The sequence below is a fragment of the Felis catus genome, chromosome B1 (genome assembly GCF_018350175.1).
Source record: "Felis catus isolate Fca126 chromosome B1, F.catus_Fca126_mat1.0, whole genome shotgun sequence".
Lineage (NCBI taxonomy): Eukaryota > Metazoa > Chordata > Mammalia > Carnivora > Felidae > Felis > Felis catus.
The window spans coordinates 36152084-36296262 of record NC_058371.1 but is presented as its reverse complement, the minus strand read 5'-3'; the positions used below and the strand labels follow the sequence as shown (position 1 = coordinate 36296262).

Sequence of the window (144179 nt, the reverse complement as noted above, 5' to 3'; positions counted from 1 at the left end):
CCTTCAGTTTTATTTGATTATGTCTTTTTTTTCCTCAAACAGTCTTGTCAGGGGTTTGTGTAATTTTATGAGTCTTTTCAAAAGACCTACATTCAGCTTTGCTAGGCTTCTGTGATTTTTAATCATAATTTGCTCTTCATGTGTTTCTGCCTTTGCACCCAGTGTTTCCTTCTTTTTCTGTAGGCTCACTCTGCCACTACTTCTACAGCCCCTGGAGATGAGTGCTTAGCTCATTTATGTTAAGTCTTCTAATAAATGGCTGTGAGGCTACACATTTTCCCCTATATGCTGCTTTATCTATGCCCCACAAATTTTGCAATATGGCTTATTTCATTTAGTTCTAAATATTATGCAGCTGCCTTTATTAATTCTTCTTTAATCTGCAGGCTTCTTAATATTGCCATTTTTTTAGTTTCCATACATACATGTTTTTGTTTTTTGTTTTTTGTTTTACTGACTTCGGGTTTTATCATACTATGGTCAGAGAACATCATCTGTATCATGTCAGTCCTTTGGAATTTACTGAGGTTGTTATTGTGCCTGATTTATGGTGAATTGAATGTTCTACATACAATCAAAATAATGTGCATTTTTTGTTTGTTAAGTATAGTGCTATGTATGTGTGTGACTATACACACATAGGCTTATACAAACATAGGCTTAATAATAAACAAGTTGTTCAACTCTTCTATGTATTTATCAAATTTTGTCTGCTTGCTCTATCAACTTATAAGAGGAATATGTTAAAATATCCAACTAAAATGTTGATTTATCTATTTTTCCCTGTGTTGCTGCAGCTATTTTTATAAGTGTATGCATGTGTATCAGTACACACATACATTTGAGGGTGTATTGTAAGTGGGTATGTATTTATCATGATTGCTATACTTTTATGATCTATTTTCCTTACTAAATGGTCCTCTTTTTATTTTCTTATAAATTTTCTTTTGTCCATATTTGCTTACTATATCTTCCTCTACCCCTTTATTTCTAACTTCTTGTTGTGTCTCTTGTAAAAAGTGTATTCCTACATCTTATGTTTTTTAATCCAGTTTAAGAGTCTCTGTATTTTTAATTATGAGTTGAATCCATTTATATACCATTGTAAATGGATGTTATAAGACTGTGTTTGCCATTTTATTTCGCCTTTTCTATTTTCCTTACTCTTTCTTCCTTCTTTCCTCTTTCCCACTGGATAGATAAAATTTTCCTCTGCTAGTTTGAAAGCCCTGCATTCTATTTTTATGGTTCTGGCACTAAGTTCTTCTAGTTATTCAGGCCAAAAATGACATCATCCTTGATGTCGTCTCCTTCTCTCACCTATTCACCAGGATATCCCATTGGTTCTTCCTTCAAAATTTATCCAGAACCTGACCCCTTACTTCTCACCAACTCCACTGACACTACACTGCTCCAAGTCACCACTGTCTTTCATCTGAATCAATGTCATCACTTCCTAACTGGTCTCCAGTCTTCCATCTTGGCTGCCTAGAACCTACTCTCAATGCCAAAACAGATACTTTTGTTGTTGTTGTTGTTATTGTTGTTAATTTTTTTAAGTTTATTTATTTATTTTGAGAGAGACAAAGACAGCCTGAGCAGGGGAGGGGCAGAGAGAGAGGTAGAGGGAGAATCCCAAGCAGGCTCCACACCATCAGCACAGAGCCCGATGGGTGGCCCAAACCCACACAACCATGAGATCATGACCTAAGTCAAAACCAAGAGCTGGACACTTAACTGACTGAGCCACCTAGGTACCTCCAGAATGATCTTTTTAAGATGTAAGAGCATGTCACTCTCCTCAAATCCTCCAAAGTCTCATTGTGTCACACAGAGTAAAAGCCACATTTTCACAATGGTCTACAGGGCCACCCCTCTCAGATACCATCCTCTATCAATCTCCTCTTGGCTCACTCCACTCTGCACATGTTGGTTTCCTTGCTGTTCTTCATACATTCCAGGTGTTTTCCTACTTCAGGGTCTTTGCACTGGCTCTTCCCTCTTCAGAGAACACTCCTCCCCATATATCTACGTAACTACTGCCTTACTTCCTTCGAGACGTGGCATCAAGACTTGAAAAGGAGACCTGGCCCATCCATCTTACTTATGTTGTAACTGTGTCCACCCTGGCACTTCTGGTCTCCTTTATACCACCCCATTTTTGCATAGTACTCACAAACTTGTTGTAGTATTGGTTCATTTGTTATGTTTACTGAGTATTGCCTGTCTTCCCTCACTCCATGAGAACAAGAACTTTTGTATGTTGTAGCCACAAAAATGTGCTGTTCAGATCTCTGTTGTGACAAGCATAACTGACCAACAGTCTGATCCCTTTGGGATCCACTGGGCTCCTGTTGAGGCCACATTTCTCAGGTGCTGCTTCCAGCCAGGAGCTGAGCACTGTGGGTACTCAGGTAGGAAAAATGCAAGACTCTTCCAATAGCTAACTGAGGTTCAAGGGCTTCACACCAGCCAGGCCAAACCAGTCCTGGAATTGTGTTTTAGTCAGAAATTCTTTCCACCCCAAGCCTCCTTCCTTCCCTCTCTCCTTCTGCAGATTATCTGACCTTCATCACAATGTGAAGGCTCTCCCTGACGTCCATGTTCCTTCCCCAGGAAATCTCATCCAATTGCAGCATTTTCTTGCTGGGCCTGGACTGTGTCTATTTTGTCCGCTGCTGTGCTCAAGTGCCTAGTCTTGTAATAGGTGTTAAGTAAGTATCTGTGAAATGCATGTCTAATGAAGGCCAAGTACAAGCCAATGGGGTTCATCTTAGAGACTGCCCCAAAACACCACCTCAACATTCCTTCAGTTAGGGTTTATAATAGGGAAGGTGAAAGTCTGTCCTTTACAGCCTGGTTCTTCTGACAAGTCTGCTAGCTACGTGCTCAACTAGGATGATGAGATCCCAGGGTCTAATCATAACCAATACTTGCATAGTAGTTTAGAACGTGCCAAGTACCTTTACAAACATATTGCCATATGATACCCCATTATCTATTTCAAATTTGGTAAAAAAATAAATAAATAAGCACAAAGAGGTTGATTGACTTCCCCAAGATCACACCACAGGGCCAGGCTTCAGGTTAGATGTTTGTGCCCCAGGCCCATGATCTTCCCACTAAATCATATGGCCCACACTGAATGAGCCCCAGAGTAGGAGAAGAGTAGGAGTTAGTGACTTCTGGAGAAGTCTAGTTGAGGACTATATAGGCTTACTGCTAAGAGAAAGAGCAGGCCTGGAGAACCCCCTTGGGGAAGGGCCCCATGATCACAGCTCTACAGTGGGGTGTTATTGGTTCGTCCTAGAGTTGTATGACATTGAGGTCCTATACAAGAAGCCATTTCCCTGGGTGCAAGAAGTGTAGGGAAGACTTAGCTAAATAAGAGGGTAAATAGAAAAGAGACACGGAGGGAATGAAGGCTTCTAATCAAGCCTGGGAAGATAAGACTGGACATGGGACAGAGCCTTCTAGAATAGAGAGCTTTCAAAAAAGCCCTCCCCCACCCCCAACTGAACTGAGGTGTCCTCTCTTCCAATCCCATAAACCTAAGAGTACTTTCTTTTATATATATATATATATTTATATTTATATTTATTTATTTTTGAGAAAGAGAGAAAGAGAGCATGAGCAGGGGAGAAACAGAGAGAGCACGAGACACAGAATCCGAAGCAGGCTCCAGGCTCTGAGCCGTCAGCACACAGTCTGATGTGGGACTTGAACTCATGAACTATGAGATCATGACCGGAGCCAAAGTCAGATGCCCAACTGACTGAGCCATCCAGGGCCCCCTTGGGAGTACTTTCTATACCTACCATCATGAGGATATTTTTGCACTTAGAACAGTGGAGCAGGAACTGTTCAGATAACTATGGGTACTTTCCTGCAGGAAAAGGGGTGGGGGACAAAGGAGGGACAGACAATACTGATAAGCCCCCACCCCACACCAAGCATGCAGTATCAGTGCTCCAGTAAGTGACAAACCTGGCATTCAGTCTCTGAACTACTCGAGTGAGGAGCTAGAACCATGACCAGTGGTAGAACAAACCTCTGCTACTAAATGAATGAGCCCTTTCTCTCCTTTGAAGCATTAAATAGAAATTATCAGCCTCTCAAAAAAGAAAAAAAGAAATTACCAGCCTCTCTTCCTGTGCAGGCCAGGATCCCCAACTCCTCAGGCCTGCATGTATTTCCAGCCAGCTCCATAGCCCCAGTGTGCGGGGTGTCATCTACCTGCAGTGTCGCAATGTTGGGGCAAGAGTGGGTTATAGCATATAAGACGTTGAGCCCTGAAGCCTTCATAGCACATGGACCAGGGCTGGCCTCTGGTTACAAGTGGCCTCCCCCATTTATTCTAATGTGCCCTACTGCTGTTATCACCTCCCCATTTATTCCAGTGAGCCCTACTGTTATCATTGTCCATGCATGTCATGATGCTGGAAGGGAGGGAGGGAGGGAGGGAGGGAGGGAAGGAAAGAGGAAGTGGGGAAGCACAAGAGCTCTAGTTGAATCTCCTCCTCCCTCACCCACCACTAGATGCCACCCCACCATTCATTCACCCATTCATTCATTCAATTAAAATGTATTAGTCATCTACTACATGCCCAGCATACTCTAGTATGTCACCTGCAAACTCTTCTGTCAGAAGAAGTCACCCTCTGCCACTAAGAAGCTTTCTAACTGTGGACCTCAGACCTCCATCTATAAATTAGGGGCCTGGCCAAGGTCCCTGTTAATTCTGACATTCTCGATTATGGCGGGGAAATTCTGTGGAATAACCCCCACTCAGGCAGCTAGGTCTTTCCTTGACCATCACCCCAGGACAAGGACAAACAAACCTCCCTGGAGCTTCTTCCTGCCTCTAGAATGTCAAAAACTTGTGTCCCTAAATCACTGAGAGCACTCTGGGGTTTGCCTAAATGACTGAAGGTTCAAGGATGCCCTCCTTTCTTCCTAAACAAGACTCCTTCAGAACTGACAGGGAAGAAGAGGTTGACATTGGAAAGGAAACAAGGATGACTGGGCAGCAACCTCATGGATGACTTCCTAGGGACAGCCAGGATGGTGACATCCCAGTGTACACCTGCATGGGCAGTTATGTCCAGGACCAGAGGAGTCATCAACATCCCACAGTTTGACATAACATTTCAGGAGCCCAGGATCCTAACTCGAGGCATCCCATGTGGCCGGGGAGTAGGGGAGGGAGAGCACAGCTGGGATACCAGAGTCCTTCCTGCCCTCAGGAGGGATTGGCTCAGAATCTGGGGCTGTGGGTGGGATGGGGCCATATAGGGCCTGCCCAGAAAGAGCTGGGGAGTGGAACATGCCAGAAAATGCCTCCCAGGGGTGAGACTCACCAGCCAGCCACCTCCCTGCAGAGTTCCCTTGGAGGCCATCACAGCCTGGCTGGATTTTCACCCGGGTCCCCCTTGTCCCACAGCATTCTTTTCCTTAGACTCCTCTGCACTACCGGCAGGCCTCATTCACCCAGGCTGAACCCTGTGTCTTGACAGCCCTGGTGCCAACCTGCTATCTCTGCCAGCAACAGCTGCACCTTGCCAGCAGCCTGCCAATCAACTGGCACCGGGTCCCCTACGGGTGCCATGACCTTAGCAACCCCACCTCGTCCCAGCAATGAGAGTCAGAGCCTCGTGTTCCAGATTGGCACCCTGCCCCTGCCCAGGCTGCTCCATCCCTCCCCAGCCTGTACTGCCCCTCACCACCCCAGTCCAAATTCTGCCCAAAGGATGTCGGGCAACCCATGTTCCTGTTTGGGGAGCCCAGCCAAGCCCCCCAGGGGCTGCTCCTGTTCCTCTCTTAACCTTATTGTGTAGCTCTAACTAGCTAACAACTGCAGTGTAATGACATCCCCCTTTCCAAGCTGCCTGCCCCGCAGCTCCCAGGGAATTATGCACTACTTAAGGGGCAAGTGTCGCTAATAGAAAACAGTAGATGAACAAGGGCTATTGCAGGCACCTTGCTTCCTTCCCTTAATTTACAGCAAACCTCTGTTTATTGAGCCGGTAACATATTTGAACACTGACTCATAAGAGGCCCTCCTAGCAGACACTGTATATCTAGCAAATAATTCCCCTTCCACTGAGGTGTGTGCGGAATTCAGCCCAGGCAATTTACAGGGCTGCTCAGGGAGGGGCGTGCAGGGTTCACTTAAGCTGCAGCCCAGACTGCATAGCAGCTGGTGGTGCCCTGCTCTGTGGAGGATCCACCCCTGCAGTGTGGAGTCTAATCTCCACCCCATAGGCAACTCCAGGGAGGGCCCGCTGCTCTCACACTGGTTCAGGAAGGGGGAGGTGCAGAGGGAGCACCAGACTTTCTATAGGCTGTCTCCCTGCTAGCACTTCTCCACCTGTCCTCTCACTCTTCCCTCAACCAACTCCATGAAGAAGGCCAGGCAGTGTGATTATGTCCATTTTACAGGTAAGTAAGCAGAGGCCCCAAAACCAGATGGTGAGAGTGGCTCAAGGTCACATAGCTTTCTGTTCAGCGTTTGTTCTGCACCCTAGGAGGACATCTGTGTATTCTTTCTTGTGAAAGGGCAAAGAGAAAAAGTAACAGCTGTCCCCCACTCCCTCCCACTGGCAGGAGATGTGGCAGTGTGTCAGTGCCTGGTTGAGAGAGAGAACTCACCATAAACAGTGAAGATGGGGAGACAAAAGGCATCTGATTGGCATTAGAGTGGTTATTACAGATGAGATTAGAAATCAGCTTCTCTCCCAGCTTGTCACCCGCAAAACCCTTGAAAGGCAGCTGATAATTAAACCTCATTAACAGGGTAAAAGGATGCCCTCCCTCCACCAGCCCACCCTCTGCACACACGCACAGGGGCACATGTGTACACGCTCGCACACACACACGGCTCTCTAGAGGAGAAAAAAAAGGCTCCCAAGTTTGTCCCATGTTCAAGGATATGCCTGTGGGGGGCTATACTCAGATCCAGTCTAGCCCAAAGAGATGCCTTGCTCACAGGTGCCCCCCCAAAGCCAGCCCCAGGCACCCCAAAACCACAGCAGACCAGAGAGGCGGCAGAATGAAACAGAGAGGGCGTGAAACCCGAGTTCAAGTGTCACTTGCTAACTTCATTACCTGGGTGAGTATTAAACTCTCTGAGCTTCAGTTTCTTCAACTATAAAGTGGAAGGTGAGTATAGCAATCATACAGATTTTTTTTTTGAAGGATCAGGTGAAATATTAGACATTTAGCACACTGCCTGGCATATAGCTCGTGCTTAATAACTATTCAACTGTTTCTCCCTCCTCTTCACTCTTCCTTCCCCGCTAAAATATAACAGCTCATTATCTCCAGAAAGCTTTCCCCAAGGTCAAGCTCCCTAGAAATAGACCCCAGCATTCCGAGCCAGGATTCACATGGGAGTGACATCCCAATGGTGTTCTACCTGGAGAAATCTGTAAGGAAGAAGGAGCCGGGGTGAGTGCAGATTTAGGGCAGGCCCAGGAAGGCAACCTCAGCAGGTCCCTCAGGGTCTATTACACATCTGAGATGTCCTGACGGTGAGGCCAGGGAGTAAGGCTTACACTCCCGTTCTCCCCAGTCATGGACAAAGAGCCCAGAGCAAGCGCGTGAGGAGGTATGGTTCCTGGCACTTTGGGAAGCAGCTCTCGAACCCCCTGGGCTACCCTCATCGGGGCAGTCATTGGAAGCTCACTGGAGCCAGGAAGGGACTCACAGAAGCAGTCACTGAATGGGTGTCTGAGGAAATGTGAGCAGAGGGAGTTCCAGCTCCTAGTCACTTCCAAGCTGCTGGATAGTGCCAGAACTGCGCTACTGAGCACGGCAGGATAAGCCAGGTGGTCCCTAGTATTCAGAGGGCACCTTGTCAAGCATTCATAAAACATCTGCAGACACTCTCTAATCCTCTCCCAGGATTACTTTTCGTGAAGTAAACAGGGCAGATAGCATTACCTTCTTTTATAAAGAAAGTGAGGTCCAGAGAGGTGTGATGAATCACCCAGGGTCACAAAGCTAATTAATAGCAATCTGAATCCAGGTTTCTGGACTCCCAGTGCCGACCTCCTTTCAAAAATAGTGTTCAAACATACACACACATGCACATCATATGTTGCTCATCTATATGAGATTTTGGCCACTCTTCAGCAGTAAGGTGCAGGTTGATTTGGAGAGGGGAAGGGTCGAAAGTAGAGTAGTGAGGGCCATGAGGAAGGGTCCTTCCCTCCAGGACGTGCAATTCTCAGCTCCCCGGTGGGAGGTGGACAGAATCCCAGGGAGAACTAATGGGGACTTCACATCTCAGCGTGAAGTTTTCCCATTTATTTGCTCTCCTGCAAACATCAGGATGCTGCGGGAAGATGAACTTGGTCGAAGGGAAAGAATGAGTTGTCTTTGCTGAGCGCCATGTCCTGGGTGCAGATCAGGCAGCATTCATGGCTGCGCTTGACCGTGATTTCCTCAGAGGCAGGGCTGCCATGTCCCCTGTGTGCCTTGGCACATGCATATAGGCCCCCGCGAATGTTTGTTCAAAGAATAAATGAGCACAAGACAGGGAGCAGAGCTCTGTAGCAGGGACCTCAGGAAACAGCGGGCACATCAGTCAGTGTGAGAGGTAAAGACAGGGTCGGCAAAAGAGGGGACACCCTAAGGGATTGGGAGGGGGATGCAAAGGAAAGTAGGAAGATTCCAAAGACATCCTTAGCTACCACAAAATCGTCCCTGCAAGGAGCAGTTCCTGCCAGATACCTTGTACACATGCCAGCTCATTTGTTTATCTCAGAGCCCTCTGGGCCCCGTAAATATGAGAATGTTCCTAAGAGCTCCAGTCTCTGGAGCTTCTCCAGACTTCCCTCCCTGGCCCCCAGAGGGCCAAGCTGGGGCTATCAGCCTGAATGTTCCCCTAATGCTTTGACTCCAGAACCTGGGAGAATGAGCTGATCTGCATCCAGCCAAGAGATAGTGAGGGGGTGGCAGGAAATGGAGCCTGAACTCCTGCAAAATGTAAAGAAAATGGAAGAGAGTGTCTGTTTCCAGATGGGAGTGAAGTTTGACACATTGCTTATCCTTCCTCAGTGCCAAAGGTTCAAAGCCATGCTGAGAATCGCAGAGCAGTGAGAGGTGGGCTCCCCGCATGCATTTGCTGTCAACCTGGGTGCAGTGGGGACAGTGGCCCATCATCTCCGGGAACTTCTTCTTTTAGCCTGCCTGCCATCCACGCTTTGCTCTGGCCATGGTAGGAAGGGGCAAGGGGCTGAGAGATGCTGCCTCTCAAATGGTCTTCCCTTTACCCCAAATGTTTGCTGCAGAGAGGTGCCAGGCAGGAATGCCAGCTGGGGTGAGGGGCTCTGGAGAGGGACCTAGAGCATCTCCCTCATTTCACTGGGGAAGGAACTGAGGCTTGCAGAGGAGAAGGAGTATGCTCCCAGTCGCACAGTTACTTCTTCTCCCTACTCCGAGAAGATGTTCTGCCAACGGGAAGCAAGGGTCACAGATGCGATCCAGGCAGGATAGGGTGCTGGCAAAACAGGGGAGCTGTTCTTGCCAACACCTCACACCCAATGCTTACCACAGGCCAGATTTGGCAAATTTAATCTCTAGCTCACAATTCCTCATTGTTAGCAGCATATGGGAAAACCCAAGTTTTTCCATGACACTCTCATTAGCCCTTGGGGATTTCGGGAAGAAACAAGAAGGAAACAGACTTTTTCCCCTGATACAAAAACAAACAAACAAATAAACATACACAAACACATAAAAACATAAAAACACAAAAACAATCAAGCTGCAACAGCCAACAGAGGGTAGAACAAAGGGCCAGGGTGCAGACAACCACCACTGTCCTTGGGGAAGGCTGGCCTCCACCACTCAATGCCCACATTCCTTTCTGTGTCTTGCCTCTTTGACTAGAGGCCCACAGAGAACCCTAGCTGAATGCCGCTCAGTCAGAACCCCTCCGGTCCTCCTGGCATGTTCTTGGCAGCTGAGGGGCTTAAAGGGCTGACACTTGGCACGGAATCTCCACAAACATTTCCCTAATTTCCAGAGTGCATCCCAGAGAGGGCCTCAGAGTTGATGCCTGAGGAGCAAGATCATGGTTTTGTTGTTTCCCCAGCCTCTGTATCTCCCACATGGTCTTTATTTGGGTTACTCCTTGCTGCTCTCAATGAAGATTAGCAACAGAACCCTTAAAAAAAAACCCACACACACACTTATGTGCCTAGCTCCAGAGTCAGCAAGGAGGTGAGGTGGCTGTGGGACACACAGCCCATAGGAACACAGCCTGTAGCAACACACGGCCCATGGGACACATAGCCCATAGGACAAGGAAGGGAGTTCCAGAAGGAGAGAAAGAAGAGATGGCCTGGTGCCAGGAGATCCCCCAGGGCCACTGCCCAATGCCCACCTCTCAGGACTAGGGGCTTCCTCTGCATTATCCCCTTGACAGTAGTGGAGGCAGTGCTTCCTGGAGGGAAAGGAAGGACCAGAGAGATCACTTTAAGCATCTTCCATCAGTTTCCCTGAGCAAGGTTTGGGGGAGTGAGAGGGACATTGCTGGGAGCTCTCAGAACTCCCTGGGGAACTGGGCAGGGCAGGGGTAGTTTGAAAAAGTATCTTCAAGAGTACAATATTTCATATTTAAAAACAAAAAATTTATGTCATTTTCATAATGCAAACTATAGAAAATGAAATCCAACATGCTTTTGATTGCTAGAGACAAGCACCTAACTGCAGTGATTCTCTGTGTGATGGGAGGATCAGCCCCGGAGGGCACAGACAGGATCCCCAGGGGAAGGAGCAAGGTTTTCCACACCCATCTGATTCGAACCTGGGTTTTCAGGACCTGGGTCATGACACATGGTCGGTCTTGTCTCTCCCAAGCTGCCCTTCCCTCCGTAACTGGGAACTTGTGGGGAAACGTAACTTCCCAGGGCCCATCACAGACAGCAGCCTGGGATCTGGATTGATTTTAACAAGTAACGCAAGTGATTCTTATGATCAAGCTGGATTAGAACATACAGACTTCCAGGACAAGTCAGATAAAAAATGTATTAAGCCCAAGCTAAAAATAAATAAATAAATCCAGGGAAGCCCTGCTCAGTACCTCCCCTGTTCCCCACCACAGATAACCCTTTGATCCATTCCTTGTTATCTTCCCAATGTTTCTTCAGGCAAATACAAGCACAAAGGAATATATATATTCCTATTTCTTCCCATTTTTTCACAAAAGATATGATACTGTTTATATGTTCTCTACCTAGCTTTTTTCACTTAACAAAAATATCCTGGTGATCCCCACACATCCCTAAGTGGAGATTTTCCTCTTCCTTTCTTACCCCTGTAGTTCTCCACTAGGTGAGATGTACCATAATGTATTCATCCCTTCCCCTTTGCCAGACGTAGGGTTGTTCCCGGTGTTCGGCCATCGGCAGCAATGCCATCATGTGTGACTTTGTGCATGTGTGATTTCACACATGTGCAGCTGTGTCTGAAGGACAGACCCCCAGAAGTGGGATCACTGGGCAGAAAGGTGGGATGCATTTGTGATGCTGGGAGACAGATGTGTGAGACCCAGGGTTACCCGAAGAAGTACTCCACTTTACACCCCACCAGCAATGGCGGAGGACATGTTTCCCCACAACTTTGCCAGCACTGTGTTTCATCAAGATTTGGAGTTCTGCCAGCTTGAGAGGTGAGAATTCAGTGTAGTTCTCATTTGCATCCCTCTCACTGCGCATGTGTTCGAAGGGGAAAGGACCGTTTGCATTTCTGTTTTATGAACTCAGTGTTCATATCCTTTGTCCATTTTTCTTTTTTTCAAGTTTACTTATTTTGAAAGAGTGAGTGCACAAGCAGGCGCCACACTGTGGCAGAGCCTGCCACAGAGCTCGAACCCACGAACCGTGAGATCATGATCTGAGCTAAAGTCGTGAGTAGGACACTCGACCAACTGAGCCACCCAGGCGCCCCTCCCTTGTCCATTTTTCTATTGAATAATGGGTCTTTTTCCTGATTTCTATTTCTTTTCATGTTAGGAGGATTAGCTCTTTGGGATATATTTGTTGCAAATACTTTTTTCTCAGTTTGTCAGTTGCCTTTTGACTCTACTCATGGTGTTTGGGGCATGCATAAACTTTTTTATTTTTATATGATCAAGTTTACCCATCTTTTCCTTGGCTTCTAGATTTTGAATCATAGTGAGAAGGTCTGTCCTCATCAAAGGTGATCTTCATGTTTCTGTATGGCACCTTTTTTAATTTTTTTTTAACATTTTATTTATTTTTGAGAGACTCAGAGAGTGAGAGCGGGGGGAGGGGGTGGGCAGAGAGAGAGGGAGACACAGAATCTAAAGCAGGCTCCAAGCTCTGAGCTGTCAGCACAGAGTCAGATGCGGGGCTCGAACTCACGAACCGTGAGATCATGACCTGAGCCGAAGTTGGACGCTTAACTGACGGAGCCACCCAGGCCCGTTTATGTTTGTGCCGTTATGGCACTTTTATGTTTGTGTTTAACACTTGGAGAGTATCCCAATGCATGGCATGAAGCACAGAGCCAAATGTATTTTTTTCTAAAAATGGTTATTTTGTGGTCCCAATGTCCTTTATTTAAAATTCATCTTTACCATATTGATTTGAGAGGCCACTTGTATCATTTACTAATTTCTTATAAATGTTCTGGGCCTATCTTGGGAGCATTCTGTCCCTCTGGACTATTTTTCTATGCCACTGCCACACCATTGTAATTACTGAGGCTGTATAGTGTTTGTATTGTCTGGTAGGGCTAGTCTCCACTCATTGTTTTGTTTTTTTCTTTTTAATTATTTCTCAGGGTTTTTTTTTTTTTTTTGCTTGTTTAAATTTCCATATAAACTTTAAAATAACTTGTCTAGTTCCAGGGGGGAAACAAAACCCACTGGTATGTTATTGGAATTATATTAAATGTATACATTAGCCCAGAGAGTACTGGCCTTTTCCAATCTTCCCAACAGGGGTGGGGATGGATGGGAGAATGAGTTCTGGCTTCAGGGTCTCGAGTCCTGTGTGGGATGGGGTGATAAGCATGGTGGGTGTGAAGCCTGTATTGGCCGTGTTCCCCCTGCCATTCCTGCCATGATACTGTTTGTGGCTAACGTCCATCCGAACTCTTCTTGAGATTTCTGAGAGGACATAAGAGTCACTGAAGTAGTTTAGTAGGACACACTAATTTCATAATCTTCTGAACATCCAATTTAGGATTGGGACCGCTCAGTGTCACTATAGTGCTTGGTGGGCAGATGGAAGACAAGTTACAAGTTTAGTAGGTGCTTTCTATGTGCTAAGACTGGGGAGCAGGTTTTAAAAGGACGGAGACATTCCCAGATGCCCCAGAGCACATAACTGGGCTCAGCAGCTTACAACTGCTTAATGCAGGGGGTGAATTCCTACAACACTGACACCAAAGGGGACCATATGCAAAATGGGTTTTAAATTTTAAAGATGAAAGAGAAAGGCATTGTTGGATGGCAGAGATGAGCATCGGCAAGACATTGAGATCCATGAATTTTTCCTTGTCTTTCCATTTAGGCCCTTCCTTCCATCCATATGACACTTCCTCAGACATATGAGCCTCCTGTTGGTCCTCGGCTTGTCACATTCCAGCGACACCAAACAACCCAAGGTGCTCACTGCCAGCGGTAGCTCTCGTCTCTCTGTGCATCTGCACATGCTGCTCCTTCTGCTGGGGTGCCCTTTTCCCCCTGGCTGTCTGGCCTCTCTTGCCCACTCTTCCAGACTCAGCTCGAGCACCACACTGCTGCCATGAAGGCTGACCCTTTCCTGCATGCCAACAGTCGCTGATGCTTAGCCTACCCTCGTGGAGCCCTCCGGGGCTGGGTGCTCTACACGTCCTCTGCTGAGCACTTTCTCCTAGGCTGTGCCCACAGGCTGTGCTTCGAATGAGGTCTCCCACATTAGACTCTGAGCATCGCCGGGGCAAGGACTTCATTTGTATTTCAGAGCTGGATTTACAGAAAACACCCACTATGTGTTTGGATGTCCATTTGTACAAGCTAACAAAGCAATAAGCAGGAGGCCCCAGGTTCAAATCCCAATCATCCACCACCACCATTCACCACAACCAAATGACCTTAGACAAGGAATTAAGCCTCTGTTAGCCTCAGTTTTCATGCTTGTAAAATGGAGAGAATAATAACTCCTCATAGGAATACTAATAGGATTAAATAAGATAACACATGTAAAATGCCTAAAAGGCACTCAATTAATGTTAGTTACTATCGTTGCCATTAATGAGATTTTAGTTAATGAGGTTTGAAGTTTGAGCTTTACATTTAACAAGAGGGTGCAGGGCTGGGCTTGGGCTCACATTTCCTGTAGGAGAGCTCTTTCTACCATGCTCTGTCCCTTCCATTAAATGTCCCTGCTCCCACTGAGGCCACTAGGTGTGCTGGGCCCTGCCAATGCAGATGGACTCAGAGAGCTTCCCGGATTGAGTGTGCTCAGGAGCAGGTGCCTCCATGACAGAGACCTCCCAGCACAACACAAAGGTTGGGAAGCCTGAGTTAGCGCTCCAGTGGCACATGGAGCCCAGCAGGACAGAGGCACAATTACAGCACATTGGGCTTTCTGGAGCATTCCTCGGAAATGCTTACTGAACAGCAAACCCCAACTTCACATAAGGTCCCATCGGAAAACCGCTGACAAAAGCCCAGTTATGTAACTGAGATGACAAATTATTAGCACAAATGCTCCCCAACAGAAGTGGAAGAAACACCCCCTAAGGCCCGAGCCATTCTCCAGAAGGAGACCACAGAGAAAGGAGAAAGTTGCTTACATTAGCCCAAGTATCAGGGAAGGATTTTCCTCCCTAGGACAGACTTAATTGAAAACCATCAGAGAAAAGCCTGCCCACCGGAGAGAGCTAAGCCAAGGCCTCAGGGTCTTCCTGGGGGGGGGGGGGGCTGCCAAGTCCCTCGTCACTTCCTGGGAAGGTGTGGGGAGGGGGCCAGGGAGCAAGAGCGCATGGCTCCAGTCACCCATGCATGTGAAGGGGAAGCCTGCCCTGCCAGATGGCCCATGGGGGACTTTTTAAGGCATTTCCTCCTTGGGCCCCCCCAGAGTCAGTACATAGTAGGCTCTAGATAAATGGTGTTGGATGAATAAATTTGTCTGCATCTCAGGCTCCAAGCTCGCAGAGATTTCCAGAGGACTAGGAGACGATCAGGGCAGGGGGAAGTGTGCACAGAGATCACCTCCCCTATCAGGTGACCACCTGCCTCCTTGAGTGAGCAGCATCCCCGGGGCCTCCACTGTCTTGCAGGCCCAGGTTACTGAGACCAGCTATGTCTGGGGAGAGAGATGATTCTTCTAGGTAAGGGTTAACACCCAGCTGTCAGCAATGTGGAGTGAGTTACCGCATAGATTACAAATCGGTGAGGGCTTCATAAAGAGCCACTGAATAAATAGGCTATGCTTTAAAAGCCCTTAAATGTGGATTTAATTTTATACTGCAATTCGAATTTGGAAAGTTGCTAAATGCCAACTCGTGCGTGTGTCTGGGAGGCCACTCCGAATGGAGGCGTGTGTGTATACATGATACAGCTTCAGAGGCAAACTTCAGAGCCTTTACTCCACATGCAGCCCTTTCCACGACCCCTACCACATTAATACTATCTTTGGCAATTCTGCCTGTCAGAGCTTTTGACTTTGAACCTGGCCCCAGAGACAAATCAAGACCTTCAAAGCTATGCCCTCTGTCTTCCCCTGATGCCATCATCCCGTGTAAGTCATGGGCAAAGGCGGCCTCACCAAAAAAACAGGCTCTCGTAGCTTCTGCAGGCTGGACTGGTTGGGAATCAGGCTCTGACCTTCTTCAGAGTAAACTTCAGAGACTGTGCCAACTGTTAGACACAGCCCCCGGAGGCACTCCCCCAAGGCTCAGGACAAAGAAAGAGCACTGAACCAGGGCCCTAGCTGCAGTTTCTATTCTAGCTTGGCCGCTAGCTGGCTGTGGGATCTCCACCCCATCGCTTGACCTCTCTGGTCCTTAAGCTTCTCACAGAGAATCCAGATGAAAACGCCTGCCAGCCTGTTTCACATAATCCCTGCGAGGACGAAATGAGATCACGGCTGTGAAATAGTACTTTAGAAACATAAAGCTCCACACCTGCACCACAGGTAATTACCGTAGCTTCAGAACAGTACTCTGAGGCCAGGTGCGGGGAGGGCCAATATCCTGGGCCACGTTCAGTCTATCCTGGCCAGGGGCACAACAGATTGGAAGGTGTTCTTGCCTGACATGAGGAGCCCGGGTCTGGGGCCAGGCTGTCCACCCAGCAGTGTAGCCTGGGGACACCACAGCACCTGCCTATACCCCAGTTTCTCCCATATAAAATGAGAGACAGACCCCTGACCACAAAGGCCCCTTTCAGATCCATGTGCTATAAGTCCATGAGCCAGCCTGGTATTTGTCTGGACAGTGTCTCCAACGGTGTTCAGAAGTCTATTCATGGATGTACAGAGCCAATGTGTTCAGTCGGGTGGCCCAGCTTACACAAAAGGAGCATCAGGTAAGGCACCTGGCCTCAAGGAGCTTAAAGTCAGCTCAGAACAGTAGGACACATGAGGTGCATCACATCACTGAGCTGGAGACTTTCTTTCACTCATGATAAATGTTTGCTGAGCACTCATTATGGCTAAATACTCTGTTGCACACTTCACTTACATGTTCTATTTCATCTCCCACTGCCCTATGAGAGAAATTTCTTTACCGCCATTTTTGTAAACAGAGAAGCAGAGAAATCTGCCCAAGTACACACAGCTGTTAAGTGACAGCCAGGAAAATGCATGTCTTGCTCTGCTCCAAAGTCTATGTTCTCGAGCACAAGACACTCGCTGGAGCTGGCAAAGGAGGTGCTGTGGAAGAGAAACTTATTTATCTCTTCATTTATTTACATCCTCAACCCCACGTAATTCTAAAGTTGTGTTTATAATAAAAAGTGTGCAGGGGCACCTGAGTGGCTCAGTCGGTTAGGCATCTGACTTTGGTTCGGGTCATGATCTCACGGTTCATGAGTTTGAGCCCTGCATCGGGCTCTCCACTGACAGTGCAGAGCCTGCTTGAAATTCTCTCTCTCCCACTCTCTCTCTGCCCCTTGCACTTGTGCTTTCTCTCTCTTTCAAATAAATAAAGCTAAAAAACTTTTTTATTTTATTTTTTAAAATTTATATCCAAATTAGTTAGCATATAGTGAAACAATGATTTCAGGAGTAGATTCCTTAATGCCCCTTACCCAGTTAGCCCATTCCCCCTCCCACAACCCCTCCAGCAACCCTCAGTTTTTCTCCATATTTATGATTCTCTTCTGTTTTGTCCCCCTCCCTGTTTTTATATTATTTTTGTTTCCCTTCCCTTATGTTCATCTGTTTTGTCTCTTAAAGTCCTCATACGAGTGAAGTCATATGATTTTTGTCTTTCTCCTACTAATTTCACTTGGCATAATACCCTCCAGTTCCATCCACATAGTTGCAAACGGCAAGATTTCAATTATTTTTGATTGCTGAGTAATACTCCATTGTGTATATATATATATATATATACCACATCTTCTTTATCCATTCATCCATCAATGGACATTCGGGCTCTTTCCATACTTTGGCTATTGTTGATAGTGCTGCTATAAACATGGGGGTGCATGTATCCCTTCGAAACAGCACACCTGTATCCCGTGGATAAATGCCTAATAGTGCAATTTCTGGGTCATAGGGTAGTTCTATTTTTAGTTTTTTGAGGAACCTCCATACTGTTTTCCAGAGTGGCTGCACCAACTTGCATTCCCACCAACAATGCAAAAGAGATACTCTTTCTCCACATCCTCACCAACATCTGTTGGTGCCTGAGTTGTTAATGTTAGCCATTCTGACTGGGGTAAGGTGGCATCTTTTGATTTGTATTTCCCTGATGGTGAGTGATGTTGAGCATTTTTTCATGTGTTGGTTGGCCATCTGGATGTCTTCCTTGGAGAAGTGTCTATTCATGTCTTTTGCACATTTCTTCACTGGATTGTTTTTTTGGGTGTTGAGTTTGATAAATTCTTTGTAGATTTTTGGATACTAACGCTTTATCTGATATGTCATTTGCAAATATCTTCTCCCATTCTGTCAGTTGCCTTTTAGTTTTGCTGATTGTTTCCTTCACTGTGCAGAAGATTTTTATTTTAATGAAGTCCCAGTAGTTCATTTTTGCTTTTGTTTCCCTTGCCTCCAGAGATGTGTTGCGTAAGAAGTTGCTGCGGGCAAGATCAAAGAGGTTTTTGCCTGCTTTCTCCTCAAGGATTTTGATGGCTTCCTGTCTTACATTGAGGTCTTTCATCCATTTTGAGTTTAATTTTGAGTGTGGTGTAAGAAAGTGGTCCAGGTTCATTCTTCTGCATGTCGCTGTCCAGTTTTCCCAGCACCACTTGCTGAAGAGACTGTCTTTATTCCACTGGATATTCTTTCCTGCTTTGTCAAAGATTAGTTGGCCATACGTCTGTGGATCCATTTCTGGGTTCTCTATTCTGTTCCATTAATCTGAGTGTCTTTTCTTGTGCCAGTACCATGCTGTCTTGATGATTACAGCTTTGTAGTATAGCTTGAAGTCTGGGATTGTGATGTCTCCTGCTTTGGTTTTCTTTTTCAAGATTGCTTTGGCTATTCAGGGTCTTTTCTGGTTCTGTACAAATTTTAGGATTATTTGTTCTAGCTCTGTGAAGATGCTGGTGTTACTTTGATAAGGATTGCATTGAATATGTAGATTGCTTTGGGTAGTATCAACAAGCTGAAAAAAATTTTTTAAGTGTGTGGTAATTGTAAAAGATCAAAATGTAAAAGGTCAAACCCCACTGAATAGGAAAGAAAAGATGGTTATATCTGATACCTGAACTAAAGTGTTTATATAACCACTTGTTCCTTCATTTACCTTTATTCAATGAGCTTTTATTGAGTACCCATACATTCCAGATAGCAGGTGTTCTGTCCTCAGTAAACTGAGCTGGTCCTCAAGGAACCTAAATCTGGGGGTGGGGTGAATGCGTGCATGTGTGCGTAAATGTGTATGTGTGTGTTGTGTGTGCACGCAGGTGTGCATGCATGTGTGTGTTGTGCATGCGTGTGTGTGCATATACATGTATACGTGTGTGTACGTGTGTGTGTGTTGAGAGAAAGGGAGTGGGAATGTCAACTGGACAGGGTTCTGTTTGAGGAAAGCATGAATACCAGAAGCACTGAAGTAAGCCTCTTTCTCAGACATGGGGAGTCAGAGAAGGTTTCCTTGAAGGATGTGTGAGAGAGGTTAGGTTGTACAAGTATTTTGGGTATTATAGCTCCAAAGTACAAAATTTAATTGAATTTTCTGGCAACCAAGTCCAAAAGGGGAAATATGAACTGTTCTACAGTGGTCTAACATGAAGGAAGACTTCATTTTTCCTGTACTAAAATCTAAGATCATGTATTTCAGGGCTATTGCCTATAATGGGCAGTGTCTTCCAGAATGGGTTTGCAGACAAAGCAAACCTTCATCAGGTGGCTGGGACTTACAGCAATCCCCCCAAGGGAGCTGAGAGTGGAATGCTAAAATGTCCCCCAGTGTACATATTTTTACAGGGAATCAAACTAACACAGTCGCCTTATATGGCTTTCCAATTCTCAAACTTGGTGCAGCAAGTGAGCCAGAAAAATGGAGGTGTGGGCAATGAGGGAATAAAGAAAATGAGAAGGGAACCTATTTTGTTTAAAATTGTTTTAATGTTCATTTATTTTTGAGACAGAGAGAGACAGAGTGTGAGTGGGGAGGGTCAGAGAGAGGGAGACACAGAATCTGAAGCAGGGTCCAGGCTCCAAGCTGTCAGCACAGAGCCTTACACGAGACTCAAACTCACAAACCATGAGATCGTGACCTGAGCCAAAGTTGGAAGGCCACCCAACTGAGCCACCCAAGCACTCTGGTGGGACCTATTTTGTTAAAGAGCCTACTGTGTGCCAGGCCCTGCACTACATTCACATTAGCTCATTCAGTACTCCCAAATCTTCAAAATACGTTTGCTTAACCCCCTTTTGAGGTGACAGATTGAGACTACAGAGGTTAAGGGGCTTCCCACAGTCATTTAGCAGGAGCTTAGTGCTGAAGGAGCTGGAAATTGAACTGGCCCACACAGAGACAGCCCATCTTCTCCAGCTGGCCACCTACAGTCTCACCCATTCACTCGCTCTAGATTGCCTGACCATCTGCTCCAAACCACTCACTGACAGAAGAGAAAAATGAGGCAGACAGAAGGAAGCCACCTAGACCAGAACAAGGACCACAGCCTTGCTTTCCTGACTCCCCAGCAGGTACCGCCTCCCTCACAACCTTTCCTCTAGGGCAAGCCAATGGTCTTGCCCATCCTGGTGGAGCAGCCAGTCAAAAGCCCCCACAAATGACTACTTCTCAGTGATGAGGAGCTTGTTAGAACCCCCCTGACCTTTGCCTGTCCTCCATCTCAAGGGCACTGGCCACTTCACTACAGTCCTGAGGGCTATAAGCAGAATTCCCCAAAGGGCAAATACATCCTAGATCCCATCCAAAGGGATGCAGTGTCGAAATCCTACCAACCTTTTGTTATGAGGCAATCTCCCCCATGCATAGGGAAGCCAACTAAAGTGAAAGGGAAAATCCCTCCACAGCCTTCTCTGTGGCTGCTTTTCTCCCCATCCACTCTTCTTTGGATTTCTCTCTGAATTCACATGCAAACAGTTAATGACATTTTTAAAAGCCAAGTGAAGGAAGGGGCACCTGGATGGCTCAGTTGGTTAAGTGTCCAACTTCAGCTCAGGTCATGACCTCCAAGTTCGTGGGTTCGAGCCCCAAGTCGAGCTCTGTGCTGACAGCTTGGAGCCTGGAGCCTGCTTCAGATTCTATGTTTCTCTCTCTCTCTGCCCTGCCTCTGCTCGTGCTCTGTCTTTCTCTCTCAAAAATAAATAAAGCATTTAAATTTAAAAAAAAAGCCAAATAAAGGACTTAGCAAAATTCTTCACCAGTTGTAAATTATCACAAGAAGAGTGCCATCACAGGGGCCATTAAAGGAAATGCCCTGGACTGGCAGGCTCTCAGTCAGATTTGAGACAGGAAGGCAGATGGACAGACAGCAGGACCCTCCTGCAGTGGGGGCTTCCCCCCAGCCCACTGTCAGGCCCAACCGTGGTCCCCTAGTCACCTGAGAACACAAGCAGCTGGGTGGCCACAGGGCGAGGCCAAAGAGACCAGTCCCCATAGTCCCGCCATTTCTCAGCCCACTGCCCTTTGATTTGTCAGTCAGCTTCCCACAAAGGAACTCAGACTTGGCTCAGAGAATTGTCAGAGTGAACAATTCCACCCACCCTCATTGTTCCGCCAAGAAGAAATGTGTACGTGTGTGCATATATATGTGCTCACTGGAATGCACGTACCCATCACCCCTCACCGCAGAACAGGAGCACAGAAGAGGAAACGTGGCCCCTGAGTTGCGCAGCCAGCTGCTCAGGTGTGGAGCTCCAGCAGGCAGTGCCGCACGCAGCCCTCCTCCACTCGCCCTCCACGGAGAGCCCTGTGTCATGCACATGAAGCATTTTCTTAAGTAGAAGATTGTCAGTACATTTCAAAAACTTAAGACCCAGGGTTTGCTGTTCATGGTCCCTGGCTTCTCCTTTGTCTTTAAAAGTCAGCAGCTTTGTGACCCCTGACAGGAGGCAAAGGAACTTTGCCTGTGACCCCTGACTCCAGTCCCCCAGATCAGTGCCCCTCACTCTCCAACACCAGTAGCTGGGGGGATAATTATGATAAGGAGGCTGCTCACCCAAATAGACTTTGTATGAGGTTATGTTTGTTCACCAGGGCGCACTGGAACCTTTCAATTTTATCGCCTTCCTGAGATTGTATCTATTTCCTCCCCATTTCAAGAGGCAGCTGTTGATCTTTGTTGTAATGGCCTGGTGATTTCTAACAAGCTCCTCGTCCCTCTGCTGACGGCCTTTCTCAATCACATACCTGAACAAGCAAGACTTAATTTTCCCCTTTTATTATCAGCAGCTTCACAGAGTGAATAAACCCCCTGCCCCCTTCCTCCACCTCTCCATCCAGGAGGTGGAGGAACCCTTCCAAGCTCACTCTCGTACACTGGGTAGATTGTCCTTACCAACCTCCCAATTTTTTAACTAGGAGAGTGAGGCTGGGTAAATGAGGACATACAGTGCCTTGGAGGGATGGGATGGAGAAATCCTGATGCCTGTGAGCTTGATTATAAAATAAGCTTCCTGCAAAGGAACTCCACCGAAGTTGTTTAAACAGATGTTCAAGCCACCATCCTCAGCCAAGGGGTTTCTTTAGACACCCTCATCAAATCTGACCAGGTGTAAACCTGTGCCTTACCACCTCCACTGAACATTCCTTTTGTCCTATCCACCAGAAGAGTTTGCTAAGCTAATTAATTATTTTAAATGAGATCACAGAGTATGTATACAACCACCTAAGAGAAGAAGCCATTGTCCAAGGTGGAAGGAGGATCAGACTAACAAACGGAATCCTGAGTTCTAGTATCAGCCTTGCTGTTAAGCACACTCTGTGTGGCCTGGGAGAGAGTACAGACTCTGGACTTGTTTCAACAATAAGGAAAATGTGTCCAGCCAGCACTCCCTGGGCTTCTGCTTTGCTATGCTAATTCAAGATTCTCTCTGTTCCTCCCCAACCCTGTTTTCTCTCAATGTGCCACCTGCTCATTCTCCAGGATCTGCTCAAACTCCTTATCAACTTTCAGCCAATCAACAAACATTTGCAGAGGTCCCTCTCTGCCAGGCACTCTTCTAGGTGCTAAGGATATGACAATGAAAAAACAACAGATGGAGCTCCTGTACTCTTGGAGATTACATCATAGTGGAGTGAGGCAGGTCATAAACTCCCAACACACACACACACAGAGACACCAAATACACATGAACATATATGTGTATGTATAGTCGATCAGAAGGTGACACGTGCTTTGGGGAAGTAAAACATTAGGGAGTGGAAAGTCCTGAAGAGGGTGCCGAGAGAGGTATCCTGGACAGGAAAGTTATCATTAGTTGGCTGACATTTGAGTGGGGACCTGAAGCAGGGAGCAGGGAAGGTAGCTAGAATGACTAGAAGAGTACCCTAGACAGATGGAACAGCCACTACAGAGACCCTGAAGTAGGAGCCAGTCTCACATGTTCAAAGAACAGCAAGGAGGTCAATGTGGCTGGGGCAGAGTGGGCAGGGGAGAGCAATTGGGAAGGAGATGGGAAAGGCAGCCAGCCAGATCCCGTGGGCCTTAAAGGCCATTACAAAGGCTTTGGCCTACTGCAAAGACATCATACTACTCATTCAGCAAGATTCTAAAGTTCAGATTTTTTTATTCATTTAGGTGAGTCTCCCTTGACCTCCCAATTCATTCAGATGAGAAGAGTTTGTCCCCAGTGGATGGAGGGATACAAGAAAACGCACAGGAAAATTTGAAGAGGCTGCTAGTGGGGAAGATGGAGCTCCTGGGGCAAACCATGCAGGTGAAGGGAGGCTGCCTGCCAAGCTGACAGGAACCCTATAGGTTTCTGCCCTCAACTCCACAACCCATGGTGAGGACACCACCAAGGGCAGGACTGGAAGGTGGGGGGAGCATGGATGGGAGGATCAAGATGGAAGCAGAGAACAGCTAGTTCAGGGACTTTGAGGGGACACATCCCCAAAATGCTGCTCATTTGGGCTCAGCTGCTAAAAGGAAGAACAAACCTGACATGAAGCAGAGAACTAGAAGGAGGAAAGCCCTTACTTCTCCAGGTCTACAGATGCTGAACAGACACCCATACCAGAAGGTAACACCAGAGAAAAACAGCCCGGGATAAGATGATGGAAAGGAGAAGGAAAGATGGCATTCCAGGAAGAGAATGACTGGATAGTCCAAATTCTGGATGCCCCACAGCACATGGGAGTCACCTAATCTGTTGAGCCACACCCATAGTCAAAACCCACATTTGCCTGCCTAAATTGTAGGCTCTGGAGTGGTTCCAGCAAAAGGAAGTGTCCAAGGCCACGGCCCTGGCCAGGGACAGCAGCAGGTGGAGTGAAAAGGGAAGGGGGATTCTGGGACAGCAGCCCCCAGGGTGGAAGTCAGAGGGATTTTCAGGACCACCACCTTCCATGGAAATCAATCACTCCATCCATCACAGTTTTTCAGAAGGAGATAGTACCCATCCCCAGCCCTCCCACTGTCCTGACACAATCAGATTTCACACCAGAGCTGTGACTCCCTGAGTCCACATGCAGATGCCCACCTGAGGACCGAGCAGGCTGAATTGTCACCCAGATGCATGGGATCCTTTGTCTGTCAGACTCAGGAGCAGGTGCCAGGGTGAATGGAAAAAGCCCTGCCAGCTAATGCCTAAAGAGGAACGAGGGCCACAGCGTGAGCTCAGCCCCATCCCATCCATGACAGGGACCTACACTTGTGGCTGCTCCCACAAACATTCCTCTGATTACCCAGGGGTCTTTCTAGACCTGTCCTCTCCATGGCTGTCCAGGCCCCAGATATCCAGACATTGAGATGCATGGACTTGGGCAGGGTTGAGGGCTGCCGAGGGGTCTTCCCCATCACCCAGACAATAGCCCCTCTGGACCATTTCCAGTCATCAATAAAGTTGCTTCCTCATTTGGAAGAGAAGGTTATTTCAGCAGCTCCCAGCTACAAACTTCCAGGAGGCAGGCATTTTAGAGTGTTCATGTGCTGGGGCCTCACACTCACCCAGCTTTCTCACACAATGAGAATTAAGAGTGATTTCAGGTTGTAGAGACCCCTGAAAAAAAGGCCTTTCATCTTCCATGGAGGATAAAAGTGAAGGATGCGCTGGGCCAAAGGTGTCATCCCACAAGGATTTGTTTGGCCGACTAAGCTAGACTCTGCTGTTTAAATGAAGTAGAGAGCTGCAGCCTTTATTTTAAATTGTCAAGCGCCTGCATGTGGGTGGGCAGGGAAGAAAGAAGGGGAGTCCACTGTGCAGGCCCGGGAAAAATCACGGCAGAGGTTTTCTCAGGTGCCTCTCTTCTGGCTGCACGAGCTTCAGCACCCCAAATCATGCTGGCCAAGGTGGCTGGGCAAACTCCTCTTGCAGACATATTTGATGAGGATTAGTCACCTCCCGCCTGGGTGGTCCAAGTGTAAACAGCTCCATGACCTCTGACCCCTGAGCAGCATCCCGGTCAAGATGGGGACTCAGACAGGACATGGTGGGTATACCTCCATGTGGCCCCAGCAGGTGTTGACTTTCTGGGAAATGCCACCTTGCAAGGGAAAGAAATGAGGCAGAGCCTGAGAGAGCACCACCATCAGCCATACCCAGAATGAGCCCCACGGCAGCAGTCCGAAGCTCTGCACAAGACACTTGGTGAAAAATTGGAGCAACCAAGCGGGTGGCGGCGTTTATTGAAAGAGAGATGAATTCCGTCTCCTTCCAAGTCATTCTGTGCCGGGCTAGTGAGTTCAGAAATAGCTGGCAGTCATAAAATCAGAGAATCCTATTTGTGGAAAGGAAGCTTGGAGAACAGTGCCTCTGACCCTTCCCTTTGTAGATGAGGAAAGGGCGGGGGGTCAACCAGGTTAAGTGACTTGACGACAGGGGCTTTCAGGGGCTCCACTGCCACACCCCGCCTTCTCCCCTCCCAGCCCCTAGAATGGCAACTGCCCTTGCTCTTGGCCACAGGCCCTGCTCCAGCACATACAGGAGCCCTCATGCAAACCAGCAAGCGATGACCCCTCCTCAAGCCCAGGGTGGGCCCATGGATGGATGACTTGAGCACAGCTGAATTTCCAACCTATTTGCCCTCCTGGCCCAAAGCCCCCGTGCAGAACACAACTGCAGCCCCCCACACTCCAGACCACACTTCTGTGAGCACAGACCATAGGCTATGTGGTTCTCTCCTCCTTCCTGCCCAGCACAGGACCCTTCCTTCTGGTGTCCTCTCCCACCAATTTCACCTCCCCTGTCACAGTGGTGGACTGTCCTCTCTCTTCTTACAACCCCAGGATAACTTCGGCCCTTCCACCCATTAGCATTCCTGCCACCAAACCTCAGTAGTCAGAATGCCCAGGATTGAGAGCTTGGTCTCAGAGATTATTTAAAGCAAATGGTGGCAAACTATAACCCCTAGTCCAAGTTCAGCCCATATCTGCTTTTGTAAATACATATTTATTGGAATACAGACAAGCCCCATGATTTACACAATGCCTATGACTGTTTTCAAGCTACAAAGACCAAGTTGATAGTTGGCAGCCAAGATGCCACGACCCACAAAGCCTATGCTACTTATTATCTGGCCCTTTACAGAAAAAAGTTTGCTGATCTCGGAGAGCAATCTTTCTGAGGCTCAGAGAAATTCAGTGACTTAGCTGATAGATGGCCAGCCAGACTTTGAGCCCAGGTCCCACGACACCCCTTCAAGTATACCCTACAATTATTGAGGACAGCATATGAGCTTGAACGTGTCATCAAACTCACACCTCATTGCCAGCCTTTTTTTCTATAGGGAAATCACAGAGGAGAGAAAGTTCTGCTCAGAAAGCATGGAAGTAACTCAGAATTCATCACAAAACAGGGGTTTGGGGCCTGGGGCTCCCTCCTCACAGGGAGTTCCCAAGCTTGCCTTGGACCCTCCAGGACCCCATGCCAGCCTGTCACCCGCGGGTGCTGACATTGTTCCCAGGCCTCACGGCTGATGAGTGCTTCCTGGTCTCCATTTGGGGCTGCTGATCTGATATGCATTTGCCCTGGTGCCCTTGAGCTGAGATGTCACTGCAGCAGCACGTCTCCTGCCTTCATGCATGGAGAGGAAGTGGCCAATCAAAAGGACTCCAGAGAGAGCATGACATTTGGCTGTTCTGTAGCCACTGTCCCCAGTGACTCATAGATCAAGTCAACTGTGCTTTACAAATAACAAGGAAGTTTCCCTTTTTTCTCTCCCCACCTCTCCTGCCCTCTCAACTCCACATGGCAATCCTTCAAAGAGCACAGTCCAGGGGCCTAATGACCATTGTGTTCTTGTGTTTACCACAAGGCATCTGGCTGCCATGAGGATGAGACCTGGTGAGCCAGGCAGGTGCAAAGAATCTGCGGAGGTCCAGGCTGGCTGGCCCACTGGAAGCGGGAGTGGCATGGCTGATGGCCTGCCCACTGTGCGCCAGTCCCTTGGCAGGGTATAATCCCATTTAATCCTGACAAGAGTTCCTATGAGGCAGGGACAGCCATCCCCATTTTACAGATGAGAAACCTGAAGCTCATACTAGACATGATCACCTGGCTGGTCAATGGCAGATCTGTAATTCAAACTCAGGTCTGCCTAGCCCCAAATGTGTCCTCTTCCATCATCATCACCATGGTGTCCCCAAAGCAAGAGCAGTTCAGAGTCAAGGGCAGGTCCCCAGATGGTCAGTCTTCTTCCTCAAAAGGCCATCTTCCCACCAAACTGTTTCCGCACAAGGTCCACACTCGTCCTAGCAAACACCGAGGTGGGACTCTCCCCATCAGAAGGACCTGGGGTGGGCCACGTCTAGAGCTGCATCTTCCTCAGCCTCTCTCCCTTCTGGAGTCTGCAATGTATTGGATTTAATGAACTGGTTTACAGAACTCCCTCACCATTTGCCCTATAGGCCGAGAGGGAAGGGAAAGCACAGCAACAAAGCCCAGATTAACTGGAGCCCCCAGGGAAGTGGCTGCCTTGGTCAGGCCAGCTGAGGGCCAGCACAAGTGTGGCAGTGTGGCTCAGGCAGCAGCTGGGCAGTTTGAGCCCAGACCCACAAGGCAGCCCACCTGGGCTTGTGTCAGAGTGCCGCCACGCCACCTACCCTCTGTATGATCTTGGGCAGGATCGCAACTTGTCTATGCTTCAGTCTGCTCAGTATGTAGTATGGGGAGGCAGAGCTAAACTAATTGCATCCCCATGGGAATGAAATGAGTTGATACTCACGCAATTTTGGAACAGTGTCTGGTGCATGTGAGGGCTATGTAAGCATTGGTTAAATCTTATATATACATATTTTAAAATATCCACATTTGGTTTCAGTTTTGAGTAATGCTATTAAAATCCTTCTATATTGTTCACTTCCCTTTTTCTGCTCTGGAAGGTAGAGCACAAAAAAGCACTTCACTCCAGAAGTGGAATGTGGCAAATAATGTTCTGATTAACTAATGCTTCTCTGCACAGCCCTGATTTTATAAACCACATCTTTGTGAGGATTTCAAAGCCCTTTCCATTTGCTCACTTGTCTTGAGATAGGAATGTAACAATGAAGTGGTATGTCTGGGCTTTTAGAAAACACATCTGAACTTAGAATTTGAAATGGTCATGTGGCAGACGGGGATGACTCCCCCTTACTCAGAACACTGGAGGCACCGAGCAGGAAAAGCACTTCTGGTGTAAACCTCTGTCTCTGTATCTCTCTCCCCCTCTAGAGCTTATTCAGAGTTGAGAAAGACCTTAACTATCCTCTAACAGAACTTTGTAGATGAGGTAACCAAGGTTGAACAAGAAGACAGAAACCAGTGTTTCCACCATTTAAACCCACCACTAAGAATGGTACCAACTTTTTGGGTGTCTGGGTGGCTCAGTCAACTAAGCATCCAACTTTACCACTTCAGGTCAGGTTGTGATCTCGCAGTTCATGAGTTCAAACCCTGCACTGGAGTCTGCTGTTAGCACAGAGCCTGCTTCGAACCCTCTGTCCCCCTCTCTCTCTGCCCCTCCCTAACTCGTGTGCATGCTTGCACCCCTTCTCTCTCAAAAATAAACATTTTTTTAAATACCAACTTTTTACCAGTTTTGGCTCCAAATGACTGCCTTTTCCTTAAAAAATTAAATCTTTCTTTAACATTTTTATTTTGAGAGAGACAGAGACAGCACAAGTGGGGGAAGGGCAGCTAGAGAGGGAGAGAGAGAATCACAAGCAGGTTCTGCGCTGCCAGCACAGAGTCCAATGTGGGGCTCGAACCCATGAAGCCATGAGATCATGACCTGAGCCAAAACCAAGAGTTGGATGCTTAACCAACTGAGCCACCCAGGCATGCTAAATCTCTTTCTAAAAGATAAATATCTACTCCCCACTGAGACTTTAAAGGAATAGGCAACAGGCTATGAATACATTTACTTGTATTAACACAGAGTATATGGCCAGTTTTATCCCCTGGTATCCCAGCCTACAAGAGAGGGAACACCCAGCTTAAGCTCATTTCACAGATTAGAAAAGACTGGCAAAAAATTTCTCCAGCAGAAGGCAACACTGAAGCTTTGCTCTCATGTAAGGAGAGGCAAGTCTTTGTCTTATATGGGCATCAGGCAGTCCCTGAGACAGATCTGGGAACTAGAGACAAGCACATGCACACCACCCCCATGAGGCCCTTTGGCATGAAATTAAGTCCTTGCAGGTGGACCATCAGACCCTGGGAGCCCAGGGACCAGCAGTTAACCAGCACAGGGGAGGCTAAACCAGAGTTCCTGGGTGGACATCTCAGTAAGCAGGTGAGCCATGGGCAGGATCCAGAAAGCAGATGACAGTTGGGCACCCTGTCAGCCCCAAAGCTGCTCGGCATCTAGAAGGTCTGGTGGACACAGCAGGGCCCAGCTAGTGCCTAAGGATCGAGTCAGGCCTTGTGTCTTAGAAGGACTCTAGAGAGCAAGGTTGGGCTCAGTCTTGGGAAACCTATGCTGTCAAGTAGGTTATGAAGGCAGGGTGTGAGATGCAGGAAACTGAGGTAATGACCCTGCATTTGGTCTCAGAACAAGGCAGAGGTCCAGCTGTGCAGCTCTCCACCAAGGTCAGCTCAGGACCAGGGCGTGGCTCACTTGATACTGAGCCCTCTGTGCTCCTGAATCGGCCTTCTTGGATCTGCCACCATCATAGGTCTCCACTGGGCCTTCAGTGCATTCTGAGTGGTCCTATCTACGTTACAGGAGGGTGGCAGGGCATGAGCCAGGTGGGAAGCTGATGTCTGGGTTCTTGGCTGAGCAAAATCATCGCAGGCTGGAAGCCTCCCCAGGGAGAGGAAAAGCATTCCTATGTGATCTCAGTCTCATCAAGGTACTAGAGCCTAGTTGCAGACAGATGCATACCTCAGGTCAGGAATCCCCAAGGGACTAATGGGAAAGGAAGCACATTGTATAGACTGCTAACTGGGGTAAAGGCACAGTGAGCCTATACTTGATGCAGCTGACTCTCCCCAAAAGAACACTAAAACAATTTTAGCTCTATCTCTGGAGTCCTTACCAATCTTCTCCTGATTCCATTCCTGCCCCTCTTCATTTATCTGTCCCCCATGCCCAATCTCAGTGTTTAGGTCCAAATGTCTTAATGTTACTAAGATTCATTCAAACTATTAAACTAATTAGCATTAAGATAGTAACATTTTATTCTTCCCACTTTTATTTACACATTTTGAGAGAATCACAGGGAACAGGAATCATCTCAACCAAAGGAATGAATATTTCATGGTAAAATTTCAGCTATGTGATACCTAGACAGGGAGAGGTTTTAAGGCAGAGTAAAGCTGCCCTGCATCTATTCTGGCACCTCCAGTTCCTTTCGGGAAATCTTCTCTCCCTCATTATGCAAGCCAAGGGTTTATATCATATTAGGAATACCAGATGTGAGATATTCTCCTCTCTCACAAAAGTATGGCAGGAGGTAGGCACAAGGCCCCAGTAAACCGGTTGGACAAGTTGGTGGTCATTCATCACAGAGACAGCAGCATGCTGACCCTGTAGATCATGCCTTCTGCCCCTTCAGATGTCCTTTGGTTCCCACTGTACCCTCCCCTGGTCCCCCCACCTTCCACTGATTCTGAGCCTTTTCCCCCCAAAGCCTTTTAAGTTAGCCAGTCTTTGCTGTTCACAAAGAACATGAATTCCCAAGTAAACTCCACAGCCACCTCCACACACAGTAACACCAGTGGTGGCTAGGGAAGACAGTTCACTGGCCCACTGGCCCTCCATGCACAGGCTGGAACTTGTACACCACACTACTCACCACCATAGGCCAATGTTGCCGACATTTCAGCAACTGGAAACAAGAGCCATTTGGGGAGAGCAGAAAACAGCATCTCATCTCCCAATGGCGACAGGATGGGATCATGTGCAGCCCTGACAGTGGGAGCACCCCCTCACATGACAGTCTTCCTCCTTCATCTTGCCATGTGCACACACTCATACATGCATATGAACACTCACAAGCCTGCACGTGGGTGCACATACACACACTCGGCCAGCAGCCATCCTCCTAGCCTTCTCCAGGGAGAATCTCCCCAGGGAATACAGCAGGCCCAGGGTCCAGGTGGAGCCCGGGTGGTAAATGGAGAAAAAGAGAAGAAGGGATGAATCATGGTCATCTTCCTTCTCTAGTAGGACCCAGAAGACCAGATCCCTGCCTTCATAATCACATACCTTAAATAAACCAGGAGTCCCAGTGAGTAGATATCACCTCATGCCACATAAGACCAATGGGCCACTTAATAGGACCACACAGACAACCTTAAAACAAAAATATACCCGAGGTGTCAAGATCAACTGTTATCCTGTCCCTCCAGGTCCCCACAGGTACTTTCTTTCTCTTCAAGGTGGGGACCAACAGGACTGGTACTGATAGGTAAGGGAAGGTAGAGGAGGATGGGTGAAGAAGTGCCCAGAAGGCTGAGCATAGCCGGGACGCAGAGACCCACCAAGTGTAAAACCACCTCCTAAAGAAGCCCCATCACCCACATCAAAGACACATAACAGATGGAGACACATGTGCACATGCGTGCATGTCCCCCCCCGCCCCGCCACATACACACACATTCTCCAAGGCCCACCAGGACCCCAGGTAAGCAGCCAAGAGGCAGCACTGTGCCAAGGAAAAAAATAGCAGGAGAAGGCACACCGGAGGAAGGCAGAAGGCAAATTGCTTCCTAGTATGTTTATTGGAGCCTTGGCTAAGTATGAATACGGATCAGGAACCCCCTTCCACAGCCCAGTCAGCCTGACAGAGGCAGAGACACAGGGAGTCAATCTCCTTTTTTTCCCATTATAGACAACATTGTTAAAAAAAATAAACTTTACAATAATACATTTTCGCTCATCTGTTGGGGTATTATTTCGATAGTTTTGTTTCTTAAAAAAAGGAAAAAAGGGGAAACCACACAATATATGTATATGGATCTATATATACATATATGTTGAGAAAGGAATTGTGTTATGTACATACAGTTGGCGCTTGTCTGGGAAATGAGGAGAGAATGTGGAAAAGAGGAACAGGGGGCCGAGAGGAGGAGAGAGCTGCGGCCAGTGAAGCACAGTGCCAGCAGGTGTCCCGCCATGTTCTTCTCTGCCCCTCTCCCTGGTGGGAGACCCACCAAATGAACCCACAAGAAACCAAAAGAGCCAATGACGGATCATTTCTCTTTGATTTCAAAATTCCTGCCACCAAGCAGGAAGCAGCAGCCTTGAGCTGGTGCCCAAGCTTTGCTCCCTCTGCCCAAGGGGATGTCCCCAGAGGGCTGAGCTCCCAAGCCCCCTGGAGCTGGCCCCAGTACTCCCTCCATACCACAGTCGGAGGGCCTGGTACCACACCCTCCACAGGCATCACTGGGGATTCTCAGTTCAGATGCAGACAGAGAGCACAAAACAAACTCCATGCTCGAAACCAAGTGGAGGTGCTGAGGTGCCCAGCTGGACCCCCAGCAGCCAGCCTGGCTGCTTTGCTGCCCGATGCCCTCTGCCAAGCCGCCAGTGGGGATCCCTGGCCCCAGTTCACATCAGCACAGTTCCAGTCCCTCAGGCCACAGGGGTGTCATCTTGGTCTTTTATGTCAGCGAGGTCCAGAGAAGAAAACACCGGGAGAAAACGAAGGGCATTTGTAGACCCTTGCACCCTCCTCAGCACTGGGTTTCCCTTGCCGAGGGACCTCTGGGCCAGCTCTCAGGCTGCCCGCCTACTTGTCTGTTTGGTTTAGAAAAACTTCTCCAGAGAAGAAATCTGGGAGGAGACAGGTTCAGAGACAAGATGGGGAAAAAATTTTTTTTGCAAGATGTGTGTGTGTGTGTGTGTGTGTGTGTGTGTGTGTGTGTGTGTGTTTCCATGTTGCCAGGCGGGTGTTCTCATCTGCGTAGTTTCCAGAAATCCCCCGACATGGGTCCCAGAGCCTACAAGGCCAGCTTCAGCATCAGGAAGGAGACAGCGGTCAAGGCAGCCGACGGTCTGGCTCTGCGAGGGCCTGAGTTAGGTTTGATCACCTTGTTACTCCCTGGGATGATATTGGTCGTGAGCTGCAGCCATGACACAAGGGGAGACAGAAGCAAAGAGCACAACAAAAGACAGAAAAACAAAGGAGTCAGTAGGGCTGGGATCAGGCAAAGGAAAGGACTCGAGAAGTGGAGTCCTTGAGCCCCTGCCCGCCCCATCCACCCAGGGGACCCTGCTCTGTGCTCACCCGCAGGTGGAGCTAGGCTTCCACAGAGCTAAGCTGAGCTGAGCCCCAGGCTCCAGGAGACTGGGCAGCAGTCCCCAGGGAAAAGGGTTGACACTGCCAAGTGAGGAAGAGGGTCTGTGGACACAGACCAGAGAGGAGGAGCATGGTACCTAAGGTCTCAAGAAGGAGCTCTCAGGGTCCACAGGCACCTGCTTCCTGAGAGGAGAGGAGGGAGAAGCTCTGTTCTACCTGTTCCTAAATGTCTTTGAATCTCCCTGCTCCATGAAGCTTCTTCCCTACACATCTCTGTCTGAGCACTCTCCTCTAGGAGCTTATACTTCTTTTCCTCTCCCTCTCCCTCTCTCTCTCTCTCTCTTTCTCTCTCTCTCTCTCTATATATATATAGACACACTCTTTCTCTCTCTCTCTCTCTCTCTATATATATATATATGTGAGAGTGTGTGTGTATGCACACACGCACACACACACGCACATACATACATATAAATACCTACACACACTATATATGGAGTCATAGATACACTCCTGTTTTGGGGCTCCTTTTAGGAAGGGACTGTGTCTTTTCCCATCTCCCAATCTCCTCAATATCACAGAACCAGCACAGAGTAGGTACTCAAGACACTTGTCATAAAGAGTCAGGAGGGCTTAAGAGGGCTTCTGCTCAGAGCAGCTGTTTGTGTCTCACCCAAGGAGACAGCCAAGGCCCCTGGCTGCAGCCTCCAACCCTGCACCCCCAGTGCAGTGAGCACCCACCCAAGTCTAAGTGGGCCAGAAGCTCATGCGATGGGATCTGGGGGCTCAGAGTCTGAGACTCACCTAGGAAACACCCCCTTCTAGCCCAGTCCCCTGCAGCCATCCCCCACTCTGCCCTTCACTCACCTCTGTGAAGCACATGCTTAACTCTTTGGAGTTATTGGGTTTTAGCCCCTGTTCCTGTGGAAGAGAAGGTGCTAGTAAGGATGGGCTACCAGAGCTGGGTCTCTGGCCAAGCTTTGTCCCATGACTTGAATAAGACCAAAGAGTCCATGGGCCCACCATCCACCGTTGCCATCATGAAGCACAAGGTTCACATGAAGAGTGCTGGCTCAATCCCGTGTAGCAAAAAGACCTGGTCCCTTTCTCACACCATCAGCACTTAGGTCCTGTCCCCCTTAGGCTCCTGGAGAAGGGATTCCTAACTCTGCTTTCAACTTAGACCATGATGGAATAATTACAAGACATTTGCATGTTTGTCTACTATACTCAAAACTCCTCTTGACAGGGCAGGGACCATGGCTCATTTTCCTTGCACTAAGCAGTGTCTGGCTCATTAACACCAGCTCAGTAAATGCTTTACTAGATGCATGAAACCGTGACTCAATGAATGAATGCCATATATCAGAACCAGCATGCAAGTGCCAGCTCCAAAAAGCTCATAAGCCTTATCTGGGCTTGTGGGGAAGAGAACTGTAATTGATTAGTGATGTCTGTCACTGGTGCATGGTAGGAAGACATATGGCAATAGTGCCAGGCATTGGCCATTCCACCCTAGACAGATGTGGGCACCTGGGAGCTTGGTGGTCCGAGGTGATGAATGAGAAAGGAAGGCTGGCCTACTGATGATTCTAGGATTCTCTGCTCCTGGCATAACCACTTGGATGCAGGACCAGAGGGTGAGCAAGAGGAAGTGTCCTTTGTTATCATCATAATAATGATCCATGGGAACCAGCTGGGGGACATGGTGTTTCTACCCTGGCTTCAAATGGCTTGGTTCCCAATGCACTTGTGGGGAAGCTCTGGCCACCATAAGCACCAGGAAGCCCAAGAAATTATTCCTAAATCACTGCTCTTGGCCAGAAGTATCAATAATCCCTTAAACATCATAGGCAATCTACCACCCTGGGCATCTGGTCAGCAAAACAAGGCCCCAGCTGTCACACAGAGGCCAGCCAAAATCCAAGTCACTCCCAATCATGGAGATATGACCACGGTGATGATGAGCACAACGGGAATGGAACCAGGGACCTGACCCAGGAAGATCTTGTTCAAGACCACAGTGCCCATGACTTCAGGTGCCAAGATCCAAGCCTACCATGCTACCCACCTTTGTCCCTGAAGAAGGGCCCTTTGGAACCCAAGGACTGGATTCTACTGCCACAGACTAAGTGCAGCTCCAGCCAGGCCTGTGGGAGGTCACTGCTGGACAGAGCCTGCCCACCCCATCCCAGGGGCTGCACTGTCACCACTATCTTCCATTCAACTGCCCTCATCTACACAATCCTCCCTCAGTCACCCCCCTGAGCAATTCATAGCACTTCTGATATCCTATGCCACAAGACCCAACACCCGCTTTTCCTGGCATTCTTTCCAGGTATCATGGGTTCCAGGTGTGGCAGGTCTCTGTCTCCAGGCCCATGTCCTCTTCCTGTGTATTCCCCTCCCCCAGTGCCACTAAATATGGAACGTGTCTATGTTGCATCAAACAGCCAGGATGAGTGTTCTCACCCCCACTTTAACCAAAGCAACTCTGATTTTATTTGTTCTAGGTGTTGGAGCTATACACAAGAAGTATTTTAAAAAACAGCCTACTACTTAAAAATAAATCAGGTTTCAGAAAAGAACTAAACTAAGTGACCTCTAGGGCCTTGCAGTACAACCTTCTGTGATGGGTCCTCGACACGGGCCTGGCCACCGCTGGCTCTGGAAGGCTGAGCCCCAGGCCAAGTCACACAGAGAGAAGCCAGCAAAGCAGAGGAGCACCAGGACTTAGAATTAAAGCAGTGGGGTGGAGGGGAGATCTGAACACAGATCTCACCTGGAGCAGCTGGCTTATGGCTGGATTTTGCTCCTCAGAGTGAGCAGACTTGACAGGCTCCTCTTAGAAGAAGAGAGGAGAGGGGGCTGTTGGCAAATATTCAAGGAAAAAAGAGAGGGGGAGGAGCAGAGGAAAGGATCAAGAGAGGAAGGGAGCAGAGAGAAAAAGGAGAGGCAGCACCCTAGGAGAGCACATGCAGAGAGTTTGGGGGTTTTGGGGGGAGCAGGGAGGACAGAGGGGAGAAGGGGGCAGGGGACAGAGAGGAATGGAGGGGCCACAGGAAAAGGAGGGTAACAGGAAGAGAGGAAGAAGCAGAGGAGGAGCCTTCATCCTCTCATCTGACCCATATCAACAAGAGAAAGTGGCACACACCCCTGGGCCAGCCCCAAGGCAATCCAATCCTTGCTTGTTGGTCTCTGACAGGTGCCACAGCGACTGTGGTGGGAGAAAAGGACTGGTCTCCATGAAGATCAGGGATAGAGCCTCTCCCTGTACCCCATGTGACCCACTGTATATCCAGCATCCACAGCATTCACCTATGTCCCTCTGCACTGATGACATGTCAGTCCAGCAGGCTCCAGGGCCACCAGCCACACACTGAATGTGTGCTGAATGCCCAGGTGACATCCTGAGCTTCTTCTCGCTGTCCAAAAGTACTTCCTTCAAGTGCTGTGAAATCTAGCTTACAGATTTTTATCCTCACAGACCCATGCAGCCTTTCCCTTTTAGATCAAAGGGTCTTAATTTTTGGCATCCATCCCCACAGGACAATTCCCTGGAGCCAAGGAAGAAGAGCCTGAGAGACCAGAGACCTGGGCTCAAGCCTTCTTTATCCAGTGACCCGGGAAAGTCACTTCATCTACTGGAACATCCATTCTCTCATCTATAAAATAGGGAATAGACAAAGGCACATCACTGACCCACTGTGATGATTACATGAGACAGTGCACATGGCACAGCAAAGCTCCACACACCTGTAAGGGCTCCTCAATTCCACAAGGCACGAGGCTGAGCCAAGCTTAGTTTTGCATTCAAAGGCAGAGCCTATGAGAAATGCAGGAAGGGCCCAGGAAGGGGCTGTGAGGTGAAACCCAGGGTCAGCCTTAGCCTGGGGCTACCTCAGCCCTACCCCACGGCACATGGAGCAGTCTCTGCCCCAGCACCTGACTTCCAGCAGACACAGAGCAGACAGTGAAGGCTGCAGTAATCTCCCCAGTGGCAAACCTGAGACCCCCACACAGCTCCGGCCACACAGAGCAGTGCGGGGGTTTGCCCATCGGCTGACCTTTTCTGAAAGCAGCATATGGGCGAGGTGCAGAGAGAAGGTTGCACTACTTAATGGCAAAACCACCAGTGGCTCAGATTCACTGCCTCCCTCCCTCACCATTAACTTTCCCCCACTGCTCCCACAAGGGGTTCTAAAGATGAATGAGTCACAGCTCTGCTCACACCCTAATGAGACAAAGAAACATTCACACAGTCATCTCAGCACCAGTTAAGTAAATGGGAGCAGGAGAAGAGGCTGCTCCCTCCCCAAATCCCACAGGTTGCAGGCTGCCCTCTGAGGCCATGCCCCCCTAAGGCCACCCACAATGCGCATCTCACCCAATTTTCTTGGACTCCGATGGAACAAGTTTATGGGAATAGAGGTGAGTTGCTCACCCCTGTCCTGCTTCCATCACTACTCTGAGACTCTCCTCCCTTCAAGGCAAGCTCAGGCACTGTTGGGTTAGTGTCCCAAAGGGCACAGGTCTGGACTGCAAGGATGGCAGGAGGCAGGGCTTTTAACAGCAAATCCATGTGACAGAAAGGTGGGTACAGGGGCTTTGTGTCCTTGGCTGTACTACAGGGGGCCTCCAGAAGTATGAAAAAAGCAGACGGCACTGGGGGACTTGAATGAGGGAAGGGGCACAGACACAGAGGAAGAAAGGCAGCAAAGGTAAGCTTCATCCTTCTAGAAATTTCTCCCAGAGGGGTTTTTGCCCTCTGGCAAAAGGAAGTTGAAAGAATTATTGTCTTCCTCTCTTCCTTGCCCACCTCTGTCTCCCACTCCCTAAGCCAGGTCTGGCAGTCCCAGGTCCTTGCTGACTTAGCCCAGCTGCTAGGGACGAAGCCCAGTGTTGCGTCCATGGGAAAACCGTGTCCCCTGCTTCTGGTCCTGGCCCCACCCCCAAATCTCAGTGTCCTCGGAAGCCTTCCTCCTGGCAGGCCCACCCAGTAACTCATTCCTCTTCCCCTCCGCTACCTGCCACCCCTGGCCCAACGCTTCCATCTTGCCTCCTATGACTATCGATTATGGCAAAGATCAAACACACCTGCAAGCACGTCTCCCTTGCTAATCAATCTCTACCTGCTGTCACAATCTTCCCAGATCACAGCGCTCATCTTCCCATCGGCACGTTCCCCAGTCCAAAGCCTTTGGTGGCCCCTCCAAAGCCTGTGTTTCAGTCTGCTCACCAGACTGCATTCCCATCCCTGTTCTCACCCAACCCAGGGCCTGCTCTTCCTCTAGACCAGGGCAGGCAAACATTTTCTGCAAAGGGCCAGGAAAGTTAGTATTTTAGGCAACTCTGCCTGTAGCACATGGAAAATATGTAAACAAGGGGGTGTGACTGTATTCCAATAAAACCTGATTTATCCAAACAGGCAGCAGGCCAGATATGGCCAACAGATTCCCCTACTAGACCTGTTCTGTGCTATGCTGACTCCATGTCCTCACTCCCATGAGCCCCTCTGCCCACTCTACTCCAATTCCATGTCTCCACATACTCAGCAATCCCTGTTCTTCCAGGCCCAGCAGCAGGGTTTACTCTGCCCATGAGTCCTCTGTCCCCACTTCCAGTACAGAGCAGCCCTCCGTCCTCTGGGCCCCGTGTCACTTTATCCACCTTCCTAGGGTGCCAATCGCTTCCTCCCCACCAATTATCTGAGTGTGCATCCTGTCCATCCTACCAGTATGGGACCAAGGTACTGGCCCTGGTGAGCTGTCAGCCTCAGAACCTGGAACAGAGAACATGCAGGAAGAATCTACACCGAGTAATGAATGAATGCACTGATGGGCAAATAAATGAATGACTATAAGGGAAGCCAGAAAAAGGGAAGAAAAGAAGGAATGCATTCAAGTCATTCAAAGCTTTGAAACCTGCCATATTTGTATATCAGAACTATATGCCTGATAGACCTACAACACACTGACAGGCCTCTCAGTCCCCCACTCTGATGCCCACAGGCCTGCGCACTGGGATGAGGAAGAGATGAAAGTGTCTGCAGGCTGCTGAGCCTACTGCAGGTGTGTTGAGGGGGGGCTGCATCAACCCCTCCAAATTCATTTCTAATTCCACCAGGTGTGATGGGTAGGATGAAGGGGGAAAGCAAAAACTGGCTGGTTAGAGACCAAAAGAGCAAAGGAGGCTGTGTTGCCAGGGCTCTGCAGCCCTGGGAAAGGTGAAACCCCATTTGATCTGATGGGTCCCTGCAAAGTGACTCAGAGCAAACCACAGGAAATGCCAAGGACACTGAAACAAACCATGACCAGAGAAAGCAAGAGCCCACTGCCAGTCTCCCCACCACCCCCCTCACTGCACCGCTGGTCATGTGACAAAAGAACCTTCTAACCAATCTTCCTGCATCCTCCATAGAAAGACCTGTCCACCTGCCTACCCTCATGGCACGCAGACAGCATCTGTGAGAAGGAGGTAAGCTGCACAAAGCTGGCTGCAAGCAAAAAGGCACTCAGAACCCATTCTCGAATGGAGAGCAGGAAGTTCCAACAGACCCGATGAACCAGGAACTCTGGGTTCTTCCCTCAACCTGTCTAGAACACCTACTCAATGCCATGCACTGAGCACTGGGGTCCACAGGGCAACAAGGAGGGTGAGAGGCAGCCTCTGTCCGTCAGGGATGGAGCAGGGCACATCGTGATGGGGGCTCAAGTGAGGTAAAGCAGGAGCAGAGTCAGGGGAACACACCAAAAGGGGAAGCCAAACAGGATTCGCCAAGCAGAGAGAGGGACAGGCTCTTCACTCCGAGGACTGACCAGTGCACAGGCCAGCAACCTGCTCACTGCAGCTTACGCCATGGGACAGCCTGGCTGTGCGATGGGAGTTCAAGCCTGACCTGCCGCCTACAGATCAGGGTGGGAATTCACACAGGGGTGTGTTTACCTACAGATACAGGCAAGGCCAGAAGGGAGGGGGAGAGACGATTTTGCAGATATTGCCATGCTTTCTCCAAGTTTCAAACAGTTCCAGGAAGGTAAGGCTGCCTGAAGCGGTGACCACAGCCAGAAATGGAAACATGAGAGCAGGACTCAAAACAGCATCAAAGATGCCCAGACGCAGGCCAACTCAGGGGCCTGCTGGCTCCTGGCTCCTGGGTGGCTGAGACACCCAGGTTTTTGTGTAGCAACTCTATGATGAGGAAAAGGGTTCCAGTTGAAGACCCCAAACCCCACCATGGGAAAGCCCTCTGGGGTAGCAGATCTAGGGGAGGACCCAGTGCAATACAGCCAGAGGAAACTGTTCGGGAGCTGGGGGCTGGGGGCTCTGAACAAATTACTGTCCTTACCAAGCTTCCATACTTTGGGGCTTGAGAAGGAGATGTCAAAAGGCCCTCTTGTCCTAATGTCCAATCACTTATGTGGGATCCCCAACTCGCTGCCATCTCTGGGTCAGTGAAGGGGGTCTCTAAGGCTTTCCCAAGGGCTTGGGCCTATGAATGGGGAGGAGGACAGAGGTAATAAGTAAAGACCTTGCTTTTCTCTCCAGGGGGTGTGTAGGGTGCACAGCCTCCTCTACCCTCCCTCCCACCCTGGCCTCAGCTTCCTATCTCTGCCCTCACTCCCCTGAGTGGAGTAAAGACTCCCTTCTGTAGTTGTAGGTTGCTGTCACTCCCAAGGCCCCACAGAGGCCACCATGGAGCCCCTTCCAGCCCAGCAGAGCTGAGGGAGAGGGTGTGGGGACAAACCACCCATGCCAGCCTTTAGCCAGGCTGAGGGCAGGGATGAGGATTTATTCCCCTTGCACTCCCAGCATCAGGCATAGAGTAGTAGGTTCTCACCAAACAGGTTGTGATTAAAACAGAATCAGGCCATTCCCCTTCAGTTTCAGTGAGAAGGAACCAGGAAGATGGTTGGCAGGCCCCCTCTGAGGGTCTACATCTCTTCTTTTTCTCCTGGAATGGCCAATCTCAGCTGTCCCGCCCAGAGTGACACAGTCAGTAGACTGTGAGTGGGCAGTCCCTGAGGCCAGGCCTGGGGAGCCCCCTGCTAGTCAGCCTCCCCAGCTTGGGCCCCTGCATTCAGAGTGCTCCTCTGTCTGCAAGCACTTTCACGTGGTGAATCTGAAGAAAACCAGGCTGGGGCTAAAAGAAACCAGGCCAACAGTTTTAGCAAAATGCCGAGAGAATAGAGGGAAAATTTTTAAAAAGGAGTCAGAGCCACCAGGCACTGAGTGGCTGAGTGGGCTGCAGTGAGGGCAAGAGACCACACCCTTGAACTCTTCCACACCCACAGTGAGTCAAGGTACAGTAAGAGCCTCAGGAAAGATCCACAGCCACCTGCTGAATCAGCACTTCCCTTTGTAAGCCTGCCCCGAGGAGCTCAGGGAAGCTGGTGGTGCCCCAAGGGACATGTGGACCATGCCAGAGCATGGTCACCTGACAGGTGGCCCAGCCCTGACCGCCGAGCTGCCTGCCACTCTAGCATGAAATTGAGCTGGCAACTGTCTGTGCAGCGGGCCCCCAAGCCCCTGCCCGCAGCCACTCAAGCGTGGCTAGTGTAATTAGGAGCTGCCCGAGGGTGACACGGACTCCTCGGCTGGGATCTGGAGGAGCAGCCTGATGGAGGGGCGCAGGGCATGGAAGGGCCCATGCTGAGCCTAACAGGAGGATACCTGGAGGTCAGCTGTTCAGCACAGAGAAGCCCACCAGGGAGGGCAGGGGGGGTAGGCTTCCCAACCAGGACAGGCACCCACCCCAGCTCCTGTGGTACAATGGGTCCCTGCTCAAGTCCTCATCCTGGCACCAGGAATGCCCACTGGGGTTTTTTCCAGCTTTACTGAGGTTGTAATTGACCATCAAACATTGCATGTATTCACAGTGTACAACCTGATGACCCAATATATGGGCACACACACTGTGAAATATTTACCACATGCCAATCAACATATTTCATAATACGATACTGTCAGCTACAGTCACATCGCTGTATGCCAGGTCTCAGAACTGCCTTGTTGTGCACAAGTAAAACTTTGTAGCAGATGTGCACTGTTGATCCCTCGAGCATGACACCCAACTTAGCCTGGCATCTTCACTGCCTCGCACATAGTCAGGCCTTGATAACCCTGCCCCCTCACCCACTCAGGCTGTGCCCCCTGCTGCCCCCAACCTTCTTGGCAATTCTAGGCCCAACTCCCTCACTGTACCCCAACACCCTCAACCTTGCTGTTCCCTCCTTCCTCTGCTCCGATACTCTGCATGGGGTCAGTCCTCTTTTACACTCTTTGTTCTAGGGGTGTGTGTGTATGAGTGTGAGAAAGTGTGTATGTGAGTATGCATGTGGGTGTGAGTGTATGAGTGAGTGTATTATGTGAGAGTATGTGAATGTGAGAGTTGTGGGTGTGTTGTGAGTGAGTGTGGGTGTGTGTATATATGTATGTACGTGTGTGTGTGAGTGGCTGTACTGTTGTGTATATGTATCAGTGTATGTATGTATGTGAGTGTAAGAGTGTATAGGTGTGGGGGGGGGTGTGGTGTGTGGGGGTGTATGTATGTGGGTGAGTGGGTGTATTGTGGGTGAGTGTGTATATGTGTGTGAGTGTGTGTGTGTGTGTGTGTGTGTGTGTGTTCTGACTAGATCCAACTGCCTAAGCAAAGAATCTACTGTAGCAAATGGCATGATGGCAGGAGGGTAGCCCAACAGAGAGAAAAAGCTGAGTGGGGAGCCCTAGGACGTGCCCCCATAGTGCCACATGTGTCCCCTATTGTGGCACTGAACCCAGTCCGTGCCTGATGCTTGTTGAATTGTTTGACCCTGAACAAGACCGTAAGGACCACAAAACCCAGGACACTGTCAGTTTTATTCACCAAAGTCTCCCTCACATCTCACACAAGTCCTGGCACATAACACATACATAATACATGTTCGATGACTAGGTGGATGGATAGATGGACAAACAAATGAACATCATGGATTTTGGGGTCTGACGTAGGTTTGAAATCTTATTCTACCACTAACTGGCTGTATGACCTTGGGTATGTTACCTAAACTTCTTCTTGGGTCAGTTTCCTGTGTATAATACATGAAGACCAATACCTCACTTTGTGAAAATTCAGTGAAGTAGGCAGAGAATCTGCTAGCATAACACCTGGTAATTAGCAGATGGTTAGTATGTGTTAACCATTCCATTTCCCTGGCACCCCGTGTTCTGTAGCACAATCCAGTGCTTCCTACTTGTCAGGTGAATGCCTAGGGAATGTAGGCACAAAAAAACTAGCCCCCAACAGCTGTTCCCTGCCTCTTGGGTCCTGACCCAAGGGCAAGAACTTGCCAGTCCCATCCCTGATCCCCAGTGAGCTAATTTCCCACACCCGCCTCTCACGTCCTGGTGTTTCTCTATGCCTTCAGCCTGCCCTCCCCAGTTGCAGAGCCGTGTCCCCTCACCTGGACAGATGTGCAGGTGGTGATGACGCTGGTCCCCAGGCTGGTGCTATCACTGAGGTCATCTGGCAAAGAAGGTGTTTTCTCCACCCGAGGGGCCTGCGTGGCCTGGAATGAGGGGCTTTTAGGGGAGAGGTTCACATCCGTGCCGTTGCCAAAGGCCTGGATGGCATTCCCTGTGGGGGGGTGAGAGCAGGTAGGCACAGAGAAATCAGGGGCTGCCTCCATAATTTCTTCCCCTCACATCCTAATGCTGCCTTCCCTGTAACAGCCCAGAGCCGGGGACAGGGTGTGGCTTGTCCAAACTTAATTTCTCTGGAGTCCCCTTTCAGACACTACTGACATCTCACATGGAGAGAAGAAAATAGCAAGAGGGAGGTTGCAAAAGACAAACAAAAGAAAGAAATGTGGAGCCCAAATGTCCATCGAAAGCTAAGTGACTTAAGTTGGTCAGAGAAAGACAAATACCATATGATTTCACTCATGTGAAATTTAAGAAACAAAACAGATGAACACAGAAGAAAAAAAAAGAGGCAAACCATAAAAGAGACTCTTAATGATACAGAACAAACTATGGGTTGATGGAGGGAAGTGTATGGGAAATGGGTGATGGGTACTAAGGAGGGCACTTGTTGGGATGACCACTGGGTGTTGTATGTAAGTGATGATTCACTGAATTCTACTCCTGAAACCAACATTGCATTATATGTTAACTAACTGGAATTTAAATAAAAACTTGAAACATAAAAAAAAAAAAAAAAGAAAAAGAAAAAGAAAAAGAAAAAGAAATGCAGAAGAGGAAGGGAAGAGGAGAAGTGGGGTGGGGAGCCCGGAAGGAGGCAGCAGGCGGGGCCCAGGGCGGTGATCACTGGCTTCTCTGTAGCATCCTGTACTGCAGACCACCCTCCACTTCAAAGCGTCCCCCACACCAATCCCCCATCCCCACCCCTGCCCCACCCCTGCCCCACCCTCCAACCCCAACACAGGTTCTCCTGGCTCCTCTGCCACCTCAGATGCTTCCAGGTCCTGCCAATGGCATTCCAAGAGCCTCAGACTCAGCCATCCTCCACGGTGGCCTCACCTACTCCCACACCATCAACACCAGTGCACTGAAGACTAAATAATGGGACTTCTTGGACCAAACTGTTCCCAAGACATGACTCTGGAACCAAGTGCCTCCAGAAATCTCCACCTCCAAGTCCCAGATGCACCTCAAGTTCATCACGTCTACGCCCCAACAAGGCATCGCTCCCTCCTGTTGCATCACTGCTTTCTGCCCATGTTTACAGTCTTGCAGAGGTCATCTCTCCCCACCCAAGCCCCCCACCATGCTTCCATGACTTGCTGGCAGTTGAGCCCATCGCCTAAAGATCTGTGCACTCCATCTCTCCTCTCTCCTGCCCACCACTGCTCCAGCTCAGTCACACCGGCCTCTTTGGGAATAGCTGCTCCCCCACTTCTGAGTACACTTGTGTTGGATCACCTGTCAGAACCACAGCCCCAACCCTCCACACCAGAACCAGAGAACAGGCCATCTGCATGCTGGTCTGCCCACAATGCCACCTGCTGACTCCCCTTCAGTGACCTGCACCCCCACCTCCACCACCTGTAGGACCATAAGATCCTAACACTTTTAGGACTGCAAGGCCCTTCATGAGGAGGATTCCCTCTCCCTGTCCAGATAACCCTCAGCGTCCTCATGCTCTACAGCAAGACTCCATAGTCCACAGTTCCTGCAAGCCGCCCTGCCAAGGGTGGACCGGTGTGCCCTCTCTGCCTCGTCAGCTGACAAATGCCCACTCTCCCTCAAGGGGCCAGCCTCTGAGGAGCTTTCAGGGCCTCCTCCTCCAGGCTGACTGGTATCACTAGTCTGGGCTCCTAAAGTGCCCTGTACTGACCTCCACCCTAGTATCACTCACTCCGTACTGTGGTCACAGTGACCCCCCTGACGGTGTGCCTCCATCAGACTCCACACTGCTCAATGGCAGGCACCATGGCTCATCTCTCTGAATCCTCAGTGCCATACAAAAAGGGAGGATGGACTGATGGATGGAAGGAAGAAAGGACAGAAGGAAGGCGGGAGATTTTCAAGTGGGTGGGTGGCAAGAGTGTCAGACTGAAAAGAGTGAGGCAGGCAGACTGTGGCTAACCTCTCTCTCTAGCCTTTAATTAGCAGTTTGGGACTTGCAAGTCACCAATTCTAACGGGTAACAAATCCTTAAGGGGACAAGTGACAGATGCTGAGATCCTCATCATACGGCTGTCCCTGAAGGAACCTGGCTAAAGCTCTCAGGATAACAGACCAGAAATCTTCGACCTTGGCCTGACATAGGCTCAAATCCTCCGGTGGTAAACTCAGGCTGGCCTACTGACTATTCAGTAGGATGAGTCCCCAAGAGCACAAAACCCAAGTTCTCCGTGGGTCACTGGGGAAGCCCTGTAGATTATCACTGGCCATCCCAATGGAGAGAGAAGGGCATGGCAAAGGCAGGCCTCCAGGGCCCCTCTGGGACTGAGAGGCATGGGGAGGGCCTGCTCGGACTTACGGAGGCACGGATTCTCGGTGAAGTCCCTCAGGAACTTCTCACACTCCTCCTCCATGTTCCCACTCCCACGACAACTGCACCAGGGGGACACCACGATGCCAGTGGGGTTGGAGTCCACGTAGTTGGGTGTCATATCAAACCCTGGGCAGGGAGAAAGGGAAGGCAAAGGAAAGAGGAATAGTGAGGCCTTCTCTTTGGGCTCCAGGCCCCAGACACAACAGAGAAGAGGCTGGGGAACTCTCCTTTCCTCCCACCTGCCCCCTCAAACACACATACATCCCAACTCAAACAAACAGACCGTTACTATCCCAGCGACCATGCAGTCATGGCCACAGGGAGCAGAGGGGTATGGACACTGAGGACAGAGCAAGATAGCAGAGGAGCTATCCCGGAGTCACCACCCTGCCCCCTGCTTCCCTGGGCCTTTGCCTTCTTCACTAGCAAGCAGAACCTGTGTTCGAGAGCCAGGGAGACTAAGGTTCACATCCTGGGTTTGGATCCCAGTGCCAACATTTACTAGCTAGGGGAACTTGTGCAAGTGACTTGACCTCTCTAAGCCTCAGTTTTACCATTTGTAGAATGGAGATAGCAACTCCCCCCTAGTAAGTACTGCTATGAGAATTAAAATAAAACAGTTGGTGTAAACTGCTCAGCGCGGTACCTGGAAAGTCCAAACCATGTAATAAATGTTGCTTTCTCATTTCAAAAGCCTTATAAGGCCCTTGGGGCCCTCCTCCCCCCATGATAAAAGGTTGCCTTCTCCTCTGGTTTCCCACCACAAAGAAAAGCAAGCTCAGGCTGTCCACTCTCTGGCCCTGAGCCAGGCCCCCTGCCCATGGGGATCGGGCAGCCAGGAGCCACCAAGAGCCCAGGTGCGCGGGGGCGGCTTACCAATCATGCCAGCGTAGGAGCCCAGACACGCCTGGTAATTGTCGGCAGGGCAGCTGGTGAGCGTCTGGTAGGAGGCACGACAATTGGCGTGGAAGTCTGCCAGCCGGGACCTGGTGTCAGGAGAAGACCCAACAGAGAGAACGGTTTAGTCTGGCTGCCTTCCCGCCTTTTCTCCAGCAGAGCGGCTCCTGCCTGCAGGTTCCCAGGGCAGGAGGAAGCCAGGAAGATGGAGAGGAACATGGGGGAAACCAAGCCTTGAGGGACTTCAGGCTGGGAGCTCCTTGAGGGCAGGACCTCCTGGAGAGCCAGGTACACAGTTTAGGCTCTGAATGGATCTTCCAGTCAGAGGAACACAGACAGAAAGAACCTGGGGTGGGTTTGCCAAGAATGCCTGGGACCAAGGAAGGAAAGCTAGGCTCTGCTTTCTGCTTGACCACAGTCCTGGGTGACCTTGCCCAAGGTCTTCAACACATCACTCTTCCTGCCTGCAAAATGCATACAATAATCCCTGCTCCAGCTACTCCCAGGATCCAGTTGAGGGTCAAAGGAGCCAGCCCCCAGACAGGTAAAAAAAGAGTCCGTCTAGGGTGAGACACCCATAGGCTTTCCTGACAGTCGTCTTCTGAACCAAGTCAGAGCAAAGCTTCCCCTGCTTTCCTTCCAACTGCCCCTTGGGCAGAATCAGTCCTTTCTTCCCCTGGTGATATAACCTGCTGTCACCCCTTCCTCTCTGTTGGCCCCCATAATACTGCTTCATAACTATGTGGGCACATCCCTCCTTGACTGTGAGTCACCTGAAGGCAAACAGATGCTCTCTGGCCAGGGTCTGTCTCCAGCACCTGATGTGGAAGGTCACATGGAGCCCAGAACACCCAAATCTAACCCACCCTGGCACCCTGGCTACCATCAGCCTGGCCATCTCACCTCCCCACCTGCCATCACTTCCTACAAGTGAGTGCCCTTTGCCATGGGGTCTTCGTGTATCATACCATTTGTGTCTCACAGAAGCCCCAAGTAGAGAGGAATATGGTCTCATTCACTGGTATTTTCCCAATGATGGGCACACAGTAGGGCCTCAACAAATAGGTGCTCAGTGAGGAGACTGTGGTAGCTATAGGAAGGACCAAAATGCAGCCCTTGACTCCCTGCCCCCACTCTCTCCACGCCATAAGGCACCTCACAAAGTCATCCCAAAGGTTGCCCCAAGTTCAGCTCCCCTGGTCCTCCACCGGAACTCTGTCCCATCTGAGAAAGAAGCAGGCAGAGAGAGACCAGAGGTTGAGAGAGACCAGGACAGCCTGACAGGAACACTCTCAGAGCAGGCAGTTGTGTGTGTCCCACCATGGTACACATTCTGGTTTGTCCTGGGAACAGGGTTTGGGAGAGAGAGGAAGCTCTGCGGAGAAATTCAACCCCAACGATGCCTCATGTGTCCCAGACCCTGAAGCCCACAGAAGTGTGGGAGACAGAAGGTGATGAGCACCTAACTGACAGGGGACTGGGGTTCACACTTCAGCTGTGCCCCTAATTCACTGGATGACTCAGGCCAGTCCTTCCTTCTCAGGGACTCGGTTTCCTGGTTTACCAAATGAAATACAAAGTGCTCTCAGTAAAAGATATTTTCACAGTCTGGGAAGATGAAAAAGTTCTGGAGATGGAGGTGGTGATGGCTGCACAACATTGTGGATGTATTTAATGTCACTGAAAACCATACAGTCAAAAATGGTTAAAATGGTAAATTTTATGTAATGTACAACTTATCACAATAAAAATGATTTAAGAAAAGAAACTTACACATCCATCCATTTATCATTAAATCCTCACAAACACTGAGACCTGAACTCTGTGAGATCTCACCAGGATTGTTGTTACTATCCCACTTTATAGAGGAGGACGCTGAGACTCAGAGGAGCTAAATAAATTGCCCAAGATCATAGAGTTCCTGAGCAGTGGAGCCAGGGCCCCGCCCCAGAATGAACAACAGGGTGGATGCCCTTTCTGGGGCAAAAGCCCCTGAAGGTCTTTCCAGAGCCAACATTCTTTGTCCCTGAAAACAGGAAGCCTGCAGGTGTCTTCCCCCTCCTTCCTACCCTCTATCTCCTCACCACCCAACACCAAAACAGGGAGAAACAGCATTTCTAACCAAGACTTCAGTCCCTGCAGAGTAAGACTCAGTCTTAAATGGTAAGAGCAGCGTCTGTCCCACCGCGCACCCCACATGTGCGTGAAGACATTCTGACAGTGTGAGTGTGGTGGCCTCTGCCTACCTCCTAGCCTCCAGAGACACAGACTTTAATAGGTAGAGGAGACCTGGAGGCAAGCAAAACAAAAGCTCTAGGCACCTGCTGTGGGCTGAATCGCATCCTGACTCCCAGTACCGTAATGGAACCTTACGTCGGAATGAGCTTTTTGCAGACGTGACCAAGATGAGGTCACAGTGGATTAGGGCGAGCCCTCCAGCCAATGACTAGTGTCCTTAAGAAGGGAGAAGAGACACAGACACAGTGAGAATACATGTGAAGATGGAGGCAGAGACTGAGCGACGCCCCTACAAGGCCAGGAAGGGCAAGGTCTGCAGGCAATACCAGCAGCTGAGAGAAAGGCACTGAGCAAATTCCTCCTTCAAGCCTTTGGGGAACACAACCCAGCTGATACCTTGATATGGGACTTCTGGCCTCCAGAACTGTGAGAGAATACAGTTCCCTTTTAAGCTCCCAGCTTGTGGGACTTTGTTATGGCAGCCACAGGAGACTCGTACAGCCCTTCAGGGACTTCACTGTCTGCTTTGGCCAGATGCCTCCCTCCAAAAGGAGCCAAGGGGATGTGGTCAGGCCCCAACACTAAGGAGGGCTGGGCTGCAGGTGGGCAGCATGAAGCCAGAAGCAAGCTCCTGCAGGGTGTGGGGCAAGGAAGGTGCTAGACAACAAGCAAAGCCACCAATTGTCATCTCCTCCTCACCAAGAGGCATTGAAATTATCTCTTAATCAAAGTACATGAGTACGTTCCAAAGCTATGTGATCACACTAGGGCCTGACTCCCTCCTAGTACTCCCGCAAGGCCCACCTGCAGTCCTCCCCCACAAAGCCCTTGCTGACCACCCCAGCTGTGTGGATTTCTCCCACCTCTGTATTCTAGCTACACACATGGTCTGGACCAGGCAATTTCATACTCAATTGTATAAAGACCCCGATACTGTCCTATTTGGTCTCTCCAACTGGTACCTATTTTCCTAGAGTGTCTGACTTCACTGATTTCTTCATTCTTCCTCCAAACATGTATTGAGCCCCTGTCACGTGACTGACAGACAAGGCTGGGAAGGGCAATGTCAGAAAGGAAATCCCAGCTAACGGGGTCAGGGCAGAGTACCCACCAGCCATGGCCCAGAGCTTGATGAGAGGTCACGGTTGGCTCGCCCTCCGGTGGGAGCATGCTGCCCACTTCCCTTCTGCAAGGTTAGTTCTCCACTCATTGACACTGGGAACCTTGAGGATCTTACCTGGCCCCACCATCCACAAAGCCCCTCAAAATGTCACTGGACCCCACGGGCTGGAGAAGGTGCAAAGCATGAGCAAGGAGAATGTAACTGTCCACAAAGATAGGCCACTGGAGAAGAGATGAGAGAAAAGGAAGCTGGGAACTGGGAGGTTCTGTCTCACGGCCATGCTCTATCACTCACTGGCTGTGACTTTGGGCAGGTCTGTCATGTCTCTGAGCTCAGTGTCCCCAGTTATCAAATAGGGTGAGTCATGCCTGCCAATCTCCAACCCTCCCCGCCCACGGGGCTATGTAAGACAGCTGGGGAACTCAGAGGAGGCATCACCTTATCTTTCTTCTCTATCCAGACATCTTGTCCCCAGTACTGTGCCTGCCAAACACTGGCAAGTGCAAACAGGGAACAGGTTTTCCTGGGTCTGGGATAGAAGGAAAACTACCTGTTCAACCTGCCAAGGTAGGTCTGGTTCCCACACAAGGCAATTCGGGCATATCAGGAAGAAAAGACCCCCATGCCCTCTCCCTTACCACAAGGCTCCAGGGTCACCCTGCTGGTCCCAGGTGAACGATGGCTTTCCTACCCCACCATCACTCTCCATGCCACTCTGAGGACACAGGAAGAGGAACACCAGCCCCCAAAGCATACACAAGTCTCCTTTGCCAGACCCGTCTAATGCCATGGCCTACTTCCTTTAAGCAGGCCCTCCGGCTCCATTCAGAGCACAGGGAGGAGAGGAGGTAGGCCCGGGTGCAGCAGCCATCAGAGGGGCAGGTGAAGGGAAGGGCCACAGCTCAGCCTTCTGTTCCTCCATCTCTCCATTCTTAGTGTCAAAGTGATCTTGGCAAGAGAGAAAGCCAAATGGGGCCAGTTAGGGGGATGCTGTGTCCAAGTCTCCAGAAGGTCTTTGATTGCTCAGATTCTCTCTGCCCCTCAAGACAGGCTGATGTCCACGGCAGCCAGCTCCCTCTGTCAGCATCAAAGACCAAGTGACATCAATTTCCTTCAAGCTGGCGACACGCTAGACTCCAGCCACTATGTGAAGCAGCCACATAAGCGCTCCCTACCCAGCCCTGGAAGGTGCATTCTCCAAGACAAATGTTATCCTTTTCATAGTGCATGGTGGCCAGCCAGCTGGGGCTCTCTGTGCCCTCTCCGGGCCTGATGCTGCTCCTCCCTGCAGACCCTGTGAGGTCGCCTCTGGACTCCATTCTCACACTGTAAGAAGACTTCTCCTTGGCCCATCCCCATCACTTTGCAAATTTCCACCTTTAAGAACCCCCATAGGAAAGAGGGCATAAAAGAAAGCATGAGAAAAAGAGAGACAGACAGACAAAGAAAGGCACAGAGAGCCAGCAAAAGAGCAAATATGAACAAAGCCAAGTCCATCCCAGTGAGATCAAGTGAAGACTGCCAAATGAGCTCAGGGCGGCAGGTGGCTCTGTCCGAAAAACACAAACCCTCTCTGGGCTGGTTTCATTAGCAGCTGTAGCCTATTCAATCACACAGAAGCAGCAGGAGAGGCACAGAGAGACACTTGACCCCCAATCTGATTAACGGTTGCCAGATTAAATATAGGATGTCCATTTAACTTGAATATCAGATAAACAATGAATTTTTTAGTGTAAGTATATCCCATGCAGTATCTGGGACATACTAATATTAAACTAAACATAACTAATACTAATACTAAGCAGTTTTTCATCATTCATCTGGAATTCAAATTTAACTGGGTATCCTGAATTTTCATTTGTTGGATCTGGCAATCCTATTTGATTAGGCAGATGTGCTTCTACAGAGGGAAAAAGAGGCAAGGCTCGATGTGCAAAGATCAGCCACACAAGCAGACTCCCTAACGGTTAGTGGTTCTCTAAGTGTGGTCCACAGAGCAACAGCACTGGCATCAACTGGGAACTTGTTAGAAAAGCAAATTCTCCAGGCCCACCCCAGACATACAAGATCTGAAATTCTAAGGGCAGGGCCCAACAATCTGTGCTTTAACAAGCCCTCCAGGTGATTCTGAGGCAGGCTAAAGTTTGGGAATATGGCAATCTACACAGACTGCAGAGCTGGGCTTCGGGGGGCCCTTCAGACCCCACCCCCTGGTCTCAGCTTTAAACATCCCCACTTTATGACCTAGCCATAGAAGAAAATAATGCTTCATGCCAGGGCCTGAGAAGGCTCCTGGTTACATGGCAAAGAATGCTCATATTTGTGTACATACACACACACACACACACACACACAACAATCCCTACACAGACATACACTTACACTTGGATACACACTTCTCAGCTCTATGCTTTGGTCTTAGCCAAGAGAAAGTACAGGCACCTGTAATCAATGAGACCATCGTTGATCCAAATTCTAAATACCTTCCCAAACACATATAGTTTGGGAATACTAAAATATAATACAAGGTGAATTACTCCACAGAACCCCAAAGCATTCCAATGCCAGACAGTACATGGCTTTTTGGTGTGTTCTTGTCAGCTTCCCAAAGTTCCCATTTATCAGATTATACCTTTTACACTGTTGCCATGGAAACCAATGGTTTTCTATTGATAGTCTTAAATTTTTTTTTTTTAACGTTTATTTATTTTTGGGACAGAGAGAGACAGAGCATGAACAGGGGAGGGGCAGAGAGAGAGGGAGACACAGAATCAGAAGCAGGCTCCAGACTCTGAGCCATCAGCCCAGAGCCCGACGTGGGGCTCAAACTCATGGACCGCGAGATCGTGACCTGAGCTGAAGTCAGACGCTTAACCGACTGAGCCACCCAGGCGCCCCACTATTGATAGTCTTAAAAGTGAAGAAGGAGGGGCGCCTGGGTGGCTTGGTCGGTTGGGCGTCCAACTTCGGCTCAGGTCATGATCTCACGGCCCGTGAGTTCGAGCCCCGCATCAGGCTCTGTGCTGACTGCTCAGAGCCTGGAGCCTGTTTCAGATTCCGTGTCTCCCTCTCTCTCTGCCCCATCCCCACTCATGCTCTGTCTCTCTCTGTCTCAAAAATAAATAAACGTTAAAAAAAATTTTTAAAAAAGTGAAGAAGGAGAAAAGGGAGCTAATATTTATTGAGGTCCTATTATGTACCAGATGCAGTTACCTCATTGAATTTTCTGAACAATTCCACAAAGTAGACATATTCCACAGCAAGAACACAGCAGCTCTGAGAGGTAGGCCACACGTACCCTACAGCCAGAATACCACGACCAGGCACCTGCTAACAAGGATAGGGTCTTTTCTCTGGCTGTGCTGTCACGATCCTCCACTGCTAATGATGATTCCAAAGGCAGCCACCAGCACTGTCCTCATGCAAACGAACAGGGTACTTGAATATTTCATGGAAGGGAAAAGGGTTTCCCAAGAAGTGCAAATTACTCATGATAGGCCTCATAGACAACTTATGGGAATGCAGAGAAAATGGCTTTAATAGACCCAAGTGCCTCTGGAATGGCTTTCTGAGGTTCTCTCCAGCAGTGCAGGGCTTGGTTAAGTGCGTTCAATGTTATGTGACACTGAGAAAGGGGAAAATGGATTTCACCCATGTGGCTGCTTTCTGACACCTCCAGGGCTCACTGTGGACAGCCTGGTCCTCCGTCCTTTCCTGCTCCTCCAGGAGACTGCCACCACTTGTTTCATGAAATCAAGTACCAACCCGGCTTCTTTCCTTTCTGTTTATTCTTCAGGTGTGCAGTAAACATTTATTCTACCTGCTCAGAATAGCAGCTCCCCTGGGAGTGGGCTGAGGGGAGGGACTCCCACCTCCAGCCAGGTAGCTCTGATAAAGGCTGTCAACCATGGCACTCTACTACCTGGGCCAAAGGTGGACACATGACCCAGGCTGGGTCAACCATACAACTCTGTCCCCAGCCACACAGACTAGTTTAGGGATAAGGAAGTAACACAAGCTAGGCTAAACAGGGTGTTTCCCTGGGGTTTTCCTAATGGAGCAAGCAAGGAAGACTATTCTTTTCTCTCTGGTTATGAGACACCACAGACATGAGCCCAGATGAATCGGGGCCATACTCTAGCCTCACGGTCACAAGAAGAATAAACATGCAGCTAACCCACAGAGAGAAGCAGAAACAAGAGACAAGGAGAGAGAAAGGCCTATTTGTATTTGAGTCCTAGAATCTACTCCTGCCCTTTCTAAATTTTATTGGAAGCCAATAAATTCCTTTTTAATTTTCTTAAGGGGGTCTCTGTCACTTAAAACAGAAAAATTCTTGACTAATGTCTAGCTTCACTCTCCGATTTTATATGATCTTCTCTGCCCACGTTCAAAGGAACCAAAAAAAGACATACACTGAAAAGGACACAGATCAAAAACCAAGCCCACAAAGGGTCTGACTAGCCCATGTGAAAGAGCCAGGATTGCAGGAGTACCTCAGTGAGAGCAACTTGGAAAACAGATGCTAATAAAATTCATGAAGGAAGATGGACCTAGCCTTAGATTCTTTCCCCAGCTTAACTAGAGGGGAATGGCTCAGATGGATGAGCCACAGAAAGCAACGCTGCTATTAAAAACGACAAGGACGTAGATTGTGCCAATATATGAAAAGTCAAACGTGAAATCACATGAAGGGATTAAAAATCAGGAGACAATACAGTTTGCATACCCTGGTTGCAAACAGGGGGAAATGGTAAGCGTATAAACTAACAAGATCCAGAAGTAAATTTCAAAAAATGCTAATAGAATACACTGTTTGTTATGCTCTCTTTTAATAAAGTTGCTTTAAGATTGTAATTATTTCTTCAAGTTTAATTGAACAAGGCCTCAGGATTCCTGAGTTATTATAAACAGTGATTTTTCTAAGCTTCATTTAGAGGAAGGGTTATTAGTTCCAGGAACATCAGCAAATTTTACTGACCCTCTGTCCCAAGACAAAGAGGCTGAGAGAGAAAAGCTACCATCTCAGAGAACTGGCTCCTCCCTCCGGGCAGCTCCGATACCTAGACACTTGCAGGTTGGAGACAGAACCTGGTGCCAAACTGGGAAATGCACACCAAACCCTTCTGGACATGACCATGACTCCAGGGCAGGCTGCCACACGTAGAAATGTTTGCTCTCCTCCCACAGGAGGTCCTGAATTCACGAGAACCCCTCTCCCCTCCACCCAGCCAGAAGCGCACTCAGCCAGAAGGTCCAGTTTCCAACATTATGCCATACTGACTGGGTTTGAGCTTTGGCTTAGCTACTCACTAGCTGTGTGACCTTAAATAGGTCATTAAATCTCTCCAGGCCTCCATTTATTCAGCTGGAAAATGGAGGTAACAATAATATTTACCTCATACCGTCATGGCAAGGTCTGAATGAGATGTCCAATGAGCAAATGTACGTAAGTGCTTGGACAGTGCCTGGCATGTAGTGGATGCCCTGGCAGCGCTTGCTGCCACTCTTGATGAGATCAGAAGACCCTGCTAACCACTCCTGAGCACAGAACACAGTGTTAGAAGGCATGAGCCCTTTCCCTTCAGGCCAAGAGACATAACATCTCTGATCTATTAACAAGCACCCTCTGCATTTGTACAGTGTCACACAAAGTACTTCTACTAACATCCTCACATTTTACTCTGACAACAATTCTCTGAAGTTGGCATTATTACCTCTGCTTTAAAGATAAGGAAACAAAGACTTAGGTTAATTAACTCAGTTACTATCTCAGCAGCAAGGCCAGAAGACTTAGCTTCAAATCTTATGAAGCCATTGGGTTTTCCCTTTTACCATAAGGCCTACACCCTTACCTTCCATCCCTTTTCCCAGCACACCACCCACGTCCCTTCTCCCAGCATTCTGAAGCCACAGAACGAGGGAGGTTTATTTCTCTCTGGCATTCCCAAGGGAATAAGTGGGGTGCTACCTTGCTCCTTGGCCCCTCCTTGTCATCCAGCCTGGAGATCCCACAGCATCCCCCTTCTCCCCTCCAGGTGAGCCACGGAGAAATGGCCTGGAGAGTGCTGTGGTTGGAGCCACTGCACCCCCAACTGACCAAAAGCAATCAATTAGACCTAGGCCACCATCAAGAGACAGATATACCAACCACGGTGGCCAACCTAAGCCTGCTTTGGGAGAGGATCGATCAGTAGGGTCTGGATGGATCTCCCACCCAGGGACCAGAGATAAGAGCCAAGACCGTATCCTTCTTCTAGAGACCATTGGTTAAGTCCCTTCATGTCCTCTGAAAACACAAGCAGATGGGCAGATACCCTTTTTTCCACTTTTCCCCAATCTGATCTTCACCTATGTTCCAAACCTATTATTACACAGTAAGAAGAGAAAAGAATTAAACACATGCATCATTTGATTTTAATTGAAGGACTGTTCTATTTCATTGAACTGCTAAGTAAGCTGAACAAGAGATTGTGTTTACATAAGCAAACCCCGAGTCACTATAGACTTGCTGTCACATTAAGTCAATACTTATGAAGGCTCTCTATTTAATTATTCAGTGAGGATTGACTTATTATTGTGTTAAGAGTGTGGTTAGCCTTGAGCTAGGTAGCCAGCCAGCTGAAAGATTTCTTTCAACTTTCTCTGAATGCTGATATGGTTCTTGCTGGTGGTATGAGGTTAGGTTTCTTCCCTCTCTCTCTCCCCACCACCCCCCTCTTCCAGGTCCACCTCCCACCAGTTGGGGGTAGGAAGCAATCCTGCAGTGCCAGGGAGCAGGCAACGTCCCAGACCTTAGTGGCCAGCCGCTCACATGGTCTTCCTAACCCTAGGAATTAGTCCAGAGGCAGTGACACTTGAAGTCCCATTAGCTTATTTCCTCTCAGTTCTAGCCATTCTGTCCTTCGTTCTTCCCCTTCCTGATGTTGAGAACCTCCTACACAAAGACCCAGACTTCTCCCTACCTTTATTTTCCTCAGCATTTCCCCTCCCTTCAACCTCCACACAATGTGCTTCTCAGCCTTCGCAGTCCATCCACACCCATGGTATATTGTTACAGAGATTCAGATAGTTTCTTACATTAAATAACATTTCCTGAAACATAATATACAGAGAAAAATCCAAAGGTGGATGCTTAACCGAAACTGCAGACCAACTGAAGAGAGAGAATAGCATCATGGCTAAGAGCAACATCCCAGGCACCAAATCACCTTCCAACCCCAGCTCTACAACTTACAAGGGGTATAATGTTGGGCAAGTATTCACTTCTCTGTGAGCATCTTCATCCATAAAAAAAAAATGTCTAGTAGTTTCTGAGAAGGTAACCGAGATTCCCATATAACACTTAGGGCTGAGCCCCACTTGCCAGCCTTGGCTTTTATGAAGGGCCCATTCTGACCTGGTGACAAAGCCCCACTGACACCTTCAGCCCATCATGTACCACCCTGATCCTCACCCATAATCCAGATTCCACTGATGTCTACCATTTCATCTCTCCTCATGTTCCTCTCTCCAGCCCCAACCCTTGCAGCAATATCAAAGAGCACACATTCCCCAACCATGATGTTTCATGGACCCTTATCCCACGGCACTCCTTCTGCCAGGAATGCCATCCCCCAACCATGCCCTCCTTAAACCTCTTCCAGTTCACCCTTCCAGACCCAGTTTAGGTGCCAGCTCTTCTGGAGCACTTTCTGTGAATGTCCTGCCCCAACTTTGAACATGTTTCACAAACTCCAATTACTGAGCTTGCACCACCAACCATATCATAATTTATATTTTTCATATCTGTCTCTCCCATTAAATTAGGAGACCTTTCAGAACAGAAACTATCTTATTCACGCTTGAATCTCCAATTCCTAGAGTCATACTTGACACCAAATAGGGACTCAACAGCCACTGGATGGAAGGAAGAAGGAAAGGATGGATGAAAGGATGGATTGATGGTTAGATAGGTGGATGTATAAATGGGTGGATGGATGGATGGATGGATGGATGGATGGATGGATGGATGGGTGGATGGATGGATGGGGACTAGCCTATAGAGGCCTGGAAGACTTTCGTCAAAGCAGGAGGAGAACCAAGAACTCTCCTAATACCTCCCTTTGAAAAATAAAATTACTAGCAGATTTCTAGCTGGCAGCACAGCAAAATGCATCAACATTGCATTAACTTCAGCCCCAAGATAGCTAACTCAGCTCCTCAAAATGCCCTATGGTGGGTCTGTCTTCCTCCTCCTCTAATCCTGCCTGGTGGTTGTTAGGAATTTGGAAAAGTATGTTCGCTATCTCTGGTAATAGCCATCTGCTAAAGGAGGCCCCAGTGGCCTGCAAGAATTAACACACATCCTTAAGCACCACTCCTAACATGAAGAAGTACCTTGGGGACCTGGAGATAAAAACCCAATGGGTCCCTGTGGAGAAAGGTTGGGTAAATTGTCCATTTTCAAACAAGCAGAAGGGCAAAAGGAATTAGTGATGGGGCTGAGTATTTGGGTCAAAATGCTGCTGCTTCCAAGCCATAAACCCTAGAAATACCACTGCATCTCTCAGTACCTAAGTGGCTCTGATACCTACACAGAAGAGTACTTGGAATGAAACCACATAGGCAAAAGCACTTCACAAAAACAGAATTCACTATAAACACGTTTACTCTTTCCTTCTTTGGAATAAAAATAATAACAAGGAATAACAAGGCACCAAAATTCTCTTCTCCAGCTGACTCAACAGACCAGCTCCCAGCACAGGCAGCCAGAGTGGGGACAGGAGAGGGCTGGTGTGGCAGCATGGGTAAGAAGCCTGCATACCACAGCCTGTGCCTGCCAGGAAGCAGGAAGGAGTGGTTGGGGTCCATCCTCAGAGAGTGCTGGGAGATCACATCCTCAGAGTCACAGAGCCTGCAGGAAGCCTTGAGCCCTCAGCCCCTTCCCCCTTGCCCTCCATTCCAGGCCTTCTAGAGCAGACTGCATAGACAAATATTTTTCATATCAGGCAAGTATCTGGGCAGCTATGTCACCACTAAGAGTCTTTCTCATTATATAGACTAATGAGAACGCTATGCTTCTCGGGAGCAATTTATCAAGGCAACATTCATTATAAATGACATTTTTCCTGAACTAACAAAGAATGTGAGGCTGGGGAAACTGGTTAAAAGGAAATGTTTAGCTGATTCCAGAAATCATGCCGAATTAATGACATCCCCCCCCCCCCCCCCCCCGCCTCCGGCTGGTCAATGCTCCCTCTGTGCTCCACCTCTCATCTGGATCCCCTGCCCTGGCCACCCACCTCCGGACCACCTGAGCCAGCAGGTTGGGGAAGGAGAGCAATGTTGGCTCCCAGGAATATACTGCCTTAGGAGGAACGCGAAGTCTTAAGCAGCAGCATCACTGAAGCATAGACCAGATTATTTGTGGTCCCAACTTGCTGATGTAAGATGAAAAATACAGCAAACTGCAGCTGCTGAACTCAGCTTTTTTTTCTTTTTCTTCCTTCTTTCTCCTTCGCTGAGGTTAGTGTTTTACAAAAAGGGCTTTAAAAAAATAAAATCTATAAACTAGGGGGTTCTAACCTGTCAGCTTAAGGTCAAGCACACAGAATGTAGCATCCAGGGAGGCGAGAACACAGGCAGTTTGTTTCACGTAAGCAGGACACTCACCCACACACATGCCCACATGAAGGCCCTGCCACACACCCCTCAGGTAGAAAGTCTTCAGTCCCCCAACTCCAGGCCCTTCCGCTACGCCCTGACTTGCATGAGTCTCCCCCATTCTACCCTCCAGTTCCAAAGGAAATGACAACTTCAAGTATCCCATTGACATCAGAGAGCAGGGAGCCAGGCCCATCCTGCGGGGGCGGGACGTACACCAACACTGATCACATGGCGCTGCAATCTTGCTTCTCTCAGCGCCTCCCATGGAGAATGGACAGGAAGGAAATCAGAGGGGCCACAGCAAACCACTCAGGGATGCAGATGGCTACTGGGGCCCAAAGGACTAGTCACTAGCCCTTTGGAAAGCCTCTACTATAAGTCAATGAAACATCAAGACCCTAGAGCTTCTGAGAATTTGAACTGAAGCCTCTGGCTTCATCAGAGAAGAAGATGAAGTGTGCAGACAGACATTCCCATGTGGCAGGAAAAAAGTGGTGACTCCTATGTGAAGATGTAATGCCAGGCGAGGAGTAAGAAGACTCTTTGTTAGCTCGTCAAGCATTTAAGTGAATTTATATTAGAATAAGCAGACTCTGGGTCCCAGGCAAGTTCCTCACCACTTCTGAGTCTTTCACACTTAACCTACAGGGCTCTGCCAAGGCTGAGGTTCACAGGATAGGGGATGGGATACAGGAGTACAAAGTACAGAGGAAAGAAAATCCTGAGTTGAAAATGAGACACAAGTAAGGGCAGACCCAGGAAGGGAGGGAAGGCTATCAGGGCCAATGTGGGATGGAGAGTAGGAATTGGATCCAGCAAGGAGTATAAATGAGTTTTGGGGGCAGAATCTAGAACAATGCCCCAGAATCTGGATGCAGTGAACAGAGGGCTTTGCAGAGCACCTGTGCTCCAGCCTGAGCAGAAGGAAACCCCTAAGGGGTCTGATACAGACTGAGTGCTGGTGTCATGACAAAATTTATATGTTGAAACTTAATCCCCAGTATGACTGTGTTAGGACAGCTGGGCACAGTGGGTGGAAAATCACAAACTACAGCCCAGACCCACCAGGAAACAAGTGGGGCCAGGGGCAGTCAGGTTCTGTTTAAAGAGAGTTACAAGAGAACTACACCCTAAGAGAACTACACCACAGGGACAAAAGCCAATCAGGCAACCCCAGACCCCAAGAAGCAGTCCTCTAGCTTCCTGCATAGGAAGGTAACATGTACCAGCAGGAAATCCTGATGGTGCCCAGCCATAGATTGTCTTCCACAAGGGCATGGTGTTTCATGGTGTTCCTTCTTGCTGTCTCTTGGCCCACTGGATGTCTGTATAGGCAACTTATAGTTCATCTGGATATTGCTGGTGATGTTGGTGTTCAAAGGAAAGAGGGAGTAGAATCTACTGTTGCACTGGCATGGGGTACAATGAGTTTTGATACATGTGAATCTACAGTAATGAGGAAGGTAGACCAGTTGAATAGCTGACAAGAGAGCTATTCTTTGAATACCCAGTTGATATGTTCTTCTGTAGTAGTAGGTCTACAACTAGTGAGTAGATACCCATGCTATTGAAGGCCTTACACAGAGCCTTCCCAAACTTCCCAGGAGGCAAACTGGGAACAGTAACTTGAGATCAGGTGGCTGATGATCTATAGGCAAAGTATCTACAAAGGGTGAATGAAAGCTGGTATTTTAATGAAGGACCCCAAGACAATAGTAGGTTCACGTGCACAGAACTGAACATAAACGAAATAAAAAATAATCATACCCCAGGAAACATTCAAGAGTTCATAGTCTCCTTAGCTCCCTAACCCACCTCTAGGCCCAAATACAGGTAGCATATGTAATGGCATCGCACAGAGCATCACTCCTGGTAGAAGTCACTGTGGGATACATTCAACGTCTCAACAAGGCTGCAATGGCCAGGTGCAATGGAGTCATGGCCCACACACAAGCTCTAGACACCAGCCTCCTCATGTTGCTCATGTTCACCTTCATACAGCAGACCTTCTCAAACTCCATCCCTTCTGACCCCTCCTGCTCTGAAAGGGAGCAGAGCCAGCCAGCCTGGAGAAGTTGAAGAGTCAAGGGTTAATACCAGTTAGTTATTCCAAAGGAGATTTCTGGGTTTCTCCCAAAATTGAGACCTCAGAGCTGGGTCCTCCCAATCCAGTTCCTGACAAGGACCAAGACCTGCAGCAGCCCTGCTCCCACTACCTGGATACAGTCTGCTGCCACCACCGACAGGAGACCGAAGAGGCTGAGAGGCCTCCAGGTCAGGGGGCCAGAGCAGAAGACTGCTTCACAAAAGCTCCGTACCCAGCCCATGGAGAGGCAGAGCCACCAGGGTGCTGAGCCAGCCCAGGCACTCAGGATCTGAAATCTGTACCTTGGAAACCTATATTTTTATGCTGTTTATGTTTTCTATAATTACTTCTTTTCAGTCTCGCCTTTGCATTCACCGATACCTACCAAACTAATACTAAATAATAATAGCTAACAATTTGACATGTTTACTACGTGTCTGCTAAGCACCTCTAAAAGCATTACCTTGTTTCTCCCTCACAAACCTAAGACAGGTACCACAAAATCCTCCACTTTACAGAGAAGGAAACCCAGCCTTGGAGACATGAAATGACTGGAGACACAGCTGGGAAGAGCTGGGGCTGGGACTTGAACCCAGGCAAGCCCAAGGCTGCTGGTCCTCTCAGGGTTTGGGTTCCTGCTCCCACATGAAACAGACATTGCCCTTGGGGTGTTGGTATGATAGCGGCAGTAGAAACCAAGAGAGAGGCCTCAAGGAACGGGACAGTCACAAGGGCAGAGCCAGTGCTGCTTGGCCTTGAACATACCCTGTCCCCTTTTCCCCTTGTGTGAACGCAGTCCCTGGCCCATGCTCCCCAGCCAAGTGTCCGGGCACCCACCATCTCACTCCTACTTCCTTTCCTCAGAAAGCCCCCCTCAGAATTTCCCAGATTTCTTTGAATAGCCCCTGCCCATTTGAGCCACCTGCCTCTCATGGGACATGAACTGTCATGACCTTGGCCAGGGCCCACCAGCTTGGGGGTCACAGTGACAGCAACAACACAGCCTTTCCCTGGAGAAGTATGGGAGACCCTGCCTCAGCGTATTAGTGTCCTAGGGCTGCCCAAACACATCACCAATGGCTTATTCTCTCAGTTCTGGAAGCTAGATGTCTGAGGTCAAAGGTCAGCACTGTGCTTCACTCTGAAGGTGCCAGAAGAGGCCCTTCCTCAGCTCTTCTGGCTGCTGGCGGCTCCCAGCAGTCCTTGTGTCCCTTGGCTCATAGCTGCATCTCTCCAGCCTCTGCCTGTCTTCACATGGCTTCTTCCCAGCATGCCCTTATGCTTGCTCTCCCCTTGTTATAAGGACACCCTAATCCAGTGTGGCCTCAACTAATTACATCAAATAAGACCACATCCTAGGTTCTAGGTGGACATGAATTTTTGGAGAGATGCTATTCAACCCACTTATATTCATCAATCACCTTCCCCTGGCAGCAGGCACTTGGTCCCACTTCTTGCCACGCCCCCAGGTTGGTCCAGAGGCAGGCTGAGACCCTCTGTGTGCCTAGCCTGGGTGACCACTCACTCCTCCAAGGGCAGCTTTGACTGTCCAGGATCTGAGACTCTGCTGCCCACCCAAGGATGGCCAGCTCCCCGGCCCCTGCCGAGGGCCTTCTCTGGGTAGGCCCTCAGGAGCTGTTGTAAAGGAGAGGGTCAGAGCCCTACCAGGACCAGGTCCCTAGGACCTGCATGCTGCAGCGACACCCTGGGGGAGGAATTCTCACTGTGCTCTCCCCATTCCCTGTGTCCTGCCAGAGAAAGACAGCTACAGGACTTACTTCCTCAGGTCCTCAGACTCGGAGGTCCTCAGACTCAGGCCCTCGGGTCCTCAGACTCAGGGCCAAGCGTGCCCCAGCATGGCAGTTGGCCGTGCAGGATGCCTTTTGGCCACCAACTCACTGTAACAGGGGTCAGCCAGATCCATGCGGGAGCACCACCACCCTCTGACCATGAGCACTAGTCTCCACACAGGACCTAACTCGGTCTTTGAGGCTCAGGCCCATCTGCCTGTTCCATACATACCACAGTGTTTCTCTGCACTGACATCCCATTTCCAATGACTATCTAGGCTCACAGCAAACACTTCGATTGTTTTCCAAAGGATAAACAAGCAGAGGTCACTTTAATAGTAAAAATGCCAGCTGGATATTAAAACATAAGTTTTTGGGGGCACCTGGGTGGCTCAGTCGGTTAAGCGTCCGACTTCGGCTCAGGTCATGATCTCATGGTCCGTGAGTTCAAGCCCCGCGTCCGGGCTCTGTGCTGACAGCTCAGAGCCTGGAGCCTGTTTCAGATTCTGTGTCTCCCTCTATCTCTGACCCTCCCCCATTCATGCTCTGTCTCTCTCTATCTCAAAAATAAATAAATGTTAAACAAAAATTTTTTTTAATAAAAAATAAAACAAAAGTTTTTGGATGCTCCACACAAGTAAACGGCAGATACAGCTGGGCCACTCTCCCACCCAGGCGTACTCCATCTACCCTTGGAAGAGCTCTAGAGAATGCAGAGAAGGTAGAGACATCAGCAAACAAGCTACCCCTCGCACGTGGATCTAGGAAGTAGATTCATCATGCTGCATGTTCCAGGACCTTATCTACAGGTCCCGTACATCACTGGTCCTGGGCAGGGTGTGCCCACATGCATCAGTTTTCCACCCTCATTATGAAGACAATCACCCAGGGACACAGGGAAATTGGATTTCTGGGCCCCAAACCCAGGGATTCTCTTTCAATAGGTTTTAGGAGGGACCTAGGTATCAGTGTTTTAGTAAACATTGCAGGTAATTGAGATAGGGGCCCATGGGCCACATCTGGAGACATGATGAAGAATAACAGTGAAAACACAGCCTTTGGAGCCAGCCTACTTTAGGCTTCTGCTCACCTTCTTAGCTGTGTGGTCTTGGGCAAGTTACTTAAAATCTCTGGTCTTGGTGCCCTTACCTGAGCATAGAGACATAGTAAAACTGCCTGCCTCAAAGGGTCATAAAGAATACGTGAGGCCGGGTGTGAAAATTCCTAACACAGTAACATGGTGCCTAACATACAAGAGCTCCATCAATGTTACCTGCCTTGGAAGACCACGTTCTTTTGGGAAAGGCTGGCCTCCCTAAAGGGGTGGCAATCCAGTATCAACTACAAGCAGAAGGGACAGGTCCCCTCTGGCAGCCTTACTTGCTCTCTGGGGTCTGGACAGCAGAGTTGAACAACACAGGCCTGTGCCTGGGTAGTAGATCCCAAGTGGTGCCCCCAACATGGGACAAACCAAGACCAGAGCAGGATGGGCACTAGCTAGCCCCACAGAGCATGCTAGGCCCAAAAAGCACATAACTCCCCATGTAGACCTTCCTTTGCCTCCCTGAGGCTTTATTCAGTATCCATGAACATCTCAACTGATCCCAGTTCTGACTGGGGGGTATCAGAACATGGAGAGGCACTCCCACCAGAGCCTGAGTGCTGCCCAGCCCCTTCACACAGACAGAGGAGTGGGAACCATCCATGGAAGGTCCCAGGGAAAGGCCCCAGGAGACAAGGGGGGGGCCTAGAGGCCCACCTGCCTTTCCTTCCCGAGTTACAGCTTTCCCCACTTTACAACTGTGGAGAGCGTGGGTTGCATTACTATGAAAGAAGAAGGCAGTTCTGTACAGAAGAGGCCCCTGCAGTTCAGAAACATTTTGGCGGAGCATGCTGACAAAATCCATAGACAACACACAGACCCGCTCATGGAAGGAATCCTTCTTGACTGTGTACACACACATTCATTCCCTTGTGCCCCTCATGTGACTATACACTCATCCTTCAAAGAACACACACACTGAGTCTCCCTCCTTCCACTGCCACCCTGAAGGGCACCATGACCCAGGGAGAGTCACCAGGGGATGACTCTCTCCTTTTTGCTCTTCTGAGAATTATTAGACCACCTCCCCCACCCTGCCCTGCCTGGCTCCCATGTTTCTGAGTCTGGGAAGCCCAAATGCTACAAAGAACAGCCCACAGCCCCACTGACCTGCTTCCATACCTGGAAAACCTAGAATCACAGATGCAGCACCTGTGATGCCCTGGAGAAATGAGCGGTCATGTGCCACACCACTCAGAGGACTCAAGGGGGGTTGGGCCCACAGGCAGGATCTCCCTGGGTGGGAGGAGAAGGGACTGTAAAGGCATTTTCTCAGGTTCTCAGTGTTGTAACACAGGAGGGGTTGTAGAGACCAGTGAGCCCACTCCCCTCACCCCAGAAATGAAGTTGTTGCCCAGAGGGGCAAGGGGCTAACCCAAGGCCTCTTTTACGGCTCCTGTGTGTGTGCCAGAGTGGGGAAAGTTTGAGGCCTGCAGAGCAATGCACAGCACAAGGCCCTCTCCTGATAGCTCAGCAGCTCAAGCACAGACTCACGTGCCCTCGGGATTTCTCTGTGCCCCACACCTCACACATCCACACATGCACAGCACCCCTAAACACTCACCCCCGCATCTTCTCCTGCAAATTTATGGAATCATACAACAGATGTCAATGCAAAGCCCTCGGTCTTTTACCTCACTGTATGGCAGAAATTTTATGAATGCCCTGAGCCTGTGGTCCTCTTCAGATCACATACACCCTCCAGCCCTGCCCCATATTCTAGAAATAAAGCAAATCAATTTGTGACACATATAAGCTGGGATAAGTGTCATTTCATTCAGCCCTTTTGTTTTCAGATAAAGGAACAAACCCCAACGGGTTACGCAGCATCCCTGAGGTTTCCCAGCAAGATGGGCTGATTTAGGGGCAGGACTCAAGAGTTCCAGCCAAGGCCTGGTCCCTTCCACTAAGCTGCTGACACCAAGTTAACTCACACTTACCTCACATTCGAAAAGAAGCCCTCAGCATGCCTTATTTCTATCTGGTCCTCATGGCACCCCTGCTTAGGATAGGCATTACTATCACTATCACCGGCGTGGTGCTCACCATCACAGGGTGGGGACGCAACAGCGCCAGGCCCACAGTGTCCTGTGTGGCTGCCACAACCCCACCGGAGACCAAAGCCGCCCTCATCCCAATCCCTGGGCCTGCAGTCAGCGACAAAACAACAGCAGAGAACTGTGCTCTTATCCAAGGTCATCAGGGAAAACACGACAATGAGGATTTGGTCACGTTCTTCTCTGGTGAAAACAGAGAGTTTGCCTATCTTTACCCATCTCAATAGCCAACTCTAATTCCAAAAGGTCTCAATATGCTCTGTTGTCCCTTTTCCAAAGTCATCTTACAATATATATTTTTAATCTGAAAGAGTTCCACCATAACAGCACTTCTGTAGGTCACTCATCTGGCAGCCTGCCAGGAACAAGGAACAAGCTGCCTGCGTGGAGTATAAAGTTTGCACACTGAAACAGATATTTTAGTCCTAAGAAAATCCTTTATCATTTCACTTAGAGTCTAATGGCTCCTAGTGCATACATAATTCTAATACATAGGTGCTCTGGTTTCCTGTTCCACAGAAAACCTGAGAAAAAGAAAGGGGACAGAAGGAAACTCCCAGGGGCAGACAGAGCCTTCAGCAGGAAATGACAGCAAACACGAAGAAGGAGACAGAACTACCAGAAAAGCAAAACACAGCAACTCAAAATTCACAGTATCTGGGGCTAATTAGCACAGGGGCAAACAGTTCTATATAAGTCAGGAGCACCTGAAGGCATAGCCGCACACCATCTGTACAACGGAACGGGTAGTCAAGGAGAGCACTGTGTCATCAAGAAAAGGTTAAGCTACCTTCCACAATCTCTGTTCAAGGAGACAAAGAGCATTCAAGAACTCAAGTATTTCTTGCACCTTGCACTGTGCCAGGCTCTGGGCTAGACGCAGGGGTAAGTGAACAAGCCACCATGTGAGCTCGAGAGATGCGCACAGTGCACCACATGCAGGACACTTGGAGAAGGCAGCTGTGTCTCATGTGCCTAAAGGGGCAGCTGCGTATGAACTAAAATGATGAAAAATGTTTTCCTTTCCTCCCTGCATACATATGCCCCTTCTAGAAAGCGAGCTGGGAGGCCCGGGTGTCCCTGCCGCTGAAAGGCCTTATTTTCAGATGCCTCATGAAAGCAGGTTGAGAGCTAGAGATGCCCAGAGCTTGGTGATCAGGGCGGGAGGGAAGGCTGCTTCCCCAGGCTGGAGGGAACCTGGGCCACACCGTCCTAAGGCCCAGACGAAGGACCACTGGGAGCAGCTGAACAGGGAGGCCCATGGCATTGAGGGAAGTGCCTGCGGGGCCTCTCTGGGCAAGTCTGGAGTCAGTCGAGCTTATAGCTGTGGGGGTAGGGGTGCCCAGAAGATGCTAGAAGACCCAGGCCCACTGTGCAACTGGCAGGAGGAACACCACCACAGGCTGAAGACCAGCATCCCCCACCCCTTCAGGCTTCCTCACCTAAACCCGGGCTGGGCTCCCTCATGCCACAGACAGGAGAAGCTCAATTACCTGGGATTGCATTTCCTGCTAGCCCGGGTGGGTAGCGGGCAGCTGGAGCTAGTTTAAAAAGATCAGGAAATGTGATCTGACCCCAGAGTGTTGTGGAGTAAAATCCACACACTTTACAAGTGCAATGCATCCTAAGAATAGCTCTGACTGGTTGGGACAAAGTAGTGTTGGAGCACAGGCAACAGAACACACCTTCCTGGAAGACACAGAAGCTTCAAAGAGGTGATGACCTCCAAGGGGTCTTCTAGGATGAAGGGGCACTTCCTGTTTCATGAGAAAAAGTCCCCCAAAGGGAGACTTGCCCCTGCAACATCCCAGAGATAAGGGAGGCTCAACCAGAGACACCTGGAAGGAGTGCCTACAAAGGGGTGCAGATGGGTCAGGCCTCAAACTCCACATTCTTCAGGAACCTGAGGCAAGATGGCCCCCGGGTTTGAGGGCTTTGAAAAGTTCATTCTGAGGACTTATCTGATGGCTGCTCACTGCCAAGGTGTTTGATTGCAAAATCCATTGCCAAATGGCCTGCTGGTCTGTGAGAAGCCATCGGGACTGTATATCAGAAGCAGCCATCCTCCCAAGGTCCCACATCCCAAGCTGTCTCCTGGCTTCCTCAGGCTGTGGCCGCTCCTGTTCCACAGAGACCCAGCCTGCCCCAACCCCCTCACTCTCCCCAGAAGCCCCACAAATCACCAGGTTCCTGCCCTGGGCCCGGCCCCTGGCCTGCCCACAGCCCGAGCTCAGGAGGGTCATTTCTCATCAGAATGAGCAGATTACAACCCTGCATTTATCCATTGTATGTGGTTAGAATGAAGGGTTGAAGCCCACAGTCCCACCACCGTGGCCTCTGCCCAGCACCCCACACCTGAAGATGTGCCCTTTCAATTCTCCAAGGAGAAAAGAGACAGGAGAGAGAATGCCCCGGCTACCCACCCCACCCCATTGTAACCACCTGGCAGGTTATCCCAGGCCCAGCAGGGCCCACAGCTGAGCTGGGGGCCACTAGAAACCCTGCTCTAGTTAAAATACATCTATCTGCAGCATTCAGAAAATAGCTATCTACAGTATTGCTTTCAGCTATAATGGAAAACTGATGGCTTTTATCTCCCCAACTTTATGACTATTGATGGGATAGAGGCTGAGGTTTGATGACCATTTAATAGCCGACCCTGTGCAGTTAGAGGAGCATCAGAAAGCAATGAAAGCGCCAAGATGATTGTCTGGCAGAGAATTCTCCGCTGAGGTCCAGGAAGCAAAACAACCACCCTCCCCAGGCTCCGACAGGAGAAAAAAATCAAAGTCATCATCATTTCTGTTTCTCCCCCGCTCCTCTCTGCCATTGACCTCTGGGAGGTTGGTCCAAAGGGGAGAGAGGAGCAGGGGACAGGAGCAATGCAGGTGTGAGCCCTTATGAAGAAAGGGGGGGCACTGACTGGTAGGACACCCCCATGCTCCCCCACCCCTCCTACCCAGCCTGTAGTCCACGGTGGACTGGCTGGGCTTCTGGCAGGACTACATGGGCTCTGGACTGTCTGACATACTCCCTGGGAAAGAACTGGGAAGAGAGGGAAGGAAGCAGAGGTCTGGTCTAGCCTGTGATCCAAGTGGTCTTCGACCTTCTGCCCATGGCCAGAAGCCAAAAACCATTCCAGGGCTTTGCAAGTACTCAAGTACAAAGTTTTCCCTGACATTCGGCTCCTTCCCCAGTACCCCATCGCTGCCCACCTTCCTCCCCAGGTTACAGGTCAGGATTCTGGGGGTTGGGTATGAACACATCACACTTCTAAATATGCGGGGATGGGCACCTGTGTGGCTCAGTTGGCTGAGCGCCTGACTTAGGCTCAGGTCATGATCTCACGGTTCATGAGTTCAAGCCCTACATCAGGCTCTCTGCTGTCAGCACAGACCTGCTTCAGATCCTCTGTCCCCCTCTCTCTCTGCCTCTCCCCTGCTCATGCTCACTCACTCTCTCTCTCAAAAATAAATAAAACATTTAAATGAATGAATGAATGCAGGGAGAGGATATCAGGAGTGGGTTCTTGGCAGCATTACAAGTATCTTCTCTGATCTCTCATTTTCTACAAAAGCCTTGTAAGGTAGACACAACAGACTTGATTCTGTATGCTCTTTTAAATAAGGAAACTGAGACTCAGAAATGTTCCATATCCCAAGTCTGGGACCCCGGTTTTTGACTCCCTGTCCAGTCCACCCACTGCCTGGCCAAGATGCCTTGCACTGCCCAGGAAGGTAAGACCTGACCTTTTGCCTGGGTTCTGCCACTCCCTAGCTATGTGACTTTGGGCAGCTAATTTCATGTCCCTGGACCTCAGCTTCTGCACCTAAAAATGAAATTTTGTTGTTAGGGGTGCCTGGGTGGCTCAGGCAGTTGAACAGCCAAACCTTGATTTAGGCTCAGGTCATGATCTCGCAGTTCTTGAGTTCAAGCCCCACGGAGCCTGCTTGGGATTCTCTCTCTCTGCCCCTCCCCCACTCGTGTTTTCTCTCTCAAAATAAGTAGACTCAAAAAATAAATAAATGAAATTTTGTTGGGATGAGCTGCACGATCTCCTGCAGCTCTGTTTCCAGGTGAACTCATAGATCCTTAGGGGCTCCACCCAGACACATTTGGAGGCACAGTACCTTGCTCTGCCCATAGCTGCCACCTTTCCAGACAACACACCTTTCTCTCATAGTGAAAAAGGCTATGAAACACTAAAGACATAGGAACCAAGGCCCTACCCCTGCCAGCTCCCCTTATTATACACAATCACACCAGGGTCCCTCCAAGCCACCCCTCCTTCAAGCAGTTGGAAGAGAGGAGGGGTGCTCAGACCAGTGGGTGGAGACCTCCAGGGCTCTCCCTTTCCCACCCTTGAGCCAGTTAAGGGTTGGTTCTCTCTCTGAGGACCCCTCTCTCAGCCCAACCTCCTCAGAGACACAGGCCTTAATTGAAGAAACTAGAATACAAAGGGAGAAACAGGCAGAAGAGGTGGCCAAAGTGTCTCCTCCTCCCCAGGCTTCTGTGGACATGTTCCCAGCAGGGGAAAGGAGGAGACAGGGGTCCCCCAGACCTGTTCACCTACCCAGCTTTCTTCCCACCCTGCGTACCTTCTGGGGGATGAGAGCCCACCTCTGCTCCAAGCACAGCTCGACAGGGAGAGCTGGCAGCTTATCTGCCTTTGCTGCTGTGGCCCCCAGGTCTTCTGAGCTCACTGGTTACCACTTCATAACTGCTAGTTGATTTCTCAGGGATTTCCCATCCCTGCTGGAACTAGGGGAGGATTAGCAAGCAGCAGGCAATGATCCTTGCTTAGTTTACTTACAACTCCCCAAGAGAAGCAAAGCACTTAGGAAAACCAAATGGAGAAAATATGCCACCGCCCCAGACCTTCCTTCCAGGCTCAGCCTGCCAGGCCTCTCCAAAGTGCCCCACGAACCCCTGTCCTCAACCTCACCAGCCAGCTTGTTTTTTAATGGTGTCAACACCCATACCGATTCCTAACATTTTCCACTTTGGGCATCATCTTTCCTTGCCTTTGGATAGTGGCTAAAGAGCCCTTGGCATGTTTCATTCTAAACTTCATTGGCTCCATTACAGCCCTCACCCTGCACACTGCCTGTGACAAGTTAGAGGAAACAGACCGCACTCTCCTTAATGACCTGCTCCGACTGAGAGCAACCGAAACCCAAGAGAAGCTAGCCACAAGCACTCACACCCACCATGGAGACACTGCTTCATTCCAGTCCCCTGTCTCCCCCGGACCCTGAGGAAGTCCCAGGTCGGGACCCAAGAGCTCTCTGAGGGTCTTAATGCCTGGTACCGACTCCCCTCTGAGGGCCTAGGAGGCAGTGGCCCCTACCTTCTGGCAGGCTCAGATCCAGATACAAGTTTTTCCCATAAGAGTGAATGCACATGTGTGTGAAGAACAAGTGGGGTATGTCATCCCTGGGGACACAAACCCGTAGGGAAAACTAGACCTCCTTTAAAATCCGGTAAGCTTGTATGTATGGAGATGCTAACAAAGACTGAATGTTAACAATATATTTAGAGAAAAAAAATAGCTCACAAAACAGCACATACTGCATGACATCATTTTTGTCAAAATACGTGTATGCAGATTTACAAAGTCTGGAAGTATATTTTCTCCAAAATGTTTACCATGGCTTATTTCAGGGTGTTAGAGAAGACGATGATTTCTACTTTCTTTGTACGCTTGCTTGAATGATGTGTTATAGTGAGTGCATATCACTTTTATAATCAGCAAAAATGGTAAAGTGAATCTCGCTTTAAAAATTAGGGAAAGAGGTGCCTGGTGGCTCAGTCAGTTGGGCGTCCCGACTTTTGATTTCGGCTCAGGTCATCGTCTCACAGTTCACGGGTTTGAGCCCCACATCGGGTTCTGTGCTAACAGCATGCAGCCTACTTAAGATTCTCTCTCCCTCCCTCTCTTTCTCTCTCTCTCTCTGCCCCTCCCCCGCTCTTTGTGTGTGTACATGCATGCTCTGTCTCTCTCTCAAAATAAATGAAACTTTAAAAAATAAATTAAAAGTAAATAAAAATTAGAGAAAAAAGGAAAGAGAAAGGGGAGGGGAGGGAACCTCCTAGATCATGTAATCCATTCATCCATTCTCTTCACATGACCCCAAGAGACAGGAGATACATGCCACATCTGTTCAGAAAGAACCTACAAAGCCCATCCAACCAGACACTCATCCGAGGCTTGCCAAGGGGCCTCCAGCCTCTGCTTGGTCCATACCTCTGAACTCACTACCCATCCCAGTTTCCAGTAAGATCAGAGTCAGATACTAACAAAGGTAGTACCAGGACGGCAGCAGTATTGGGATTTAGTATAACTCCTAATCCAGGACCCTTTTCACCAGACTCTATTTCTTCCTCTTCGTAAGCAACAAATTTGGAAAAATCCTGGGTCTGCTGAAATTGCAGCACACAGTGGGAGGCCTGGGAGGGACAGGGGGAGACCCTATGTGCTCTGTGTCTCCCCAGGGCATCTCAAAGCTCCAACCTCATGCATACACATGCACATACATGCACACACACTCTCTTTCACCTGTGGCACCTTCTGCTCTGAGCAGCACATTTCTTCCTGCCTGGAACAAACACGCCCAGTCCTGCTTCTCCCTCCTGTCCCCCTCCCCTGGAAGCCTCTGCCCCTAGGGCGCCCTGTCCTCCTTCCCACCCCAGCCACAGGACCCGGGACTCCACACCACCCTCCGTGGCTCTTCCAGCCACACGGCTCCCTTTCTCTGAATGCCTACAGCAAGCAGCCTAATCCTTACAACACTTAATTAACTGGGGCCTCCTCTTCGTATTTAATGTTTTCAGACGTGTGAGCCTTGTCTCCCCAAATGAGCTTATATGCTCTTTGAAGGAAGTAATGTTTACCTTGTGCCTGTGTGCCAGGCCCCACGCTCACTGCTCTTTCTGCATTACCTCACTTAATCCCATAATCTCCATCCCAAGCCCCGGTCTTTCTCCTGAATTCCCACATACACAAACACTTCACTGGGATTTCCACTTGTTTCCGATGATAGGCTTGAAACAGACCTCTTCCCTCTGTGCCTAGACCTTCTCCTCTTCCTCATCCTCTCTTCTCTCGGGTGATGGCTTCATCAGTCAGCAGACCACCAAGCCAGAGACCATGGACTCCTCACTCCCTTGGGTCCCTATCCTAAAGTCCCCTGGAACTGACCTCTAAAGGTCTCTGAAGTGTGTCTGTGACCCAGCCCCTCCATACTCACCCTGTGCCTTGGCCTGACCCCAGGCCCCATCACAATGTGGTCCCAGTGGGACTCCCAGTCTCCAGCCTCACTCTTCTCAGACCATTGTGTACACAGCAGCAAAAGAAATCTTTCCAAAACACTGGCAGGATCATGTCACTCTCTTCCTTAAAAGACTTCATGATGTCCCATTTTCTTCTGGAGAATATCACACTGCTTTCCCTGTGCTTCCATAAGGTCCCCACTTTATAACACATGCACTCCCTCTGGAAGGACCAGAGGCCTGCTTCCTTGTACAGACCTATTCCCCCCTCTAACTCAGCCCAGATATCCCCCAAAGCTTCCTTCCGCAAGGGCCCCCGCCAACTTCAGTGGGGCCAGCCCTCCACCTCTCAGCCAGTACCAAGGCAGGCCTGTGGTTTACCTGAGCATCCTGGGTGCTGAGCACCCAGAGCAGCCCTGTTGAATGGGTTACCAAGCTTCAACGTGGCATCATCACGTTGCTGTCCTTATTTTGATGAGGAACGCAGAGGTTCCGTGATGTTAAAGCTGCCCAAGCTCACACAGCTGTCTAGGTGAGGCTCTGAACCTGCCCAAGCTCACACAACTGTCTTAGGTGAGGATCTGAAGCTAGGACTGTGACTCCAGCTGCTTCATGCTGCCCTGTGAAGAATACATCTGAGGAGTCTTCTCTTGAGCATGTCACAGTGCTCAGAGAGCACCCGCCATGGGCCAGGTGGAAGAGAAGTCACACACCCGGGAGGACCCCTGCCAGACTAAAGCAGTACACCATGGGCAAGGCAGGCTGTGAGCAGCTATCCCAAAATTTCCCTACTGCTCCATAATGAAGAGTGAGTATCTTACGACTCCTTCATACATAGCCCAATGTCCTGGTTCTACTCTGCATAAGGGCACCAACGGCGGTGTGATATGCTTACTCGCCTTCGAGACCCTGGGATAATAGAATCACCTGTATGAGAGCTGTGAGTCTTCCACTAAGAACCTCCAAAAGGGCCCTGAGGCAGACAGCCAGCTCGAGGATACCAGGCTAGTGCTACTTAGGAAGAAGGGGAACTGCCTCATCCCTGTGGATACCACCCCGGGAGGACAAAGAACATGTCCTGGCTAACCATGGAAAAAGCCACATCCTGCCCCCTGAATGCCAGAGAGGAATGCCCATGCAGGTAGCCCCAGGGGCACCTCTCAAATACTCCTTGGTATTGTAGTGCATGCCTCCTGGCAGAAGAAGGCTGAAAAAGCAAGGTTCCTCAGGCAGCCTCAGGCCATCTTCTCCAGGAGGGTGGGTCATCTAGGTCATTCAGAAGACCATGGGGTTTAGAAAAAGTCTCTTCCCACATTTAAGGGCCCTTTTGGCCATAACTAGAAAAGCTGAGTCAGTGGCAACCATATCATTGCCCCTCAGAGCCCAGGGAGGACAAGGAAGGTGGGATGTTTGGAGTCCTAATCACATTGCAGTGTATGTGTCCACATCAAAGACCATCAGGCACATGGGGCCCACACCATACACTGTATCTTCAAGGCTGGGCAGCCTCAGGATCACAGACTGACCCTGGCCAAGGGTGTGGCCCTAGGACCTACAGGGTGTTATGGCAGAGTGCCTGAGAGTGCTCACGGTGGCAGTTACCCCCACCCTACACTTGTCAAAGCCATACCAGCATTGGGTTCCCCTTGGCCCTTTCTTCACTGAACAGGCAGATGAGCAACTCTCTACACTGCACGCACTCCCTTTCCTTGAGGATCTTTCCCAGGAAGCTCTGACCAACCAACTGACAAACATTTCTATGGCTCTGATCAAGCTTCTGTAATCACCTCTTCACCCAAACTGCTGTGGAAGAAGTCACCAGTGCCTTCCACTTTCCCAAATCCAATGGTCAGCTGTGTGTCCTCATCTTTCTGGACTTCTCAACAGCATCTGGCACAGCCGTCCACTCCCTCTTTCTCAAAAACCTCCTTCTGACTCCTGGGACATCATAATAACACCACCAACCCCTTACCAGACACTTACAGGTGCCAGGCACATTCTCAGTGCCTCCGCCCAGGCCAGCCTCTCCCTGGGGGGCCCTGTCCATTGCCCTAGCCTTGAATACCAGAAATATGCTAATGACCCTCAGAATTTATAACCCCAGTCAAGCTCCAGATAGGAATGTCTCCAAGGCATCTCAAAATTAACATGCCTAAAATGGAATTCCTGATTTATCTCCCATCCAAGCCTTCACCATCTCAGAAAATGGCACAGTCACACACCAAGCTGCTCAAGCCATAAGCCAGCAGGTTACCCTGAAATTCCTTCATCTCCTCACTCCGACATCAAGGTATATCATTTCTATCTCCAAACATCACACATCAGCCCACTTATCTCTCTACACACAGACATCCCCTGGCCTGAGCTGCCATCACCTCTGGTCTGGTGATACTAGGATAACCACCTCCCAGGCTGCTTGAGACCATTCTTGCCCCCTCCCTTGGGTCTCCACACAGTAGACAGAGTCATCTTTTCATATCCCAATTTAAATAATGTCACTAGCTGGATTCAAAGCTTCCTTTAATTGCACTCAGAAAAAAATCCAAATTCCTTGTTATAAAGCAAATATTTCATGGGGGTGTAATGTACAGCACAGGGAATATGGTCAATAATATTGTAGTAACTTTGTGTGGTGACACAGGATGACTACACTTACCATAATGAACACTGCATAACATATGGAACTGTCAAATCATTATGTCACGTACCTGAAACTGATGTAATGTTGTATGTCAACTACATTTCAATCTACAACAAAACCCAAACTCCTTGCCGTGGCCTGCAAGGCCCTGTGTGACCTGGCACTGCCTGCCCCCTCCACTTTCTCCTGCTCTTCTCCCCTGGAGTCCCTTCTGCTCCAGCCATGCCAGCTTTCTTTCATTTCCCCAGCAATGCAAACCCCCCACTCCTCCAAACCTCTGCACATGCTATTTCTTCTGCGTGAAATGTTTTCCCCCATTTGTCTTACCTATGGCTTCTCGTTTGTCATGTCTCCGTTACATGTCGCCTCCTCAGATAAATTTGTCCTGGCCCCCTGTCCAAGTAGCTCTCCCCTCCTTCCCCATTATCCTCTATTTCTACATCCTGCTCATTTTGCAAATGTTAATTATATATTTATCTGTTTACTCCTATCTCCTCCATCAGACTATATAAGCTCCAGGGGTGCAGGGACCATCTCTATCATGTTCTCATGCCTAGCACAGTGCCTGACATACAATAAATATTTGTTAAATAAGTCAACAGAGTAGTAACATAAAAATACAACAAAACCAGAGACCTAACTAGGGAGACACAGTGCTAAAGGAAAGTCATGTGATCGGTGCCACATGAAGTATACAGCAAAGTTCTAGAAAGCATCAGTAGAAGACATAGCTAGGAGATGGGGACCAAACAGGCTTTGAATGAAGGGTAAGTCTTCATGCTATAGACTGAATGTTCATGTCCCTCCAAACTGATATGTTCAAACCCTGATCCTCAGTGTGATGGTATTTGGAGGTAGAGTTTCCAAGAGGTAATTAGATCATGAGGGTAGAACCCCCATGATGGAATTTGTGCCTTTATATAAAAAGGAAGAGACACCAGATCTCTCTCTGTGTGCACATTCCAAGGAAGGCCACTTGAGGACATGACCCTCACCAAGAGCTCAACTATGCTGCTACCCTGATCTCAGACTTCCAGCCTCCAGAACTGTGAGAAGATATTTGCTGTTTCATCACCCCATCCCCTTCTATGGAATTTTGTTAGAGCAACCCTAAGATATTAAGTAGCAAGCCAGTAGACAGCTCATATCAATGAGTGAAAGTGGAAATAATCAAGGATCCTAGGGCACAACCAAGATGATGGCAGCTGAAAGTGTGCCCTGGTCCCATCTAAGCAAACACACACACAAGTGTAGGTAATGCCTATGGTAGGAACAGACCTTACTGGTTTATATTCTGATCCTCTCTGCATAGTGGCATCTCTCCCAGATGGGTCATTCCTCCTGCCAATCATCCAGTACTGGAGGGGTTCTTGTGCAGAACTCTGCAAGAGGGGACCTTAGCTAGACAAGGGGTGCACCACCACATCTCTGTGGGGCGTAAGCTCTATGCAGCCCAGATGCCCAGAGAGTTAGCCTGGATGGGAAAGGTTAAAGGCACTCTCTGCCCAGCCATGCTAATACCCCTGCAGCAGGCAAAGCCGGAAGATGTAAACTAGATGTCTAGGCAGCAGCTTCTCACTGTGTTTATTTTCCCAGAGCCTTAGTAAAATAATGTTCAAAATTCCAGCTTGGTCTCAATGTATCACAGGAAATTCCAAGAGGAGTCATTTGGGCAGGACCGTTGCTAAGGCCAGCAGCAGGAGCCAGCATGGGATCCCCAGTGTCTCTGGTAAGGTTAAAGATCCCAGGATGCTGCCACACAAAGCGTCTCCCTCCACTGGCAACCTTGCTGGTTAGGTTTGCTTCGGGAAAAGGATGATGTCTCTACCCCATGGCACTCCTGGGCACAGCTTTGCTCTGGAGGTAGACTGGGATGTGGGGTTCTGAGCTCTGCTCAAGACCGGGCAGACCCCTAAGCCAGGTTCATGTGTATGGCTGCTCTGTTACCAAAGTGACCCAGGGGAGACCTGGTAGGTAGCAGAGCAGAACTGTGATGTCAAGAGAACCTGAGTGGAAATGCTATCATCTAGTTTATTGTGTGGCTCTATTCTCGCTGCAGAGGCAACAGAGTGTTGACGCTAGACTCTAAGCAAACTGAGGACAAGGACCTCCATCTACTTCAAGAACTCTCTGATCTGGGTACGAGACCTGGTCCACAGTGGATGATCAATAAATAGTTGTCAGATGAATAAAGCAATGGCCCTAAGACCTGCATTCCTCCTGCTCCAGGTGACCCACTGGGCCCAGGAACACTGGCTGGATTCCAGCAGGGCAGCCATTGTGCCCCTTCTGTGCCTGTAGCAGGTATTGCTAATCAATCATTCACAGTCCTCCAGGCAGCCAATCCAAGCTGGCCATCTAGACAAGGCAGAGGTTCTTAAGTTTTGAGAGATGAAGGAACCCTTTAAGAATCTAATGAAAGCAACGCATTTCTCTCTGGAACATACACACAAAACTTTGTATATGATTTCAAGATATTCCAGACCCTCTCCTTTAAAAGAAGTGAAGGCTTAGAAGCCCCAGAGCCCATTCACCCCATGCAAATAATCACCTGCTGCTGTTTATGGAGATAACTCGCTGAAAGCATCAGTCAACAGATTCTACAGAGTCCAAAGGAAGCTGAGGGACAACCCCAAGGAGCCAAGAATCAAATGCAAACCTGTCCATATACACTGCCTACATCCCCAGACATGCCCCAGTGAGGCAAGAGGCTGAGCTTGCTGAAGAGACTCCTCCCCGCTCCCTGTGGACAACCTTGATTGGGGGGAGGGGGGTAGGGACGGGGTCCCCAGCCCCTCTGCCTTCCCGGCAGTCCTCCTGGACAAGGACAGTGTCCACTGCACAGGGGGCCCAGGCAGCCAGGGCAGCCCCAGGCTGGAATCTATTTATACACATCCTCAGCACCCAGAGGTTAAATTACAGCCCAGGACATGGCACAGGGCCAGCACCGAGTTATTTATATCCTCTTGGCAGACCAAGAGGAACAGGGCATTTCAGAGGGCCTCTTCTAAATGAGGCCTGAAAGGGACACAGTTTACAGGACAACATAACCATCCTCCCCACAGCTTCCCAGGCACATACAGCACATACACACACACACACACACACACACACACACACACACACACACACAATCCAGACTGTCCTTGCAATAAGTATAAGCGGAGAGTAGACATCAGAAGATTGTGTTAAAAAAAAAAGTAGGTCATGGCCCATTGGGGGGCTAGGGTGAGAGAATTCAGCCAAATTCCATGGATTCATTCCAAGAGATTCTCTGGGCTTTCCAGACTCTGTATCAGAAGACTTTTAAAGGAAAAGCCTCTCCTGGACTTAAGTTTACAGCTCTAAAGCCTCATGGGATACAAACCAGACAAAAGCCAGAGACAGAGTATTCAAATTCAGGGCCAGTTGGAGCCAGGGAGCAGGAAGCTTCCACGCTAATCCTGGTCCAAAGAGTCAGGGGAGGATTCAGAAGTGCTTCCCATAAACCCTAGCCCCAGCACAGAGATGTCCTTGTTTAACCAAAGGCTTCTTCAAACCCCAACACCTTGTGTTTAGTGACATTTCATAAGACAGCACAGTGGAGTCTGTTAAATATCACACTGGGGATGTACAAGGCCTGCCCCTGGGTATGCCACAAAGCAGATCAACAGACTTGCTTTAATGCAGTGCCAGTTGAGGTGGGCTCTGGCAGAGCTGTCCCCCAGGAATCCTGGGCCAAGATTCACTCGGAGAGAAGCATAGCCAGGCCCCAACTCCCCCAGCAGGAAAGCGAAGGGGGCCAGGCAGGCTTGGCAAAGTGAGGACTGGGTGCTATAGCCCTGGAGCACCAGGCATGTCCCAAGAGTTGCCTGCCAGCAAGAGCCTCACTCTCCAAGAGTCAGCCCAAAGAAGCTTTCCCATGATCCCCATCAAAGCCAGTTTTGTCCATTAAAGTGACCAGGAAAGGAAGGCTTGGGGTCTCCGTTTCCTGATCCAAACGTCACGACACTGAGCTCACCCATTTCACAGTAAAGATTTCCACCTGTGGTGCCTATCTTGGAGGGCAGAAACCTGGAAGGATCCAATGCTAGGCAAGAAAGGGAGGGTGCTTCTCCCATATGGAGAACAAAGTCTGGGCTACCTCTTCTCTTCATGCCCCCCTCCAGCCACCCATCACCTCCTGGGCTCCTCCGTGACATGGGGAAAGGGTCCATGGGTCCGTAAGTCAGGCTTGCAAGAACATGGAAAAACATCAACTCCTCCCCTTCCAGGCCTGTCCCTAGGTCCTTCAAATCTGCCCTCCCATGCCTTCTACCCCAACAAGGGGTCTCTGTTGTATTCTCTTGTGCCAAGAGCTCATCTTCCCAGAAATATACCTCAAGTGGAGGTGCAGGAGGAGAAAGCTGCCCCCAAACCCAGGCTCACAGACCTGGGAAGGGTCCTTGCAGACTGGTGAACATCCCTATGTGATCAGTGAAGAAACCAAGGGCATGAGGAGTGAAATGGCCCACCCGGGACCACTCAGGAGACCAGAGGCAGGTCTGCCAGCTCTAGGGTGACCACGGTGACCACTTCCACCCACCACCTATCAATCTGTTTCGCCCCAGTGTACCTCAAGCCTCAGCTCTGAGTCATAGGCAAAGCTCCCCAGAGAACACCTGGCCAGGCTTTTATAACCCCCAGGCCCTGCCAGCCCCATCCTGGATGCAGATCCTCCTTCAGCCCTGTCCTACCACTTTCAGGACCACACTTTAAATCTGTTCCGGAATGGGAGCTGGGCAGGGAGGGTTAGAGGAATGCCCGGTTCTAGACCAAGAGCTCACCCTGTCACCTCATCCTGGAGCACCTAGAACTTCAACACTTGACCGAATTCAAACATCTAGAGACTGCACTGTTGGCGGGTCCTGCGATCGCTGTCTAAATTTATGTCCTGTTGCATGGAGCCTCCTCCAGTTGGCTTAGTGCCTCTCAGAGGCTGTCAGCCCTTAGCTCCAGGGACGCCTCATTCCAGACTCCCTCAATCCTTAATCTCATTGAAACACCCCTTCTGGTTCTACAATATGAGGCTTAATCCCCATCTCCCGTTTCTGGCTTCCCCCACCCCTGGAATAAGAAACAAAAAAACCCCTCCGGCTCTTTAAACAGCCACAGATGTTCTAGAAGCCTGAAATTATCCTGCTCTCAACTCCCCCCCTCTCACTCAGGACCATGGACCTCCCACACCCCCACATTGAGGAACCACACACACTGTCCTCCCTTAACACAGGACTCATGAAGGGGATGCTGGTGCTCTTGTGGCTTGTCTGCTACCACTCCTCATGGAGACGGCTGAGGCCGGCTCATCCGCTGGCCTTGGTGCACCTGGCCCACAGGTGCGCACAGGCTCCTGCATGTTCCAGCCTGTCGTCACTGGACTTGGACTCAGGTTGGCCCTCCAGTTCCCTCCCAGGCCCAGCTGCTAATCCATCTGTCATTCCACATACACTATGTGTAACAGCCTGGTGGGTCATGTCAGCACTTAGAAGAAGGAGAGGACGTTATGTCCATCCAAGAACTACCATGCTCCCTTCCAGTGCGCTCTGGAACTCGTGTGGGCCATCATGGTCCCACTTTATCCCAGCCACCACGAGGCACAGAGCTCCAGCTCAGTGACTGCTAGATCGCACACCTGAGGCACTGGCTCCCGACTTCCTTTGCAGGGCCCTGGGTTTCTGCCTCTAACCATCCTCTTGTTGTATGTGTGGTTTGTTTTAAATCACCTCAATCAGTGCCTGTAAGTGACAAGGCCTATTTTTTTTAAGTAAGCAAAAGAGAAAAGCCTACCATCTTCACAGCTTTCCCAAGCCCTGCAGCGAGCTCTTGGGATCAGGCCTGTCTCTGAACTCAGGCAGTGCTTGTTTTCCAAACCAAAACAGCACTTCCCCTTCATCGAACACGCTCCCCACCCCACCGGCACTCCCATGGTAGAAAGAGGCCCCTCTTCCCCCTGCAGCCTCTATCACGGGGGGTGTGCGTGTGTCTCTCTCTCCTGTGCGTGCATGTCCTCAACAAGAGGGTTTGCCTCCACTTCTGCCTCCTGCCATGCCTGAACCAACTACAGCTGGTTTCCACCCATCACTCACTCACTCACACAGATTCACACACTCCCTCTCACACTCATGCACTCTCAAACTCACACACATCCATATGCCCCCCCCCCCACGTACACACTCTCACACTTCCTCACAGGCACACTCACACACTCTCTTGTACACACATGTACACACCATGAGGTACCATGTCTCAGTCACCCCCTCCCTCAGGAACCCCTCTCTCCTGGATTCTGGCCCACTTCCTCCTGGCTATCCTTCCACCCTCCAAGCCTCCCTGCCACAAGCCCCACTTCCTTTGCCCCTCTCTGAATAAATGGTATTTCCAGAAGAGTTCTGCCTCACTATCCATACCAAAGGCTTCTCTCATCACCTAAACACTGAGGATGCCCAAATCTGTAGGCCTCTCCAGCCTAGACTCCCTCTTGGGCTCCACCAATCCACCCTGCACCATTTCACTCACTGCTGGGGCTTTAATCACCAATGAGGTGCCCAGCAACTCCCAAACCCACTTCTCCACTCCAGCCTCTTTACTGAGCATGCCCCAGACATTGCCTGGGGCATGGCAATGGTCCTCCAGGCACCTCAAATGCTACACACCCAAAACCCCCACACACACTGAATGGCTCCTTCATGCCATAATTACTTAACTAGGAAACATAGAGGTCACCGTTCATTTAATCCATTCAAGAAACGTCTGTGGAGTGCTCACCATGTGCCACGCTTTACGTGTAGGACGAGGTATGGAGTAAACAAAACAGAAATGACTTCTGCCTCCAGGGAACTTTCAACCAATCACCCAGTCCTGTCAAGTCTACTTACCAATCATATCTGAAATGATACACTTCTGTTCATCCCTACAGCCACTATCTGAGTCCAGTCCAGGATGCTACACTGGAAAAAGCAGTGTGGATGGATGGATCCCAGCTCCGAAATGTATGAGCTGTGTGACCTTAGGCAAGCTACCTTCTATGTCTCTATTTCCTCTTTTGACAGATAAAGATGATAATAGTTATCTACCCAGTAGTTTTGTTGTGAGAATTAAATTAGACAAACCATATAATAAACCAGCATCCAGGACACAGTAAGCAATCTCTGAATATCTCTGCACCACCATGGCCTCTATTTCTGCAGCAGCCCCACCTGTGGCCTCCCCACCTCACAACCCACACTCCATGTGCACCCACCATCTGCAGTTCCCCATGAGGCCAGGTTCTCTCCTACCCTCCAGCCTTTTGCATATGCTTTTCCAGCTGACACATTCCCTGGCTTTCACCTTCTCATTTTTCAAGGTTTAGCTCAAGGCCCCCTCCTCTAGAGCCCCAGACTAAAGCAGATGTCCCTACCCCATGCTGCCTCATCTGAGAGCCACTGCACTGGGATCCCTGCTTTGTGTCCCCTTCTGGACAGGCTGCTCCTCAGAGAGCACAATGTTCACCTCTGCACACCCAGGTCTTAGAACTGAGCGCTGGGTGCAACAGGGACTCAACAAATGCTTAACAACAAACAGGGAAGACATAAGAACTATACAGAAGCAAATTTCAACTCACGGTAATGACAACCGAAAAAAACCTTGCTAATAATCAGGCTATGCTTATCAAAATGGAGTATACACCAGGCTCTGTGCTAAGCTTCCGACACACATCATGTCACCTAATCCTCACAATAACCAAATGTGGACATTTTTATTCCTGTTTACAGGTGAAGGAATGGCAGTGACTCGGGAAATTTTTACAACTTGCTCCGAGTCACACAGCTAGTAAGTAGAAAAGTCAAATCTGGGCAGTCACACTCGAACCCACACCCTGCCCCAGCACCAGACTGGCTCAGCTCTCCGTGTGTAAGGAACTGCCTCTGCGATTTAGGAGGGCCGCATCCTGCCCGCCACATGACCTCAATGGGACATGAGGTGGCGGTTTCCTTCAGGAGTGGGGCCGAATTCACTGAAGGTCCCTTCTCAGCCCAGCAGGCTCTAGGGTCTATGAAATTCTATGCTCGCTGGGTTGTTCACCGTGGATTCCCACAGTGCTAAGCACGAGTGAACACAGAGAAGGCAGACAAACCGTAAACACGGGTCAGAACGAGCAAGCGGACGGCAGGTGTCTGCGCGCGGACGGCAGGTGTCTGCGCGCGCACGCCGGGGCCCGGGAGCGCGGAGCGGGGGCTGCGGGCGGGCATACCGGCACAGGTGGTCGGTGCGGCACACGCCGCGGAGATCCAGGCAGTTGGGCTTCTCCTTGTCCTCGTAGGAGCAGCTGGGCAGGATGGTCTGCCGGCGGCGCTCGGCGCACGCCCGGTCTCGGCAGGAGCAGAAGAGCATGCGGTAGGTGTACTCGCCCGGCACGCGGTCGAAGAACTGGCGCAGGGCCTTGTGGCACTTGCGGCGGTTGCAGCGCTCCGCAGGAGAGATCTCGCGGTTGCAGATGGAGATGTAGGAGGAGCGCAGCTTCTTGCAGTTGTCGTTCAGGTTGCAGGCCTTGGCGGCATCCAGGCAGTGGTTGCTCTTGGCACTGGCCACCGGGTCTGCCCCTGTCCCTGGGGGTGAAGGAAAGGGAGGTCACGGGCCTGCTGGGGCACGGGAAGACCACCGCCATAGGCCCACTGGGCACACCTCCCAGGGTTCAAGATGCCCTCTCTACCTCAGTTTCCTCCTCCGTGAAACGGGTCACCCAACAGGCAGTAAGGATTAAAATGGGGGAATACACAGCTTAGGACAGCACCTGGTGCATAGCCAGCCTTACCTGTGGTGAGTCAAGATGATGAGGAATGTTAATCCAGGCTCATTTAAAACTTACCACAACCCAAAAGGCAAGCAACTAGCGGGGAGTGGGTTGCTCAGTGGGTTAAGTGTCTGACTCATGATTCCAGCACAAGTCATGATGTCACGGTTTGTGAGATAAAGCCACCCAGCTCTTTGCTGACACTGTGGAGCCTGCTTGGGATTCTCTCTCTTCCTCTCTCTCTCTGTCCCTCCCCGACTCGGGTGCCTGCTCTCTCTCTCTCTCTCTCTCTCTCTCAAAATAAAAAAATAAACATTTTTTTTTAAGGCAAGCAACTAGGTAGGTGTTCATGCCCTGTTCACAAAAGTAGATAATGGGAAATAAAATGACTGGTTCACGGTCACACAACTGAGTGGCAGCTGAGGCAAGATGGGCTCCCAGGCCCCTGAGCACCCTGCAATGGCACACTTGAACAGGCTTCTGCTCTGGGTACTGCTGGCATTTAGGGAGGGACAATTCTCATCATGGGATCTTCAGCAGCCACCACTACCACCACCCTCACCCCCACCACAGGACCACTGAAAACTGTCCCTACACATTTCAAAATGCCACATGGCAGGGGTGCTACAGCAGCTAGTTAGCATGGAGAACCCCTAAAAAGGAAGGTCCAGGTGGGAGCCCCGGAAGTAGAGGTAAGAGGCTGAAGTCCAGCCTCAGACTCTAATGGGGCTGAGCGCATAACCAACTAAAGGGCGCATGTGCTAGATGTTGGGACTCGGCCGTTAGCACCATGGCTTTGAGCTCTGCCATTGGGGTGAGATGTCTTGGACACGAAGCAGGATTCCCACAATCTGTAAAGTTCCCTTTGTGCTGGCTACCCCATCCCACAAGTCTCGGCTCTTCTAAGGACCACCTGACCCTCCACTGCCAGCTGACCCCACCCACAGTGCCTCTTGTCCATCCTGATGACAGACTGGAGGGAGGCAGGAATCCTGCCCATACATGCCCACCTGAGACATTCTGTGGAGAGCCAGATGGGAGGCCACCTAGCCCTACCTCTTGATTTTACAGCTAAGGAAACTGACGCAGTGAGTGGGCAAGGCCACCCAGCACACTGGTGGTAAACCAGAGCAGGAACCAGGTCATGCCAACACTGTGTACACCAGAAGAATCATCAGCTTAGGTTTTAGGATGGATGAGCCTTAGCCTTTTCACTCATTCTTCATCTAGCCAGTATTTCCTGAGCACCATCCACTTCATGCAAGGTCCTAGGAGGTGGTGGGAAGGACACAAACTGAGGCAAGCTAACACCATGCCCCACACCCCGCCTCCCGTGGCCAGCCCAGGTGTCCGAGCATTCCCAGCACCATTCCTGGTGTTCAGGTCTCTTGGTCATTAAAGATCTAGCAAACCCCACCTCTGCACAGCCCTCTCTTGGCTAGGTGTGTCAGAAATGTGTAAGAAGAGGCCCCATTCTCAAAGAGCTCACAAATCTAGCTAGGAAACCAAGAAGCAGTAGAATACAGTTAAGACTGGGTGTTATAGAACTGAGCCATCTGTATTCAACTCCTGGCCCTGCTACTTACTAGCTGTACAGCTTTGGACAAATGACTGAATCTTCCTTTGCCTCAGTTTCCCCATCTGCAAAATAGTACCTACCAAATAGCACGGTTGTGAGTGTGAATGAGATAGCTCATTTTTTCCTCTCTCCTGCATGATAATTTTGCTCTGTCTACTAGATCATCCCCATCAGCTACTATATCACCCATCTTTAAGGGAAAAAAGCCTCCTTGTGACCATATAGCCACCATTAAGGTAATCCTATTTTTTTGCTCTCCTTTAGAGCAAAAGCTCTCAAAGGAGTCATCCATACCAGCGATCTCTTTCTCCCCTTCTGGTCTCACCTGGACCCACTGCAGCCTAGCGTCTGCTTCCCCCTCTTGCCAGTGGTCAGGGATCCTGGGGCTTCCTCCTCCTCAGCCCATCTGGACACTAGACACAGCAGGTTACCCCATCTGGCCCTCTTTCCTCACAGTCTTGCCCTCTCCACTGGGCTTCCTGCTGCCACCCTGCATTCACCTTCACAACTATCCACCTTTTCCTCCAGGGCTCAGCCCCTCTTCTCTATGTGCACCCACTTCCCAGGGCACTCATGGCTTGTCCCCAGCCAAGCCTCCCCATGAGTACAAGATTCACACGTCCAGCTGCCTGTTTACTTGCCCGCTCTACCTGAAAGGCTGACACTGCATCTCAACCTTAACAGGCCCCAAACCAAACCCACACATTCCCCCCAACGCTGCTCCCCCACCCCAGTTCCCCTCATCTGTAATGAAAACAACTCACCCTCCCACTAGCTCAGGCTAAAATTCTAGGTACTCCCTTGACTCCTCTCTCATTCGCACACCACGTCAGAAAAACCAACCAGTTCCACCTCCAGAATACATCCGGGATCCAACCACTTCTCACCGCCACCGCTGCTCCCAGTGTGGTCCAAGCCATCATCACCACATCCTGGCAAGAGCCTCCTTCCTAGGCTCCCTGCTCTATCCTCGCACCCACCCCACCCCCTGCCTCAAAACAATCCTCTCATCGCAGCTGGAGTGAACCTTCTAGAACATAAGGCAGAGAGATAATGCTCCTAGGCCTCAAAGCTTCCTATGGCTTCCCTTCATTCAGAGGCTTGGGCCTGGTCTTCAAGGCCCTATATCTGTGCTGTCCAATATGGTAGCCACTAGCCACATGTGGCCATTGAACCTGAAACGTGGCTAAGCCCAAAATGAGATGTCCACACCAGATTTTGAAAATACACTCCAGATTTTGAAGATTCACTAAGAAAAAAAATAATAAAGCATTTCATTAATAATTTTTTAGTTTAACTATATATTGAATCAATAATATTCTGAAAATATATTAAGCAAATGTATGGTTAAAATTAATTTTACTTGCTTCTTTTTACTTTTTTAATGTGGCTATTAGAACACTTAGAATTATATAGATGACTCATATTTCTGTTAGCCAGCACTGCTGTATGTGACCTCACCTCCTCCTCCTGGTCACTTCCTCCATTCCAGCCACACTGGCCTCCTTGCTTTTCCTGGAATGTGCCTTGACCTCAGGGCCTTCGCACTTTCTGCTTCCGCTTCCTGGAAAGCTCTCCTCCATGACCTTTCCTCACTTCTTTCAGGTCTCTGCTCAAATGTTACCTTATCTGTGAATCCTTTCCGACCATATACGTAACAAGAAGTTACTCCCTTTACCCTTTCTCTGATCTCTTTTTCCCACAACTCATCACCATCTGCCAGAGTATACACTTCCTTAGTCATTTGTTTGTTTGTGTTACATATAAACTCCATTTGAAAGCAGGGGCTTTATTGGTTGCACTTACTGCCATATCCATACTTCCCAATGCCTGGTACATGGTAGGTGTTGAATGCAAATTTGACGAGTGAAAGAATAAATGTACTTAGAACAATATCTAATACGTAACAAGTACTTAGAAGTTGTTGGCTAATACTATTAAAGAAGCCAAACTGATGTGGAGCCAGCAATAGTGGTCAATACAAGGCCATGTCTAATCAAGTATCAATGTAAGGGCCCAGTCCAGAAGGACTCAGATGTGAAAGTCAGGAGACAATGGATGAAGACTAGGCCTCACCTCGACACCCTGCCAACAACAGCCCTAGAATGGCAGAAGAAGTTCCCTCTCTTCTTGTTGTGAAAGGAAAAGGGGGATTAAGGCCAAAAAGGAATCAAGGTTGGTTTTCAACTCTTTACTAAAGGCCTACTAGGTGCAAGCACTTCCCCCAGAGACCCAGCTGGAGACAGGGGAGTGGCCCATGGAAGTGCTAAGCTGTGCATCAGGGAAGTCAGGGTGCTGTAGCAGCAGAGAGGAAAGCATCCTGCCCAGACCAGGGGTCACAGAAGCAGTGACATCTCGGCTGAACCTACAGGATGAGTCAGAGGAAGCAAAAAGAGTAGGAACGGGGTCCCAGGCCAAGGGAACAAAGAGCTGGGGCAAAAGCTGGGAGGACCTGACAGCAATTCAGGATGCCTGGACACAGAGACCGAAAGTGAGGCCCAGGAGAGCACAGCGAGGGCTTGTCCCCGGTGGGGTGCGGCCTCCCAAGCTGTCCCCTAAGCTGCAGCCAAACCAGCCTGCCCACATCGAGATCCAAGGACACACGTCCACACAAAGGCTATTCTGGGGGCACCACCTCTACACCAGCCAGGTTGTTCTTCTGTGTTTCTTGCACCTGTCAGGATGCTGGCGGGCAGAGGGGAAGAGCAAGCAAAGCAGCCTGGGGCGGAGGTGGAGGAGAGCAGAGAGTGAGGATGGAGGGGGGCCCCCAAAGAAGAGCAGGGCGACAACGCACGCAGAGCAGCAGCTAATTTAGGCCCGCGGCTGCTTTTAGGTTCCCCAGGTGCCCTGTTCCTGCTCCTCTCAGCGTGTTCCTGAGCTAATGCCGCTGTAATTACAGCCTCAGTGCCTTCCATTTGTAGTCTGAATAGCGAAAGCTTGTGCTAGGGGGGTGGGAAATGTAAACCCCTGGGCCAAAACTTGGTAAATTTCCTAGAAAAAAAAAAAAAAAACAATAAATGTGGCAACAGTAACAGCAATTGCCTAGTTACAGGGAAGATGCCCCTTCTGATCCTCCCTGAGCAGGTACCGGCCCTGTGGAGAACGGACCCAGAAGCTGGCCCAAGCACGGCTTTCCCTACCAGTGAGGAAATATGTGCCGGGGGAAGGCAAGCCCACCAGACAGCCCCTTCCCACATCCACTATCTCTCCTTCACCACTAAGCGCCTCTCCCATGGGTTCAGAAGGCTTTGTTTTCTCTTCAGGAACCCCTACTGGGGGAGGAAGGAGAAATGCTGGATTGCAAACAACAGCCTCACCCAGTGTGGGCCTGAGCCCCTGAACTAAAATGTGCAAAGGGCAGGGAGGGAGGCCCCTGCTACCCCACCCCTCCGTCCCCCGCAGAGACCACACAGGAGCTGAGAAGGACCCAGGAACTAGAAGTTCATCGTAGGCCTGGGCCAGCCAGCTCTCCACACTCACTCTGCTCCTACCCACGCGGGTCTCCCACGCCTGCCGAGAGGAGCCCAGCTGGGCCAAGGAGTAGATGAGAAACAGCTGCCTCAGGGTGTGTGAGTGGGGATTGAACCATGCCTGGTACTTTTCCAAAACCGCAGTGAACTCAGCCTCCCAGCTCCAGCCCCTGGGGACACGGCTTGGCTTTTTCACGCCCTTCACGCCCTTCCCTTCCTGTCCCTCCGTGACAGCAGGGCCAGGAAACAACGGCAGAAGGGCTCCCTCACCCCAGCGAAGCCTCACCCACCGCCCCTCTTCCCTCCTGGGGGGCTCCCCTGAGCCAAAGACCATGTGTCCCTGGATCGTCAAACTGGTATCTTTAAAATATCCGTGTGACACCATATGGAGATGGGCTCACCACACAGCAGTCAAATTTCTCTTTCAAATCTCTTAATTCTCAAATGAAATCTTTAAATTTCTCAATTGACTCACTTTTTTAAATTTTTCAATACCTACCCGGATTTGTCCTAAATGATAACATCTATGTTAGTTCTGCATTTTTCTACTATGTGTTAAAATGCACTGCTATTAAAATAACAACACTGGGTGGCTCAGTTGGTTGAGCATCTGACTCTTGATTTGGGCTCAAGTCATGAGATTGAGCCCCGCATCGGGCTTTGTGCTGACAGCATGGAGTCTGCTTGGGATTCTCTCCCTCTCCTTCTCTCCCTGCCCCACCCCCACTCACACACTCTCTCTTTCTCTGAAATAAAAATAGTTAATTAATTAATTAAACAAAATAAAATCAAAGTATTTATTCTTATGCCCATCTCCCATTCCCTCAGCAGTGTGCCTGGTCAGTCTGGTTGGTCTGGTCAGTGGGAGGGAAGTAACTGATTTACAGTCAAGGTTCTTAAATTTCATTGCATTGGTTGAGTCACTTGAAGTGCCTGTTACACGCAAATGCACAGGCCCCATGCCTTTCTGTCAAGAGCTCTATGGCTGGTCCCTAAGAATCTGGATTTCACAAGCTGCCCTGTGACTCTGAGGCTGCCTTCCAAAGTTGCAGAACCACTGACTTGGAGCACAGGCTGAGTTGCCAATGCCCATTCCTCAAATATGCACACATCCCACCCAGCACACCATTTACCAAGCCCACCCTCAGCAGAAGGCAATTTGTAGAGCATGCCTTCTGGGGCTTCACCCACCCCCCCCCTACCCAAACAAGAAGCTCATCAAGGTAGACTTTCTAACAACCAACAGGCCTCTCCCCATGGGAACAGAAATAAGACGCTCACCATTCTATGATACTTGCAGGCTAATGGGTCCTCGGGTGTTTCTGTTCCCTTTCTGGCCTTCCAGGAGTCTGCCAGCCTGGTTGCTTGCCCCTAACCCCTTTTCCAGCTGCAATGTCCAGCCCCAAGTCCACACTGAGCCCCTGGGCACCCACACAAGTATAAGACTCTGACGGCTGCAGGGAGTGAGAAAGCTCCCATCCCACCTCGTTTAGAAACAGGCTAAAAGGAGTCTACCCTGGCCCCATGCAAACACAGCATGTATACACACAGAAACACGCTCATATATACAGGGGTCACAGCCACACCGGCTGCCTTCATGCACAGCCCCCAATTTCCTATCAACTGCCAGTCAGTCACACAGCTGTCAGTCAACAAATATTTTCAGATACTGACCACATGTTCTAGAAATCCAGCTGCGAACTGGAAAGACAGAGTCCCTTCTCTCCAGAGGCTTTCAGTCTAGTGAAAGACCAGTAATAAACATATAAATAGTAAGGTAATTTAAAGTGCTGATGGGGCACCCGGGTGGCTCAGTTGGTTGGGCATCCGACTTTGGCTCAGGTCATGATCTCACAGTTTGTGGGTTTAAGCCTCGCATCGGGCTCTGTGCTGACAGCTCAGAGCCTGGAGCTTGCTTCAGATTCTGTGTCTCCCTCTCTCTGTCCCTCCCCCACTTGCACTGTGTGTGTGTCTCTCTCTCACACAAATAAATAAACATTAAAAAATTAAAAACAAAAATAAAGTGCTGATAAGTGCCATGAAGAAAATACATAAGGAAATTCAGAAGAGAATGACTGGGGTCTGGAAGGGGCTGTCCTAGGAGGTAACATCCAAGTTGAGATAGAATGATGGGCAGGAGTAAAATGTGCAAAAAATCCAAAGTAAGAGAATCCCAAGCAAAAGGAAAAGCAGGTGCAAAGGTCCTGAGACAAGCATGACCTTGGTGTGTTCATAGGCAAAAGGAACCATAAAGTGGCTGAAGCTTCCTTAATGAAGTAAAAGTAAAAGAAGAAGCCACAGGTGGTGGTCTAGGTAGAGTGGTAACTACAAAGATGTCAAAAACTGAGTCCATTCGGCAAATAACTTAGAGAGAAAACCAACAGGATTGGTCAGATGCTGAATAGGAAGAAAAAGAAATCCTGGAAAACTCTGAAGTTTTGGGCTGGAGCACCAGGTAGATGGTGGAATCACTTTGTGAAACAGGAAAGACCTAAAGGGGAGAAGGAGGGCAGAACTGAACACATAATTCTGTTTTCACTGAAGTTTGAGATGCCTACTAGATGTCCAAGTGGAGATACTGAAAAGGCAGAAGAATCAATGAGTCTGGATTGCAGAAGGTACATCTGAGCTAGAGGCATAAAACACCACCGCTGACATGGAAGCTATTTAGTGTCATAAGACTAAATGAGGTTGCCTAGTTTGAGGGTGACAATAAAGAAGAGGAAAGGGGTCAGGAAAAAGCCTCGGACATCATCATGTAGTGGATATTGGGAGGTGGTGGAAAGTCAGGAGACACTGGTGTCATGGAAGCCAAGACAAGAACTTCAAAGAAAAGGACAGTCAACTGAGTCCAAATAATTAGGGACATAAGGGTGAGCAGAGAGGCCATCAACAATGAGATGTCAACAAAACAAACTAAATAGGGATGAATGGAAGGCAGGAAAGGTGGGGAGCTAAGGGGAGCCTATCTTCCCTGTTGGGCTATAGCCATCTGCACCATCACCTCCACACCCCTCAGCCTCATGAGGCCATCCACACCCAGCCACCACTCAAGATTCCCTGATTTTCCCAACACGGAGCACTCACTACATGTAAAGCACTGCTAAGAGAAATGAACCAAACCGGCAATGCTCCTGCCCTCCTGGAGCTTACATTCTAGTGGAAATGAAGAGATTATAATCAAGTAACAAATGGAAAATTACCCGTGGCCTGAGGCTCGCTCCACAGGCTTCACAGTGTCCCTGCTGGGGGCCAGGCTAGTGATTATGAGCAGGAACTCTGGCCCAACTGGGAGGCAGAGGACCTGGCAGAGCCATCAACTAGCAGAGCAAGCATGTGCAGACAGGTTATGTGACCTCTTTGAGCCTCATTTTCCTCACCTGCAAAATGAGGATAAAACACCCAGGCTGCCTACACACAGGACTATGCTAAAGATTAGACTGGATAATGTAGGTAAAAATGCCTCACACAGTTTCCGGTCCATAGCACATGCACCATAAATGCTTGTTTAAGAATGTGTTCCCCGGCTGGATAGATCTTCCCCCACATCTCTGTTTGCACATAACCCTGCTAAAAGAAGTCCAACCCATGCACCTCTTGCCCCAGCCTCACACACGACACCCGAAAGATAGAAGGGTCCCCAGTCACTCACTGGTGAGCAAGAGGCAGACTTCAGAGCGCCCTCTGCTCATCCAGAAGCCTAAGAGAGCAGCACCTCCAGGATCTTCCTCTCAGCTTGGAGCGGTGGCCAGGAGCCCCATACCATCTGCATGAATGCATCTGCATACCGTCAGCTTCCCCAAGAGATGACCTTGCACTCCCAGCATGCCTCGCCTGCCAGTCCTCTGTCCTCACTCAAGGCCCAGAGACCCAGTGGGACAGCAACCTTCATTTCCCCCACCGCTCAGGGTGCCTCCCCCCGCCCGCCACCAACTGGCAGTGCTAGTCCAGGCTCCCCACCTTTTATCCTCAACCTTCTCTGGGACTCTCCCCTCACCTCTATCCCCACACAACACGCAGCTACCCCAGCATCCTCCAGGGTCAGCTGTATTTTTGGAAGCAGACCAACACACCAAAAGTCAATTTGATGAATGGCAAATTCACTGAAAATCGATTCCAAAAATCGATTGCTTTTTGAATATCATTTTATATTTTGTCAAATCTTAACCACTGTTGGTATGCTTTCTCCGATTCTTCAAAAGGCATATTAGGCTTGATTTTGTGTTTTAAGCAATTAAAAATTAAAATTTCATTATTTCACACTTTAAGGGACTTTTTCAGCCACTTTTGAGGGTTCTATGTCTTTTTAAATGTAGTTTGGGTGGGTTTGTTTGTTTGTTTAATTAGGATTTTTACCATGCTCACACCAGTTCCCACAACAGCATATCAGCTTTAATTTTGTATTTATAACAATTAAAAGCCAAAATTGAGGCATTTCATATTGATGTGATTCACCTGTACCTTCATCAGCATTTTTTATTTGTGGTGAATGGACGCAGGATTGGAAGCACCAACCATAAGCTAAATTTTTTTACTGATTATGAAATAAACTTTTCTCACCATAAGAAGTCCTTCTTCACAAAGAAATTCCAAAAAGCCACCTGCAGTTGCTGTTTTTACCTTGCTACCTCACATCCTCTTTTCCATCCTCCCCAAATCAAGCTTCCAACCCACAGCCCCACTAAGGACACTCCGGTCAAGGTCATTAGTGACCCCCATGGTGCCGAATGCCATGGTCATGTCTCTAAACATCTCTAACTTGACCTCTTGGCTACATTTAGCATGTCTTACCCCTTCCTCTCTCCTGAGACCCGTGCTTGAGCTCTTGGTCTCAAGAGCTCTTGGCTCCCCCTGGTACCCTTCACACTGGCCTTCATCTCAGCCTCCTCTGCGCTAGCTCTTCGTCCTCTGCATTGGAGAGCCCCCACCTACCTCCCCCTCGGTCCACACACTCTCACTAGGTGACCTCATGGGTCCAGAGCTTTAAACACCATCTATATGCTAACGACTCTCAATCTATATATCAACCCTAACCTCTCCTCAGAACTCCAGGCTTACATCCAACTGCCTACTTGGCATTTCCAGACAGAGGTCTAAAGGTCTGACTAGTATCTCCAGCCTACTGTGGCAGACAGAGAACTCTCCTCCCCCTTCCCCATCCTGATATATGGCAGTCCCATTGTTGTTCAAGCCTAAATTACCACAGTTGTCCTTAGCTCTGTGCCACCACAGATCCCAGATCGTACACCCTACTGTCTTAGGACTCTGGCCAGTGCAACAGCCTCTAACTGCTCTCTGGCTCCCACCGCTGCCCATGCCCATCCCTGCCCCATGATCCACTGTGTCACAGCGCAAGAGTAAGCTTTTCAAAAGCATAACTCGGGGCGCCTGGGTGGCTCAGTCGGTTAAGCGTCCGACTTCAGCTCAGGTCACTATCTCGCAGTCCGTGAGTTTGAGCCCCGCGTCGGGCTCTGGGCTGATGGCTCAGAGCCTGGAGCCTGCTTCCGATTCTGTGTCTCCCTCTCTCTCTGCCCCTCCCCCGTTCATGCTCTGTCTCTGTCTCAAAAATAAATAAACGTTAAAAAAATTTAAAAAAAAAAAGCATAACTCATACTGTGCTACTCAAGTGCCTAAAATCCTAGAAAGGTTTCTCATCACTCTTAAAATGAAATCCACAGTCCTTAACTTACCTGCAGCATCCCAGTGATCTGGCCCCTGCCTGCCTAGGTGCCCAACCTCCCAAACCACCACCTCCACCTCACTCGCTGGGTCCCAGGCCCCACCCTCCCTCACAGTGTCCTGCCCTGGGGACCTTTCCCTAGATGTGCTCTCTGCCATTCCACAGACTTCCCATGGCTGGATCCTTCCAGGGAGTCAGATTTTGGCATTCCCAATCTGGATGACCCACCAGCCACCTCTGTCCTGTCCTCCTATTTAATCCTTGCATGCCATTCAGCACTATCTTTCTGTTGTTGCTGTTAATTTGTTTGTTGGCTTGTTTTCTGTTTTTCTCTGTCTCGGGCTAATCGAAATAAGCTCCATAAAAGCAACAGTCTCCCTTGCCTTGTTTGTTCACTGACATTTCCCCAGCACCTAGAACAGGGCACAGCACCCAAGGGATTTTCCTGGAGTCTAAAGAATGAATTCACATACACATTGCTTCTGCAGGAGGGGACGGAAGCATCCAGAAGATGACATAACCTCCACACTGTAGGAAGCCCCAAAATACACATACAGAGGTTTAGTCCACTAATTATTTTTGTTAATCACGTGAAGATAGCCTTCCCATCCTCTAATGTCCCTCTGTATTCACCCCTGCACCAGTGTTCTCAGGGCTTCCCTAGGAGGTAGAAAAGAGGGCTGAGGGCAGTGATTGTTCCCCTGACAGAAGGGCCACATCACCCCCTCCACTTTTTCATTCCCACTCAGTGGGAGTCACTCAGTGACTCCCAGTCAGACACCTGTTCCTTTCTTTCACACTTTTTCATTCCCACTCAGTGGGAGTCACTCAGTGACTCCCAGTCAGACCTGTTCCTTTCTTTCAACAGCCTAGGGGTTAAAGGAACGCATCAACAGATATGGTTGGAAGAGGCATTCCCAGGGCAGTTACCCAAAACCTGCCTTCCACCAGGATAAATCAGGTGAGTATAGTTCATGGCTAAGCCAGGAGTGTGTTCAGGGGGTGGAGAGGGAGACAGAACCTTGCAGAGCCATCTGAGAGCCTCTAAAGAGCAGAGACCTGGCCCAGAACCACCCCACATCCCCACTGCTGGCAGAGCCTGGCTTATATACCCAAGGGGAAGCAAGTAGGTGCCCCTGGGAGATATTGTTTTAGAAGTACCAGAAAATGTCTTCACCCCAAAAACCTCGTCCCAACCATGACATGTCAAATTTTACCATTACAAAGCCTTTCCTTGGGGTTAAACTTTGTTCTCTCCTGTTCTACTCATTCTTTCTTTCCTTCTTGCCTTCTTCTTTGGACACAAAGGCAATGAAACATGAAGTCACCAACACCCCGCTCACACCTTAGTACAAGCAAATCCTCCCACCCACTGACAGGAGCCCAAGTCACCAGCACTGATAGGAGAGGGGAAGAAATGAAACACAAGAGGGAAACGCCTTGGCACCCCTTGATGGGGAGGCTGGCCTCCTCCCAGGTGTTCCCACCTGCTACTCAGCATGGCCGGAGTCACTGCTCACCCGACCCCATCCACCTAGTCACCTCCCCTCTCCCTGTCCCCACAGTCCCCGTCTGCCCCACCCCACACCAGCTCTCCCTGGCCACCAGATGAATTCTTCCCAAAAGGGAAGGTGTAAGAGGTGACAGAGCTGCGGCTAAAGCCCAATTTTCGTTGACACTCAGAGACTCTGACAGCTGTTAGAAGAAAAATGTGATTTTGAAATTTAAATAACACACTTCTGCATTCGGCTCAGGGAGACAACCTGAGGATAAGCAGTTTATCACCTAAGCCACCATGCAGAGGGGCAGGGAGAGAGGCTGCCTGTTCCTTCAGTTCCTCCCCTGCTATCCCCAAACCTCCCCTACTACGACCTCACAGGGGCTGCCTCAGGAGGGGGTTTCTGAGAGGCACCAGCCCACAGGCTGAGGCTGAGCCAGTAACGCCCTGGCTCACCCATCCCTGCTAAGCAACACGAAGGGAGGAGGGACTGGTGACACGAAGGCTCAGGCCCCCCCTCAGAGGAGCGGGGGAAGGGAACAGGCCTCCCTAGGCACCCAGCAGAGCTGGGTCAGGCCCCACTATGGCCACTGAGGCAACCTTCACAGGGGACTGGCTCTGGAGCCCAGTACTAAGCCTCTCCCTCATCCAAGGGCAGCTCAGCCCCTCCCCAGGGACCCAGGCTCCCTAGCCAAGCAGTCATGCACAGCTCCATCCAGGAGAAGTCTGGGGCAGGAGTCCCAAGGGAAGAGACCCCAGAGAGGCCAATCTCCCATCTGCCACAAGGGTCTGTATTCACTGTTCTCAGAGCCCACCAGGCCCAGAAGATGTGTGGTTCCTTCATCATCCCAGGTGAGCCAGGCCTCCCTCTAGGCCATGACACTACCAAGAATGGCATTCCCAGGCCCCCATGTCTCCTCTTCCAAGACTTTCCTGATTTCCCCAGGATACTTGAACTCTCACGGCATCATTTGGTCCACACTGCCACCAACAATAAGCCTCCTCATGGGTGTCTAAGTGGGTGTCTGCCTACCCCAGTAGACAGTGAGGACATGAGTCTGAGTCACTCTAAAGCAGTGTCTGACGCAGTATCAGGAACACAGAGAGCTCAATGTTTACTGAAAAAAACATGTCAGTCCCCGCCCCATCTCTCCTATGAAGCACTTATGAGCAACCCGCCCTTCTGTAAACCTCAGATAATCCTAAGATGCAGCACACACAGACCCCCTCAGACTTGCTTGGCCCTCTTCATCACCTTTCCTTGTCCGGTCTAACACACCACACTAAGCCATTAGTTCCCTCCAGCCCTCAACAGTGCTGCCCTTGGCCACCATCTAAGGTGCCCCAGTACCACATGAGGAACCGTGCATGTGTCCCCACCAATCCTCGCCAGGCAGGCCCAGCCACTCCATCTTACAGGTCAGTAAATGAGGTCCAGAAAGGTCAAGTGACTCGCCCTGTGGTCTCCCAGCTGGTAGGGCAAGGCCAAGATTCAAATTAGGTCTAGCAGCCCACCCTCTAGTCTAGGCCCACCCACTAGTCTATCCTCTATGGATATGTAGTAGGAGCACAGCACAATGCTAGGCACCCCCAGACAGGCATGGATGCGTAGACACAGAGACCAACACCCACAATCACAACATGTCAGAGTGTGGTGGCGTTCATCTGTCAGGGGCCACCCGCCAGGTTCTGGGCAGGGACAGGGTTCCCTCCACTCCTGAGCCCCCAAAAAAGGGCCACTGGAGCCTAAAACAAGAACATCCTTAGGTCTTTCCTGCCCCCACCCAAGCAAGACTGCCCACCCCAGAGGCTTACTGGCCAACTGAGGCAGACGCCTCCCACAGCTTCTTCCTCCAACCCACAAAAGGTCCCAGACCCAGATGTCTTGCCAGCCTCCACGTATCCCCATCCCTCCACAGTGTAGCTCAACAAGGCCAGGGTGGCTCAGCAGGAGCCCCCAGGTCCTACTTGCCCTGAAAATTGCCCAGTCACCTCCCACTCCAGCCCCCACCAAGCACTATCGTGGGTGGGAGGCAGCCTCATGTCACCAAAAGGCTTGCAACCATTTCCCAAATGCAAGCTTCCAGGCCAGCCCTGCCATAGCCTGCCATATTGCCCTTAGAGAAATCACTCCATAATAAGTTTTAAATATTGTAATGCAATATGCCCCAGCTCTGGGTAAGGATTTACCTGCAGTATCTCATTTAGTCCCAACAAAAATTAGAAGGTAGGTGTTTCCATCAGCCCCTTGCTGTGTAAGAAGAAACCAGGGCTTAGAGGCACCTGCCTGAGGCAGACGCTGCACAGGGGTGGGAGCAAGGACTTGAATCCCAATCCAGTCTGTCCCAGTTCTCATGGTCTCAGCTTCCTTTTCTGTCAGGGGAAGAGGTGGGCCTAGGTGATCTCTGAGTTCCTTTATAGCTACAGAAAAGACAGGTTTGCATAAATATGCTCCACATGCATGCATCTGCTAAGGCCTGCATGGGATAGAGGCCCTGGAGGCCCCGTCCCTCACCAGGAATGCACAGCCTGTCCCTGAGGCAAGGCCCGTGACTGCGAGGGAAACCACTGCCTGGGCCTCCCAGACCCTTGCCCCTCACAGTGAGGGCCTCCCTCCATGTGGACAGAGAGGTACCACTTCCCTCACTCTCCATGGAACCCTTCCACAAACTCTCTCTGCCTGAATGATCTCTCCTTCCCTTAAGAAGCTCTTCTCTTCACCTGTTCCATCCTCTCCTGCAACCCCAGATGCGACCAGCTGGTATTCAGTGTTCACAGGGTCACACCCAGGAATGGAGGGACTCTCAACTTCAGCTCCCCAAACCCCCTGTCCCCTACTAAACATCCTCAGCAAAGAGAGGATGACTAATTCTGTTACCCTACATCCATTCTCGGTGAATCCTCTGTATCAACCCTGTCGGTAGGTATCACGTTCCCTCCCATTTTACAAACATAGGCACTACAGCTCAAGAAGGCCCAATGAGGCCCAAGGTCACACTCCCCTAAGTGGCTAGGTTGGTGGGGCACCTGGGTGACTCAGTCCGTTGAGCATCTGACTCTTGATTTTGGCTCAGGTCAGAATCCCAGGGTCATGGGACCAAGCCCTGCGTCTGGCTCCATGCTCAGGATGGGGCCTGCTTAAGATTGTCTCTCTCTCCCTATTGTCCCTCTCCCCCCCCCTTCCCCTCTCAAAATAAAAAAATTAAAAGTGTTCAGGTCAAGATTCAAACCCTGGACTACCATTTCAAGGCCCACACTTTTTGTGCACTGGACTAACTCCCTAAAAACTCCATTTTATGCTTGCAAGGGCAGCTGAATTGCTAGAAACAGGAAAAACCTCAGTTCTCCATGAGCACTCCCTTCCCACCTGGATGCCTCAAACATCACTGTGGCCATGGTTCGGGGCACAGCCAGACTGCTCTCCTCCTGGCCTTAGACTCAGGGCTATCGAGACACCAGTAATCCTACTCCCAGTCACTGACCCTAACCCTAAGCCTAGTCTTTGAACTAGGCAGATCAGAGGGGAGGTTTGCCTTTACCCCAGGGCCTCTGGCATCAGAGAGTGCTAGAGGAATCCTGGCAGCTTTTTTGCCAAGAGAATCCCAGCAGGACTTTCTAAAAACCAAACAGACAGAGGAGGCCAGAGATAAAGAACACATGTTCCAGGAGGACCCAATGACAGAGGCCCAAATTCTTAGGCAGTAGATGTTAAGGATATAGTGGCAACTCAGCCCCAAAGATACAGGAGCACCCTTTTCTGAGTTCCTAGGGCCCTGATTGGGGGTATCATGGTGTAGAGAAGGGCCACAAAGACCCCATGCTCCCCACTCACAGCCTTTCCACACAGATGATGGAAGAGACAATGCACAGTCAAATATGGGTGTGTAGAAGTGGAGAAGGGCTCCATACAGTCCTACAGGGTGGCAGCCTTATCATCCTAAAGCGCCAGTACAGATCTCGGGTCCCACAGGCCAGGCCTTCCCAGCTAGCAAGCCACAGGCAGGTGACATATGTGCCCAGATACTGACTCTACGGGGCAGCCAGACAGGGGCCCATGTTCCCCTGAGCTCCAAGATGCTCTGCTCACCCTAGTATGCCAGGCAATAATGCCACTGTCTGTGTGCCTTGGTGGGAAAAAATTAGGGAGCCCTGCTCTAAGGTTAGGTCTTCCTTCTTCCAAAATGAAACATAAGGTCTGCAGCAGGGAAGTGACCTGCCCAAAGCCCCTCAGTTAATTTGGGTCAGAGAATGTAGTGGTACCTGGGCCTCCCAGCCCCCCATCCAGCCTTCCTTCTGCTGTGTGCCCCACCCTGGCCCACTTAGTTTCTCAATGGCCTGGCCAGGGCCCTCCACCCAGTTATGTGCCCAAGTTTCTCCAACAGGGCCACCCATGCACCATCTCTGCAGCTACTCTGGGTGGAGAGGGGTCAACAGGAGCAATGAGGGGGGAGCTGCCAAGACCCCGAAGGCACCCCTCCACTCTATGGGGAGTGGGCCCCAGAGCCCAGGGATCCAGGGTCATGTGGGGCCCAGTTTCACCTGGGAAGTAGATAAAGAAAGCTGATTCAGTGAGCTGAAACCCAATAATTTCCTCATTTGTCTTGTCAATGTCCTTGTCCTGCAGAGTATCACGCCCATCGCATAAAGATTTTCTGCTAGAAAGATGTTTAGTGTGAGTCTGGGAAGCAGACCTCTGACCTTCATCCTTCAGGGCACAAGTCAAAACTATTTCTTTGTTGGAGATAAACCCAATGAGTCCCACCCATGTAGTAGTGCTCAGCTGGCAGGGTGGGGAATGGTTACATCAGGGCTGCAAGGCATCCCTACTCCATCATCACCTGCTGATGATATTCTCAACCTGCACCTGAGCCCCAAAACTGTCTCAAAAGGAGTGGCCAAAGGTGAATTTCTATCCAAAACTAACCAGGATCGGCTCCGAAGTCTCCAATTCATTCACCACCACCCCCAACCACCACCAGGGCCCAAGGGTATACCTAGACAGTCACCCTTTGGCCAGTGCCTCCTTTCTGATGGAGTTCCAGGATTTCTCCCACCAGGTATATAGGTATCTTCCCATCTCAATCCCTTAGAGCATGTATTCTCAATGGGAGCGGAGAGTATCACCCCCAACCGAGCAAAAATCGGTTCTTGGGCAGGCAAAAAAAAAAAAAAAAAAAAAAAAGCAGGTATTCCCTGGCACTTGCTATGGACCAAATTGTGCCCACCAAATTCATATGCTGAAGTCCTAACCTCCAATGTGACTATACTTGCAAACAGAGCTTTTAGGAGGTAATTAAGGTTAAATGAGGTCGTAAAGGTGAGGTGGTAGAGCCATAATAGAACTGGTGTCGTCATAAGAAAAAGAAGAGCTTTCTCTCTCTCTCTCTGTCTCTCTCTCTCTCTCTACCCCGCTCCCTCTTTCTTACCCTACCGCCACCCCACCCTGTGAGGACACAGTGAGAAGGTGGCCATCTGCAAGCCAGGAAAGGAGCTCTCACCAGAAACCAAACCCTGCCAGCCCTTGATCTTAAACTTCCAGCCTCCAGAACTATGAGATAATAAATTTCCGTTGTTTAAGCTCCCCAGTCTATGGTATTTTGCTATGGCAGCCAAAGCAGACTAAGACAGTATTTCTCTACAGAGAATTGCTTTTCTCCTTAGTGGAGCCATAATGGAAAAAGAAAGTTTGAGAAACACTCTCCTAGAGAATTCTTCATTTGAAAGGGTTTAGGGTCTTACCGGAAAGTCTTTCATTTCACAGTTTAGAGTACTGCTTCTGTACAACACTAAAGTTGTGCCCCCAAGAGGCATTTGGCAATGTCTGGAGACATTTTTGGTTGTCACAACTCAGTGGGCTGCTACTGGCATCCAAAGGGTAGAGGCAGGGACACTGCTAAATATCCTACAGTGCACAGGACAGCCCTTCCCACAGGAGAGAATTATCCAGGTCAAAATGTCAGTGGTGCTGCTATTGAGAATGGTTTAGAGCAAAAGAAACTTCAGGAGCCTTCACATTCTGCCACAAAACTTCCTAGAAGGCCTTGTCCTGTAACAGCCTGCCTGGCCACCTTTAAGCACCAGTGGTGGCTCCAGGAGGAGCTCACCCCCAGCCCCCACAGAGCAGTTCCCAAGACTGGAAGGCCCCCACCTACCAGTAACTGAGCAGGGGCAGCTGCCCTGGGCCCACAGGTCTCCCAGAGGCCAGAAGGAACAGGCCAGGAAGAAAGAACCAACAAACTCATCGGACTCCTACCCAAGGACCATAGCAAGCAAAGCTAGAGCTTAACACAGTCCTTCTCACTTCCTGGGGGAGGCCAAGCACCAGAGAACCAGAGGCTTCACGGTGGAGTTCAAGAAGAAGACCCCTTGAGGAAGGAGAATCCCAGAGCAGAACCGATAACAGTGATACTACCGCCACCAACCACAGCTAATAATTCCTATCCGGGACCGTGCTGTGCTGCCCAGCAGCTCGCTGAGCACCTTACAACCATCGACTCATTTGGACATCATGACAATCCAAGGTAGGTATTGTTCCACTGCACAACTGAGGAAACTGAGGCACAGAAAAGTTGAGCAACTTGACCAAAGTAGAATTCCAAAGTGGAAGAGTTGGGAATTAGAAAGAAGGACCCAGGAGGGCAAGACCAATAACAAACTAGGAGAGTGACACCAGGTTTCAGATTCAAGACCTACTGCATGGTGGGCTCGTTCCACCACTCCACACACAACCTTGGGGGTGGCTGTTATGGTTTCCTCTTTTACAGATGAGGACCCAAAGCTCAGAAGCAGTAAGGGGCTTGCCAGTGGAAGGCAGAGCCAACTGAAGGCCAGGGCACCTAGGAGGACTGGGAGGCCCCAGCAAGAGCCCACTTACCTGAGAAGATTGAAGCAAGCCTGAAGATATCCGAGAGGCGGGAGGTCACCGGTTCATAGGGTGAGGCTTCATAGAACTCTTCACCTGGAAGAGAGAACCAGTGTCAGGCACAGGCCCACCCTTCCTACAGGACTAGACGAGAGCAAGTTATGAATGAAACGGTGAGCATTTCACACAGGTAAGTTCTCACCAATTAGAGAAGTCCCCACAGCAGGTCAGTACTGCCAATACTCTCTTCTACTGACCTCCCTGCATGTCCAGCCCTTTCTAAGGCCTTCCAAATGCTTCTTGAAAGAAGGCACTGGGGAGGTGCCCATGGAAGGCCAGGTATAAATCACAGGATTTGAAGCCAAAGGCCCTCCAAAGTCATTCAGTGCAACTTCCTCATTTCACAAGCGAGGACCCTGAGGTGGGCCAGGGAGGTGAAGCAACCTGACTGAGATCACACAGCTACTCACGACAGAGCTAGACTAGACTCTGGTCCCCTGACCCTCACACCAGCATTGTCTCTCGTCACACTAGGTTGGCTCTGCCCGGGCCACGTAAGGGCAGAGAACTTCCTCTTTGCTTCCCATCATGTCACCATGATAGGGCTGAAGGTCTTCTCAGTGGAATCCTGATCCCCAGCTTGTCTGACTGACTCCCTGCCACCTGATGGCTTCTCAGACTTCTCCTCGAGGCTTCTGGATGCATCAGAGATTCAGTGAATGGAAAAACAAGCGAGTGACAGGAGATAAATGGCACAGGGATGCCCTGGAGACCCACCGCCTCCTCATGGGGACTCCCGCCCTTTGCCAAAACCTCGGCAGGAGAGGAAATATCCTCTTGAGACTTTACTGTGAGGAGAAATCAATGGGTAATCACTCAGACTGCGTGTTTGTGTTGAAGGGGCGGGGGAGACAGGTGATGACCCACAGCTTCACACATTGATTTCCTATCCACCCAGGGCCCAGCACCTAAAGAAGAGTACATGTGGGGTGGTATCCATGGGGGCCACCTGCAGGAAGGTGCCAGCCATCCAGAAGAGGGGGCTTGGAATCTGCCTGTAAAGGGCGCATTCAGCCAGGCCCATGAGGTCACCCAGAGGCTAGCACTCCAGGCTTGTCCAGCCCTCTGCTGGTTCACAGAGAAAGGCATCTGTCTGCTATATCTGGCAGACCCCCCAAAAATGGCACAGATTCCCCAGATGTTCATTCTCTCCCTGGAGAAATGTCCTCCACCCTTCACTTTACCCTATACCCTCATGCCCTGCAACACCCAGCAAATGTGTTACACACAATGGGTGCCCAAGTGGTATCTTACTATCCAAACGTTATTCTTTCAGGCCAGTCCCAATCCCACCTTCCCCCTGGACTGTCACAGGGCTGTACCATCTCAGCAAACTCCACTCTACCCACAGACACTGGAGAAACTCCCGGTGGTGGGGTTACCAGCCATTGCTATTTGTTAGGGCCAAATAATACAAGAGCTTTTTGTAATAAAAATGATGTTACACTAAGCCTTCTATGTACCAGCACTATTGAAAGTGCTTTAGGTGTACTAACTCATTTAATTCTCTCGTCTATGAGATAGGCACTACCCTTTGTTTTATTGATAAAGAACTGGGTACAGAGACGTTAAGAAACTGGCCCAAGGTCACACAGCTGGTAAGTGCCAGGTTTCAAACCCAGGCAGCTGACTCCAGAGTCCAAGTACTTAAACATTATGAATACTGTCTCCAAAAGTAAAAGTGTTACTGAACCAAACTGTTCTTACACAAGTAGCGCTGCTGTTTAACTTTTTAGAGTCAGTCTTATGCCAGCCAGACTGCTCCCCCAGACCAGGTCCTTCCCTCCCGTATCTGGCAAAGCTAGGCCCGTGGGTATGGATCAGCTAGTATGACTGACTGGGGGCGGGATGGGCGGGGGTGGAATCTCTTGGGGAAAACAGCCTCTTCCAGGACTGGCTGGAAAAGGTCCATCCTATTTAAGTCAACCCATGCTGCCTGTTCCTGTGGCAGAATTCACCAGTGGGAAATCAGAGACCTGGCCACACGGGCATCCTGGCAACCAGATTAAACTAGATCTAGGATGTCACGTTCCTGGGCCATGACCTGGGAGAGGCCTTTGCTCTTCACATCTGAAGGAGCAGAATGACCTCAAACTTTAGTGCCACTTTTGGAGAAGTCAAGAAGTGGTCTCAAGTCCCCCATGCAGCCAACCAACAGTGACAGTGCCACCATGTAAGATACTGGTGGTTGTGGTGGTGTGACAGAAAGGGAAGATGAGCCCGAGACCACAGGATCTCTCCAGGGCAGCTGGAAAGGGGCCTGGATAAGGAATCCTGGGGGGCCCTGGTCCCACCAGCCCCCCTCCCTGCACCTCAGCTTCCCCACCAAAGTGGGAGTGGGATGGAATGATCTCTAGGTCTTTGCAGTTGGGACCATCTAGGACCTGAGCAGAGGCCACAGTCCTGCCACCGCCAGCTCTGTCCACCGCTAAGGACCTCAGACTAGGCACAGCTCAGCCTCAGGTGGAGGGAGAAGAGAGGAATCGCACCCACCAGCCAGGACCAAGGAGAAGCCACAATCAAAGTCCAAACCCGCACAGATCTCTCCACTCCACAATCCCCCACCCTGCCCCAGGCCCAAGCCGGGTTATTAAGTGTTATTAAAGAATAGGGAGGAAGTGCTTACAGCCTCCCCCAGGGAGACCACTCATCCCACACCATGAATAATTAACCCTCAGGTGGATCCTGTCACTCACAGGAACATTACCTGCTGTTAAAAGGCCTCTCAGCTTTCCCTGGCCAACCCTGGGCAGAAAATACCTCTGACTCCTAACAGCCAGGAATGGGGGCAGGGTAGGTTTTGAGGAAGGAGAAAAGCAGGGAGTCTACTTTTCCAGAGTTGGCCCACAGGAGGGGTCTCCTAGCCTGTATGCTTGCCAGCACAGGGACCATGGCTGAATCTGTGTTCTCACCTTCTGGAGCACACAGTCGGGGCTACACAGACGTTTGCCTGGTAAGGGAACCAACAAGCCAGCTCACGCCTCTCCAGGCTGACATTCCTGGGTTGAAAGGGCCTTGAAGACCACATGGCAGGATGCAGCATAAATGCACAGAACGCACACTGCTATCATCCAAATGCCTCACTGCCTGGCTGCGATCAGGAAGGTTCTTGGTGTTCTGACACGGTGATGCCAGAGGGAGCCATTCCGGTGGCCCTCAGGTGGCCCACCTGGCTCTTCCAGCTGGCAGTTCTTCTGTCCCCTCCCCAGTGCATCCGTCCTACAAGCCCTCAACAAGCCCACCCCCAAGTGCCACCCAGCCTCCCTTGGGTTGAGACTGAAGGCCATGGGAAAGAAAACAAGAAACTAAACAAGCCAGCTGTTGAATTAGGAACCTCAGTTTTCACGCACTACAGAGGCATCCTCCGGGTGAAGACCGCTCCTTGCCTTGCAGAGAATAAACATCACGCGCTTTGTGGCGGTGTTTGCCTCTCTGCTCACTTCTAGTTCTAGGACTCGAAGCTACTAGGAACAGGAGACCTACACATGAGGAATTACTTTGCTATTAATGGTGGTAACACTGTTCATAATTACATGCCCGGTTTACTTCCAAATTCAAGGCGGATTGGAACCATCTTGGCCACTGGTCAGGAATCCCTCATTCTCCAGCCTCACACCCGATCCCAGTTTCCTCCTTCCCTCCAGCACCCTGCTCCTCCATCCGAGGCTAATCAAGGGCACTGTTCCACAGTGCAGCCCTCTCTCTTCACCTCGACATCCCTATCACTCCCAGTCTACCTTAGAATTCAAGCTGCTCCACCCTCTCACCTCTTACAAAAGAAGTCATCCTTTGTTCTCCTCTCCTCTTCACACCAAAGTTCTAGAAGACATCCACAGTCACCACTCCCAGCCCCCAGCTCCCGTTCACTCCCTAACCAGGCTTCTGCTCCCAGCGACCACCTACAATGCTCACCCCAAAGGCATGAGGGACATGTCCCAGAGACTGTGGACCCTCTCTCCTCCCCAGGTTTCTTGATGTACCTCCCACCTCTCTCCCAACACCTCCCCCCAACCTCTGCAGGTCCCTCTCCCTCCCCTGCTGGCACATCTTTAAATGCTGGGGGTCCTGAGGGCTCTGTCCCTGCCCTCCTCTCAGTGTGTGCACACCCACTCCCATGGCCCCAGTCACACCTACAGGCTAATGGTGGCTCCTCAATGTCCATGACCAGTGCCACTTCCCCACCTGGACTCCAGCTGTGTGCAGGGCATGGCCAGTGAGAGCCATGTGCCCCAAAATAAAGGAATCATCTCCCTGCTCTCCCCCCTTGGCTGCTTCTTATGAACCAACCCAGTTGCCCAAAAGAGAAAACTGCCCTCCTCGAGTCCTCTCTCTTCACCAAGACCTGTTGATTCCACCTCCTAAATAGCTCTTGAACCCTCCTCCCTCTTTCCTGCCACTGTCCTTGGCCAGCTGGCCAAGCTGCTGCCCTCCAGGTCCCACATCCCTCCCCTCTCCTCACCCCATCCCCACTTCCAACCCCCCACCTTACTACACTGAGTCACTTGCAGACTGGCAACTCCATTCTGGGAGTCTTTGCCCAAGCTCCCCTCCACTTCCCACACTCTCCCCACATTCCTCCCTCCCCCCCACTGTGTAACTGCAGCTCACTCCTTAGTCTCAGATCAAAGGCTGCCTCTTCCAGGAAGACTCTGTAGATTTCATAAGAGGCTGCCTTGGGCTACCACAGCATCAGTGCTTTCTGACAGCACTCACACCACCAAGTGACAGAAAGCCCCTCACTTATCTACATCCCCCCACAAACTCTGAGCTCCAAGAAGCCAGAGGCTACCCCAGCTTGTTCTCCACTGTTGCACAGGCCTGGCAGATGAGAACCTCTCAATAAACAGTTGTTGAATCAAGAAATGAATGTCTAACCAAGGCGGCCAATCCCCCTGCACTGTACACAAATCCCCCACACTGTAGTCCGGAGGGGAGGATGGGGGTGTGTGGAGTGGGTTGTTAGGGGAGGGAGCTGGTAAGGTGCCACCTTGGGACCTGAAGCGGCCTGCTGCCCACACACTGCCCCAAGCCCTATAGAAGGTGCCTAGGCCAGCCCTGCAGTCAGGAAGCCACCTGAAAAGCAGGTGTCCTGGCAGCAGGAAGAACAGAAATGGGACTGCCCTTCGCTGAGTGCCCAGGGCTTCGGGGAGTCCCAGGGACTGGTTTGCTTGGAAGCACAGCTCTGCATGCACAGGACCCACCCTCCCTTCTCCATCTGCCTGGGTACCCCAGCCTCCCCTTCTCTGTTACCACTTCACTTGTCCATCAGTCCATCCATCCTCTCCCAACCCCTACTCTCTCCTTTCTCCAGCCTCGTTCTTCTCCCACCACCTGGCCAAGTCTCCTTCCCAGCTGTCACTCTCCCTCCTCCTCCATGTCTCCAGGCTGACTCCGACAACCCCTACTTCCTCTGCGTTCTAGACCCCCGTGGCAGGGGGCGACAGAGAGCTTGCCAGTTCCCTCCACTACCAAGTCCTACCCTGAACCTGCCCCACCTCCCCGCCCTCCGCCCTGCGCAGCCCTCCCCACCACCCTCATCCCACCGCATCCCTCCACCCCCCCCCCACCCCCCTACCCCCCCACCCCCCCCCCCCGCCAGGCCCGGCTGGGCTTACCCTCGGTCAGCCCCAGGTGGATACTCCAGTAGATCTGCAAGCACTGCAGCTCCCTCTTCATGCCCCGCTTGCAGCGGCAGTCGTAGAGAGGGCTCTCCTGCAGGACCTCCAGGGCTGCCTGGCACTCCTTGTTGGCCAGCATGGTGTTGCGGTCCCGGCCTGCCAGGCACTGCCGCAGCGTGCGGTAGCGGGAGCTGCAGTTGGATTCCGCGGCGCACAGCTCATTGGCCCGGACGCAGTCCACTGGGGGGCGCCAGCCGTGGAGCTCGGGGCCCTGCAGGGAGGAAGGGCTGGCCAAAGAGCGGAGGGTCTCGTCTGGGTGGTGGGGAGGGAAGACAAGCATGAATGAGGGCCGCCATAATCTCTGACCCAAGATGCAGGCCTGGGGGCTTGCGCCCTTCTGGGAAACTCCACACCCATTTTACTCCAAAACACACCAAGGCCACCACAGAGCCGGTCAGAGGAAGAGCTGTGAAAGGACTCCAAGACACCAACACCCCTCCTCAAACCAGAAGGAGAATTCGAGCTGTCATTCTGCCCTGGTTCTACCAGATTCCCTTCCGATTCCACCCTGTCACCCCACAGCCCTGGGCCCAGGAGCAGAGCACGGGAAAGCCAGAAGATCCTTCGGAGAGACCACAGACCCTGTAAAAGACCAGGAGGCCAGAGAAGAAGGTCACAGCCTCAGCAGAGAGCTGGGGGCTGCAGAACCTGCTTGAGCATGTGGAGGGGGACCCTCACTTTCCTGCTGCCCAAACCTCCATCAACCTCAGTTCCAGCCAGAGGTCCAGCCAACATGCTGGGCTAAGCCAGGAAAGCAGCAGAATATTATTTAACCTTCCTAGTCTGTTAGGACTTTAGAGACACAGTGTCCAGCCCCCACATTTTACCATGGGGTTGGGGGGGGGTGGGGGGACTGAGACCTAAAGAAGGGAGATAACAACTCAAGGTCACACACAGGCCGAAAAGATCCCTCAGACTCCTAACCTGTCCATTCTAAGTTCCCAGACCCTAAGAGAAGACCCCAAGAGACAAGCCTGAGCCTGTGGCCTGAGGCAAGGCATGCCTGGAAGGGAGCAGCAACCCCTCCCCGGCCCAACCCTCCACACCTTCCAGTCCAACTGCACACTGGCTAGAGAGCTGAAAACAGGATTTCTGTAGACAAGCTTTACCCCAGCCCCACTGACAGAAAGTGCTGCAGGCAAGCCTGACAAGCAACTCGATTTCCTGTGTGTGTGTGTGTGTGTGTGTGTGTGTGTGTGTGTGTCCGGACGGGCCTTTTCCATGTCTCTCTCTCACACACTTCTCTCTCTGACTTCCTCCTAAGGTCTATTTCTCCATCACCTTTGCTCTTTGAATAGCTCTGTGCTCTTGCTCGCTCGCTCTCTATAGCATCTACTATTTTCTTCTCTTTCTTCCCTCTCTTTCCACCCTCCCCTGAAACCCTGTCCCCCTCTGTCTCTCCTTTTTTTTTTCTTTCCAAAAACCAAATAATAAGCCAATTGCAAAAGAGAAAGAGCTTCCCTCCTCAGACCCTGGCCTTGCACATGGAGCCTCACCTCTCCAAAAGTGAACAAGCAGAATTCAGCCACCTTTCTTACCCATCACCCTCAGAGCATCTAAACCCACAGGCCTCTGAAGGAAGGGGCTCAGGGAAAAAGATTCAGAAGTGAAGGGTAGGGAGGGGCTCCACTTGGTCCTGTCAAAATCAAGCTCCCAAAATGGTTTCCTCTAGACACAGAGATTTCCCTGGTCTCCCTGTCCTCTCCAAGCCCCTCACTCCAGATTCTGCCCCAGAAAAAGCTCTTCTGTGCACCAGAGCCAAGACTGCCTTTTCCAAGACCCAGGAGTGATCTGGGAGGCCTCCTCCATTCCATCCAGCCCAAAACATTGTAAGATCCTAGGCCAGAAGTCCCCTCCTCAGAATCCCCCACACACACCCTACCCCATTCCCTATCCAGAACAGCCACTTCTCATTCCTTCCCCCAGAAGGCCCTGCTCACAGTGGGGGGGGGGGGGGGGGGGGGGGGTGCTACCGCAGGGAGAGAGCGACACCTAGAGGCAGAGCACTGCACCACGAGCCTGTCACTCCCTACAGCTGCAGAGGGAAAAGGAAACCACTGCTGGAAGGGAGGACACTCACCCACAAGAAAAGGAAGTAAAGGAGGAAGGGGTAGGCCAGAGCAAAAGATAATACCTCTCCCATTGACCATACCTCTGCCCCAGGACAGGAAGAGCTGAAGGCTGTGGCCAGGCTGAGACAAGACTGGAGAAGAAGCCAGCATGGAGTGGGGGCATCTGCCCAGGCACTGGCTGGAGAGGTGTCCTCCACCCAAGCAGAGGCAGCAGCTTTATTTCCTGGCTTCAGCAAATTCCTAGGTCCCTGAGCAAGACTCAGTGCATGTGGGCCACCCACAACCAGCTGAGCTGACCCAGCCTCACTTGCACCTGCTGCCCCCACCTAGCCAGCCAGCCTGCCTGCTCAAGAATAACCCAGCCCTGGGACTTCCACTGACTTCACCCCAACATCCCAGCAGCTTTCTCCCTTCCTATCTTGACTGAGCCTGAGGATGCACTGTCGGAGACAGACTGAGAAAGGAGCATTGTGGGCAGGTTTAAAGGTCAGGACATTGGCCTAGGGGACTGGGGCAATAAAGGCACTTACCCTGCATGCCCGGCAGGTGGGGTCCGGAGCCCCACGGAACAATCCTTACAGAATCCTGGGCTCCTGTGCCAAAAGCAAGGGCTTCCCCCATCCTGCCAGCGGGCACATGTGACTGGGGCAGGAAGATGCTCTGCAGAGAGCCAGTGAATCCTCTCACCAAACTCTCTGACTGCACCTATCCCTGGCTCTTCTAGTTGGCGTCACGACCCCCAGAACCAATCAAGCCCAGCAAGAGAAAGAAATAGCAACTGAGAGCCTTGGGCCAGGAATTACAAAAGAGTAAAGGTCAGAGGGTACCCTGGAGATGCTCCCAAGTTCTAGGTCAGGGAAAAAACTCAGCTCCATCAAGAAAAGACACGTGGAACAGCTTCTAGAGACAAGGGGGACCAAGAGACTTCGTGGAGCTGTAATGAACATCTTGGCAACAGCCAGAATGCTCATTCTCCCTCCTGGGCACATCAACACTGGAGGTCAGGATGACTGGCCAGAAAGGCCTCTCTACTCCAAGACCTCACTCAGAACCTTAGGGGGTACTCACTGAAGACCTGTGCTCCTGGGAACATGCTTCACCGTGCCTCTCACACACTGAAACTGCCTACCCAGTCTCAGGCTCCACAAAACCTCTCCCCCAAGTGGAATTTCCAACCAACTCCCAACAACAGGATCCTTGCCAGGAAAGTGGCCCTGAGGCTGAAGTTTCCTTAATAACAACGTATCCCTTCTTCCTTGGTGGGCCTAACCCATAGCCTTCCGATATCCTGTGGTCACTCAGTTAACCCCTCCCCTGCCCTGGCTTTGGAAAGGGGCATCTCAAGGGAAGGGCTTTGACCAAAAGGGCTGCTGACCCCCTGCTCTTACTCCTCCTCTCACCACTCAGCCCCCAGGGTCTCAGAGTCCAGGGTGCATCTCTGACACACGCAAACACACACACACACACACACACGCATGCATGCTCTCACACACCTATATCATGAGAACAAAGTCAACTTCTCAGCCCTCTCAGCTGAAAAAAGCCTGCCTGCAACATGGTGTTCTGTGCCGAGACAGGACTAAGGGGCCCATATTGCTGTTTTCTATCCCAGGACATTAGAAGCCCCCTCTGGGGTGTACACAGCTCAGCAGTGCACAATCTGGTTGCTTTTCCTGAAATATAATTTTCTTTTCTTCTTGGCCCTGCTCATTCTTGATCCCAAAAAGCTGGATTTTCAGACCAGCAGTGGGAGAAAAGGTCAGGTTTTATAACAACCCCTTTGAAATGAGAGTCCACTTGCAGTGGGTAGCCAGGAAGGGCTGCAGGATCACAATGGGCCTGGAGTACCTCTCCAGCTCCCTCCCACACCCTCTCCTACCCAAGAGAGGAGCTGCCTCAGACTTAGGAAGGCAGGACCTCCAAGGCCATACCCTAGAGCAGGGCCAAGCCCCCTAGGAAGTTTCTGGGAAGGGGCAAAGGATGGGGGTGGACAAAGGGTCCGGCGCCCAACCAATATTGACTCAAATCCCCTGTTCAAGTCAAGAGAGCACTTATTAGACCATCCAAATCTTTCCAAGATAGGCACCTACCTCCTCAGGCCTTCCCCTCTCCCCTCCACCAGGAGGCAAAGGGGTACACTCTGGACCCAGCCTGGCAGCCTGGCTCACCACTGGCTAATCGCAGGCCAGGGTGGTGGGAAGAGCATCCACACTGAAGCAGATGTGTGCTCCCTCAACACATGCATTCCCCAGCTCCCTCTCTGGAGCACCTTCTCCAGAGCAGCAGCCTTGCCTGGGACTCCAGGTCTGCCCAGGGCCTCAGAAACGCCTTCTCCCTCACCTCCACTCCCAGAATGCTCTCTCTGAGCCTATTTCCCAAGCAACTGAGATTTCACATAGCACAAAAGGGGGTGAGAGGTTGGGAATTCTGGGTGGGAAAGAGACTGCCCAAGGTTTGGGGGCACCAGGCAGCCCCTCCTCCCTGCCCTTGGAGGAGGGGGCTTACAGAATGGGCACTGGTCTTTGTTCAGATCTCTTTCTTCCAACATCCCTCTCTTTCTTCATCCAAGGAAGCAAACTTTGACCTCCCTCCTCTTCCTACAAACTACAGGGTGCCCCCGCGGCCAGAGGTGGTGAAGGATAGGCAGTGAATGGATGCTCCAAACCCTCCACTCCAGCCCAGGTATCTGGCTTGGGTCTGGGCTACAGGAAGGGCAAAGGGTGGGGAGAAACTTGAAAAGTGTTCCAGGGAGCGGGGCCACTGGAAAGGATTTCAGGGTGCGGGAAGCGGGATGCACTTTCCAGAGGTTGATTGGCAGGTGAGGGGATGGCTGCCATCGCTGCCCCCACACACGTCCAAGCAGGAGCTCCTGGAGAAACCCATGCTGTCCGCCCGAGTCGATCCGGGAGCCGACAAGAAAGATGGAACTGGCATGATGTTTCTCTCCGCGACACTGTGCCTCTCCCCACCCACCCTCCTCTCTTCCAAATCAAGAGTTGCAATTCTTTTTTTCTCAAGTTGCCGCAATTTGAATCCATTATTTTGGGAGAAATGAATGCTAGTAGCATTGTGTGCGAGTAAGCGAGTGTGCCTGTGTGTGCGTGCGTATGTGCGGGAATGGTTAGGGTGTTCCACGTCTCCTTCCCAAGCCCCTTCGTAACCAGCCAGCAGCGGTTCGCGTCCCTCCGCCCGCATCCTCGCCGCCCGGCCCCGCTCGGTTCGGCAGCGCTGGGGCCCGGCTCGCTCCGCGGCGCGCTCTCCCCGCCGGTCTCCAGCCCGCGCCCCGCTCGCCCGCCGCGTTCCCGGCTTCTTGCCGGCGCCCGAACGCGCGGCCCCGCGCGGCCCCCCAGGCTCCCGCGGACAAGCTGCCCTCCTCCGTCCCCGCCCGCAGGTACTCACCTAAAAAGAAGAGGAGGCAGAAGACGTTTGCCAAGATCATGTTAAATAAATCCCACAGTTTTTTGTGTGTTTTTTTCTTGCTCCCTTGGGTAAAAAAAAAATAATAACAACAACAATAATAATAGCCAAGCAGTGATAATCAGCCCCAAATCCAATGCGGAGATCCCAAGCTAGTCCACCCGATGAAGATCCCGAGTCCTGCGATTCTCGCCTCTGGGGTGGGGGGTAAGGAGGGCGGTGGGCTGCCTCTCGACGCCCTTCTTGCCCACTAAAATGAAATATACACGTATGTGAGGATATATCTGCTTTACAAGCCAAGAGCCCGGTCGTCGCTCTGTCCTCCCCTCCGCTGCTCCGGGAAGGCGCGAGTCTCCGCGGGTCCAATTCCCCTGCGCTTCCCAGGAGCGGACTGGGGAGGTGGGGGAGAGGCGATTTGAGAGTGAAGGGCTGGAAGGAAGCAGCAAGGGTGGGGGTCAGAATAAAATGCAAATAGAGAAATCCACCGACGGGTGTTAGCGCCAAGGAACAATCCGGTGGGAGCTTCGAGGACGAGAGCCCGGAGTCGCTTCTTTCGCACCAAGACGAAGAAAAGATTCAAACAAAAAAAAATCTTCTCCCGCTAACCCTTGCTCGTCTCACTTTTTTCTAATGGAATTCCAGTGACCGTGTGTATCTGCGTGCGTGTCTTTCTCTCGTCTCCCTCCCTCTCCTCTCCCTGGCTCTCGCTCTTTGCTCTCGCTCTCTCCAGCTCTCCCTCGCTCTCCTCCCTCCCTCCCCCTTCTCCCTCTCTCCCTGCTCCTCCCTCCGCCCGCCCCCCCTTCCCCCTTCGCGGCTCCCTCGCCGCGGCTCTCGCGCCCGCGCCCCTCTTCTCCGCCCGGGGCTCGGCGCTCGGGCTCCCAGGCGGCTGGCGGCGCGGGGAGCGGGAGCGCGGCGGAGAAGCGACACTCTGCAGCGGCGGTGGCGACACGGCGGTGGCGGTGGCGCCGGGGAACGCTGGACGAGAGGAGAGCTCCGCCGCTGACTCCCTCTGCTCTGGCGCCCGCCCTTCTCGGGACTGACCTGATGCCTTGGCCGGAAACTGACCCGCTTGCGGGGCTACGGCTCAAGCCCACCAAAGGCTCCGCACCCTCCTCCTCCCCCGCCGCCCCACCAGACCTCCCCCTGCGGCGGGCGGGTTGCGCCCTCCAACCCCCACTGCCCGTGCCCCCGCCGCCTGGGTCCACAGGTCCTGGAGGCCTGGGGAGGCTCAGCTGAGGCCGCAGGGCGTGGGGAGTCCCGGACATCCCAGCCATCCCGGGGTGTGGGGGAGGGGCGCTCGAAACCCCCCCCCCCCAGGCCTGGTGGCCAGGGTCTGGGGAGGGGCTCCACCCTCCTTAAGCGGAAGCGTCCTTGGACCCGGGAGTCCAAGCAGAGTGTCTCCCCGAAGGTGCTAGAGAAAAGAAAGACCCCCTCAAGCGCCAGCCCCCAGCGTCCCCGCGCAGCCTGCCTGCCCAGGTCCAGCCCCGAACACGCATACACCTGTGCTCTCCACGCGGGGCTCGAGAACTTTCCCTACACACCCCCGGCGCCCCTCATGCCCCGGCGTTGCAGCCCTTCGAGACTCCCCTTCCCCAATGGTCTCTCCTCCCCTGGTGCGGGAGGAAGGCCGTGGTGCCTGAGCGCCCTGACCGCCTCCTAGAACAGCGGACTTGCCCGAACCGCACGAGAGGGATCGGTCCGGGGCTGGAACCCCACCCCGGGGGGCGCTCCGGAGACCGACCCGGCCCAGGGCTCCGTGCCAAGCTTGGCGGCCCGCGCTCGGCGACGGGCTGGGCTCCGAGAGCTCTCCTGAGGCAACCCGCAGCTCCTCGCTTCGGAGGCACCGGGAGGGGTCCCCTCCCCCAGCCGAGAAGGGGGCGATTGATCCATCTGTCGATGGGCCGGGCTCACCGAAGTGTTTTAGTCACGGAATTTACAGTAAACGCCCAGAGGCACCAAAAAGGAAGCGTCTGGCTGGGAAAGGGCTGAAGGAGAGGTGAGGTTGCTGGCACGTTCCGGCTAGAGGGGGCGAGGCGGCGGGGCGGTGGACACGCGGGGGACACGCCCACGCACGCCAGGCACCCCAGTTTCACTCTTCCTCCTGACACATCCTCAGCAACGTTCGAGCTGCCTGCGTCCCTCGGCTTTGGTGCACACATTCCTACATTCGGCGTGCACCCCGGGTACTGGGGTGGGGTACACCCAGTGCCTTAAACTTTCGGCGCTACTCAAAAGGTGTATTTGGTGGTGTCTTTTACCATGCATGTTTAAAAGAACAAGTCTCTAGAAAAGAGTAAACGCTAGAAATCGACCTGGGCTCGAAAGGAAGGGTCTCACAAAACCATCAGCCTTCGCTAGTGGAAGAGCTAGAGGGAGCAACTTCCATCTTGCGGATTTAGGCGGGAACACGGATCCCCCAGCCTTGGAAGCACAGCGCGCGGGTCTTCTTCGAATACCTCTTTCCTTTTGCTGATATTGGGGCGTCGGCCGGAGCCCTAGCCCCTCCCCCTGCCCTCCACTGAATGATGCCCTATGGAGGTGCGGCCGAACCCAAGGAGTGGAGACGGGGTCCAAGAATGCTTGGGGTAAGAGCTGGGGAAAGCCTCCTCAGGGCAGACCTCCCTGCCGTTCCTCTGGGCCTCTCTGTTCTAGGAAAAGACCACAACTGACAAGACCTCCCTGCCTCGTTTCCAGAATTCGGGGACTTAAGGAAGCAGCTTCGGAAAAGTATAGGTGAAAGGGTAACAAGCCCATAGGGCTTATGCTGCTGGGGAGTCTGGGGAGACTGGAGGCCAGAGGCTAGGAGGCTCCTGCAAATAAACTTTCTCCCTCCCCTCCCCCACTTCAGGGACTTCTGGTAGCCCAAATTCCCTCCACCATCCCCACACGCTCTGGTATCCCATGCAGCTTTTCCCTCTTCCAAGGGCTAACTCTACTCCCGGCTCCCAAATCAACACATCGCTCTTTCTCCTCTAAAACTTTGCCTGTCTTTTAACCCCGGCTAGACATAAGGACAACTCTCTGGGGGTGCCTGGGAGGCTCAGGCAGTTATGCTTAGGACTTCAGCTCAGGTCATGATCTCACAACTCCTGGGTTGTGACAGCTGTGCTGACAGCTCAGAGCCTGAAGCCTTCTTATTCTGTGTCTCCCTCTCTCTCCTCCCTTCCACCATTCGTTTTCTCTCTCTCTCTCTCTCTCTCTCTCTCTCTCTCTCTCTCTCTCTCTCTCTCAAAAATAAATATATATGGAAGGACAACTTTCTGAAACACATGTGGGAGCTTTGCCTGACCCCCTTTCTGGTGAAGGGGGCTGAGAAAGCAGCAATGGACACCAGGCATGGCTCCCATTGACTTGCCTTCTTGGCGGGAGGGGAATCTGGTAGCAAGAGGTGAGTGGCTGAGGCCCTTCAGGGACTAGGCATCACTGGCCTTAACAAGGACACTAGACAACACCAGCCAGACCAACATTGAGCTTGTTGTGGCTGTGGGGCCCTCTGGCGTTGGGCCCTCTCTTCCTCCCTGTCTATACAAGCCTCTCCCAATACAGCCCACCCTCTGCTGACCCCAGCCCTCAACCTACGTTGCCCTTAGATATGGCGGAGTCCAGGTGCCACACCATTATTTCCTGAGCACATGCTATATGTAAGCCTCCCACCCCACCAGGATCTGCAGAGGAAACACAAAGCAGCACATACTAGCCATAGGCAATTTAATCTATAAAATCTTTATAAAATGAGGATAAAAAAAATCTTAAGGAAATTTGATGAGATACTGTACACAGAGTAGCTAGTCAGATGCCTGGTTCATAGGCAGTTGTTCATAAAATGTCACCCCTTTCCTCTGGGATCCAGAAAAAAGAATTGGGTACCTATGACAAGGCATAAAACTTAGTGCGGAATAAGAAGGGAAGATAAAAAGCTATAGTCATTCAAGGGAAATAGAGACTACTTTGTAGAGGATGATGCATAGGAGATCTTGCAAGAGGGAGTCATGGGAGAAAGGAGAGTGAGCATGTGTGAACAAAAGCACCTGGGCTTCACTGATGTACTTCCTCACACCCCCAGGTACTGTATCCTTCAGACTGCTTTCAGAGCCCACCCCAGCTGCCCTGAGCTAACCAGCAGGTAACTCTCATGCCCATCCACCCACCTTGCCTGCCCCTCCACCATCAAAGATCCAGAAGTTATAATGTGCAGAGGGGAAGGAAGGAGAACACTTAGGCCTTTTGTTTCTTCCTTTGCCTCATCTCTCTTGACCTACTCATCTTGTGGAGTGGATTCTCTGGAGGACAAGAGCAATAGAAGCAGAGAGGGAAGAAGGACTGGGGCAGGAGCTTGCAGCCCCACCACAGTACACACACACACTTACACACACAGGCATGTGCACATGCAGTAGCCACAGAGCTCAGCTGACCAGACCTGTACTGCCCCCACAGAATCTCATCCCTTACTTTCCTTCAGTGGAGGGAAGAAAGCTGGGTGTTCCCTTGCCCCAGAGATAAAAGCCAACCAGGGATTAAAAAAAAAATGTCAGCTAAGACATGTCAGGAACAAACATGGAACAGCAGCCCAGCAGTCTCCTGCAATCAATCAAGCAGCACAGACTTATTGGACCCCTTTTCTATCCCCAACACAGTGTTGGACTGTTCCTGCCATGGAAGCATTTACACATAGAGTTAGGTCATGTACCCATGAAGAGTAAGCAACCCAAGGGAACACTGACTGGGGCCAAGTAAGAGAAAAGAAGAGTTAGTGCCACTGGATTTCAGGACTTGCTGGGAAAGTAGGACTCAAGCTGGACCTGGAGGATGGGTAGAATTTGACTGAACACAGGGGACAGCATTCTGGGAAGGAGCAGCCAAGGTAAAATCACAGTGGTAAAGGTTTGAGCTGGCCAAGAGTGGGGAGGAACCAAGAGGAAAAGGTTGGGAGGAGCTGATGGGAGAAAATCTGGAAGGTCCCATTGGGATGCATAGTGGAGGACCAAGCTGGGAAGGCTTTGGACTTGCTCCCCTACAAGCTACTGAAGGTCTCTTAGAGGGCGTGTGACGTGATGAAAATGGTATTTTCAGAAGATTGATCTGACAATTCTGTGAAAGATGGAGATAAGAGAAGTTAGGAGGCAATTGTTAACAGTCTCGCCTAAGGTAATGAGGGCCCAAAACCCAAGCAGGCAGGCGGTTGGCAAGGACAGGAGGTGGTGGTGGGTGTGGCAGGAGGGGAAGACCCAGGGACTGGAAGTAGTGGCAGGTGTGGACCAGGAGGTGAGGGCGTGAACTGGAAGTAGTGATGGGCAAGGACTGGAGGTGGGCGTGGAAGGGAGGTGGTGGTGGGCGTGGACAGGAAGTGGTAGGCAAGAACTGGAGGAAGTGAGGGGTGGGGGGAACAGGAGGTGGTGGTGGGCGTGGACAGGAAGTGGTAGGCAAGGACTGGAGGAGGTGGGCGGGGACAGGAAAAGGTGTCAGAGGCACCGTAAAGATAAAGTTTTAAGCTGTTGGTGACAGATTCGTCATGGAGTCCCAGGAGGAGGGAATTTGCCTTCTACCCAGCGGTCAAGACAGACAAGGTGACCAGCCCTGACTTCTCAGTCTCTGTCATGAAAAAAATAATTAAAACTTTATGGCAAGGTACATGTTGATATTTCTTTAATTCTTGTAACAACTCTGTGGGGCAAGTACTCTTAACAGCACCATTTATAAATAAGAAAACTGAGGCAAGAAAAGTGATTTAACCTGGCCAGTGTCATATTTTAAGTGGCAGAATCATGATTCGAACTCTGGCAGTTGGGATCTAGGGTTTCTCTCTGGTAACCCATGTGCCCTAAATAAATAAGCAAAGTGATGGCTCTCCAGCCTGTAAGTTTTCATGTCCCAATTCAGAGCATCTTAAATACTCCCTTTCTCCCTGCCCTGACCAGCAACAGTGTGAAAACACTAAAAACTGAAATTTCCTTTTTTTTCTTTGCTGAGGGCTTTGTTTGACCTCATCCTTGGAGTTCAAGTCAAGAGCCTAAAAAGCATCCTGTCCAACATGGCATAGCTGCATGGTGCCCAGCTCATCCGGGGCCTTTCCCAGCCCTGTTCCAGCCCCCTGTCTCCCTCCTAATGGCAGACTGACCCCCTCACCAGCATTCCATCCCCATAGGACCACTCCAGATCCTTGATGCCCAGCCTGACAGGAGAGAACTAGTTTGGGAATGAAGACCAGCAGGGATTTAACTAAACTATCTGATCCCAAAGAGTGAACAGGGCTGCTGAGGCAGGGTGGGTGGGACCATATTAGGAGGGAAGAAATGCATACTGCACTCAGGGGCATTGATTTCTCTAACTGATTTCGGTCAATGTTCTCCATGCTTCATCATTCTCTTTTGAGGTAGGCACTGGCAGGAGGTGGGAATCTGGCTTTACTTAGCCTCTCCCCAGGGCCTCAGAGACATCTCTGCAGCCCCACCCATGCCAAGGAGTCCCCAGGCCCTGGGGTAGCCCATCAGAGGGAGAGAAAGCTGCTGCTGAAGCAGGAATGCAGGAATGCAGATGGTTACTGGGCAGGGAGCTATCAGAACCACCTTATGTGGATATAGCACTTCTGAGTTTCAAGGCTTTCTCCTCCAAGATCCTGAAGCTCTTATAAGCATCCCTGAGAGGAAGGCGTGGCAGAATTAACTTCTCTTCCAAGTGAACCAACTCAAGCTTGAACATGTCCCATGATGTGGCCAAGGTCACAACGCAACCAGCAAGTGGCAGAGCCAGGACTTGAAAGCAGGTCCTCCCACACTCTGGTCTAATGAGCTTTCCCCTTCTAACACAGAAACCAAGCATTCATCCTGCCAGGGTGCCGGGCCTCTCTGCTGCTTTCTCCTACATAGGAGATCAGGGAGGAGAGGGAGAAGGGACCCAACAGTTTTTGGCAGTGTCTTTCATTCATCCAGAACAGGTCTGGGAAGGACTGTTTCTCTAAACTCTTTCACTAGAAGTCACAGATGTCCTGAGGAAACTGCAAAACCCCACTTCTCCTCTGCCCGCTTCACAACTTCCCAATGGAGACCAGAGCTGAGCTGGTAAGTGGTCCTTCTGGTGAGCTACCATCAGCTTAAAATATCCCAGCTCACTGTCAAGCCTCCTCCCCGCTGGCCCTGAGTGCACTGCTCTGCCTATGTTGGCCCCTCAGGCCACACCCCAGCATTGTCCCCATGCCAGCACTGTGCTTGGCAGATCCCAGATGCCTGTCTGAGCGTGCACACCCACCCCAGCTCTCAGGCACTGGCGATCTGCCAGGTTACCCAAGGTCAGAGGCAAAATCCAGGGAGAGGGGCAGTGATTGCTTCTGCTAAGCTGTGGGGAGCCTGCTCCTGCTGCCTGCTGCCCCCCAGGAGAACTCTCAGACCCAGCAGCTCCCCACAGGGACTATGTCTTTATTTAGCCAAGCCTGGCAAAGTGGGTGGAGCACCAGAGCTAGGTCTGAAATGGACTGTCACTCGAAGGGCCCAGGGCAGTCTCCAGGGGGCTGGAAGGCAGCTCAGAAGGGGCTCTGGACAGAAAACAGGGACCAGAATATCCCTCTTTGAGCAGACATGCCTCCCCTAGGCCTAATGTAGAGTTTGGACAGATGGGCACATTTACCTTCATGGCCCCCCTTCCTCACCCTGACCCTCTTCACCCTGGGAACTTTCTCATCATCCAAAACGTTCCTCCTCACTCCACTGTCCCCGTGCACTATACTTTCCAGATATCCTCTCTAGCCCCAGCCGCAACCAGGGGGAGGGGTAATGTTTAACCCAAAAGAATGAATTGCTAATGGTAGAATTTCAATCATCCTGAGCCCTCAGGCTGTCAGGGTTGAAGGAAATTTGCAGGACAACAAGAATAGAGAGCCAACAGATGCCTAGCATTCAACAGCTTACAAAGCTTTTTTCTGTAAATTCATTTCCCTTCGGCCCCCAAACAGTCTCTGATAAAAAAAAAAAAAAAAAAAAAATTTAAAAGTCAAGGCACCAAGTGACTTATCCACGGTCACTAGTGAGTTGCCAACATAGGATTTAAACCCAGATATAACTGATTCCAAATTTCCTATTTATGAGGTAACCTTTCCTCAAACACTTCCATAAAATAAAACAAAAATAAAATGCTTTTTAACTGTAAAAACTAAGACAATTTCACAGAAACATTTCCCTTGACAGGGTGCTCATTTCTCCTTCCGTTCCACAGTCCCAAACTGCTTGGATCGTTGAGACGTTCTTCCTTATGCCAAAGTGGAATCTGTCTCCCCAGAGCTCCCGTGTCCGCAAGGATGGAACCTGTATGGGAGTCCCCCAAGAGTCCCTCAGGTTGCCCACACCTGTGGACAGCCAGCTGCCCATCAGCCTCTCTGACAGCAGGGTTCTTGGCGCTGTCTGCTTTCCACAGAAGGGAGCAGAGCCATCGGGTACCGTTCCCACCTCTTGCTCCCAAGCCCAAGTCATCACATGGAGGAAGTCATCACATCTGCAAAGCAGGCCATTCCCAGGGGTCCAGGCACCTGCTGCCTCCCTACTCCAAAAATGGGTGGGTCCCTGCTCCCTGGATGGGGAGGGACTGACTGTACCAGGTTTGGAGGCCACCTTTAAGCAGTAGGCTTGAGCAGTGGAAACTTGAGTAAGGTAGAAGGGGCCCACAGTGACCCCCAGGACTGAGTGCAAACAGACTCCTTAGGTGACCCATCTCAAAATAGCCAAAGGCCCTAGCTGACCAATGGGCTACTTAACAACCAGGCATAGGTACCAAAAAAGGAACATTCCCTACGTTCCCATACCTCCTCACTCCCTGCTTAACTGCAGCCTCCCACCACTGCCTCCTGGCAGAGTCTCTCCTTTACCGTCCTGCCTGCTACTGTCTTGCAGTGTATTCAATAAACTTCTATCTCCTTTGTTCTGCCTTGGCTGAGTTCTTTCACTGCCTGGGCCTCCCCAAATCCACTGGCCCCACACTAGGGAGTCTGCATTGCTGACAGGAGGGGGAGCTTCAGGATTCTTCTATCTTCCCAGGCCTGGGGTGGTCCCATTTCTCCATATTCTTCCAACCTGGCTCCTGGGGCAACACCCCAACTGGGAAGTGTGGCACTGTGGAAGGAGGCCCAGACTAGGCTTAGAGGTCCACCTTTAAGAGTCCAGTATTATTTGGGGGTGCCTGGGTGGCTCAGTCGGTTAAGTGTCAGACTCTGGATATCGATTCCTCACATTTCCTCCTGGGATGGAGCCCCAAGTTGAGCGCTGCATTGACAGCGTGGAGCCTGCTTGAGATTCTCTACTTCTCTCTTTGCCTCTCTCTCTCTCTCTCTCCCTCTCAAAATATATAAATAAACTTAAAAAAAGAAAAAGAGTCCAGTACCATTTGGACATAGCACAGTGCACATAGTTGGGTTTCCTAGTTGAAAGAACAAGAGGAAGGAAGGAAGGACAGACTTTGTACTACAACCCTTACTTGTCTTACGATAGGATTACATCCAATAAACCCATCATAAGATGAACATATCATAAGTAGAAAATGCATTTAATGCACCTTAACCTACTGAATGTCCTAGCTTGTCCCCGCCTACCTTAAACGTGCTCAGAACATTTTCATTTGGGCAAAACCATTCTATTTTGTAATAAAGTGTTGAATATTTCATGTAACTGGTTAAACACTGTGCTGTAGATGAAAACAGAATGGTTGTCAGTGCATCAGTTGTTGACCCTCATGATCCCATGGCAGACTGGGACCTGCACTCACTGTCACTGGCCAGCATCATGAGAGAAGATTGTACCATATGTCGCTAGACCAGGTAAAGATCCAAATTCAAAGTATGGGTTCCACTGAATGCATATCATTTTCACACCATTATAAAGTCAAGTATTTGTAAGTTGTACCATCATTAATTCATACATAAGTTGAGAAGTCTGTGTTAGAATCTCTGTCCTCTCCTTGTCTCTGCTCCATCCCAACTCCCCAGTTCATCTTCCACCCCTTTCACCCCATGGAATGAGCCAGCCAAGTGTACTTGGTTTCCAGCCCCAGCTCTACTCCAGCTATGCTTGTGACCTTAACATCCTCAGGGAAGAGACCTCTCAGAAGAGAAGGAAGATCCAGTGAGACGCTGCATGTGACAGTGACTCTGAAATGTCTGAGACACTCTGCTGGCGTAAGAAGCAGGCAGTATTTTGGGGGGCAGCCCCTACCCCATGGAGAGTTTTGGGGCCTCTCCATCTGCTTCAGGAGTGAGCAGCCCACATCCAGTGAACTGTTTGCATAGCTCTGGCTGCTCCAGTGACTTGGAGCTCCATGGTAAAGAGGAACATCCCCTTTCCTCAGACATGAAAACCAAGATCTCCAAAGCTGAGCACTCATGCTCTATCAAAAATGCCTGTTGATTTCTTGTCTATACTCCTCACCCCACTCAAACCTCTATGCAGACAGGACCTACATCTTCTTTATCCCCATATTCCCAGAGGCTGGCACATAATCAGTGCCCAGTGTGTGCTTCTGGAATCAATGAATGAATGAATGAATGATGCCTCTTTCCTGACCTAAGCTCAGCACAGAGGCTCAGGCACAGGATCACTGACCCGGGTCAAAACACTTCTTTTACTGGACTGTTACGGGACTCACTAGGATCTAACTGACCCATTTATACTGCTTCTCTTTCCTCCCACTTGGTTTTCCTTAGGAAAAATTGATAAATCTGACCGAAGGATTTTTTTTTTGCCACTTAAGTTCTTTTAATTCAAGCTAGATTGGTTTATACTCTTCACTTTAAAGTCTAAGTCTATAATGACTTAGTACATTAACAGTGCATTAGAATTCCCGATCGACACAATGAACTGCCTGGCTCTTACTTGTTAGCATGTAATCCCCCACCCCCTGCTCTTCAGCCCAGCAACCCCAATAATTTTTACTCTAAAGAAATGGGGCAGCTACAACCTCAGTTCTCCCCAAACCTGACTCCCCCACCAAAGTGGGTGATGAAGACATAGCCCACAGAGAATAGGCAAGAGTGCCAGGAACACCGGTCTCTCCCAAGAAAGGGTTTCTGAACTGAAAAGAGTAGAGCTAATCTGCACCCTCCCCCAGGTGGTCAACACTTCAATACCTCTGACCCCTGGTGTCCCCACTGCAAGGCATACCCTGTGGGAGAGGGGGTCCTCCAGTTTCCAGCCTTGCCTTCCACCAAACTCTCCCATTTCCACCTCTCCCATTTCCTTTCAGGCAACTGCCCCTTCAGAGGCAGTCTGATAAACAGATCCTAAGCCAAGTGCTAATCCATGTATTTTAAGGTTGTCAGTGCATTGCATTTTCCAGAACTAGCAAAACTGAGAATGGTCTTTTTTTTTTTTTTTTGCAATAAATTCTGATCAATCAATCGTTGAATTCTTCAATACCTTCTAGGTATTCCTCTTTGACACACATGCATTTTAAAGAAATATGAACAGAGAGACAAGGTCTTAACGGGACGTAATGGTTCTCTAATAGCGGAAATCAGGCACCAGGGGAAAGGGATTCATTCAAATGAGATCTGAGAAGGCAAATCTGCCTTCATGCACCCCTCCCCTCTCCTAACCAAGGTAGATACTGTTAATTGATCCCAGCTAAGACTTCTCAATGCAGTGCTCCAGGCAGCCGGAACCAGTCACTTGCAGTGGGCATGCAAGTTCATCTAATCCATTTGCAAGTGCTGCTTGATGAATTCTGAATGCCCTCTGGTCCTAAGATCTGGAGTTCTGGGAGGTGTCTGGGAAGCCACTCCCTTCACCCTTCAAATCACACTATGGCTGACCCTGAAGTACCCAGCCACACCAGGAGTGTCCAATGAGGGTGTGAAAGAGCTTTTCAAAAGACAAAGACCTTTCCACTCCCCAAAGGAGAACAGGAACAGGTCTGTTGGAAGAGACCTACTGTGCCAAGAAAAACACCCAGCCCCTGTTGGAATCTGATGACTAATTAGAACCAATCCCTGCTACACAAGAGCTTCCACCTGCCATCAGCCCTGAGGGAGCAGGCATTTCTTCCCGAGGTGCTGCTCGCAGCCCCTGCTGGACCACCACTCCAGTGTGCTCCATCCATCTACTCTTTGGATGAGATTCAGGCCACCAGAGCATGAGAAAGGCCTTGCCTCTACACCCCCAGCCCCATGAGGAGCTAGGAATAGGGGAGGCCCCATGACCGATGTTGTGTTTGCTAATGAGTGTTCTGGGAGTGCTTAAATGGACTGTACAGGTGCAACAATGAGCCCGCCACATGTAATATCACCTGCTTGCCAACCCAACCCCAGCATTTCCACAGGGGCAGGAGACAGACACCACGTGGCCCCCAGGGGATGCACGCAGATAGCAGGAGGGTAGGAAGGGAGCCCGTGCCTGTTCCCCATCCTACACACCCCCTTACAGATCTGTACCTTCAAAATTCAGGTTGCAGCTTCCTTTCCTGCCGCCCTTCGCCTGCTCATTCCTTCCCATTTGTTCAAGGGGGCACTGGATTGAGCATCTACGAAACTGCAGGCACCATCCTGCTGCTGAGGGTATGGCAGACAAGGCCTCCTCCCCCAGGGAGCCCCTGCCCCAGTCCTCTCAACCTCCCTCCTTAGTCCAACCAGGCCCCTCTCCAGCTTCTAACACCACCACACTGGACTCCTTACTGGCCTTTAGAAACAGGAAATGCAAACATCATGGGAATGCCTCACAAAGCACCCTGGCAGTATCTCCTCTGGTCCTCAAAACCGCCTGCACAGTCGACAGGCTGTGATTGTTAGTCATAAAGATGGGGCCCATTCCTGGCTGTGCTACTTACTAGTTGTGTGACCTTGAGCCAGCCCCCTAACTTAGCTGCCCCTTAAGAAAACAGTGATGGTAGGCCTACTCTGCCCATACACAACTGGTGGCTCGTTCTGCCATCACTCAAGTGCCTGCTGCAATAGACACTGATGTGCAATATCAACAAACACTGTCTTCAATAAGACAGTGTCGAGGAGCTTCCAACCTGCTTGTGGGGAGGCAGATGGAAGAACAAATAAGTGTAACACGGGGCGTCTGGGTGGCTCAGTCGGTTAAGCGTCAGACTTCGGCTCAGGTCATGATCTCGCGGTTTGTGAGTTGGAGCCCCGCATCGGGCTCTGTGCCGGCAGCTCAGAGCCTGGAGCCTGCTTCAGGTTCTGTGTTTCGCTCTCTCTCTCTCTGACCCTCCCCTGCTCACCCTCTGTCTCTCTCTGTCTTAAAAATAAATAAAACATTTAAAAAAATTCAAATAAGTGTAACACACTTAGAAGCTAACCAGTGGTAGAATTAGAGCATAGTGGGGAGAGGGATTGATTAAACATTGGATGTGTGTAGCAGTGGAGATTTAAGGAAGTCATTACATTAAGAATGAATGCTTCCTGAGCTTTTGCCAGGGGGCAATTCCCGAATATGTAATTGCTCCTAGGATCGAAATGATAGGTGTGAATTTGCCCTACAATAAACTGTGGAAAGCTGTCCAGAGCAAGGTATTCATTTTACTGTTAATGTAAGATGTCAAGCCTCAGTCAACCAAAATGGGTTGTTAAGCTAGGCTATGCTACAGCAAAAACCAAACTGTGAAGTCTCCACGGGGTGTGTTACAAATGTTTCTTTCTTCTTCATATGACAATCTCAGCTTAAGTTTGCAGGGAGTTCTGCTCCACACAGTCACTCAGGGATCCAGACTGACACGCTATCATGTTGTGGCTGCTCCTCCTGGAACAAAACCCCTCCTGAGTCACTAAGGCAGAAGCAGAGAGAGCTGGAGTGGAGACAGCTGGCCAGAGTGATCCATGTCACTTTCACCCATGCCCCTTTGGCCAGAACCAATTACATGGTCCCATCTGACACATGGGATGTGGATAAAGAGATGGACTGTGTGGTGCCATCAATGTCTTTGTCGTGGTGAACCAAAGAAAAACTCTGCCTCCTACAAAACCCTTTTAAGTATCTCATAGAAAAGAGTTTTGCCAACTATAAACTTTTCTGCTGCTATGAGACAAAAAGTATCTGTGGATTAGATATCTCCTAGGGATAAGACAAGGCTCTGAAGGGACGTCACCCCTGCTGGATGGGGGACAAAGCAGAACAGGTCCCTTATCCCCTGTGCAGACTTGCCCACACAGCTGAAACAGCCTCAGCCGGTCACACTAAATACAGGCCTTCTTTGCCTCTTCCTCTGGCCCCACACTCCCTCTGGCAGCTCCGCCACAGCTTCATATTTGTTTATTTTTCCTGCTGGGGTTTTTGCAGTATTTCTCCTAAGTGGGACAGCTACATCGATAAGTTCCATTGCATCAGGAGTGTGATTGAAGAGCAGAGGGTTGGCCTGCTGGCTGGGGCTTCTGGTCCGATGCACAAGGCGCTATCTTTCACACACACCCTCTGCCGTGATAGTCTGGCCCTTCCTGCCCTCTTCAGCCCTCCCCACTCCCCTCACCGCCACCGGCTACCAATTCCATTCTGCTCCAGGACCCCTGCTCCAGCCTGCCCGGTCTGCACATTCATCTCCCAAAGCCCCCACCACAGGTCTTACCCTCCTCCAGCCCAGAGCTTTCACTCAAGACATTGCGTCCATCTAGGATATCCTTTCCCCATCTCTGCCTGTCAAAATCCTTCCCAGATACACACAAAAATGTCAACAGCAGTTATCTCTGGCTGATGAGATTACGGATTATCTTTATCTTCTTCTTTCCAATTTTCTCTATTTGGAGATTTGGGGGAATGAACGCATGTTATTTTTATAATCAGAAAAACACAATGAAGTCGTTCTTCAAGTCCCTGCCCTCCTGCAAGGCTCCTGCTCACCTGGGGTTACACTTCTTTTTTTTCCCTCTGAAATTCTGTGGCTCTTGGCCCTATTACAAATTGCTTCATACTCTAGTTAGTTGCTGTGTGTGAATGTCTGATAGGTCCACAAATGGCAAGTGCACAAGAGCAGGGACACATTATACACATGCTCCCTGCCCTGTATTGTCCTTGCATATACTAGGTCTCCAGGCACATAGTAAGTTGTGAGTGACACTTAGCAATTACAGGGGTTATAGGGATGGTCCTGGTATCCTTACACTGGCTTGGGGAGGTGGAATCAGAGGAAGTTAGAACGAAGGGCCTTAGAGTTTATATAACAGAATACCCTGCACTTATACAGACTGTTTCTGACATTTCATTTGCCCACTAATAGGGCTTTATTACTCCTACCATGTGATCAGCCAAACTAAGGCCTAGAGAGGTAAAGCAATTGGTCCAAAAGTCCAGAACCCACATCTCCTGTCGCCCAGCCCATGCCTTAACCACTAAACCACAACTGCCACTCCAAGACCTTATTAATAGTCATTTCTCCCCCACTCCCAGTCAGCAGCTGGACATGGCTTGCCAGGTTAATAATTTGTTCATTAGGCGCCTAATGAATTACTTGTTAATTGCTAACTTGACAAACAGCCAGCAGTCCCCATCTGCCTGGAGAAATGGCAGCAAACAAGCACACAAGGGCCAGCCAAGCCCCAGCCACCCGAGAGCAGAAGCTTGCAGCCTGAGGGTGGCAGCAGTGGCGCCCAGGAGACATGCCTGTCTTGGCCAGCGCCCTGAGCACTGAGAAGTCCCCAAGGTGGGGGGCCTTCCAGGTAAGCAGCATTGGCAGGGCACCACTTGCTAGAGCTGGAAGTTCCCCGCAAGTGTCAGGAGCAGCCCAGATTTTCATCCCCTGAACCTTTTTTAGCCCCCACCCCACAAAACCTTCCTAATGATGTCCTTTTAGTTTTATTTTCTCTGCGATTCCACCACTGGAAGTCAGCACCACTAAACTTCACATACACACATATAATTAGATGCAATTCTATTTTCTCTGAGTGCTGGTCTTCTCTCCCCGTCTTGAAGGCAGCTACAATATCCTATTGGACTTTAAGCTTCCTGAGAGTGCAGCCCACATCTTTCTTGTTCATCCTCGCATCTGCTGCCCACATAGTGCTCGACTCAATGAGTAGTCATTAAAGAAGTGACTACTTTGTACTTTTCTTTGCAAATCTATATTAGTCTGCTCAGGCTGCCAGAACAAAATGCCATGGACTCCGTGGCTTAAACAACAGAAATCTATGGTCTCACAGGTCTGGATGCAGGAAGTCTAAGGGCAAGGCGTTGGCAGGGTTGGCTCTGGCCATGATCTCCTCCTTGGTTTGCAGGTGGCTGTCTTCTCTCTGTGTCCTCACATGGTCTTCCGTCTGCATGTGAGTGTCTCTGGTATCTTTTTGTGTGACCAAATATCCTCTTTTTAGTGAGATACCCTTATAAAATTGGATTAGGGCCTACCCTACTGGCCTCATTTTAACTTAATTACCTCTTTAAAGACTTTATTTCCAAATATACTCACATTCTGAGACCCTGGGTGTTAGAACTTCACATAGGAATTTGGCAAGGGGGCCAGAGATGACACAATTCAGCCCATAACAACTCTCACTCATAATGCCTGTCTCCGTGCTGGGCACATACTAAATATTCGATACATGCTCCAAAGCTGATAGGCATTCCATTTTCTGTGGGGAAGGGCTCATCTCTGTGGTGTAGGCCCCCAGTCCTGCACAGGTCCCTGAAAGACTCTATGGTGGAGTGTTCAAGGCAAACCCTCCTGGTCATGTCCACTCCAACATCCTAGCAGCTCCATTGTTTCCTAAATCACTTCAAAGCAGCACTGAACAGAGATGATGACTTTTTACATTTGCATAGCAATTTTTTTTTCTATCAGAGCACGTTCCCATTCCATCCTTCCAGCATTGCTGTGAAGGAGGAAGAGCGGGGTGTGGGGTCCCTTGTCCAGACAAAGAATTGAAATAAGAAGGAGTCAATAACTTTCCCAGTCAAGCTAAACCCAGTGTGACTTTCACTCCCAGGTCTTCCTTTCAAGCCCCTGTAGGACAGGACTTTTCTTCTCTGTGTCTGCACACTCAGGCCAGGGCCAGGCACGGAGGGGATGCTCAAGGGAGTTTGGCATTAATGATAATGGAGCTGCCAGGAAAGCCTCCATGTAGAGCAGCAGGAGGCCAAAAAGTCAGAACTGACCAACCCCCAAGCATCCCCAGGCAAAACCAACCTTGGGGCCCAGCAGATGGCTGGCTTCTGAGATTTCCCACCCCTTACCCCCCACTCCACAGCCCTGCTTTTCAGTTAAGGCCCTGAAGGCCAAGGTTAAATTGAAAATGAGTCTGGGAAATAATATATCCATTATCACTTTCGCACTGCTCCCAGGAACGATAAGGAGAACGTGTTTACAGTACAATCGCAAAATGATTTCACATATTATTTATTTTTATCCTTTATATCACAGGTATTTTTAGAAGCTGCCTCAAATCCACTGTGGAATGAAATAAGGTATGAATTTTAAAAATACACTATTTCATTTCATCTTCAGAACAATGCTTCAAAGTGGACTAGAAGGGTATTGTTATACCCATTGGGCAGATGAATAAAGCAAGACAGAGAGAGGTCCAGTATTTGCCCAAAGTCATTTAGGGAGCAGATTAATAAACTGGACCTTAACTCACACTCCATGCCATTTCCTTGGAGTCACCCAATTGGTGTGGGAGGAACCCCGAGGAACTAGACCAGGAGAGACCCCTTCTGAGGGCAGCAGGAAAAGGGAAAGATCTGCAGTTGCCAGATTCTATGTGCAGATGTATCTTCTTTGGCAGACACCATTTTTAAACAATTTGTATGGGAATGATTTCAGTCGAGGTGCAGATTCCCTAGTCCCCCACAGGGGGGTTTAATGGCTTTTGAATTTGCAATCCCTGTTTGGTCTATGAACAGCATCCTTGAGATGGGCTCCCTTGGGCAGCCTTCTGGGTGTGAGGGATGGGAGAGAACTTCAGGTGTGATTCAGGGCTCAGGAAGGGTAGTGGGGGAACAGCAAATGCAAACTGCATGCCCCTCCTCATCCAGCAACATAATTCTACCAGGGTCAAGCAGACCCTGCACCAGGTGATAGGGACTGGTTCCTTAAGCCACAGATGCTTCTTCTCCTAAAGTCCTGGGCATAAGTGGATCCCACATTTTTTATCCTCCATGATCATCCTCTATCAAATATGTAGTATGAAATAGGCACAGAATTAGCAATCCATGGGCTCTCACCAGCTCAGCTCAAAAAGGAGAATTTGTAAGCCCTACAATGTCCCTCGAAAGCCAAATACAAAAGGCACATAGCAGATGACACAACCCCCTTTGCCAATGAGCATAGCTCCCCATACCCAAACAGACCCCTGTTGCCATCCATAACTCTGGACTCAGAGAGTGGAAATGAGCCTCAACATGCAGTCTTCTCCATGCTTCCTTACTGGGTGTGTCTGTCTCTAGCGTGGGTACAGACAGCCTCCCCTTCTCTCCAGCTCCCATGATTGGTCTGGAGAATTATAGTTGCTCCTTTGACCCATACCAATGTCCCTAGTCTCTTCAAGTCCCTCCCCTCCCCAGACAGAGTCCTTCCTGGGCATTTGCTGCCAGAATACAGATCAAAATCTACAACCACTTGGTGCCAGCTCTTTGACATGCTGAGGGTGCAAAAGGAATGGGCCCCAAGGGAGCAGGAGCAGGACATCCCAGCGGGACTGGGGGAAATAGAGACGTCAAAGAAGCTGTCACTCAGAGACCCAATCTCAGCACAACTGGAGCAGTGCCAAGAATGCCATCACCAGAGTGGACTACGGGCCTCAACAGAGTGGACAGTGACAATGGAAATATCGGCTACAGAGGCCTGATTCTCAGGGACTCTGGCAAAAACAGGAGGTGGTACAAGACCAAGACCCAGTTCCTGGAAAGGAGCCCTGGGAATGAGGTGAGATATCCCACCTAGTGAGGCACACCTCCTGAGGTGCAGCTCATGCTCTGGGTGCCAGTCTTGGGGACTGGGAGGAACCCCAGCAAGCAAGCAACTCCCAAGGGAGAAGAGGGACCTGGAAAGCCACCTGGCCCCCCTCCAGAGGACATCAGGGAAGGAGGCTGCCTCTTGATAGCCTTGTAGAAATACTTGACACTTCTGTCCTCTCCAGAAAATCCATTTTCAAATCCCACTGGCTTTGGGGACAGGAATGTGGGCGCCTCTTCTGACCCCAAGAGAGAGGTGGAGCAGCACGCAGAGAGAAATACAGTCCCAAACTCTTAGCAGAACCAGGACAGAGGACACACTTGCAGCCATCTCCTTGGAAGTTGCTAGGGCCCCCGGTGCAGTGCCTTTCCGGCAGTGTCCTCTAGGACAGTGTACTCTGCCTCACACCTCCCCCAGAGCCGAAGGCAGAGCTGGCCTTCCTCGAGGTGGCCCCATAGCTGTAGCCTCGTCCTCACCTCAGCCAGCACTGCTAGGGGCGGGCCTCCCCAGGGCTCCCACCCCTTCTAAGTTCTCAAGCCAGGAAACCTTTACTTTCTACTTTTCCAGCCCTTAGAGAACTTGTGGCAGGTTTTCCCAGGCTGGATAATACCAACAATTGAGTGCCCCTCTCAGGATTAAGTCCCAGATCATCTCTCTCTAGCAACCACTAACCAAACTCATTGTCAGGGGCCCAGGAATGTGGAGTGCCCAGTCCTCCATCCACCAGGAGCACCTGTGGGTTTGGGGAGCCGTTCTTGTCTCCATCTTGCAGAAACGTTATATTCCCAAAGTTATAGGCTGTGCCAAGGGCTCTTCAAATGCCAGTGACCCCGAGGGACTCCTGCAGGCAAAGCCTCCCCGCCCTCCCCACAGGCTGTATTAACAGTGCATTTCTGCAGGACTGAATGGAGATCTGCTCCTCTACCCCAATGCTTGGTCACTCAGAGCAGAGTCTGGCTTAGTTTTTGTTTTGTTTTAGGCTTCTTTAACTTTTTTAAAAATAATGATAGATTCACAGGAAGTAGCAAAAAATAGTACAGATCCACCTCCTAGACCTTTCCGTAGTCTCCTGAATGGTTACAATTTACACAACTATACTACATCATCAAAACCAGGAAATTGACATGATACAATGGTACAACTGTGTGTATATAGTTCTGTGCCATTTTCTCTCCCAGGTGCAGATTCATGTCACTAGCACTGCAATCAAGATACAGAACTGTTCCGTCACCACAAAGTTCACCACCTCCTCCTCCTCCTCCCCCACAAATACCTCCTGGCCCCTGTCTTCCCCCCTAACCTTGGGCTGTCACTAATCTGTTTTCCATCTCTATAAGTGTGTCATTTCCAGTCTTTGCCCCTCACTGAGCTAGTGGACATGCAAAACCACTTTAGGGGCGCCTGGGTGGCTCAGTCAGTTGAGCGTCCGACTTCAGCTCAGGTCATGATCTCATGGTCTGTGGGTTTGAGCCCCACGTTGGGCTCTGTGCTGACAGCTCAGAGCCTGGAGCCTGCTTCCGATCCTGTATCTCCCTCTCTCTCTGCCCCTCCCCCACTCTTACTTTGTCTCACTCTGTCTCTCAAAAATAAATAAGTATTAAAAAAATTTTTTTAAAACCCCACTTTAGAGACTGGGCAGACCCCAGCTGAGGAGGGGACTGACCAGGACAGGGAAGCCTAGGACAAAAGTGACTCAAGGCACAGGGAGCCTAGCCTCACTTGGATTCAGACAACCCACATATCTGGAGACTGGGTGCTACAAATCACTCCTCCCTTGCCCATTTCGGGCCTGCCTGTCCCATGGTGCTGCATCCCTACCTGCTTGGTCCACTCCCCTAGTGAGCTCCATAAAGCAGCTGCTCTCTGCTGCCTCCATCAGGCAGTTTGCTGTTCAATGAGTCCCAGTTGAAGGATTTTAATTTGAAATCCTGCTTCCCCATACTGTACCTACATAATTCATTTTTATTACTTAAATATAGGGCTTAATACTTGTCCCTGTTAAATTTCATCTTGTTTGTTTCAGCCATCATTTCAGCTTATCAGGATGTTTTCAAACCCTTAGCTCTTTCTCTGAACCTCAATTATCCCTTCTGTCATCTAAAAATTTAATAATCCTGCTCTCTGTGTCTTCACCCACATCATCAATGACATCATTTAACTGAAGAGAGTTTAGGCCTGAGTTCTGTGGCACAATACTAGGAGTCTCCCTTCTAGATTGAGATTTGAGATGTAAGCAATCCCCTTTCAGGACAGTTACCTAGCAGCTATGGGTCCACCAAAATGTACTATCAAATGAAGTTCACTCTTTGGCATTTCTTCACAAGGCTGCAATGAGTGATTTTACACTGTGTGTTCAAGGATAGACCAACCCAAGTAGCTAGGTCTCAGCAGCCTCTAAGTATAAAATGGGGTCACATTTCCTTTCATGCCTAAGTTACTATGGCTTTGAGTCCCCACCCACTTAACTAAGGATCTGATTCCCAAAGATTCCCAAGAATTCCCAAGGTTGTATACACTTGTCTAAAACTCAGCCCTCCTTGAGGCTACCTGCTACCTGCAAAGAAAGCAGAAACTCAGAGGCTAGGTCTGCTCCCTGGCCTTGCCATAGATATCTGTCTGACTTGCGGGGACTATGATGGCTCTCTGAGGTGAGAGAGAGGACACCAAATCTACTTAGGACCCAAGTTTTGCCCTGGGTATAAAGCTATTCCCAGGCCCCCAGGGTTCTAAGTTAGCCCTGAGCCACCATGGAATCCAGAGCCACCTCCCCACACACCCCACCCCACATACATCCCCCTGCCTTGTGCCGATGGTCCTGGGGGCCTGGGCCCAGGCCTGACTCCCCTTATCTACTGGTGAGGTCCTCCCAGAGAGCCTTGCTGCTCTTGCCTGCCTGCTTGCCTTAGATGCAATCATCCAATGCGGCAGTGTGGGCATGGGGTCCCCTTCCCTCATCTCTGTTGAGACCCCCCCCCTCCACTCCTGTGTATGTTCAGGATAAAATTAGAGACTTAAGAGAGGGATAGCTTACATGGCCACCCACCCCACAGTACCTAAGTCCCATGTGCACTTGAACAACATTGGGCAAAGGGTAACCCTCACCTACCACCCTCCACCCTGTGCTGAGCAGAAGCACCCTGCCACACTGATTGTCAGTCTAACGGCTGTCAAAAAGAGGGAAAGGAGGTGGGTTGATCTGCTGTGTTCTAAGTGAACTCATGCTGGCTTCTAGCAATCACCTTCCTTTTCTAAGAACTCACAAATCATCAGTTTCAGTCCTCTGTTTTGGAATTTTGCCAAGAATCAACATTGAAATTACTGAATAATCATTTCCAAAATCAGGAAAGGTTCCAGGCTATTGGGGCCTGATGAATGAGTAAGATCCTTAAGTGGAAGCCAGGCTTCTCCAAGCCCCACCAGATGTTCCTTGCCTCTCACTCCCCATCACACACACACACACACACACACACACACACACACACAGCATTCCCCCCAGGATTGCACTGAGAGGACCCCGTATCCCCTCTCACATGGACGTGCCATCTTCTTTTTCCTTTTCTTCTTTTTCCTCATTCAGAATTGCTCTGTCCCCTCTCTCCACCACCTGGCCCCTCCCCAGGAAGTAATAGATGTCTTCATATCTCTGTAATTGTGACCAGCTGAGTAGCCATGTGATCACAGGGAAAGGGGAGCCAGGCACGCGGGAAGGTGCTCAGCAGGCTCTGACCCATGCCACATACACACCTCCATCTGTCAGCGGCGGCCCTCCCTGCGTGGAGAGTTGATGGAGCGTTGACTGCCAGTTCGCTAACGTCCTTGTCTGCGGATGCCACAAAGACACAGTTTTACGTGGAGGAAATCTAAGGCTTAGACTCAAGTCTTCTCATAATTATAGTAATTAACGTTGAGAAGAGCAGCACACCAGAGCCCCTCCTTAACCTGTCATTTCTGGGCTGATGACAGGACTTCAACTTCAAGGTCACACCATCCGCCTCTCAGACACCCTCCCTCTTTCCTTCCTGCCCATTCTCTCTTCTCCAAGCCATGCCTCACCCAGCGAAGAGCCCAAGCTTCCCCAGTCACAAATGAGAGATCAACCAGGTCCTCTGGAAAAGTAGGCTCCTTCAAAATGCAGCTCTTGGGAGCCAGTTGTGTCTTCCTGGGCTCATTCATCTAGGTGTTGGTGGGGGCAGGGGGGGAGATGCTGGGTCAGAGACAATATCAGAACTGGAAGAGAGGCATACCAAGAAAGAGACTCTTTAGACAACAAATTGGTAGTTACTAGAGGAAAGCAGAGGGCTGGGTCAAATAGGTGATGGGCACTAAGGAGGGCACTTACTGTGATGAGCACCAGGTGTTGTATGGAAGTGATGAATCACTAAATTCTACTCTTGAAACTAATATTGTACTATATGTTAACTAACTGAAATTTAAGTGAAAACTTGGAGGAGAAAAAAAGGAAAGAACAGCAATTGTGAACTGCAATCCTGCACATACCCTAACCACCAACTCCTAATCCTAACCGGTACCTTAACCCTAACCCTAACCCTAACGCTCTGGAGAGGTCTCTGAACTACAGGTTACCAGACACATAGCCTCACGCTGGCCCTAACCCAACACTGGCCCTAACCTAAACCCTAACTCTAGATCTGAGGGGAAAAAAGGATGATGTGTGATATATATAATGGAATATTACTTAGCCATAAGAAGTATGAAATCTCACCATTTGCAATGATATAGATGGAGCTAAAGAGTATTTTGTTAACTGAATGAAATAAGTTAGCCATAGAAAGACAAATACTATATGATTTCACTCATATGTGGAATTTTAGAAACAAAACAAATGAATAAAGGGACAGGGACAGGGAGAGAGAAACCAAGAAATAGACTCTTAACTCTAGAGAAGAAAGTGACAGTTACCAGAGGGAAGGTTGGTGGAGGAATGAGTGAAATAGGTGATGGGGAGTAAGGACTGCACTTGTGATGAACACCAGGTGCTATATGGAAGTGTTGAAGCATTACATTGTACAACTGAAACTGATATGACACTGTATGTTCCCTGGAATTTAAATAAAAACTTCAAAAGGAAAAAAACTGAAAGAGATCTCAAACATCATCCAGATATGCCAGTTCCACAAATGAGGAAACCAAGGCTCCAAAGAGAGAAATATCTTGTTCAAGTTCAGTTGAATAGTCATAGATCCAGGATGAAAACTCAGTTCTCCCAATTCCTGGTTTATTCTACTACCCTAGGACCATTTATTGAAACTAGGCACTGTGCTATATGCTTTACATAAATTATTTCTAATTTTCACCACCACTTTTTGAGGTACATGATCCTAATTTTGGGGGTGAGAAAATGGACTGATTTGCCCAATGGCACACAGTTAAAAAGTAATAAATGAGGAATTCAAGGTCACTAAACCATCCTTTCTCATAAATATCTATCAAGGGCAGACAGAATCAAGCCTAAGTGAGTTTGTAAACACATTCTCCCAATGGGAGAAGTCCTAAAAAATACCTCCCTGAATGTCCCAGCCATGGGTCCCCACTGATGGTATTCAACTCAACACGTTCTTCACAATATGAACACTAAAGACCACATGTGGCCAAATGTCAACAAACAGGTTACCAAGAAGGAAAGATGCACCTGGGTACAAAAGACAAAGGAAAGGTTCATGGAGGAGGTATGCCTGGAGCTTGCCCTCCAAGGGCACTTGGGGTGGGAGAGATCTGGAAAAGCAGATGAAAATGGGGAGGCCCCTGGAATTGATGGAATCTCAGGGAAGACCTAGTAGAAACAGTAAGCCTCCCTTGGGTTTTGGTAGCTATATGTATGGGAGAGAGAAGGAACACAGACTCCCAGTCTAGTTCCCAGATGGCTGCCCTCCCCTCCCCATTCTCCAGGCCCTGTCCTGGAATAACCGGAGGATCGCTCAGACCTCAGAGAAAGTGACAGGATTATTCTGCTGCTAGAGCACTTGCTCCATACACCACATTCCTACCCAAGTTCTTGGGAAGTTAAGAGGCTTGGCAAGGAGAAATCAGAGGAGAGGGGTGTGGGGTGGGAGCAGAATGTGGCTGTGTTTGTGGGGAAGACAGCTCCACACAGCTTGGGGCTGGGGCAGAGGAGCGCACCTTGCATTTGTGGACTTAGGCCTAGCATGACGGATCGCTTACGGGTGGAGGGGTGCTGCATCTTTCTGGGCTCTCCCCGGGAGGTGGGAACAATTGCCATGTCATCATCAATTGAATTATACCAGCTTTTGCATCGTTTTTCTTTGCAAAATGAAGATGATAATAGTATGCATTGTACAGGTTGGCTGTGGGAATTAAGTGAGATGCAAAGTACCTGGTATAGTGGCTGGCACATAATCAACACACAATAAATGTTAGATTTTTATTATTGTTTTTATTTCTAATCTTGATGAAAAATGTATTATTTTCACTCTGTTATAAAACTAAGAGAACCACGAGTTAAGTCCCACAAATTTCATTGCTGAAATCATGTACTTTGGACAGTTCTATTACATTTGTGTTATTGAAACAAAAATTTTCCTCCTTAGGCAAGTTGGGAGGAAAGTGCTCCCCCTACCCCCCAAGGCAGTGCTTATGCTCATAAACCACTTTTTCATTCCAAGGTGATTTCTAACTGCTCATCATCATGTGCTCATGGTATAATTCTGAGGTCAGCAGGGAAGACATTGTTATACTTCCTTTATTAGATCCTGAAACTCATGGCAAAGGAAGTTTGTTGGCTGGACCTAAAGTCAGATCCCCAATGCATCCCTCAGTCCTCAGACCAGCAACACTGAGCACAGGGATCTCAGCAGGCTGCCTCCTTGGCTGCCCAGCATACACAGGTGTTCCTGTTTGTGACCTGCCCCTGACCTTCACTGAGTCCTGTTCTCTCCCAGGCTTCAGCCAGACAGGATCCTCACCCGGGAATGAGATGTGCAGAATCCTGAGGGGTTTGGAATCATATAAAGAGATAATAAGATTGCGGGCACCTGGGTGGCTCAGTCAGTTAAGCATCTGACTTTGGCTCAGATTGTGATCTCATGTTTGATGAGTTTGAGCCCCACATCAGGCTCTCTGCTGTCAGAGTGGAGCCTGCTTGGGATCTTCTGTCTCTACCTCTCTCTCTGCCCCTCCCCCACTGGCTCTCACTCTCAAGAATAAACATTTGAAAATATAATAACACAGAGATGTTGGGGTGCCTGGGTGTCTCAGTCAGTTAAGCATCTGATTTCAGCTTAGGTCATGATCTCACAGTTCTTGAGTTCGAGCTTGATTTCAGGGCCTGTGCTGACAGCTCAGATCCTGGAGCCTACTTCAGAATCTGTGTCTCCTTCTCTCTCTGCCCCTCCCCCACTCCTGCTCTGTCTCTCTCTCTCTCTCTCTCTCTCTCTCTCTCTCTCAAAAAAAAAAACCATTAAAAAAATAATACAGATATGTTTTTCTATCCCATAAGGGTCTCTGGTACCCAAACCTGCCATTCCCAGCTCCACCACCATCCTCCACCCCTGTTCACAACTAACTCCTTTCTTTGCGTGTCCTGCTTCCAGAAAGATGGTCAGGCTTACCTTTGTACTATTGCTCAGGGCAGGAAAGAGTACAGCTGGTGTATGTTGGTCAAAGCCCATGTTCCTCCAGGTATCAGAGATATTCCAGGTATCAGTGATTTTGAGTATCACTGTTGCCTGTTTTCCATGTTCCCATTACCCCCATATGCCCGCTCCCCTACAGGTGGGCTAACCACTATTCCCCAAACAGCTAGGTTTATCCTCCAAGGTATTGCTCAGTCTTCTCTCCACAATGACTTTCCCTTACTGATCCAGCTCCTACCCATCCTCCAGGACCTGCCCAAGGGCCTTTTACTACAGGAGACCATCCCAGACCATCCCAAGGCCACAGTGTTTACCGCCACCACCTTCTAGCTTCCTAAAGTCTCTATTGTATAGACTCATTTTGTTTTCAAACTGCAGACACAATAGAGGGTCATGGAAATCAATTCAGTGGGCCACAATGAGTATTCTTTAACAAAATTGAATAGAATACAAAATATCAGAATATATTGCCAGTGATATTGATCCTGGCATATCATGTACATATGCATATGCATGCATTGCATACTAATGAAATGTAAACTATATTTTCCATTGTGAGTTGCAATCAAAACTTTTTTGAAAGCATTAGATATTAGTGTCTTCTAGCCTCAGTAGCACCACAAACCTATAATCTGCCTAATTTCTCCACCAAAGATGTCTGGAGTAAAGTGGTAAAGAGAGGGTAGGGGGCCAAGATACAGCCACTCCCCACCCCCAGGAGAGAAGGCATGAACTGGCAAAACACTGTCAGAACTGTCCACCTCTTAAGTACCGAGACAACAAGCTCATGGGAACAGGGACTCGGCCTCTCCACTTACCTCTCTCCCCAGCACCAGGAACCAAATAGGAGGAGTTCAAAAGTAAGTGTTGGTGAATGAATCATGCAGGTTAGGCTAGATTACTCGGTGATAACAACAACAACAAAAAATCTCCATGGCTTGACATGGTTTGCTTCCTACTCATACAAAGCCCACCTGGGTCAGGAGTCAAGCGGGAACTCAGAAATCTAGGCTGCTCGCATCATGGCGCACTGCCTGCTTTGTCTATGCACAAATTCCATGTAACCATAGCAGGAAAGAGAGAATTAGATTGCTGTACACAGCGATATGTGTCATCCCCCCTCCCAGCCATCGGCCAGGCCTTGTCAACTAGCTCCCACCTAACTGCACGGAGGACGGGAAACACAGAGAAGCACATAGATGAACACTAAATGTCTGCCACAACACTGCATGAGACATTTTGCCTTGTGACTTAACTATGCTT

At 50.1% G+C, this 144179-nt stretch overlaps 1 protein-coding gene across 4 annotated transcripts; it reads right to left on the bottom strand.

Annotated features, from left to right (window-relative positions):
- Window positions 1–31960: 31960 nt before the first annotated feature.
- Window positions 31961–129030, bottom strand: GFRA2 (GDNF family receptor alpha 2). Of its 4 annotated transcripts, XM_045055424.1 has the most exons (11): window positions 128861–129030; window positions 116443–116526; window positions 110909–111223; window positions 105246–105329; window positions 85605–85959; window positions 47376–47485; window positions 46485–46625; window positions 43942–44114; window positions 40848–40991; window positions 34367–34420; window positions 31961–33323 (listed from the first exon to the last, which is right to left on the bottom strand). In XM_045055424.1, exons 1-11 carry the CDS (start codon window positions 128919–128921, stop codon window positions 33201–33203), a joined length of 1644 nt encoding a protein of 547 aa, XP_044911359.1. In that variant the 5' UTR covers window positions 128922–129030; the 3' UTR covers window positions 31961–33200. The 4 variants fall into 4 exon arrangements, with proteins under 4 accessions (XP_044911359.1, XP_044911362.1, XP_044911361.1 ...); XM_045055427.1 differs by lacking the exon at window positions 40848–40991 and having other exon boundaries at window positions 128861–129018; XM_045055426.1 differs by lacking the exon at window positions 128861–129030 and having other exon boundaries at window positions 116443–117199.
- Window positions 129031–144179: the final 15149 nt, after the last annotated feature.

Coding starts and splice junctions, on each gene's coding strand:
- GFRA2 (XM_045055424.1), bottom strand. CDS start 128,921: ATGGGAAGGAATGAGCAGGCGAAGGGCGGCAGGAAAGGAAGCTGCAAC. Junction 116,527..128,860: donor CTGCAACCTGAATTTTGAAG/GTACAGATCTGT, acceptor TTTTTACCCAAG/GGAGCAAGAAAAAAACACAC. Junction 47,486..85,604: donor CGCACCGACCACCTGTGCCG/GTATGCCCGCCC, acceptor TCCTGACACCAG/GTCCCGGCTGGCAGACTTCC.